Below are 144,179 nucleotides of genomic sequence, written 5' to 3' on the forward strand. Positions count from 1 at the left end.
TAGTTCTGTTGGAACACAACAGTGATGCATGATTGCCCCATTAGGATCGGAAGTCTCGAAGCACTGAAGTTATTAAAAAAAATTAATCACTGTTACAGTCTTGATTTTGTTAGATTGTAATAAAAATATCTTATTTATGGATATAACTGCAAATGTGTCAACCTCTGAAGCAAGTATTAAAAAAAAAATCCTAGTAAGGATTCGTTGGATTATGATTATGATGTCTTTCACCTTACTGCAGCTGGAAACCCAGGACTTCATCTGTGCTTCCCAAAAGAGTTATTTAAGAAGATTTTACAGAGGCGTGTTTTCAGGACCTAAATGGGGCTGGTTTTACAGGTATTTATGACAGCAGTGTTTTAAAGGTTGCAAAATTTTTTAAGTCATATTGCTGTCTAAATATTCTTTTTCAAAAATACCCAAATCTACACCCAACTTATTAATGTAATTTTGAACACAAGCATAGATGAAAGCAGGAGGAAATATTTTCTTTTTTGCTACCCTGTTTAGCTTTTAAAAGCATTTAATGGGACAGTGAATATACACAGTCAGGTTTTCACAGCAACAGGGGAATAAGAAACATTTTGAAAATAAAAAGGAGACTGTAAAATTTTTAAAAATGGGATCAGGCACTTAGGAACTACATTAACACTGGTAATAACATCTAACTAGTAAAAAAGAAAACTGATTTAATTTCAAATTGCTGGCATTCCTTTACACTTGTGCATGTGGGTGTCAGTAGCATATCTGCCTGTGCTTAATATAATCAGAGAAGAGACTGCAAAATGACTGAACTAGTCACCACTGAACTAATTGCTGGGGACTAAAAACCGCAGGTATTTGAAGATAATTCTCTCTCCAACAATCCATATACTGAAAAATAAAGCAGAAAAAAAAAATCACTCTCAGCTGACAAATTTATTTGAGAAACTAATTTAAAAGTTTAGAAAGAATTAATTTCTGAGGGTGGAAAGAAAGGCTGAGTTTTGGGCTGAAAATTATTTGTGTGTACTTAAAAAGTATAACGAGAATGATTTTTGCCTATGGTGATGCATGAGTGGTTCTGGGCTTACCCCGGTTTTGCTGGGGTGAATGCGCAGCTGGTTGGGTGAGCGGCTGGTGCAAGGGCCGAGCTGCCCTCTCTGTACCTGTGCTGTGGGAATGCACCCCTTCCAGGAGGGCTTGGAAAGAGATAAGAGAAGCAGAGATCAGAGGGAATGTGAGGAGTTAGAAAGACGGGCAGATTGAAAGAGTAAAGAGAAAGTAGGAAAAATGGAATGTATATGATGCAGGCAGAAACAGTGATGGTCCTTACCCAAAGTGATTTCTTGTCATGAATGGTGGATGAAGAAAATTTTTAGACTTTTGACTATTAGACAGTGTTGTCCATGGTAGATGGTTGTTCCTGTTTCCCTTAGTTTGATTGAATTGTCTTTCACATTCAAAAGTAGTTTAGGTCAGTGAAAATAAACTTTGAACTCAGACTGGTTAAACATTGTTTAACTTTCATTCTCCGAAATGTGTGTAAAACATACGGAACATGTCAGCTGTCTGCATCTGCAATTAACCCCACACTTTAATGATAAAATTATGTTTTTGATTAATACTGGATGGGGATTTAAAACTGTGTGGGCATAACTATTAAAACACCGTATTAGTGAGAAAGTGGTGCATTTTAATGCAGAATTAACAAATATGACTCAGGGGTAGGAGGTATTGCTTTAGAGAAATGATACAATTTAAATAAGACACTTGAAAATAACACATTAAAATGTCTTTAATGTTATAAATTCTTTTAATTGTGTCTGTTAGCTCCATAGCAGTATTTTCAAAGTTAATTTGTATGAGCTATGGTACAGAAGTGACCTGGACCCTATTTAAGGCTGCTCTGGTGTGGAGTGATCTTTGAAGTAATGCAGAAATTTGCATGAACCTCTGACACTCAGGGTCACATTGTAGCCCTTGGATTTGGACCAGCAGCTGGCCACATCCACCAGGCACCTGTGGGCTTGGGACTCTGCTGACTGCCATTGAGGACAGCCCTATGGCTGTTAGTCTGCTCCAGTAACACCAGTTTCTTACTGCCTGAGGAGTGCAGGACTCTTGATTCTGGTTCTGCAGATCATGTGAGGTCAGGAAAAAAAAAAGTAATTGGAAATATGGGAATGGCAGTATTGAAGAAACCTACTTCAAAGAGCTGGAAAAGCTTCAGTCTCTTCCTCCACAAATTCTATTTAAAGAATTCCATGCAGACTACTTCAGAATAAACAACACACAGACTTGTGATGTTTTTTGTGTATTTTAGACAAGTTGGATGTTATCTTCCCCCTTATTTGTGATGTTTTCTAACAGGGCGTACTTGCCCTTGTGCAATTGTCTCTCATTTAGATAATCTGGAAGAACTGCTATATAAAATGAAAAAACAAAAGTGCTGTATAAAATACTTTGTGTATGCAAATGAATGTAAAACAGTCTGGTCCAGCCTTTTACAGCAAATCCAGATCCCCCCCTCCCTGTACCATATAGAAGCACTGACAACAACTTAATTTTAAGTGAGGCTTAGAGTGAATCTGTACTTGGGCAAGTGGCTTTGGCTGCATCCTCTGCCTGTTGTCCACAGTGATTGCTGCTGGGTTTTGAAGCTCTTTTCTTAACTGGCCCATTAACATTCTGCTGTTTAAAACAAGCTCTGGCTTTGAAAACTGTAGCTTTCTGAAGTCTAATCTTTTGTGGCACTCTTGCATGTTTCTGTTGGTTTTTTGTTTGTTTTTGGGGGTTTTTTTGCCTAATTTTCTAGAGGAATGAGGTGGATACCACCACGTTGGTGTCTCCAGAATGCGTTGCTGCCTTTCAAGCGCATTTGATGACGTGGCACAGAGTTACAAAGATACTAAGTTTCTTGGAGTACAGCTACATAAACCTGCATACCTGCTCACCTTTAACTGGACATTAGAGAGATGATACACATGGCCGATGCAGGAAGCTTTGTTAAGACACCAGAAGAACTCAAAGAGTAGACAGGAAGCCATAGGCAGCCCAGGTGTTCGTGGTGCTGGTCAGGAGCTGCTGGTGCTTGCCCTCGGCTGGGCTGCAGGTCAGGCTGGTGCCCTTCACCTGCCTCCACCCCTCAGCTGGGGCCTCATGTAGCATCTGTGCTGTGGCCCAGTGACTCCAGCAGCAGTTAGTGCCCGTCCCGTGCATCCTTCCCAAACACAGCTCTTCGGCGTGCACAGGGTCTGGAATCTTCTCGTTTATTTGACACACCTCTCTGCTCCTCCCCGTGTGTGTGGGATCCTTCCCAGGCTGCGCACTCGGTGTCTCTCTCCTGTGTCCCTGGAGTTACCCCCGTGAGCTTTGCTGGTGCCTTGTACTAGCAGAGCTAATCTTAGCAATGTCTTTCTTGATTCCAGTTTAACACAGTTACTTAAGATTTTTAAGTACTTTGACTTGTTTTTTCTCAAATACCAGCTGTCAGAAGCACACATAGGTCTCATGAAACAGGTGCAGTTTTTGAACTGATTTAAATGAAGAAGGGAGAGACATTTGGTAAATATTAATTGGCAGGCACTCCGAGTAAGGACAGCAGACAAAATGGAAAAAACATGACTTTGGGAGTACCTCACAAATGAGATTTCCTTTTTTTTTTTTTTTAAATACAATTTCTTTATATTTTTTTAAGAAAAAGGAAAGGGGATGCAGATATCATTTGATTCTGTTTCTGTGGAGCCCTTCATGAGGCTGTATCCTTTTGACCCTTTGATAGGATGTGAGCATTTGTTAACTGTGTGACACCTCACAGTCATTATCTTTTTTCGTCAGTGTTGTTCTTGTTTTTGATTTCTTCTGTGTCTTCTAATATTTGAAAGAAGTAGTAAAAATGCTAACAGAGGAAATAAACATGGAGATTTTTTTTCTCCAAGTAACATACTTTGCACAAAGCTTACCTGAGAAGTATTGAACATGAAGTGAATACAGGAGTGCCAGCCCATTTTAAATGCTACCTTGGCTTTATGACAACTATATTACAGTTTCCCAACCTATGGACCTACCTTACAAGAAATACTTGTAGATGAAATTTCATGGATGGAGGTAAAGTAAGGAAAATGTTCCTTTATTCTCTGATGATGCTGAAGTCTAAAAAATACTATTGTCTGCATGAACAATCAGAAAGAATATTATTTATACTAGCTGGTACATTATTACACATTTTTCAGTGTGATTTTTGTTCATTACTAACTGAAATAGGAACATTGACATTGGAAAGAAGAACTCTTTGTGTCCAGACAGCAAGAAGAATACGGATTGTATCAGCCTCTTTCCCCCTTGTGACTGTTCTTCGTTCGCAGACTAAATCCTCCGGAATTTGTGTGCTCAGAGTTTCACACGGAGCACTTCAACACAGTGTGCCTGCTTTCAGAAGTGGGAGGAATGGCGCACTTTTAACAAGTGTCCTTGAGGCAGCGAACAACAGGAAGGCACATTGTCGTGAGTCCTCCTTTATTTATGCATATAGAGTGCAAGGTAACCCGCGCTGGGGTCTGCTGTGGGAGAAGGCTCAGTGGTGTCACAGAGCTCTGAAAGTTCAATTAAAAACAATGAGAGACGTGCAGCTTCTCTGAATCTGCTCTGCATAATGGCAACTGTTTTTACAGTGCTTGGATGCTCAGTCGTCCTGGGATTTAGTGAAGGACATGGAAAACGAGTGCATTTTGCTGTACCTACTTCCTGCTGATAGTCTGGAAATGGAGCAAGTCAGAGAGAAATGTAGCTTTTTGGATCATTAAAAATCCATTTTCATTAAAAGCCAAGTATTGCAGTGACATACTTATTTATACATTCATCCCCTGTCTCTCTATGCCTTACAGATAGAGTGAAAAGAGAGCCTTTTCATAACAGCTTTAAAGCCTAAATGAAAGAAAAGCATTCTATTTACCTTGAATTACTTACATGGCGTACTTGTTTGGTTTTTTCACACCGTATTGGATGGCAATTACTTTGCATTCTTTCTTTACCACCAGTTCCTTTTGTCCTATGTAGCTATCATTTGTTTTTATCTATATCTTCCACCTATCTATCTATTTCCTCTTTGTGCTTAGAGTTGGTTGCAAATTATATTTGTGATGCAGGGAGCTTTCAATCTGACTGTCTTGATATTATTTTATGCAACCGTGACTACCGTAAAAATTGGCTTTACTGCCTCTTTTGTGTTATTGATTCAAGCCCATTTCAGAATTAACTTGTTTGGAATGATCTGGCAATGTTGTGTGCCCCAGGTCCTCTCAGGAAAAATTCATATCTCATAACTAAATGCAATAAAATGTTCAAATAAATCTAAACACAGTTATGTTTTGAATTTAGATGAAAACCTTATGGAGTCAATCAAATATACAAGGCATGTGTAAGTTTTAGTTCTAGACTTACAAGTACTGTATTGCAGAAAAAAAGTATTCAGAGACCAACTTTTTCCTAGAGGTCTGTCCCTCATGTATGCTTTATGAAATGCCTAATCACATCATTCATGTTTCCATCCTGAATTGGATGGACGTAATTTTGACATTTTGACTGTAGGACTGTATCTGTAATTTGAGATTATTGCCTTAATTCATTTAGGGATTCGGTCTTTCAAATCTTAGTGTTACATTTGTCCTCGTGGTTAGATAGAAATATTTGTGCGTTGACAGTCACTGGAAAGTGATCTACAAAAATAAATCATCCCTCATTAGTGGCTTGACTGGTGAATTGTGAACTTTCCGTTACAAACAGAGAAAACTAAATGCTAGTATAAATAGGGAATTTTATAATATGAGCTAATTGTAACATTAAAATGCCCGGGAGTTAGAAATTGTTCACTACTATTAGATCCCAGTCCTGAATACCTTTAAGTGGCCCATAAAACCAGTCCTACCCGGAAAAGCTCATCTCCCATTAGAATTTTTTTCAGGTACTCAAAAATGTGAAGTACACTTTGAATGACCTGATAACTTTAGCCTTTCTATTTTATACCCGTTCAGACTCTTCTGCCCAGACTCCCAGCACAGAGACAGGATTCCCGGAGTTGTAGATTTCAGGTGTGGTAGCATGCCTTGGGCTGGTGACAGAGGGCAGGAAGTCTACTGGTATCTGCACAGCCCTGACCCACCTCCCTGCTGCTGCTCACTGCCCCAGGCCCCCAAGGCTGGCCCAGGCTACACTTCACTTTGGGAATGGATTGGGTTTTTTTGACTGCTGGAAAAACAGCTGTGCCCATCTACCCTTTAAAATGCTTTGACAGTAGTGGATCTGGAATACAAATTCTTTCTTTTTTTTCCCCCTTCATAGCTTTTTTCCTGACTGGTCTCTCTTAGTTCTTTACTAATCTTTTTATTGTCTTTCAGAGTGCAGAGCCTTTCTTGAGTGTGTATATTAAATGTGTGGAGAGGAAAAAGCTACCCAGCGTGAGTGCAAAACAGATGTATGTATATCCTGAGAGGAGTGCATTACAGATAAAGAACTATTATCATTCTTCCCACATTCGCGTTTCCATCTACTTATGAGATATATACGTGTGCCTTGTTAGCAATGATGTTATAATGCAAAAGCTAAAGTTTTCCTATCGGAGGAAACATATATTGTTAAATGAGCTGAGAACATTCTCCCAAGGGTTAGCATTTCTCTTGTACATGTGAAATCCTACTGAAATAAATGGCCCTATTATTTTAATTGGATCTTTTGGTATTAGAACATCTTTCTTTGTACTGCAGTAAAGAACCTTCTTTTTCTTCCTTCCCTGAAAATGTGAAATGAACAAACACAGGCGATGCATTAAAACATTTATAGCTTCAGCGGTAGAAGACTATACCAATATACATAGATGCACATACACATGTATAAATTAAATTCATATTTTATGATGTATCCCTCCACTCTCTCTGAAAATATACAAAAATTGTTTCTACTTTTAAATTAGGTATGATTAAATTTTTGCCTTGTCTTTTTGACTGATACCTTGTTTACAATATAATAATGACCAAGGCACTTAAAAAGCCAAGAAAAAGGTACCACTCTTTAATCAGCACTCAGTAGAAATATTTCAAAAAGGATTGTATCTGTTTAACAAATGAATTTTTACACGGGCTCTAACACTCCTAGTAGTTGTGAATAGACTTCAGTTTTTCAAATACTTAGACTGTGTGCTTAACTTGCTTCTATGAATGAGGGATTACACAGCATCATAGATTGAACTTCTGTGGACCGATCTGATTTGTTTTGTAGAAGATCACAGAAGTAAGTGAGGAACTCTGTTTATCACATTGTGATCACAAGCACAATAGAGTAGAAAATTTTCTGTGAACATAGGCTTGAAAACTAATTTGTTGGTTTGTTTGTTTCCTCTCTTTTCTGCAGCTGTTCAATTACGAACTGTTACTGCTGGTCAGAAAACCAAATATCTGTTCTCTAGGGTAGCTACATTGTAGTTCAATGTTTGAAAACTTGGTTTCTTTTATAATTGGAATGAAACATTGATTATTTTTTTTAAAAGGAGTTCTCCTACTCCTTCATCTGAATGGTAGCTGAGCATGCTCATGCAGGTATGCACTGTATGTTTAGTATATGGATACAGTAATGATATAAACCTGAAAACAAAATTAATTGGAATTACAGAGGCAAACCTATTTTTTATCATATAGAAAAGACCAAGGAATAAGCAAAATAAGAAAGCTATAGGTCTAGAGTTATTGGATTTTCTTGTTTGCTTTTTACCAGGTCAGTTTAAGTTTTATAAGGACAAATAAGCTTTGAGTGGGAAAACGTTTGTAGATCAACTACTTATCAAAACCTGGCTAAGGGCCCTTTTAGAAGTCACCTAATAATGCTGTTCAGCCTTCCACTGAGGGAGGATCCTGTGGCCATACATGGGAAGAAGACCACTCTGCTCAGCTTTGGCAGTTCTAACGTAGAATGGGGGTCTTTGCAGGCACCAGCCTCTCCCATGTGCAGCTAGCGGAGGGATGCTGGCTGCAGTTATTATCATGGCATGCACACGTAACTAAATATCTATCGGTCATCTCTTTATTAGCTAGGAGAAGAAAATACAACTGTAGTGACAAACACTGAATTGCTCTGTTTTGGGCGTTTCTCCCCTCAGCGGAAATGCTGGATTTTGTTTTTCATCTCTTCATACAGAGTGATCTGCTATTTTGAGCAAATTAACGAGATAACTTGCTACTTACAAACAAAGTAGGTCAGGATTGCTCTAGCGTAAATTGCAGTAGCTTTCTGAGCACCATTCTCTTCACCACCGGGCTGTTCCCGTGTGTGCAAGCCCCCCGTTGGGTGCTGCCCCTGCCGGGTGCCCAGGGGTGCCCAGCTCCAGCCCCCCGCTGCGGGGCTGCGCTGCCAGAGCACGGAGCCTCTCGCGGCGCCTAAACCTCGGCACAGCACGTCAGGGCAAACAGTGTCTTGCAGCTGTTTCCATAACAACACACTTGTTAGAAAATAAATATTTGCTCCGCTTTCACAATCGTCATTTCGCTAAGAATTAATTGATATTAATGTTTTTCCCCTCTTTGTGTTTGAGAGCATTTTAGAAATAACCCAGAAGTGTTTGTGGGACAATGCGGCACCTGAGACCATTGCAGCTGGCTGTGCCCTACCATGGATTCAGGCTGGTGAGGAGCTGGAGCTGGTGAAAAGCTCTCTTCTTTTGTTAAAACGGGGATCAGATTCTGATCTGCTTTGTAGAGCCGTCTGGGGAACAGCTATGTTGATGGGCTTGGGAGCAGCGAGTGGTATGGCTGGTGGGAGAGTGGGGCAGGAAGGGGCTGTGGGATGGGCACAGCTTCAGGTGTTCCTTTGCTGGCATCCTCTGCCACAAAACCTGGCTCTGGGGTGTTTTCCAAACTCTTACTGCCACCCTAAATCGTATAGCAACCCATGTCAATCCTCCCAAGTTACATCTGAGGGGTGGGAAATGTACTGTGGTAGTCCTGTAAGAATGAGCGTATGCTTGGCTATATTTTTGTAATTTTGGGCTATTTTGGAATGGATAGTCATAGATAAATGTGTAAAGGATAGTTATTTCTTAATGTTTCTTGTAGTACCTGCTTGTTTCAGTATTTAAAAACTGTGAATTCTGATTTTTAAGAAATTGGTGGCTTCAAAGTTCCTGGAATTCAACCAGTGATACAGTCATTCAGATTTATAAATCTTTTGGGGTTATATCTAATTAGCTATTTAATAGAGGAAAGGTTTTTTTATGGGAAGAAATTTTTGGCTACTTGCTACTGGTTTTCTATCATCTGAGGTGTAAGACTGTGTGAATAAAAAGCTTGTAGAAAGCAGGCCAGAAATTCAGCCATGGCAGCATTAGTAACTGTGATAACTACTGTCACGTAGCATATTATTAGCTCAGCCGTATTTTCTTACCTTGCTCTATTCTGCTAGCTGGACACACTGATATCACGCAAAGCCAAAATGTGTTTTCCTGCTTTGTTTGGATTCTTTTATATTGTGCCCACCAGAATGGCATCTGTGTGCCATAAACACCACAACTAGCATCTGTCATTTGTCACGATGTGAAACTGATGTTTGTCACCAATGTAAATAAGGGACAAAACACAACACAATTGTGAACACAAGACCTTTTGACGGAGCTGAGTGCTGTTACAGTTGTTTTTGCATCCCATTCAAAGCAGGGATCGCTGAAGTGTTTGAGTCCTTGTTTAACCATGGTTCATCTTTCAGCATTATGAAAAGTCTCTTATCTATCAGCTGTTAATCCACAGTGACACAGTATAAGAGCAGCTCTAGAGCGAAACTTCAGCCCTCGGGGACCAGCAATAGTTGAGCTGAACCTTGCCACTAAACAGGCAGTAGTATTTTGGCACTGATTTAAGGGAAGAAAAATGTATAAACTGGAGAAAGAACTCATGATGGTAGAAAAATAGGCTAATTTTAAAGACGTGGGAATTTACAGTGTATGTGTGTTTACATTGAATAAGACATACATGTAAAAATCAAAAGAAAAGATTTCCTTTCTCCTTCTTTCCTCCTGCCTTTCTTCCCTCAATCCTGGAAACACATTTAATACCAAGGAGTGGTTGTACTTACTACAGGACTTTTCATAGAAATACTGTAGATCTTGCAAAAAAAGGAGAGAGGAGAGAACAGGTCTTCCTCTTTGGGAATCTCATTGTTCATACTGTGCCAATACTTTCTAAGGATGGTCTGAGACATTCTTGTGATTTGATATACACAATGAACTAAGTGAATACTGACCATTTGAGGAGGGTGAATGAAAAGTGCGTAGATCAATTTCATAATGATTAATTTGCTTAATATCAACCTTTCCTTTAAATTTGTTCATAGAGAATTTTTTGATTATATTGGGATTGCTGAAAGAAGCAGGGTTAGAGAGGATGTATTTGAATTGATGAACTGCCTAACAGGCATGGGGGTCATCTTTTGCTTTTGTTTCTGCATATTGTATGTTTTATATAGGCTGAGCCTGTAACAAACTTTAAAGTTGTGCTTGATCTGGGGGCTATTTTTGTATATGGTTAGGACAAACCTGAAGAATGCTCTATAATTAGACTGGTAAATCAGTATGTTGATATAATACAGTGAGATAACATAATGTTAATCTTGCTAAAACCTAAACATGGTTTCTTTACACCCAATGGCCCTATCAACTAAATAAAGGAGTCCTTTATTTATTAGTTAGCCTGCTATTTGTATTACTAGTCTAACCACTAGAGAGAAGCAAGGCTACGTACCATAAGCTACTAGATATTGCTGAATATTGACTTCAATATTGATGTAGTTGGAGGCTGGGGGTTTTTGTGTCCTTTTTTAATATTTGTGTTTTAATTTAACAAATTAGGAAAAAAAGAATGTTTGCATCCTTTTAGGACTTACTATGAACACGAAGCATGGAGTCACGTGGGAGTATCAACAAAGAGTGATGAGTGCCGGATGGGTAACAGAACAGTGATGGGAGCTGAAGGGCAGTACAATTTACTTTGCAAAATGAAGTGGACATAAGGCAAGTACTGAATTCCTGTGGAAAAGTGTTTGAGTTTTGAGACCACATTTAAAATCTGTCCTACAAATATGTTCCTTCCAAAAAGTCTTTGAAAAATGGCTAATGTTATACTCCTAGACCAGTAGCAGACATCATACTCTTTGCTCTCTACATGTATCCATGCTGGATTTTCCCTTAGGACAGAATCTGTCTTTTGCTTTGTCTGCCTTTTGATGGAGTATGTTGAAAGTTCATATTATGAATAGTGTAGGGACTGGGTAAGGTCAGAACAGGAGGAGAGGCTGTTAAAGTAGGGTGTGTATTGAATGAATGCACACAATGCACAGGAAAAGAAAATAAGCCCTAGAATTTAGGAGCATAGTATTGAAGAAGTGTCCCTTTGCGTTATGTCATCCAGATGCACCCAGGTCACACAGCATCTTGGGCTGGGAGTGATGGGGAAGCCTCTACCTGACTCCCCCATGAATCCCAAAATGCACCCTTGCAGCACACCTGGGCCCTGCCAGGGTGATTCTATTGCTGGTGATGCAGAGGTGCCTTAACATCCTCACAGCAAACCTGAAGAACTTCAGCTGTTTCACAGTTTAAAGGCCACCTTGTTGAAGAAGGACTGGAGGAGCACTCAAGAGAACCACTGGAGCCACAAGTATTGTAAATACTGGGAGTCTGAACTGGTGCCAGGCATCAAACTGCACCAGGGTCTCTCAAGTCCACATAGCTGTATTTAACTTCTGGGGAGCATGAGAACTGCCTGCCTGCTGGTATAGCCAAGTTTACCTTGCAGGATTCAGGTAGACCTTGCAGGATGCACCCAGGAACTGCTTGAGGGAGGAGAGCTGGTGGGAGGTGGCTGTGCTGGGCTCCCCTGCTTCTGGCCAGGCACAAATTCATTGTTTTCTACCTGTTAGGGATCAGGAGCTCCACCTTGGCGGAGCAGGTAATGGGCAGCAGGACAGCTGAGACCCACCTTACCAAAAACTGAAATGCAAGGAGGCATTGTAGCCCTGTGGGTATGTACAATCTGCATCTCAAGCAGCGACTGTCAGACTTATAAACTGAGTTTTGCTGTTGTGAAAGTGGGTTAAATATTGGGCCAGATTAATTGATTATCAGTAAATTTTTCAAGATAAATTGTTGAAACATTTTGGTAAAGTGTGTGAGGCTGGCTTGTTTTGTCTGTTGCACAGCTGAACTGTCTTGTTAGGGAATATCTAGTCTGAATGGTTTAATTTCAGAGGCTCTCTGTTTGGCCTCTGTTTTTTAGGTCTTTCTACTTGTTTATTGAGTTCTGTTGTTCTTTTCATCTAATACCCGAATTGGTGAAATTGGCAAGGAAAAGCAGTGGAAACAGAAAATTACGTTGCTTAGGCATGTATATGGTTACCTGGAGGGGCAAATTTTGGACTTATATTCCTGAAATATTACTTAAATATCCTATATCACACAGTGAGAGCTTTGCTTTTGGCTTAAAAGGGAACAGGATGGATTCCTGAGCACAGGGTTTCAATTAAGCTGAGCTGTTTGTGTTTCTTGATAAACTGCTGAGAAAAAAGTGGGACCTCTGCTCTCCCAGGCCTTCCCTATACCCAGACCTCACCCGCCAACAGCTTTCTATATCTTCACAAAAATTTATGGTATAAAAAATTTCTGCATAAGGTACATGTGCAGCTGAGAGGGCTGTGGAGAAACATGAGGGAGGCAATTCTGCAGGAGAGCGCTGCCTTTTCAGGAAACCTATCCCTGCTCTGCTTGGAATGCTATGGGCTGTCAAAGCATAATGGCAGTGCAGGGGAGGTCATTTCACTTTCTGTGGAAATAGATAAATAAAAGGTATACTTATTTGATTATTTTCTTTTTGAGCGGTACATTGTCTGTGTGAATATGTGTTAGAGCTATATAGCTCATTCATTTTCCCTTACTGCAATACACTTTGGAAAATTAATAGAAAGCAAATAAATCAGCAGCTCCCAGAAAACGATTAGAAGAAAAAAACTGGCATCTTTAAAGCAAAACATTAATGCTAATAGTATTTGAAATATGCATTAGATGAATTTACATATTTATGTAATGTGAAAAACAAAGGGGTTTTTTGTGAATTCTTTTGGTTCTTTGCTTTCTTTTGGTTTGTTTTCTTTTTAACTTTCAAAATAGCAGGTTCTTCTTTCAAATGGAGGCCTCTAAGCAGCGCTAGATTTAGGAGTGTTGAAGGTTACTCCAGAATATGGAATTTCTGTTCACTTTTGCTGATTCAAGTTTCTGAATGCAGGATTCGCAGTTTTCTACTTGAAATCTCCTCTTAAAATCAAGCCCTCTGTGAAATAATTTCCTTTTAATGCCCATTATTTGTGCTCAGAAGCACATCCCGACCTATCACAGACATAGTTAAGACAATTAAGTTTAATGAGCCAGACTATCCCCCCTAAAGAAGAGGGATACTACTAGCAGGTTCATATTTTGTGATATTCACATGACTTGCTTTTAACTTGAGAGTGCCCACTTACAAAAATCCTCTCTTATTCATGAGTGATTTTATTCCGTTGTTCAGTGTAATTTTCTTCTTTCTTCCTTCTTTCTGACCCCCTTTCCCCCTCTTCCTCTTCTTTCTTTTCTTTGTTCTACACTCTTTTTATATTTTGTATAGATTTCCCTCCCCTCTGACATTTTTACCATTTTAAAGCATAAAATAGGGCCTCTCTTCTCCTTCTGCAGCTGTGACCCCATCCCCTGCTGTACCAAATTGACACTTCTGCGAGCAGCAGCTCTAGTCAGTCACTCGAAGGCTGCTGCTTTCACAAGTGTTGATTTAGTGCAGCAGGGGATGATGTGCCAGTTGTAAAACTCAGACAAAAATAATAATAATAAAACCACCCTATGAAAAGTCTTATAATAAGAGGGAAGAATAGAGGGGGATGGGGAGAAAAGGTGGGAAGGAGAGGAGGGTAGGAATGGGCCAGGCAGGGGGAGGAAGGGGAGCAGAGGTCCCTGTGGGGCAGTGGGGTAACCAGCTGCCCAAGGAACAGTGGGATGGGTCAGAGAGAGGTCCATGAGCTTCTCCGTCTCCTCCTCCGTCTCCTCCACACTTAAGCAGTTTCTTGCTGCTTACAAGAAACTTCTGTGACTGACAGGACAGAGTGGTGCCATCTCAGCGCGCTGAGGTTTTGTGTTTCTACTGAACTGGAGAGTTATTTTGGGATAAAATCCTGGTGGCAGGGTGTGGAGGATTTAAAATATGGCTAAGCAAATGAGAGCCACTTGTCCTCTAGAGTTAATTAATATTCACAAGCGCAAATTTTCAACAAGAAGATATTTGATATTTTCATCCTTAAGTTATATATGGGTGTACAGGCTGAATTTTTTAGAAATATACAAATAGTGTGCTGTTATTTAAAGCACATAAACAGAGAGTTCCTTCTAAACCAGCCCTGATTTACCCTCAGTAATATTCCTAGAGGAAATAGTATACAACTTATTTGTGTCAAAGTATTCAATACTGGCTTTCCATTCACTCACAGGCTGTGTGGGAGAGACCATGTCTGTAGAGATGCCAGTGTGGCCATGGTGATGTGCTGGTGTAGCACATCTGCACAGCAGGAGGTCGGTGCTGTGCACTGTGGTGCTGCTGGGCAGCACTGGGCTGCGCACTGGGGGCTTCACTGCAGTGGTGGTCTCCCCTTCCCCACAGAATGGCAGCTCAGCCAGCCTTAACGCCTTGCACAAATGCAAACCCTACTGAGGGTGCTCAAGCTGCTGGATTGAGAGAGGCTCTTAGCATACCTTTTTATACTTGTTGCTGTTCAAGAAGCCCTTTGGCAGTCACAAAAAAAAAAGAGAGAGAAACACCCCTTTTGATCCAAAATTGAATGGTCCTGAAGTTTTGTTTTTCTAAGAATAAATTGAAAAATATTATTGTAGATTATATTTAGTGATTACTATCTTTATTTTCATTCTCAGCCACTGACCCAGAAAATCAATTATTTCCATGGCCCTAATATTTAACTATCCATCAGTGATCTGGAGCAGTGAATGAAATACACTATGTGCTAAATATTAATATAGGTAGTGACATAAGTGTATGATAAGACAGGATGATTTCAAGATGGACATGCATAACATAATTCAGAATATACTTCCCAAAGTAAGTTCAGCATCATTTTATTGTATACAAGTCAATATGACAGACTGTAATATTAATTAACACTGTTTGTGATGTCAGGTCGGTTAAACTCAATAGGATTTAGTGCAGGAAGATGTGTGGTTTTGACCAGTGATCAAGATAGCAGCTCTGAACTAACGTAGCCTGTCCTTGTCAGTGGAGACTTGAAAGGTGCTAATGCATGTGTAACAAATGTAATTGTTTGTTTAAATTTTATTATACTGACTTTTGCCAGATTTGTATGGAGATTATGGAAATTTTCATAGACTTTTTGGAAGTCCTTTTCTTATAAGTTCATTTCAGACCATAGGTTTGGTTGTCTTTAAATTAATGGGAAATAAAGATGGAAAATTAAACACGTACTTGAAAACTGGTGGATTGAGGTCATATTTGGCAGGCCTTGGGAAAAATTTCTATTGTCTGAAAAGCATCTGCTTTTCAGCGTTTAAAGAGATGGTTTGTAATAGGCTTTCACAATGATCACCTTTGTAATCTTGTTGTTCATCATATTTATTGAAGAAGCTCCTTTCTGATAACCTTTGGCTGTTCAGGATGTTCCCAAAGCATCAAAGGCTGAAGAAACTTAGAAAGAGAAAAGGCATAATAGATCATTCAGTCCATTTTTCTGCCAATGTAGGATTATTTCATAGAGAACATTTTTTTAGTGTTATGTCAACTTTAGTTTTTAAAATCCCAAGTGAAAGCTTCCATATCTCTCCTTGGGAGACTATTTCACAGGCTAATACATCTCGCTGTCAGGAAGATTTTCCCGATACTCTATTGAGCTTAAGCTTTTTCTTTCCATTATTTCTAGTTATATCCTTTTCCCTTGATGGCTTTTCACACTTCAAATACTTATAGATTATTATATTTTTCCCTTAAGAAGTTGTTCTTGAAACTTTCTTCAGTTTATCAATATCTTTTTCGTTTTGAAAAACCCACCTAAGACCCAGGCTAAGAACTACAGTTACTATCAAACTGTACTACCGTCCGATGCTCACCACAGCATTTTCTTCAGGAGAAGAAACAAACATAGGAAATTCTAGCTTAGAGCGATCTTTTAAGTAGAATATTTTCATCAGTGATTTCAGGAAGGTCCCTTTCCTTTCTTTCTTCTTCTCGGCGTGCAGCTCTTAGGGCCATTGCGAACGAGAAACCCTGGCTACTACTTAGTTCTTAATCTCCCACCTCTTGGTGCTCTGCTCCACAGAAAGCCTACATCCATCTTAGTCTTTAAAGTTCCGCAGCTCACACAAAATTCACTTCATTCTTGTTAAGTGCAACTGCCATGGTCATGGCTCAGGATATTTCCAGGGAAACAGAAGGCAAGAGAAACAGGATGATGCTCTACTGTTTTTTGAAGTTTGATTTGGAAGTCCTGGGTTGGATTTTAGCTCCTTGTTTAGAAGACACTAAAATATGTCCATGCAGGGAGATGCAAAGAGCTGTAAGTAGTTCTCAGGAGGACTTACCAGCATGGACCAGTCCTGTGTCTGCATAGTTCAGGGTTGCAGAAGGGGGCCAGCCCATGCCAGCTCTGCATGCAGGCAAGCCAGTGTGTTAGTGGCGCCGAGAGAGGCTCTGCTTCTCTGCGCATCCTTCCCCTGCTGCAGAAGGAAGCATTAGCAGTCTCCTGCTGCATGCTGATGGATACTGGTGCTATATAGACCATCTACTGCAGGCAGCTGGAAAAATTCGCTTTCTTTTTAATGCAACTTAAATTGTTATTATTACTGATGAGTGTTAGTTCTGGCTTGCAGAAAAGGGAAGGAAACTGAAATGGCTTACATTGTTTTCGATTGTCATTGCTAGCTTGGTTTTCTATGGAAATGGTATCCATTTGTCAACCTCCTCTAACTAACATAGTGCACTTTTTCACAGCTGAGTTTAGTAGTGCTAGAGGTCCTAAAGATACCTTTATTCCACAATGACCCTGTGTGATGGCTTTGAAATCAGCCAGGGCACTTTGGGCATCCTGTCTGGCAAGCGTGATGTGCGCCTGAGGGCATCATGGCTGGGTAGCACTGGAGCAGCCCAGGAAGGTTTTGGAGAGACAGTGTGGGGAAGTAGGGCACGTTAGGCAGTTTGGGCACTTGTGGGTGAGTCACAAGACAGAAAGTAGGGGTTTTCTGCTCAAAGAATTTGAGCCCTTCCCAAAGATTTTTCAGACTGTTAGACATCCAGTGCTTATCTAATTGTTCTCCCAGAATCAGTACTTAAACTCACCTTGATTTCTGCTGACACGCAATATTTAGGATTTCAGTTGTACTGCTGAACTTGAGATCTCCATGTTTCACGGAGGCTTACCTGCCACAACTATCTGCCACCTTCTGAAGTTTTGAGCACAGAGTTTCCCTGAGAAGTGCAAGGGGTGGAAATGCCACTCTGGGTTCCCTCGTAGCCTTTGCAGGTGCTAGTACCTACCAGGCTGCTGTTTCTCCATCCATTTCACAGGGAAAGCCTGTGCCTGGTGTGCTTACTCCTAGGTCTGCATCTCTCTGAACAGCAGCTCTCTGCTATCCACTTCCTCTTGACTATTCCAAAGCATTTCCCCTTGATCTTTTAGCTGACATTTGCCCAAAATAATTTGCCTAAGAGAATTTTTAGTTTATTCCTTTTTGTGTGTCTAATTCCTAGACACTGTTATGTAAGTAAGCTTTACTTATGCTTGCAATATTTTCTAGATTCACGTCTTCCACAGCTCTTGACAATGAGATTTACCGCCTAATATAGCAATTCAGTGCCTTTATTTCTGTATTTAATCTTAAAGAGATTACTTTCAACTGTATTTCTAAAATAAGTATAAAGAACAATGTTTACTAGCAAGTTTCCTTTAGCTTCTTTTCATTGGGAAATGGAATAAAGACCAATGATATTGCACTTCTGCTGACTACTCTGCCTGACTGATTCATGGGGTATTTGCTCTTAACATGTTGTAAGAATTAAAAAAAAAAAAAAAAAGTGTCAAAAATTTGACATGTTCTGCTTCAAGGTTAAGGCATCACAAAAATAACTCCAGGTCACCAGGAACAAAGGAAAGTTTCATGCAGGTTTGAAATCACCCTTCCTGAAAGTGCTCTGTGAAGAGCAGAGCATCAAGCAGCAATAACACTTAACTTAAACAGTGCTCCCCTAGGTGATGACTATTGTTGTATAGGAACAGCCTGTCTTTGCAGCACCTGTTTGCTTAAAAAAAATATAAATCTTTACATTAGGTGATATAAGGATTATCTTAGGACACTGCAAACAGTCCCTGGAATATTGTTTTTCAGACCACAAAAGGAGCCCATCAGAAAAGTGACACGGAGAGAAACTTCAAAACACACAGAATGGAAAAGAGGGCAGGTTAGAACAAAAAAAAAAAAAAAAAAAAGTGTCAAACTTTTTTTGGCACCGAGCTACAGTAGATCCTGTTAGAAGAAACATATGGCCTCACACTAACAGTGTTAAAGCACTGCTAAAGTATTGCATGCATGACATTGACAAATTTCCTCCAGGCTTTTTGTTTTCTGTGCTATTAAGCATTCAAAGTCCAGTATTTCATTACCACTGATGATACGGAGAGCCTTATTGACATTCTATCCATCTGTTCATAACATGCATTATTAAATGTGAAGCAACTAGTAGGTAGGAGTGCACTTGCCAGCTGTACAATGAATTCTCAGCAGTTTGGTGCCCTCTATAAATGTTCTAGTATTCTTCCAGTTTCTCAACATAGTTTGTAATGGGGATTTTAATATTTTTTTTTGTGCTGCACATTGTACAGACAAAAGTTCCTTCAAATGAATTCTCTCTTTTGATATCCTTAATGTGCAATCTTTAGATATAGTTTCAAAAAGCCCAGGAGTCTTTAGACATACGGGGACTGTCTCTGATATCAGATCTCACTAACCACAGTTTCATGCATTTTATTCTCCTACAAGCAAATCTGCTGCATTACCTATGAACAGGACAATGGGGCCCCAATGAGTCACCCTATTCATATATTTTTGGAACCCAGAGGAATTGGTTTGACTATTTACAGAATATAACAGTTGGTAGTTGAATGTTTTATTTTCATTCCCAGTTGGTACAATATGTTCACAGCTGATGCTAATGGCTTGCCCATTTGATATCACATATGGTCCACTATTTGGGTCTCCTAAAGCTTTCTTTTGTGGTCAGACTGCTTTAAAACTCTCATATATTTAGTTTTTTTCTGTCTGCTGGGTAGATGGCTATGAAACTCTGAAACTTGGCAGCTGTAGAAAAAATCAGCAATGCTGTTGATAGAGTCAAAGAATTTGGGTCAAAATGTCCAAGAAATATTATTTTTATATAGAATTGAATGCAAACAAATGCCTTAGTAGATCATGTGAAATTTTAAAATAAATGTCCTTTCGTTTTTCCTTTTCTTTGAAGCTGTGACTGTGTTACCCTCCGCTTCTTCAGCATCCTTGAGTGTCACCAGGACAACTTTCTGTGGGTGTTCAGTTGCACTGGAGAACAATTTATGCAGAATTTTGTATTGCTCAAATCATTATTTGTATTTTTATTTGGATATTACTTTTCTGGTAATGTTTTATGAAAGGAGAAGACCTGAAAAAGTGAAGTAATTTTTTCCTTTGGTTTGTAGAATAAGAGCATAGGAAATGTGAACTAAAACAATATGAGAGCAAAAATTAAAATGACAAGCCTGTCTGAAGTTCTTATCCTATGATACACAAGTGTTTATACTGACTCTAAACATAACTGATAAAGCCACAATCTCATAAAAAGATTATTTCCAAAACTACTGCATTACCCTCAGAGAGCTGAAATTCTCATTTATTCATAGAAGTAGATCATAATAGCTCTAATTCCCTGAGAAGTGGGCATTGTATGATAATTGAGCAGGCTAGTACATTAATTGTCCTCCACTTCACCTCTAGATGTTTAACTCCTTATCTAGTCAACCAGCAAACAATAATACTCATTTATTTGTGCCTTACTATTCAAATAATTTTTCTAACTGGGTAATTTATTTGAAATAAAGCAGAAGAAGCGTATTCATGTGGAAGGGATATTGAAATCATGTTAGATTAACATATTAAATGCCATTTGTTGGTAGGATATAGGGATTTTACGGTTGTATTTTTCAGCCATACAACTTTAGCTGAATAACAGCGATGTGATTTTGCATGGAGGAGTATTTCTCTAATTAATGGGACAGATTTAGCAGTTCTTACTGCATGGCTACTGCTTTCTTATAGCCTCTCTGTTCTCTCTCAATGATGTTTGTTCAGAGAGCAGCTAAGTGTTTGTTGGAAGGGGGCATGTGTGCCTGCAATGTCTGGCTCCTGTTGCAGGACAGAATGAGGCAACTGGTGGTAGGAAGGAGGCGCTGACTTGTTTAGTTTAAGATGAAAATGTGCATATTGCTGATTTAGAGTCAGCCCCTGGAAGTAGATCGAAATGGAGCTAAGTAGGAGGCTCTTTCATGTGAATGAAGTAAGTATTCATCCTGGAGTACTAGAGGAAACTAATGTTTTCTCTTTGGTGGGGGGAACCCCCCTCCCAAACCCCTAATGTTTTCACAGGTGAAACTAGTAGATGAGAAGTAAAATTCTGCCCTCTACTATTAGCAGTCTCAGGGACTCAGAAAATGACAGTAACACTTTAGCATGCTAAGAAATGTTAGCATGAACATTTGCTAACATTTGCTACCTTAAAAAGTTTTTAAAAAGAGACTGAGGAGACAAAATTATTAATGAATAATCTCAGCAAAGGACTGGGTGCCTGATGATGTGGTACAAAACATTTGTTAGGCCAGATTTGGTCAAAATTTGGAGAACTGACAGTACCTAAGAGAGCTTTAGAAGTTAGCAACATGTTGCCTCTCACAACTTATTAGATAGAAATGGATGGTTATGCAGGAAGAATTTGGACTCATTGGACACAATTTAAATGAAATGACATTCAGGAAAGGGCATATTTCTCATAAATAGCAGAACTAAAAACAATACTGTTGAAACATTATTTTCTCAGTTTTATATGAACAAACCACAAGGCCAGAAGCCTCCAGGAGCAATAGAGTGTGCTTTGGCTTGTGGGTGTCCAGCCAAAACCTGGGTATCACAAAGCAAAAGAAGTCATAACTTGGGTATCCTGTGTACATGAGTATGTCACATGGGGTCTGTACACATAATATTTGGGGTGTCTAAACCTTGCTTGAGGGCACTGTGGTGGTCTTGGCATAGCACTTTGGCTGTCCCAGCAGCACTTGTACACAGCTAGCTACAGAAGAGCAGCAGGGAACCGTGGTGGTAGCCCTACTGTACGTTGTAGAGGTGGTGTGTCTTGTGTCTCCTCTGACACGATATCACCATCTGCAGAGGCAATCACAGTATGTCTCCTGTGTGCTGGACAGCTTCTCCTTCCCTCTGCTGCATGGGCTCTGACCCCTCTGCAGCCTTGGGGCAATCGCTGCAAAGGGATGGCAGGATGCTCCTGCAAAGGTGGGGTTTGCAGTGTGTTGTCCATGCCAAGGACACCCTGTTAGATAAAAGAGTTACACTGACTGTGGTCTCTGACTAATAAGACACAAATCTAGTGGTGAGCACTAAATAACATTGACCTTTAAGATTGTGAAGTAGCTGAGGACCTGTGATGTTAAAGTTGACACCGAACCTGTGTGGGTTGCCAGACCTATAATGAAAGAGCATGAGTGAGAAGAAACCTCTTGCCTCTCTATGTTAGTGCCATAGGCTTGGATGGTAAACCCGAACCCATATTTTTTGAGAGACAAAGCAGGAGATCAATTGGATGTTGTCTTACATTGCATTTATAAACAACACTTTTTGCTTTCATAAAGGGTTTGTTTTACCCAATTAAAAATCAAATCACTGCTCCAGATAGGCTCCTTTGTATAAGAAGTCAGACTTATCCTCACCATTAAGCCGCTGGTATTTTGGATCACTTCTCAAGCATTATCTATCATTTTAAAATCCACTTAATTAATCTCACTTTATGAGAAAGAAAGTTTTGCTGATTTATTTTTATTTATGGCTGTCTAATACAGGCTTTTCAGTACTATCCAGCCAATTTTAGGAAAATGTGCAAAGACAAGATCATTTCTGACTGGTACTTGGAGAATTATGAGTTTCTTCAAGGATTTTTTTTCTCATTTTTTAAGAATAATAATAATAATTAGTAATAGTAGTTTACCACTCAAAACATGTGAGTGCTCCAGCAGAAGCTTCTTTCTGTGGTATTTCCCTTCTCTCTGGGACCACGCAGCAGTGGTGAGTGGCAGTGTTAGGCACTGCCCTGCCACTTGGGGCTCCTTCCAACCACAGCAGCTGCCAAAACCCAACACTCTTGCTTCTGCAGACAGCTTGTGCTTCTTGTGCCTCCTCAGCTGAGCTGTTGTTATCCACCCCAGGCCAATGATGAAGCTATAGGCAGACCCCTCAAACAGCCCAAAAATTTTTTTCCTTCCCAAAGCAACAAGATCTTTGTAGCTCTCCACTAAAGATACTTTCTTCTTCCTGTTTCACCAGAGGAATGACCTGAGCCCAGGGCTTGCTGTGGAGGAGACCGTATAGAAACTCTTTGCTCAGCTGCCGCTGGCATGCTGTGGAAGGTGAGGGAGGAGATGGACTTGATGGAGGCAGCCCTATCTTGGGAAATGGTTGATTAGAAAAATAGCATCAAGTTGTAGCTTATCAACTCTAGATATATTTTGAGGAGTCCTTTCCTAAATGGAATTAAATTACATATAGTGTTAATGCAGAGTCTTCTACAACAATGTAAATGAGTTGTTAACATGACACTTCATTGCAGTAATAATTCAAAGCTACTAGCAGGCTTGATGGGTCTGCAATAAATGTTTTATTATTTACGAAAAATATACTCTACAAGTTGCAATGTGCCATGCTCATTCATGCTGTAAATCAACAAAGATCAGCAGACTGAATAGAAAAATGAAAAGCTTATTTAGGAACTGACACAAGCTTTCAGATGAGCAGGGATGGCTGAAGTTAACGGCATTCATTTTTCTTTGCTTGTCACAGTTGCCACTTGAATTTCACTGCTAAAGATTGTGGGTAGTTTTGCTTTATGAAATTATATCTACAGAAACAGTATTTGCATTTATATAGGCTTAGTTATAATAAAGTTAAACCTAACACACCCCCTTGCCTCCGCAAACAAACAAGCCAACCAGCCAACCAGAAACCTCAGTGTTAAAATAATATTTATCCTTAGTTTTTCTAGATCTGAATAGGATTCAGCTAAATGGTTTCTGCTGGCTGCTTTGAAGGCTCAAAACTGGCGACCAGGTGAAATGCAGGAGTGCAGAGCTACAGCCAAACTTCAGCTCCCCTGTAAGGCTACCTCTGTCCTCAAATAGGTAAAATAGCAATCTCCTTGAGGCAAGTTTTCAGCACTCCAGTGACCGGTCCTGTGTTTGAATATGTTCCTCCAGCCCCCTGGGACTACTGGCAAGGCCCTGCTGATGATGCAGCACCTGTGGCTGGGAAAAGCTGAGGCCTGGGCATCGTGTCCTGCTGAGGAGGCTTCAGGAATGTTACCCTGAATTTTCTCACTCTCTTGAGCTTTAAAACCTGCACTTTTCCATGGTTGAAAAGTTAATATTTTAAGGATATATGTGATATGTGAGAATCCCTTGGAAGTGATGTGTTACGTTCCCCAAACTATTTAACTTATTTTGTCAACCATGAAAGTGAAATGGCTTTTCCTCGTTGAAAATGTAATAATAAGTGCTTTATTTATGAAAATAATATCTGCAAATAATTTAATTTGGAGAGCTGTCTTACGCTTCCTTCAAATAGATTTATCTATTAGCTTTTGTCATCATGATAATTTAAAAAAAGGCAAACATAAGTCAAAGACTAGAAAAAGTCACTGAGATAGTCGGTCCATAGTGTAGATTTTGGGTTTGTTTCACAGGAAAATGTTTTCCTTCTTGAGCCAGCCATTTATATGCTAAGGAAAGTCCAATTAAGATGACTGAATTGTAAGTGTCACAAAATAGAGACGGCAAAGGACATTTAATTATAGCAGTGCTGCCAGGCACCAATATAACAAAAGAAAAAATGTGCACCTACAACAAAAGTGCTGCCTAATACATTTGGTGTAATAAAGAGACAATATATGGTCTAAACATACACTTCTAAACAGTTCAAAAAGCTGTATCTTCTGATTTTCATGAAGCTGTTTTCCAATTATGAACATAGTTTAAGAAGAAGTAATATTTTTTTTAATATTGAGACCTTCAACTTTGTTCACAGGTTGAAGAAAAAGCATCATGCATTAAGACAAAAATGTTGCCTAAGAAAATGGATTCGTGACCCAGAAGAATGTATAATTGATGCGTGTGGTTGTCTGGATGGTAGAATAACAATAGCAACCATTAGAGATGAGAGCTGGAACTAGTCAGGCAGTGAGGCAGGATGTATTTTATAGGTCATCTGGGCTCCATTCAGATCTACAGGTTGCTATTCCTTCTCCATACTTGAAAGCATTTAATGGATTATTATAAAAGGAAAAGGATGGTATGCAATAATGGTTTAAATTGAAGCTCTGTCTATATGTCACCACTGTGTGACTTCTAAATGAATGCTTCATTTTTAAAATTTTCCCATGGCTTACTTGAAAGTTTGCCAGAGCATCACAGAATTAAAACAATGAATTGACCAGCAGCAAGAGTAAAGGACACTGAAAAGTACAGTAGAAACAGTTTTACATGGCATGGAAAAGAATAAATAAGAAAAATTCACCAAGAAATATTTTTCCAAAGCTGTTGTCTATTCTCTTCAAGGCAGATTGAACTAATTTTATTCTGCTTTGTTTCATAATATTAAATTAAGAAAAAAGAAAACTTTGAAAAGAAGCTTAACTGTCAAACAATCAAAGCCAAGAGCATGTAATACTGAAGTCAAATTCAGAATCCCTGCTTGCCTGGAAAATGCTTCTTTCATATCAAAATTGATACAAGTTAAAGGGTGGAGGATCTTTTCTGCTTTGTTTCACATGAACATAAAAGTTTTATTCCTGCTTTTAATGGGTAGTATTTTACAAATGTAATGGAACATAATTTTACCAGGTTTCCCTAAGGGAAAGTCATGGCATGATTACACAGGCAGTCCCATCTCATTTAGTATAATGCTTACAATATACATGCAAATATACTTAGGCAACTCAAGTTAGAGGTAGATTGAATGGCATTCAGATAATCATAGAGAAGTGTAGATGCTGAAGAAAGTTTTGCAGGAGAAATATGCGTTGAATGACTGGTCCCTTGCAGCCACACATGCCCTTACATAGTGTGAACTCTGTGATGCAGAAGATAGAAGCCATGCCAGACATGTACATTGGGCAGTCCAGGCTGGACATCCTAGTTCGGCCCCATTGATAGCATATCCCAGCAGTGAGAGAGATGGATCGAGGGGATGGGAACCCTTGTGGCTTGCAGTGTCCCCAGCAGCAGGTACAGCCTGGAGGAGGAGGCATCCCCTTACAGGCAGAGCTCCTGCACTGCCCCTTGGGATAACTGGCTACAGGGTGGTGGTATGCAAAATGGGCTCTGTGGGCATGGAAGGAGGCTCAAGCCAGGTCAGACAGAGGTGCACGGTGACAGATCTGTGAGTTTCAGGTGACAGAGTTTGTTCTCCAAACTCCTTCCACAGGAAATTTTTCAGCTAGGGGTTAAATAGGTCTGTAAGTTATAGATAATGAAGTAATGATTTAACACAATGCAATGCAAACTGCAGTTCCAGCACATTGGATGTAGAAAGCAAGTAAAAATCTGTGTTATAAGCTGGTATGAAAGGTCTTACATTTGTGGGAGTTGTGGGGTTTCTCTTTCTGGAGTGGCTTGTGCATCGATGAAGGAGAGGCCTGTAAGAAGAATAAACTGCACCTTCTATTTTCTTGTAGGGGATGATTGTGCAATTTTAAAACATTCTACTTGCACATGTGAGCGTAGCACATTCCCTAGTTCATAAACAATACATAGGGCTTTTGGTTCCAGTTTAATTCTTTTTGCTGAATTCATGTCAGACTCTCTTCTCAGATCTGGTTCTCGTTAAACTGAATGTAGATCAGTCTACCATGGCAGAGATCAGAGAAACTATCCAAATATTCATTGGTGAAGTCATGTAAAAGTTTAGTCTATGTGAATCTAGTTTTGACGCTGGTTATTTGGAGATGCATGAAGAAGGCAATCATAACCCGCCTGGAGCCAAGGCAACAGCAGCTTCTAGCTGTTTCCTGCGGGACCACTGGCAGCAGAAGTGCCACCTCTGCACCAGGCGCTCAGAGCTGCTGCTGTAGCTGACATCTGGATTGCAGGTGTGAGGCCAGCAGTAGGCCTGGCAGCTACTGCCCTATTTGTGTAGGCAACCTGTCTTGTTTGTTTTGGGAAGGTCGAGGAATAACAAAGAAATAATAAAAACTGAAGTACAGAACCTCAACATCTGTTTACGTTAGATTTCTTTTAAACTTTCCTACTGTCAATCTTAGTAGTTCAGATCTGCAGGGAACAGCAATAGATAGATTAGCACAAAATATGCATTACAGATATATGGCTATGTCTGCTGTGGAGAGAACTGGATAAAGGCAATACTTAAAATACATATTGCTTTTTTTTTTTCCTTTTTTTTGTATGGTATTTAGTGCTCTCTGTTCCCTGACACATTTGAAGCCAGAGTACTTTTTAGTGATGAGCGTGAATATTTGTTTAACATATCTTTGCTTTATTTTCTTCACATTTCTATTTGGCACGTCTCAATTACCTGCCAATACTCAGTAATGTGAATTGTATCGGTTTCCTTTTAGTCAAGTGTAAAATTTATCATTGGGATAAACTAACACCTGAGTCAGTATCAGATCGAGAAAGTGTTTGCTCTTCCTTGCTTATTAGTTAGCATTTAATCTGTGAGCTTGGGATGGGTAAATTTCAGAGTGCATCTTATTTAACCTCTAAAAATGTATCCTCTGTTCAGTAGAGAAGGGGTACCCCAGCGCTGTGCCTGCCCAGCTCAGGCTTCTAGGGGACATAGTTGCCAGATGCTTTCTATCACAACCTTGTCCCATGAGCCTGCCTTGTTTTTCTGTCTTTTCTTGTCTAAGGAGATGTTTTAAGATGGGATGTAACACTGAATTCAAGTTTCGTTTCTTTCTTTGCTTTTCAAGATTAGCAACAGCTTAGTATGAGTGCTGAAGTCTGTGATCCTGTTGGGTGTCCCAGGCTCTGAGCCTGCTGCTGTCATTTTCCTCTGTAATACAAAGGGATGGCTCTGTTTCTGCTATTTGAAAAATAGCTTTAGCTGTTTTTTCAAGACATTTCTAAACCAAGTAAATTGGTAATGTGGTTCAATATCAGCCAGAAAAACAGGAGGGGAGATTTTTGTTTAACCAAGGCTTGTTCCAATTGCAGAAAAATTCAGACAAATGAAGGAAACGTGAAGTAAGTGGACCAAACCTAGACTGCTTGAAGCTCCTCTGTGGATGATCTAATTCAGAAGGAAAATGGTCTTAGTTCATGGTAGCTTAATTCTTTTTTACAGTAAAGTCAGACCACTATTCTTTACTTAAGAATATCCATGCAGGAATTTAATGCATTTTAACTTACGTGCATTATCATCGTGGGTTTAGTTGATTTATCTTAACTTTCCTGAATGATCTTCTATATAAAAACCCCTAGACATAGATATATGGTATGAGCCTTGTTTAAAACATAGTCATGTAGCCGTGCCCTTAATCTGATATGGGTTTTATGTAACTATGTTAAGAGATAGCTGAGAACTGCTTTGTAAGTTGTTCACATACATCCTGATCCCACAGGGTAAAAAAAGTTAATTCTTTATTTGTGACTGCACTGCCCAGAAATGTTTGGAAAGGCTCAGTATAAGTGCTTGGCATCTGCTTGTGTGCTGGGGGCTGCAACGCTGTCGTGGTTTAGCCCAGCCGGCGACAAAGAACCAAGTGGCCATTCTCTCACTCCTCCTCCTGCCGGTGGGATGAAGAGGAGAATCAGAAGAAAAAGGCAAAACTTGTGGGTTGGATAAAGACAGTTTAACAGAACAGCAAAGGGAAGAAGAAAAATAACAGTGATAAATGAATATACAGAAACAATTAATGTACAACTGCTCACTGACTGGAACCTGAAATACGCAGCCCATTCCCAAGCAGTGATTCCTCCCTCCCCAGCCAGCTCCCCCTTTTGGGTAGTTTGGGTCAGCTGCTCCAGCTGTGTCCTGTCCCAGCTTCTTGTGAAAGTCAATCCTATCCCAGCTGGAAAAAAGACAAAAGCCAGCAACTCTTCACATACAATTGCAAATTCTAGAATTTTGAGGCTGAGGCTCAACAAAAGAATTTTTGTCATGACTCTTATTTCAGTCTATCCTCTGTGCTTTTTTGCAGGCCAAAGATAAAATGATACTAATCACTTCGAAGGAACTTTGCCAACACGGTTATAATATCAGCAGAATGCTGGCAACATCTCTCAACGTCAGTGGAGAGCTTCGATCCATACATGATGGGAAGGAAGGGAAGAGGAAACACTGACTAGATCTTTTTCCAGCCTGTCTTTGAAACAGTTTTCTTGGAGGGAATGACATTTTTAATGCCAGACAAATGGTATTGACCAACAGGACAAGAGAGTGATGGAGACATGATGTCAGCAGAAACCAAGATTATGGGAGTCTACTTCTGAACAGATTAGAGTAGCACTGGCCACCAGGGGTGTCCCATGGCAATAAGAATCCTTGTTGCTGCTCAGCTGATTCAACTGGCCACCAAGACAAAAGAAATGGAAGGTGTCATCAGCATGATGCTTGCCTCCTGAATTGTAAGTACCAGCTGTCTCAGGACACCATTGATAGCTTTGTGAAGCTGCTGTGATCAGGAAGCTGCGCAGCCATTTATTGCTCTTCCATAACAAGTCTTAGCGTTCACCAAAAGAAGGCGGTGTTATGCTTGGATGATATTAATTGCTCCATGGGCTGTTGGTGTGGGATGCTCCAGAAAGGCTGAGAACAGTAGGTTTTTCCTCTGTGGCTAAAAAAATTCCTTACTAGAAAGCTGGGAAGGAGGATGCTGATATTCAGAAACATAGTGGGTACATGAGAAATGTTGAAGTGGCTGCTATTTTCCTGGTTGCTGTTTCCAGCAGAGGGTAACACGGGCTGTGTAGGTAGTATTGAAAGATTTACACTGCTATGTAACTGCTACTGCTACAGCACATTGCCTTTTATCTAAGTTGCTCTTGTCGTCACACAACAGGAGGTGCAGCAAGCGCTAGGAGCAGATTTCCCCGGTACACCACAAGAGAAGTAGGGAATTCTTTGCAGATTATTTAAACCTTTCTTTCTTGTTTCTGCAGCCTTGTTTGAGCAGCTTACTTCATAGTGACTTTGGCCTGAAGCTGAGGACACTAATAAAGCTGTTATATAAAAGCATTATTGGTATTTGAGGAATTAAGCCTGTATTTGAGGAGCTAAAGTTCGCCCTGTCTTACATTATTTTTTATTTTACCAGTGTTTGTGTACCATGCCTCTTTGAGTTAATGCATAACAACTCAAGTCTGCTAAAAGTGTATGGCATTAATGAAACTGTGAGCCACATAAAAGACTAAATTGCTTTTTCTCTTTCTGTAATTGCCACTACAATAAAAGCTGCCTTTACTGTAAAATTTTTCAGGGTTAACCCCTGCAGAGATCCCAGCTTGATGAGGGAGAAGTGTGATTAGAGGTGTGTAGAAGGTGGAGAACAGCTGACTAATAGTAATTAGGGGTGCTCAAAGGCTGTAGGCAGCAGAGGGCAAAAGTTGCAACTGTGCTCCCCAGTTGCCAGATGAATTGCAGTGTAATGAGTCAGGGTCAGCTGTGGTCCCTCAGTAGAACAGCTTTGCGAACCCAGCCCTGCTTGCAATTCTGCTGAACATGGAAGAGAGTGTCAGGAAGGGAGTGGAGGGGACAGTTTTGGCTGCAAGTCAGGAGAAAAAGGGAATTGAGGTTTTATATTCTCTATGGCTGCTCTTTTGAACAATAGCATAAATATCTTGGAGTGAGAGGGCAGATGGGGCAGTCTGCTTATGCACGTGTGGGCAGAGGTTTCAGCCAGTAGTACAAAGGAAGGATGTGGTAGATGTGCAGTGTTTCCTATGGGATAGGTATGTCTCCAGCCCAGTAATTATGCCATCCCTATATTAATCCTAAATATAAACAAATCTCCTTTTACAGAAACATCAGCGACGTGTGCTTAAGTATTAGATAATTCACCACATACCAAATGTTGGTAATGTAATACATTGCTGAAAGTTAAAAAGAGCATCTACCAAAGGCATACAGGCATTGAATTGGTTTTACAAATCTACTTTTGTTTTTAAAATGGAATAAAAATGCTATATCATTATGATCTGAGGGACTGTCTTTGCTAGAGAGATTGAACATATTCTTTGCAGAATTCACAGTCAAACAAGGCAAATGCAAACAAACTCTGGTGATGAGTGCTTGCCCTGCTTTCAGGATCCTATATGATTTGTTCTGTTTCATTGTTTGTTTTTTTCTTTTCTTTCTATTAGAACAGAAAATAATTTTGAGAGCATGGAAAATAGTAGATTTTTTAAAAAGTCTTAAATACCATTTCATCAGGAAAAAGGTTTAGAATAAGTAACCTGCCGTGTTAGAAAAGGTTGCTAATTATCTGAATTTCATTGTGGTTTAATTAGCAGCATCTACAGTAGAACGTGGGAGGTGGTTCTTATCACCTGCCAAGGAAAAAGTTGTCTTTCGAAGGAGGGTAAATGATGCCAACCAAAATGCAGACTGATTTTAGATCTTCAATAACATTCTCTTTCAAGTCTTTTGATGGGCAGAGGTGATTGGTCCTTAAGCAATTAAGAGAGCGGAGAAGAGTGGTACTAGTGCCCTGACAATCTTCAGCCCAAAGCCTGGCAGGTCTGAGAGCCGCCAGCAGCCTCGGTGCTTGCTGTGAAAGGAGATGGCTCTCACTGAAAGGGGCTTTCAGGGTGCAGGTGGATGGGGCACATTGCACTCAGCAAGTCCTTACAATTAGATGAGAAATTAAAACAAGTGGGAGTGTCAGTTCAGCTGTATCAGACTAATAGTTTGCTATCTGTGAATCAGCATGTTAGCAGAGGCAAAATATATCTGGTAATGAATCAGTTGCATGTTAGCAGAGGCAAAATATATCTGGTAAAGTGTGCTCTGTCTTGATGCTATGTTTTCTTTGTTGTTCCTGTTAGCTGTTCTAATAAATGCAGTCTGTAATTCTCTTTGAATGTATCTTATAGCTAAGGGAGTTGGGTATAGGTAGTGGTCATCCGTTATGAACAGCTCTACCCATAGCAGCTGAATGCACAGAAACGCTGCAATCACCTTAATGAGGTGACAGGTCTGAGGTGGAAGTTGTTGGGGTTAGTGGAAAGGTGGCATTTAGTGTCCACTGGATCAAACAACACAAGGTTGAATCCTTACCTTAGTTAGACTTGGTAAAGTTTCTGTAATCCAAGGTACTAGTTTCCTTGCCTGCTCTATGTGTTTCCAAACATTTTTATTCTTCCTCCAGAGGCTGAGATGTAGAAAGCTGATAGCCAGGGTAGGCGCAGTCTACGGCGAATCATAGTAGTTCGTATTTTAGCAATTATTTCATGTTCACAAAGGTGTTCTGGGCTCTTTCTGTTTAGAAATGGCAAGGGGTGCACTTAATGTATTTCTGCTGGAAGAGAGTAAAATGGGGCATTCATCTTCCATAAACAGGACTACAGACTAAAAGATGTTTTGGACTTCTGGTGTCCATAATGATTTTGAATGTATTAGGCAAAGCAGAAAACACTAAAAAGCTAGTCTACAGATCATAAATTATTTTTCACTGATTCATTCTGTACATGCTAACCCCCCCTACCCCCCCCAAAAGCTTTCTCTTAATTATTTTGATATTTTTGTAATAAGCACACCATTTTAATTTATGTAGTGGTTTTGCATAGTCATCTTGTAGTCCAGTTTACTTTTCCATGGCATGGCCATCCTGCACATAGGTATTAGTACTGTGTTAGGTTTTGCACCAGATGGGTCTTTGGAATTAGAGTGAGACAGGCTCAACGAGCCCTATACACCCAAATTAATTCCTTCAGGCAATCAAGGAGGTACAGAAACACCATTATCACAAGATGAAGATTTTCATTTCAAAAAAACTGTTTAATCTGACATTCTGATTTTCAAAGCAGATTTAGAAAGCAAATTGAAGAGAAAACCTGCAAATGAAAATTCCTCATTCTAGGAGATACTAAAGAGCAGGGACCCAACAGTGACAGGCTGGTTTATGACATTTTGTAATTTTTCATTCTCCTCTTGCTAACTTTTCACTCATGTCCAACTGTCTTTGTTTCTGCCATTTCTGTCCCATGGGAGTGAGTGACCTTTGCATGGCTCCCCATGCTGGGGCCACTTGCTGTTCCAGAGGTGCTAGCTGTCCTTTCGTCTCATGTCATATAATTGATATTAGAACAACTTGATCCCAGAGTATATCTTCCCAACATGCTTCTACTGCACTTTGCAACCTCTGTTTCAGGCCTAAAGAATGGCTTATTTTCTTGTGTATTTTTTCCCCAATTCTAATAGTTTGTCTCATAAAAGGTATTACCTCTCCCCATAAACCTTATCTCCCTAGTCTGCGTATGTGTTCCTTGGGGGCAGCAAGCAAGAAAACAGCCTCCTCAAGCCTGGAGTTTCCTTGTAGGAGCAAACTGTAAACATTGAATTATAGATTTAATCATCAAATTACTTCTCTGACCCCTTTCCACCCACTTTGAGTATGCATTGGACTTGAGAATGGAAGCAGAAAAATTCCCAAGATTTTCCAGTGTGTTGCTAGTTCAGATGACCCTGTCCTGCCTGAACATCAAGAAGTCCCATCAGGGAAGGACTTGAGAACTTTGGCCATATTTTAAGAGGGGCATAGCAGTCTTGTATGGAGGCAGGAACCGCAACGCCAGCTGGGGCAGGAGTCCCATTGTGGCTGTGCCAGCTATGCCCCAGAGAGGCCACAGGCATATGGGGGGACAGAGACAGTTCATGCAGTGCTGACCCAGCCCTTACCCTAGTGTGTCACCTGAAGGTGGACAGGAGCAGAGAGGATTAGGGCAGGGCCGTGGCCATGGATGCCCCCAAGGTTGCAATTTATGAGAAGTGTGGCTTTGCCTTTATACATGTTTTTGCATTTTCATTTATTGCGGGGCACAGGGCACCCACCATACCTGTGTTTGTGGGCATGATTTGCTCATGGGAAGTTGACTGTGGTGTCATTTGTACAGCTTTTGGCCTTTGGGTGGAAATACTTGTGGAGGTTTTCCCCTTGACTATTTCTAGCTAGTCAGCCTTGCCAGGTGAAAAATCTCTAAAATGTTTCTTAAACTAGACAATAAAATATGATGCAGCAAACCAAAACAGTGGGTCTGACCACATACTAGGGCAACCTTCTAGGTCATTCAAAGCAGTCAGACCTTATCATACTGAAACTGATGATTTGGAAAGTGGTTAAAGCATCCATATTTTTTGGAAGTGGCTTCATCAACTGGTTGCTTTTTTCTTCTGACAAGAGATTGATGTAAGAGATTGGAAAAGTTTATGACTCATGGAGATACTTGCTTCACTCACTTGTAATTTCTAGTGCAAATGAATAAGTCAGCCTGCACTCAGCTGAGGAAGAAACGGCAGTGTACAAAGTAAGTAGAGCAGATTAATTAAACTGGCCGTTCTTGTTAACTCTTTTTGGTCATATAAAAGCTAGTAACAATGCATGAGATTGCAGTCAAGACAAAAGGATATAATGCGTCATTATCTCTCATTGCCCCGATGTATTGTTATGGGACAGTCTAGACTTAAACATAGTTAATACAAAACATAATTAGACATTTATATAAATAAGTGTCCAATATGTTCAGAAGCATTAAAACACATTTACAAACATTCTTCAAGTCACCAGCCAGCCACACAATGTAATTTGGACAGTTACTCTTTGGTAGATGGTTTTCTTAGTAGGTTTTCTAGCAATATCTTAGGAGTATGTGGTGTTGCCTGATGCAAGGGGGTGAGCAGACAGCCCCCAGCAGTGCAACACAGTCCCCACCTCCCTGTGCAAGGGGCAATCCTGACACCTAGCTCTGCTGTTGCTATTTAACACCTCCCTGTATTTATGTCTGTTATATAAAATTCATGAACATGTTCCTAATTCCCCAAGTTTGCCAATTTGCACTTCTCACAGAAACGTTTTTTGTCACCTGAAGCTGATGAGAAAAGCTGATTTAGGGCATCGGGGAAATCCCGTCCTTGCTCCCAGCTGCAGTGAGGATGCTCTGTGTTCAGCTGGTGCTGTGTGTCTTTGCTCATGCTGGCCCTGATGAACTGTGGGGTGAAACATGGGTATGGAAGGGCTGGATTTCACCCCTATTGATCATACGTAATGGAAGGTTTCACTGGTACAAGATGACCTCCTAGCTCCGAGATGGCAGTTTTTCTGTGACAACCCCTTGCTATGGGGCCCTGAGTTTTTTGGTGTTTGTGGGACACATCTGGGCTACCAGTTCTCTGTGTATCAGTATTGAAATTTAATACTTTCCAGCCATCCTCCTCCCAGGGTCTGTACAGCATCTCCCTACCCTGCTTTCTGCACTGTCGGGGCTGGGAGGGTCGACCAGGTTCAGTGCCAGGTCTGGGTGCAACTGACGGGGCCAGGGGGGGCACAGCCAGGCCCCTGCCCCAGCCTGGCTGAACTGGGGAGAAGGGCCTTTTGATACAAGTGTGATCCAGCTTTACTGGGTGGCTGGAGTTTCTGTTTCTGCTCTGGGATGCACTTGGCTCTTCTCCCTGAGCCTTGCCACTGCCTGTGCAGGGGCTGTCACAAGCGCCTAGTCCCACCATTACTGTACAGATGGCTTTGCCCCCTTGGAGGAAGTGCTATGAAGTAGTGCAGGATGTGACTCAAAGCTCAGAAATCAGCTTTTTCAAAGCTAAGCATTCAGCCGTTGCCCAGGCAGTGGCTAGTGTAGTGCAGGCAGTGTCACATACAGGCAGGCACTTTCTGGGGTGTAATGCTAATTTTCATCTGCCCAGGGTTTGCAAATTTTACATATGGGAAACCGCTCAGATGAAGAATGATCTTGTTGTGACACAGTCCCCAGAAGGGTGGGAGTGTTTGTGGGGAGCTGAGGAGAGTTCTGCTGCTTCATCAGGCTGCGTGTTAAAGCTGGTGGCTGGCGGAGTCGGTCACTGGTAGGGACAGCCGCAGAGCTGGAAGGAAGATCAGGTATGGAGCAGAAACAGCAGCCAGGATCAATACATCATGTGGCTTAGCCGGCAGCACCGGCCAAGGCGAGCCAGTATTTAAGCCATGATGGACAAACAGCAGGGCTGGAGACAAAGAGATGAGTGGGAAAGCGTGGCGACAGGGAGGCGGTGAGTGGGAGGCAGCAGCAGAGAGCAGCATGGAGCTGTGCTGGTGTGGCCGGTGGGTGCCCGAGCCAGGGCCAGGCCTGCCAGAAAACCCCTGCAGTGGGCAATAGCAATAGCAGTATGGTTTTTCTGTGCTGGGAGCTCTGCTATGCATACAGGCACCTTTCATCACTTGGCAGTCGGCTAGTGGGGATCCTTGTTTTGACTCGGAGCGTGCAGGGTGGCATTACTTTTCTGTGAAGTGTGCATTAATAGCTGTGCTGCAAACTTGCTATTCCCACCATCCAGTGCACGGGCAGCGTGTGTGCCACAAGGTTTATGATAGAGCTGCCTCATGCCTCTTTGACGTCGGCTTTTGTTTGGATGCATCATGCTGCTGATCTGCTTTCTTAGGTTTTAACCTAGCGGAAGGAAGACTTCAAACGCTGCTTAGAAAGAATAAAATTATAGTTGTACTTTAGGGAACAAAATGATCTCTTTTGGCATTGCACTGTTATAGCAAATGAGTGCGTGTGATTTATCCTAATTACAAAAATATGACAGACATAAGCCAGAGAAATGTCTGTAAATGACACAATCTGGTCCTATCTTTGTTTATCGCTATCATAATACATTGCTGGCCTCCTAAAATTATTAGCCTTTGTTACTTGCTATCAGCCACGGGCTTATGCTTGTGAAATTAAAAGGTGTGCAATAGCAAAACAGAATTTGAGCATTTCAATGTGGGATCAGTGTTTCACTTAGTTATGCTCGATCCTTTATTGGTTTTTTTTGATTCATTTTCTGTCTGTTTGTTTAGCGAGCAGGACACAATTTTTCTAGCCTTTAGCTGAAATGCAGAAATCTGAAGTGGCAATCAAGATGTTCCCTTTCTTGGTATGAATTAAAGGGTTATCCGCTACATAAGGCCACCTCTATCAAATTAACACTGGTCATTTCCCCATGTGTGTCGAGTAAGTTTTCAGATCAAACCAGACGTCTGAAGGGATATACACTGGCGCATCAAAGAAAGATGCTGTGATATTCTGTATCAAAAAGGTTAAACTCATCGGATTGTATGTAAACACTCATTTTACCCCAGCTAACCTGTAAAGATTTCATTTTGCTTCATTTATCTTCTCCCTTACCCTATGCTAAACCATCCCCAGCTTCGATGAAAGAATCATGTCTCCATTCATTTCCTATCTTGCTGAATTGCCTTCGCATTTCCTATCATCTGCACATAATCCTATTCTCTCCATTATTGTCTTAATACCAAGTACAGCACAAGATAATGGATAGGCACTGTAATAACAGTGTGGCCTGTAGGAGCCCCTCGAGGGAAATATCTTTGACGCTGGTAGAATATTAATGCATCCCAGGTCCCTGATCTTCCTCTTTCACTTCATCTCCTGTTTTCTAAACTACATAATGACTTTCATATACATGACAAAAGCATTAGAACAGAAAAAGACTCATTGATGAGCAGCAGGGCTGTGTGATATTAAGAAGCACTATTCTCAGTTCTTTGTACAATTTTTGACCACCATCAGAGACAGTGTATGCAGGTAATTTCTGATTTGAATAGATACAGGCATAAAGAAGCATTATCGTACTCTGTTAATCCAAATGCCCATCACAGGCACTGCATGAAAATAAATTAAAATGTAATTCTTCAATAATGCATCTGTCTACAGGATGATTTTCAGCAGATTAAAAACAAACAACTTGATATCACTTAGAAAGGCTAGTGGATTGTTTCTGAGAAGCTTAATCATCAGCAGATTATGAATGGAACAGTAAATCAAAGCAGGGTATGTTAAACAATGTAGATTGTGTTGTAGAGGCAATTTACTGTACATAATTTTTTAATAAAAGGGAAAAATTGATTTTTGTGAGCGTAAACATTGAATCCTGTGAGAATTTAGCTGCTATTATTGAAAAGGGGAAGGTTAAAAATGCTATTCTTGTCATGTAGGAGCAATAACCTTCCATTTCTCTAAGAAGAAACAGAAATTTGCTCCCTTTAGGGCTGCCTTTAAGCAAAACTCCTTTTCTCGTTTTTCTTTCCTTTTTTGATGAACTCCATTTTTTGCTATTGCATTTTGCTAATGTATTCCTGATTTACTCCCCTGAAACCAGGGTGCGCCTTCACCAAGCGAAGGGCAGCAACTCCCAAACTTCCCTTGTGTGCCAGAAGGAGCTCGCCAAACTCATGCTGTTGGCTCCCACTTTTAAAACCCGAGATGTACTGAAAGACACCCCTTGCTGCTTATCTTCAAGGTCTGGTTTTAGCTGTTCCTGGAGCTGGGTTTCGAGTGAAAACTCAGGTCAGGCACTCTGCAGCAGCCCTGCCTCTCCGTCACTGCTGCCAGCTGCCGCAGGAACAGAGCAGCTACTGACCATCAATCATTATAGATAATATCTGAGGAGAAAGGGAGAAATTATTTCAAATCAAGGGAGCTGAGTTAGGAGCAGGAGGCAAGCAGCAGTCTGGTGCTGGCAGCATGCTGGAGAGGAGAAAGACTAAAGTCTGGGAGAATCAAGGGTGAGAGCTAATACAGAAGTCCTGATTGATTGTGTTTTTGAGATTAAAAAAAAATCAAAAAAGTGCTTAAAAGTTAATTACATAATAAAGCAAAGATTTAGAAAATCCTCACAAAATGCACAGGTATCCTGTGCATTGAGTGTGGCTGTTTTCCCTTGTTTCCTGCTAAGTAAATGCTAAGAAGCATCTTCCAACTTCAGTACTCAATCCTGACCCAGGCTCACGAGGGGCTCCGGGGAGTCCAAGGAAATGTCAGGGCGAGTGACTGAAGCCATACTAAAAGAAATCTGTCCCAGGAGGAAAAAAGGAGACAGACTGTCTATTCCTAGGCCTACTTTTGTTTTATTTATGCTCTAATTTTATTTTCAGATAATTCATTTGATTGATTTCACTGTTTTTAATGTTATTTCTTCTGTTTTGAACTTGTGTGGTACTGTGAAATAGTCTAATATTGAATTATGCTGCTTCTGCATTTTAAACTGTGCTCAGGAAGGTAGGAAAAAAATAATGTGAATCTAAGAGACATTGCACTCTACATTGGAAAGCTGAAGTTGTCTCTTTGAAACCTGGTAAAAACTATGTTAGCAAGTTCTGTTGCTATCATTATAAATGCAATGCCTTTTCTTTCACATGTGTTTACTTGCCAAGAGAAAAAATGACATCCTGTGTGACACTGGTAGTGTGGGATCCCAGTTTATGAGACTGTAAACAAGAAGAGGTGAGAAAGAACTCAGTTTGTTACTTTGAGAATTCACTTAAAAATTGTTACGGTCTAAATTTAGGTCTGGAATCAAAATAATAAGTTGTTTTTTTCACTTCCTCTTCAAAACCGAGTCTGGCGTATGGCTTCTGTTACTCTTCCATAGCCGTTCTAAAATGGGGAGAGAAATGAATTTAAAATCATATTCCAAACACCAGACCTCCCCAAGTCTCCTGCAACCCCCTCATCAGCATTGGCGGGGCTGCGGCCCTGGGGCAGCCGTGCTCCCTGGGCTCTGGGGAGGTCCCTGTGGGCCTGACAAACTGAAGTCCAGTTTATGTGCAGAGGCATTTTGGCACATTGCTTGTATTTATTGCCTTTACTGTGTCTGTTGCACTGCTGTGGTGTTTGGTGTAATACAGCAAGGTGAGAATTATTACTAATGTCATGACGGTAGGAAAATCAAAGACTCCTAGCAAAGGCTTGAAAGGCAGTGTTGTTGGTTTTGCAGGGAGTGGGAGCAGGAGGTAAGCAGCTTTCCATCTGCAGAGACAAAGAAACAGGCCTGGGAAAAAAGGAAATAATGCCTTCCCCCTCCCATAGTGAACACCCAAGGATGTCACTGTCCCAGTCCTCAAAAGAGCTTTATCTCGTACCTTGGATCAACTTTGTCAAATGAAGAAAGGCTTTGCAAGGTAAGAAAGGCTTTGAAAGGTAAAAATGGATGTATTTGTTTTCAGGCCCAGTTGTAGATGAAGCCAGGTGAAGCCAGGCTAATCCAGCCAGGACAGGAGTCTGCAGCAGTCGGGAGTTTATCTGGGGGGTGAGAGCCATTTCAGAGCACAGGAGTGGGTCCTCCTGGGTACTATCAGCTGGGGAGTCATGACTTGGGAGGTTGTTGACTGTGTTTAGAGGAAAATATACTCTATCTTCCAAGGGCTTGAATAAACAGATTTCAACTAACCCCCTTATTTTCAAATGTATTTCCTACCATGTGTATTAATTAGGTCCCTGAGATCTGTTCCACTGTCAGGTTGTAAGACTGAGGGTGGAGGGTTTTTAACTGCTCACAGTTACTGTCTTCTGCTTGTGGGGCCTTTTGTCGAAGGAAAGTGCACCATATGCGCCTTTTGGAAACCACCGCTCCACTTGGCTCTTCTTTGTTGTTTCTGACTTACTAAATGCTGCTAATTATTGCTTTTTTTTTTCCTGTTACTTATAATCACCTTCAGGTTTTGATCAGGTAAAAGTACTGTCTTTGCAGTGGTGAAGTACAACTTTGCCGTCTTTGGTACACTGTGTTCTTCCTGTAACCTCTGGAATACAGCAAAAACAATGTTTTAAATTGACTTCTAATAATTAAGGTCAATTTTATAATTCAAATACAGATTTATGAAACAAGAAGAACTCTGCTTATGACCCTTTTGTCATATTTTGTTTTTAAAAAATAATTCTGAATTACATAGTTGAACTTTGAAGTTTAATTGAAATATTATACCTTGCTTTACAGGTTGTTATGCCTTTTTAAAAAAATTATATTGCTAGCAAGAAATCTAAATAAGTTATCATAAGCCATTTTCTCTATTCCACATAGCTGTTTTTCTAATCTTAAGAAAAAAATGTCCTCCATTATAGTATCTTTGATACTATCATTTTTTATTTTTTAAAAGATACTGCGTGCACTGCGTGTGAAATACACTTGAAAGGATTTTATTTGTTATAGCAATTCATGTTGTTTCTAATCTTAATCCAGGCATCACTAATTTCGTGTTTGCAAGTAAACATGATAATGAATAAGAATCCGCCTAGAATTGTAATTGGTGTCACTCTTTTGTATTCTGGGTTTCAAATCTGTGTGTAATTGTCAGTGCCCTATAGAAATGTTAATTATCTTGAATAATCCTGTTTGCCTTGATCAGGCTTCAGCAGTCCTAATCAGTAAGAAGGTGTCACCCAAGAAAGTTAGAAAGGAATAGGGCATTAAAATGATGTAAAGAAACAGAGAGGTACAGTTGCTGCAGCTAAGTCGGGGAATGCTACAGGACTGGAGAAAAAAGGAGCGTGGGTTGAAAAAAGTTTTGTTTTGTTGTGAAGGGTTTTGTTTGGTAGAAATGGAGGAGACCACCTAAAAGAGTATAATTTGAAGCAGATGCAAAATGGAGAGGTGTGGCCACAGAATAATGCCCTGTCTTTGCCCTGGGATTTAAGGGGGTAAATGTCTATTCCTCTGCATGTCCACAGGCATTTTGTGATGGTGCAGAAAGAAAAAAATGCTGACTGACTGTGCTTTCAGCATGATTGCTCCTTGAGTGCCGTGTATGCTTCTGGGTATGGTGACAACTAGTAGAAAGTGGTGGGTGGATGAGGAGGGTGCAGCAAGCAAGGAGCTATACTGGCTCTGGTGGTGCTGTTCAGAAAAATACATTTGCTACAACAAATCACATGGGGTTGGAAGAGACCTCCGGAGATCATCTAGTCCAACACCCCTGCCAAACCTAGAGCAGGTTGCAAAGGAACTCATCCAGGCGGGTTTTGAATGTCTCCAGAGAAGGAGACTCCACCACCTCTCTGGGGAGCCTATTCCAGGGCTCTGCCACCCTCAAAGTAAAGAAGTTCCTCCTCACTTTTAGGTGGAACTTCTTACATGCAAGTTTGTGCCTATTTGTCTGTAATTGCCTGTCACCGGGCAATTACTACCAGGTGCATTCCTGTTTAACTACGCAGCTTTCTTGGCCTTATTCCTGTTGTAAGTAGAGAGAAAAGTTGCTTCAGTGTCTCCTGTGGCTTTTGTTAATAGCATCAGACTTCTTTTAGAGATGGTGGTTGCAAGTAAGAGTAGGATGGCAGCAGTGCAGTTGAGTTGGTATATTCGGACAGTGTATCTGGAACATGTTGGTTCATCAGGCTCCATAATCTGTAGGACGCAGGAGCATATGCTTGGTGAGTGGGATATGCAACCAAGTACGGTGTAGGCTTCAACTTAAAATGGCAAATCTCAATCAAACAGCGAATTTAGAAGTCAATGTGCAAAAACTAAACTTGTCATAGCAGTAAAAAAGAGCAGTCTGCATAAATCATACTCATCTGTTTGCAGAGGGAGAGGGGCACTGGGCAACCTGTTATGTTGATTAGGGAGTCCTCTGAGCTTCCTCGAAGTGGAGGGGACAGTCAGTGAATTTGGGGAATAATAAACTCTGAATGTTATAATCCTCTGAAACTGTAGTGAACAGGATGCTTACTGAAAGTTTGAATCAACATTTGTGAAACTTTGAATCAGTGTGTTCATGATAACACGGACAGCAAACCCCATACTGTGCTCTGAAATAGCTCTGGTTTATAATTACTTTATTTACATTAACGTAATTTTTTGGTTAGTTGCTGCATTACCAGAACACTTTATTCCCATCATATTGAAATTTGGACTGCCAAGCCATGGATTTTAGTAGAAATACTGTATGTAATTATATATAGAAAGCTGTTGAATAATTTGTCATGTTTAATGATTAATTTATGGTATATCAGGCATGCTTGCCAACTAGTATTTTCCCTCTTTGTTATTTGTTGATCCTGGGATACACAGTTTTGGTGCTTTGGGATTTCTGTTATTCTTTATATGATGTTTATCACTACCATATCCTGTATGGTACAGATTACATATTAGTTTGCAGCCACTTTACCGTGGTGTCTCCTACTTGATCATCCATTTTATGTGCTGGAGACATTGTCGTGGAAGCAGAGCCATTTCTAGTGAATTCAAGCAAACAGAAACTCAGCAGCGCTGGGCCCATGTCAGGGGCTTCAGCAGCTATCTGCTGTTACCAGGGGCTCTACTTCAGTGAGCTCATTTCTGCTATTGCTCTATGAGCATCCCGTTTCCCCAGAACTGTGGGGCAACTGAAAGCTCTCCCCTCAGACACTGATGTAGGAACATTATTTACTGTGGTGCTTTCGAATTTCAAAACTGGAATACCATAGTTTTCTCCTTAATGGACTTCCAGATGCTACTATGTGAAGATTAAAGTGAATTAAAAAACTCTGCAAGAAAGGTTTTACGGACACTAAATTTTGCACTTGCATTAAAACTGTTCTCAAATTACTCTCCTGACTCCCTCCTGATAAAGTTTTTTTTTTTTTTTTTTCCCGAATGTGATTGATCTCATTAAAAGGTGTTCATACCTCTTTAATCCTGTCATCAAATTAATCCCGTTGATACTGTTAGTATCTTTGTAATGAAATATATAGAAAAAGAAAACTGAAATTTGGCTTTTTCAAATTTTCAGTGCAAGTAAACTGACATACCAAATTGTACCAGCCTTCATGCTGTCAAGAGATGCCCTAAAAAAGCTCTTAGCCCTGATTATCTGCTGGAACAATGGCTGTGCCTCTTATTTTACACAGCCGCAAGCGGGGTGACTCTCTGTGAAGAAACAGGACATTCTGTGCTGTGTTCCCTTCTCAGGAACGTGAACTCTTCTCTGCCTGCATAAAGCCCTGCTGTTTACAAGCCTGAGATCCTCTTGTAAACACACACTTCTGCACCATGCCCTTGAACGGCTTCAGCATTTAGCACTGTCCTATTCACAAACACCAGTACTATATCCTTGCCTCTCTCAGCACTCAGTGCCCTGCTGTTCGCACCTCTTGAAGTAAATTCTGTATTTTTATGTAAAAGCTGTGGTGTCTGACTGTAACGCGTGTACTGCTGCCCTCTTCCAAAGAATGCTTCATGTTATCATATACTGTTTTCCTGGATAATGTTTTCTTTCCTCAGAAATTCAGAATATAAATATTCACTTATAGCACATCTCCTAAATCAATGATGTACTGTTGATGGGAGTTAAGCTTTCATAAAAATACCATTGTCAGGCAAGGTTTTGTACAGCAGCTATGAACTAGATGGGGAAAAATTTGAAACTGGGTATAATTTGTTATCTACATATCCCTGATGATTGAATTGCACACCTGTAACTGAGAACACTTCTTGTAACACCGCTTTTAAGTGGGAAACTTTCTGAATATAGCAAAAAAAAACGATCCCCAAAAAACCTTAACTATAAAAGAAGTTGAGTACAGATTTGGAAGAGGGGATATGTAAAATACCTAATTAAAAGTGAAAAAAACCCCTGTGTTGAAGTTTCAAAACCCAAATGAGCATTGTGTGTGGGGATAAAGCATTCCCAAAGGCAAATGCTGCAAGAAAATTATTCTCGACATTTTCTATTCATTTCCACTAACTTGATTTTAAAATCAGCACTTCTAAAGCACATACTTTTCAAGCAGTATCTGCAGCATGCTCCTATGTGTAGTGTCACATCATACCAGGGCAGGCTGTGCTCTACTTTCTTCCAGCTGACATTCTTGGCAGTGTTTTAAGTTGCTTTGTCCATCTAATGGAAGTGATGACTGAGAGTAGAGGTAGCTCATGTCTCTCCCTGGCACATGGAGGACAGCAAGGTGATTTGAGACAGCCAGCATGGCTTCACCAAAGACAAGTCCTGCCTGACCAACCTACTGGCCTTCTATGTTGGAGTGACTACATCAGTGGAAAAGGGAAGAGCTAAGGATGTCATCTATGTGGAATTCCATAAGGCCTTTCACAAGGTCCTCCACAACACCCATCTCTCTAAATTGGAGAGGTATGGATTTGATGGGTGGACTGTTCGGTGGATGAGGTATTGGTTGGATGGTCACATCCAGAGGGTAGTGGTCAACAGCTCAATGTCCAAATTGAGATTGGTGACAAGGGGTGTCTGTCAGGGGTTGATATTGGGACTGGTCCTGTTCAGTGTCTTCATCAATGACATACATACACAGTAGGATTGAGTGCACTCTCAGCAAGTTTACAGATGACACCAAGCTGAGTGTTGTTGATGACACACCTGAGGGGTGTGATGCTGTCCAAAGGGACCTGGACAGGCTTGGGAAGTGGGCCTGTGTAAAGCTCATGAGGTTCAACAAGACCAAGATGCAGGTTCTTGCATCTGGGTCAGGGCAACCTGCAGTATTAATACAGTCTGGGGAATGAAGGGATTGAGAGCAGCCCTGTGGAGAAGGACTCCGTACTGGGGATACTGGTGGATGAAAAAACTGTACATGAGCTGATTACGTGCACTCAGCCTAGAAAGCCAACTGTATCCTGGGCTGCATCAAAAGAATGATGGCCAGCAGGTTGAGGGAGGTGATTCTGCCCCTCTGCTCTGGTGAGACCCCACCTGGAGTACTGTGTCCAGCTCTGGTGCTCTCAGGACCCAAAATACATGGGCCTGTTGAAATGGGTCCAGAGGAGGGCCATGAAGGTGGTCAGAGGGATGGAGCACTTCTCCTATGAAGACAGGCTTGAGAGTTGGGGTTTTTCAGCCTGGAGAAGAGAAGGCTCTGGGGAGGCGTTATTGCGGCCTCTCAGTACTTAAAGGGGCCCTAAAGGAAAGACGGGGACAAGCTTTTTAGCAGGACCTGTTGTGGTAGGACAAGGGGTAATGGTTTTAAATTAAAAGAAGGAAGATTTAGACTACATCTGAGGAAGAAATTTTTTACAATGAGGGTGGTGAAGCACTGGAACAGGTTGCCCAGAGAGATGGTAGATGCCTCATTCCTGGGAACATTTAAGGTCAGTTTGGATGGGGCTTTGAGCAACCTGATCTAGTGGGAGGTGTCCCTGTCCATGGCAGGGGACTTGGACCAGTTGACCTCTAAAGGTCCCTTCCAACCCAAACTATTCTATGATTCTTAGCTACCCACTCATTGTCTTCTGTTATGATTCTTTAAATTCTACAGTGTATTTTGGGCATGGCTGTTACGCAACCATCTGGTAGCTCTTGAATTTATGGAGTCTGCCAGGGGGACATGTGCTGACATTCAAAAAGAGAGTAAAAGACTGTTAGCCAAAATATTCCCCCTTTTGTTTGATAGATAATGTTTGGCTTGTACTTGGCACACCAGAAAGTTGTTCTTTAGAAGTAAAAATCAAATTTAAAAGATATCATAAAATCTTCTGTAATTCATGAGGCTGTGTTCTTACTGCTGGTTGGCCTGCTTTCGTATGGATATTACTACCACCAAACAGAAACACTAATCTTTGCATGCAGTAAAACCTCTGTGCTACAAATTAGTGGTGCAAAATTTGAGTTGTATATAGACTACGCTATGCCTATTATCTACTTGCTTTTCTGTAGGAAGGTTTTAAACATGTCCCATTAGGGTTTCCATCAGAGGGAGCCCTGCAGCGGGTGCTTCCAGCCCCTGTGCAGGACAAGGCATCTGCCTGCATGCAGCTGCCTTGGCAGGTGCGTTTGACTTCTCTGCTGCCAGTTACCCCCAGTCAACCACCAAAGGTTTCCCTGTCGTATTTGATCAGCAAACAATGAATATATTGGAAGGGTTTCCTTTTACCATGCAGAAGGCACTAAGGGAAGCTGTTTTGTCTAATTGCACATAGGTATTTCCTTACTAATTTTCTACTCCTCTTTAGTGGTGTGGCGAGCAAAACATACATTTCCACATAGAAAGCCTCTAAAGCCAAACCCTCCACCACTGACAACAAAATGAATTTGTCTGAGGTCTCTAACGGAACCACACGGAGAGCCTTCCCAACAGTTCTCTCTTCTGCTGTTATGTCTTACGGATACTAGAAAACAGTTGTGAAATCTTCCATTTAGCACTGAATTGTTTTACAGATGTGAAATTGAGTTACTTGAGTTTTCATAAAATTCCTGTAAAGCAAGTTCTGAACTTTTAAATATTAAATAACCTAACAGAAAATGAATATCAAACCATCGTGCATTAGGTAGAGGTACTGTTTACAAATGCCTTGTTCTAACCTATATGCATACATGTACTGCAAAAGCTACAGTGAAATCCACAGTGATTTCAATGCTACTGACAAAATCATAGGATCTTGTTGTTAATTCTTTCCATAGTGGTTCTTGCCAAGAGAAGATGACACTTCTGCTCCATGAAATGTAGTCTAAAGGTTGTTTGGGAAGCAGCAGGAAAACACCACGGGTGGAGCCATTTCCCTTTCAGCTTTAACAAGTACACAGCATCTCCAGGTAAGCAATTGTTTGTGTATGATGAGACCGTGTTGTTTTGTGAGCGGGTGCTGAAGGAAACCACTTCTTTCTGCTAAAAATACCAGTCAAACAAATCTCTGCAGTGCACTGGTCGAGGTGGATTTTCCCACCCTGTGCTTGCAGCAGAGCACAACGCCCCAAAGCCTCACCTAACAGCAGCCCTATGGGGTTCGAATGTTCTGATGAATCCAGGCAGAGAGAGAAGGGATCTGTTTGGTAACCAGAGTCTCTGTGGGCCAGTCCACCAAACTGAAATGAACCCACCAAAGAAGACATGTTTACAGGCGGCAGCAGCGTAACACGGGCTTTACAGGTTCTGCAGTGTCTCTTACTGACCTCCAGTAACTCATGGACCAGAGTGTTACGCTACAAGCTTGTTGATACAGTTTTAAGATGAGGAAAGAGTAAATAATTCATCTGAAGACTATAGCAAGGTCGTGTTAAACATTTTGGCAGATAGGCGCTGGATAGGATGCTGTCATGGTGGGTGGGCAGAGGCGCCTGCCCTGGCCCTGTGGGGGGCTGGGCGGTCCTGGGGGGCCACCTGCCCCGTGGGGAACAGGGCCATCACTCTGCAGGCAGCTGTGAGATTGGGTTTCTCTGTTGCTTTTGCACGGTTACTTGGTGTGGTTTGACTTGTGAGTCTAATTGAGAAAAATTTAGAATATTTATTTTTTTTTAAATATTTTTTTAATTTTTAGTTTATTTAATATTTCTTTTAAATAGCCACTTTATTCTACATTTGCCTTATATTTTAGTTTGAAACTGGCAGAAACTTTAGCAAAGCCTATTGAATACAGTGCCGTCTGCTGTGACAGCACATGTGTAACTGAAAGCATGGGCATTTTCCTGTTCCTCAAGATTATAAACAGAAACTTCTTCCCAGTATACCACTCCTATAAGGAATAGCATGTTTGAGCTGAAAATGACTGCTTTAGGGATGCTGGACTCACGCATCTGATCCCACACAAAGTTACAGACTTGCTATAAGTACTGGCTGGGAATTTTTGACCAATTTAATTCAGCAGCACATAGGCATACCTTGAATAATGACAGAGGCTTATGTCTTCATCACATAGTATCATCATTGTAAAAACAATTCTATCTATCTTTATATCTCTGTAGACAAACAAATACTTGAATTATCCCTCAAATGTATTTTTAGCATGGGCAAGTTGTTCTGGATTTTCTCCAGCTCATATGTAAAGTTTTTACTTTAGAACTTTTTTTACTGTGCTTTATTTCTGGAGAGCCAGCGGTCAGCAAGAAGAATGACTCCATGGTGACTTTTTTTAATAACAACTTTTTTGCAATGTCCTTTGCGATATTTTGGCCCAATTAATAATTAATTAACAAAACAAGTTGGGGGAAAACATTGAAAGGCTTCTATTTTAATTTGGACAATGCTAAAATGTGGTTGTTCCACTAACATCTCGGGTAGATGCTATTATTTAGGTATAATGCAATAACTGCCAAAGGTAGCACAGTTAATCCACATACAAGTGTTAGCTCCTGCCAACATAGGCCACTCAAAACATGCATGAAAAGGGACAAAAGTATTTTGTAGTGTGATAGTCAAAAAGGCACTTTATGGTGCACATCAATATTATTGTAGCTATTTGGGGTAGTAAAGTCGACGGGTTGATGTGGTGCTGGGAGGTATGGTTTAGTGATGATGCTCCTTGTTTGTTGTGTGGGTGTCTATTTTTGTCAGTTAGGTTGATGGTTGGACAAGATGATCTTTAAGGTCCCTTCCAACCTAGAAGATTCTGTGATTCTGTGATTTCTGGGGCAAGGGGAAAAGCAGTCTTTGTTTTGCTTAAGAGCATAGGCACACCAATCTCAAAACACATGTGTTGATGGAGCTTTGCAAATGAGGACATATTGGCCTAAGTATGTGGAGGAAACCCTAGCTTCCTAGTAGCCTCAGAGTTTGTTTGCTTTTACTTCCCCTCCAAGTAACTTGCTGGCAAATTCTACATAGCACCAAAGGCAAAAAAGACACTTCTTATTCCTGAGAGAAGCAAGGTACGATTTCTGTGACTTCTGTGGCAGGGGCACCCATTGGCCAAGAAGCTGTACCCTTGAGGTGCTGCACCTGCCGACTGCAGGAAAACGGGGCTGAGGTTGTCCAGAAAGAGATACCCTTCTCCAGGACTTAATGCAATCCAAGTGCTCTGTGTGAGCCAATGCACGCGGGATGCAGGAACAACCACAAAAGCATGGATTAAGGGCAAAGAACAAATTTAATCTCAATACCTCATGGATCGGGGAACCTCTAAAGCAGTACCTGGGCAGAGGCAGGCAAGCAGGGGATGCAGGCACCACAGAGTGAGAGTCCTTATTAGCAGGAAAGTCCTTGTTAGCAAGGGAGTGAGGGAGCGAGAGAGCTTCCACTTGCTGTTTGGGCCTGTATTTCAAGGATTCTGGCAGGCAGAGCCTTCTGCTGTGCTTTGATCTCTTCAATAGCAGTGCAAGAATCTCAGGGTGTTTCATAAGGTGCCCCTGAGTCCATCCCAGGATTATGTTATCTAAGTGCAGATGTTCTACTTGTTGAGCACACAAAACTAAGCAACAATTAGTGTGATAGATGTGTTTTCTGGCACCCTGCATGTGAATTGCTTGAGCATATTTACAGTCCTCCTCTCCAATCTTCCGTTACTTTCCCACAGCTCTTTGGGAGAGTTGCTCCAGGAGAAATGCAATGCTGGAGGCTCTCAGTGAGGCACGTTCGCGTTGCGGTGGGTTGTACAACACAGGATATTACTGATACAGAGTTGTACACAGTGCAGACCATTGGGTGCTGAGGTATGCTGAAGATGCTGATGTCATTCCAGGACATTGTTCAAGAAATAGAAAATATTATTTAAAATGTGGTAAAAGTAGATGGCATGCAAGTGAATTGTGATGCGTTGAGGTGAAAATGTGATAAACTACTCTTAGCCTTTGACAATACTCTGTGCCACTTCAATTCTTGGAAAAAATGATAAGCTTCTGAGAAAATAATAAGAAAAACAGAAGAAAACACAAGCCTATCTTTCATCTGCTTCCATCTCTTTAGTTCACAGAAGCGAATGCTGCACAGGAGTGAGAGGCAGAGGGTAAAGGGGGATTGAGGTGGGAAGGATTGTAATTATACTGAGAATACAGGATATGATCAAGTAAGATAATAATCAAGATTAAAGAAGAAAGAATACTTTATATAAAGCTTAAAGGGGAAGAAATTGGTATGTTGCAAAACAAGAGAAGAATAAATAATTGTTATTTATGTTATGTCTATAGTATTCCCCCTGGAATTATATACATATAATATAAATATAAAATAGATAAAGTGTATTAGTCTTTCCAGTAGGACTGCAGCAAGACTGTTGCTAAGGGATGAGCTGCCAGAATAATAATGAAGACTGTTGCTGTATGTTCTCCTAAAACAAAGAGGATTTTTGTTTGTTTCTTTTTAAGAGGAATTTTACTAGTGTGATACGAATAAGGAAGTTTTGAGAAGAACTGTTGTTTTAGAACAATCATTGCAGGCTAACATGAGCATGTTGAAGGCAGAATTAACAATTATGGTGTAGCAGTTAGATGTGAACTACTACCAACATTCAAGCTGACTGCTAGCAGAAATACCAGGGTAGTTAGAGGCGCATTACCAGTTTCTTCTCCCCTGTTTCCAGCTTTTGGAAGGAGGGTGGAATGGCAGGAGGAGACAGCAGTACTACTGAAAATGACAGAAAAAAATAACTTGATGAAAATGATTCCAAGAGATGTATAGAACCTGGAAAGACCTAAAGGGCGTATTCCTAATCAATAACAACTTCAAAATACAAACAGTGCGAAAGACAAAGGAATTATTCACCATCTGAGATGGAGACAAGAAAGAGAGCCTGAGGTAAATGCAGAAAAAGCTTAGGATAAGTATTAAGCAAAATTCTCAATAATATGATTTGCCCCTGAAACTGTGGCTGTGCTCTATAATGTGCAATGTTTTTATAAAATGCAGAATTGACTCTTGAATGTATTTGGAAAAAAGATCGTGTCACAGCAATACACTGAGGTTCTCCATCAGCCTGTGCTCAAACTCTGCTCAGAGATGCTTCTGTAGGATATCTCTGCAGGATAATGTTTCTCCTTACAAGGTAAGGAGGAAAGCTTATCCCTTTCCAGTGAAGAGCAGGATCATTTTTTGGAGATGCCGTTGAGTGTGGCATATTAAATACATACCTCAAATTTGGAATAACATGCTTTTTATGCAGGATTTGAGGAACATTCTTCCTGCAGTGATGGGCTTTGTGTGATGCACCTGGTGGAGGCTGTGAGACTTCTACTGAAATGCACTGGAAAGATGCTGTGCTGTGTTAGACAAAAAGGTTAGGTAAAATCTGGGATTCATAGGTTTAAAGATAGGCAAAATGAGTAGGCTGTGAAATATGATCCTTTTTTCTTTTCCTTCTAACATGTTAGTTTCAGTGTTTTCAGAGAAATCCTTTCCTGGGCTGTTTCATTCATAAAACAAATTAGTGGTGATGCACATGATATGTAGAGTGGAAGAGACATCTAAGAATAAATAAAAAATCTGTTTTCTTAGCTGATATCAGCAGATGCTGACCCACATCATGTGACTTTCTTTAACCTAATATAATGCTCTGTGTTTAGGGTCATAGAACAAGGACCTGTCCTGGAGGAATTGCTTTTTTTTTTTTCCACAAGGAAGAGTGTGAAGAAGTTAGGAAAAATATTGGTTGCTATTTGAAGGGCTATTTTCTGTTCCTTTCTTATATATTGCCTATTTGGGATGGAAGGCCCCATGCTGCACTTCTGTGGTGGTATGTGGAGGGGAGCAGGCAGGAGTGAGGGGGAGAAGCAGCTGCTGTGCAGTATGACTTTTATCCTGGAAAGTGTCAGCCTCTGCAGTAGATTTACAGGAGCTCTGCTTCATGTTGCAGTGTAGGGAGTTGCCAGGAGAGGGGGGCAAATGGGGGAAAGTGAGGTTTGGTTTATAAAGCAGGCTCGCCCCTTGAGTGAGGAGCATCAGTGATGTATCAGTGACTGTACCAGGCTTTCAGGTACACAAGATGTGGCTGTAGGGCTGTACATCCTCAACTGCATGTTAAAGATTAAGGAAAGGGTCCAAGAGCCTAAACTGCCAGTCTCCCTGCATGTATTCCTGTGGGCGTCGGCCTGTGCCACGGGTTCGGGTGATGCTGTTTCTTGTTCAACACAACCATCGGTTTCTTGGAGTACCTGCCTTTTGCTCGCACCATGATTAAATTGTACAGGGAGAACACATGTTTCTCAAATCTCCCTGCAGCCCTTTGGATATGACTGTGTTTTAAGTTTGACAAGGGAAGTCGAGGGTGCACATGAAAGTGTGCAGTTCTGATTTTGTTCTTTTTGGTGCTTTCATATTACAAAGATCAATAATTTAGCACCTGTCAGGTGAAACCAGAAGATTAGTTGCATTAATTTTTGAATGCTTGCATAGTGTAAGTTGATCTTACCTTGCCGAAATCCTGTTTGCAGCCCTGCCATGTGTTGTTGTTGAACTGTGTTGGCTAAACGTATGGCTTATAAAGCATTATATATGAATAGACATTGCTGTTATAACAGGAAGCAGGGAAGAAGGGGAATCGTCAACAAACGGGTGGTTTGATCGGGATGGATGCTATTTAGGTTTGGGCTGTTCATTAGATTTGCTTTTTCACCCAAAATAATGTGGGTTTTTGTTGTTGTTGCTTTTCTTCTCAAATACACCCTCTGCTCTTGGTTTGGCTCATCACCTATACATACAGCACGGAGCTTTAGGGTGATTTCCAGTGCTCTCCAAAAGGCCAGTAAGCCCTTACTCAGCTTTGTGTGACTGCCAGTGCTTCCAGTAAATGACAGGGGTGCAGAAATGCCATGCTAATATTCTGGTGGGGTACGTTTTTGGCTGAACCTGGAGCAAGTGCTCCTGCTTGTCCTGGGTGCCTTGCTGCAGCAGCACTGCAGTGGCTGAGGCACTTTGTGGCTCTGCTCTCAGTGCTTGGTGGGTCCTAGCCACCTCCTGCTCCTACCACGCTGCCCCAAAGGGGAACATGGTCTCCAGTGCCCACAACTCCTCCCAGCTGGCTGCCGGGGTCCCTGCGTGTGGGTCTGGGCTCATCTGGTGGGCGCCTGGCACTGAAGAGCACTTGCTGTGGGAGGGGAGCGATGCCTGCCCAGCGTTATCCAACAGTGGTGCAGAGGTTCTTCAGATATGCATTTTGCTCCATTACCTCTTTGCAAACACTATGCCTAGTGGATATTATAGTGTCACCTAAAATGTTGCTTACTTACATTATTCTGAAAAAATGCTGGTAATAATCACCTAGCAGCAGGCAGCGGTTCCCTCTGTGTTCAGAGGCATCAATTGCCCGCTGCAGCGCTGCTCTCGTCGACAGCTCAGGAACTGCCTTAGCTTCACGGTGGTGCTCTCTGTGCTACCATGAATATATAAATGTAATTCTCTGATCACATCTCTCATTTGTGCATTGATTTTGAACTAATGATGAGTTTGTGTGTGCATACCTGGGAAAAAAACATTATGTGCTAGAATTCCTCCTCTGTTTCGGATTGTATAGCTCAGGGCTGTCATGGAGGTACTGCATGTAGCACTGCTGCTGTGCATGGATTTTTATGAAATCCTTGGAAAGATTTTAATTAAAACTTTTCTAGATTTCATCTTCTATAGGAACAGGTTTTTATAGATTCTACCCATGGGGTATTGTTTATCCAATTTAAGGTATTTAAATGCAGAATATTATTCTGGTGTATTTATTCTGTGGCAATCTAGACTTAATTCTTTTCCCAAGCAGTTTACCATTATGTGGAGCAGATGCAGTGTACATCCTGTGACTGCTATGGGAGATGAGACTGAAGTGAGTTTGACTCTGCTACCCTATGTCAAAAGCCTGCAGACAACTTGGCCTTGCTGTGTCTAAGTATTTCTTATAGTTCTATTAAAACACTTCCATATATATCGCTGTCATTTATCTTATTTGATACTTAACCAAATATATTTTTCTCCTTGAGACTTTCCCCAGTTCTGATCACTGCACTTTTATTTGGTTTGTCCATATAAGCTATTCTCTCCATCTTTATTGCTTGCTTGCTTGCAGGGCTTGTTTATGAACTGAATATTGTGGTGTTCCCAGGTGTTGCTGCAAGTGTAACATGAGGGCACATCTCTTGCACTGCCATTGCACCAGCACACAGATTCCCCAAGTTTCTCAGTGTGCAAATCACAGCAGATAATCCATCCAAACCATGAAGCTACCTGTGCTGGTGCTGTGACAAAAACACTCATCACTCTCCTGTGCTGGAAATCCCCTTGTGAGACCCAGTTACCCACAGCTTTTTCCCCATACATCATCATGGTTTTGTAGTCTCCTCTGCTTCAGGGAATCTCTCACCACAAACCCAATTGACTTTTCTTACTGATAACTGAGCCACAGCAAATTTCTTACTTGAGCAATTCTGTTCACTCACAAGATATGACCAGTCCTTTTCCTCAGACCCCAATCAATGCCTTCTCCTTTGATTTTCTTCTACTTTCTACCTTACAGTTATTTGTTTGTGCAGCCAGATTCCCAGGTTATTCCTCACCCTGTTCAAAGAGATCAGGATTGCACCTCTCCTGTGCAGGATGTCTCTTAAAGTCAGAAGCATTGTCTTTGAAGAAAATTCAGACCTTATGTTTTTGCAGACCCTTTCCCATGCCAGAGGCTAATCCTGCGCAGGCACTCTTGGCTTGGTCCAGTCTGTTTCCATTTCCATCAGACTCTTTCCACTCTTACTGAGCTCCAGCCTTTGGTGGGCTCCGTCAATCCCTGAATCTCCCTCCAGCCTTTGCAAGCAGGTGGGCAGGTCCTGCGGGGACCCACGTGCGGGACCGTGCTGGCTGCAAATTCCCTGCAGGGAAGTGACCGGAGCGGCTCCTGGTATGCATCTAATTTTGAACTTGTGTGCTTTTGAGTTGCACTGTACAAAGCCATACAATAGCTCCTAATACTAACAATATAATTTCCCCCTCTTAGTTTTCATTTTCTAGTATGGCGCTCGTTCTGTATTGTTATTCATTTTATGTACCCTTTATCATATTTTTCAGTAAATCCCCAGCAGACACGAAGCAGTGGGGTGTGTTTGCAGTGCTACAGCTACCAGGGCTTGGCAAAATAGCAGTGTAAAAATCATTTGCATTAGAGCTAATAAAGACAGCTGGAATGGACCCTAAAATATGTTCAATAAACCAATAAGAGTAACTGCTGATTATACTCCTACTTTAGAAAAAGTAACTGGTTTTCATTCAATGTTTAGAGTAGTGTAATTGTGTGGTGTAGTATTTTACCCACAATTTAAATCTAATATAATGGTCAATGCCTGCCTTTAAATGCTGACAGTTTGCTAACAATTTCCAATCTCGTGCCTCATGCATTTTATTTCCTCCATATAAGGGTTGGGTGAATGTCTCGCCATGTAGTTTGCTGTAACTCCTGGTAAATGCTGATTCTTTTATTGTTACCATTATAGCAATCACTTTGGGCAATAAAGGCACGTTGGGGTTTTTTTCACCCCAATTTCTGTATTCCTGTATTCAAGGTTTTCCAGAAATCTTCTGGATGATTAGAGAGATCATACTTAGGAAAACAATTACATGAATTAACCAATTAATAGAATTATTTGAAAATGTAGATACTAACATGCTGCTGTAGATTTCCTCTCCATTTCTCCTTAGCAAGTTCAGCTTATGTATCCCATGGAAATGATTTATTTAAAATAGAAGTGTCAGACCTTGAGACAATAATATCCCACCAAATCTGCATGTCTTCAAAATATGTGCTTATTCTGAAACATGCACATATTGGCTTTCATAAAAGAACATGCCCGTTTTTTTCCTTGTTTGATGCGTGCCAGAAATTTTTATAAAGAGGATAACTGATAGACATTCTTAATAATAATGACAAATAAATAACATCTCTTTCCCACAATGCTTGACAATGCAAGGATTCTGTGCAGGATTATTATAGGCAAAAATAACAAGCAGAATTTGTCTGTACCCTGCACCATATGTGAAACAACAAATCAGACCATACTAAGTTCATTTAGCCATATTTTACATCTTCTAGAACTGGAATTGTGTAGCCTACAAAACAATTTATATTTTATCTGTACCATCTAATTAATTAAATGGCCCCAGAGTACCAGACTCACAAATCTCGTTAATAGCTGAATACTGAAATAAAGGCTGTTCACCCCTACTAGAATAATATTTGCATATCTCCACCTGCGATGGGTAATAAGTACCTGCCACAAATCAGAATTATGAATTTTGTACGCCTAACAAAACCGCAGGGGAAATTATACCTCAGACATTCCATAATAATTGCAGCTAAGCTGTTTAGTGCCATCCACTTATTCTGCCTGAAGTGTTTAAAGCAGCAACAGTTGTAAATGAATTCAGGCACACATTCAAGAGAAAATGTTTTAAAAAGTTTTTCTGTCTTGCCATATGTAATTATCTTTATAGAAATGTTCAGCTACAAGTTATAACATGCTCACATTTAAAATTGCAAATTAAAAAGTAAGTTCCTCCGATTAAAGTACCTTTTATAAGAGTATTTTTTTAAACTTACGATGATGATATAGGAAACCACTTGGACTGTGTTTATCCCATTGGTCTCCCAGAATTGGTGATCCGGTCTATAAACAACCGCAGCGAGGGGCCTGCTTTTGCAGTGCTTCTTTCCCCAATAACGTGCGATTCCTGGGGGAGAGTTAACTGTTAAGGCTTGGACAGAAATATACTGCAGTGTAGATAGTCTTTCATAGGTCAGGGAATTGGGACATTAAAGTAGGCAGCAAGAGTTGCCTCCGGTTTGTTTATTTTCATGACAGGAATGGAAACTGCATATGGAGCAGAGCTGGGAGGAAGAGCGGTGAGATACTGTTGGTCCCAGTTTCTGGATGGGAGTGTAAAGGAATAGTAGTGCCCGAGTTTGTGCTTTATGTAGTGACTTGACTTCCAGAGAGCTCCAAAGCTCTTTATAATCATGAGTCCTGCTCAGTCACCCGAGTTAGGACAACTCTAGGAACTGGACCGTCCTTCCCTTCAGGGAATGCGGTGTGCTCCATGAATGTGGTTATGAACCCATGCTCCGGGTGTGTCTATCTGCCGCTTGTGGCACTATGTGACAGTTCCCAGTTTATCAGCGGAATCTGAGAGACCAGGGCACAGGCAGTGCTTTTGAAGCCATAGTATCCCACGGTCCGTGTTCTACCTCTGTCTCCAGATGAAGATATGGAGACATGGGACAGTGCAAAAACACAGGACAGCACCTGTCCCTGTGGGATCCTTGTTCTCAGCCTGCCTCTCTGCAGGAGCTGGTGGGGAAGAGGTCTTTGTTACTGTGAACGTGAGGGATTAGGCAGCAGACTGGTGACACCCTTGCTGCCTCTTGTGATTTGAATGCATGAATTGTTATATTACAGATTTTAGAGAAGGCAACAGACCAGCGAAAATAACTCCTCCTTCAGCCTGGTTCTCACTGAACATTGTGTGCTTTATGCCCCCTTTCAGTTTGCCTCTCCATAGCAGAGGAGAAAAGAGCCAAAACTGCAGTCTGAATGGTATTTGTGATGACTGAAATCAGCTCATAATTTTAAAGCCAGTCTTCTGATTTTGGGGACTTTTCTCTTAGTAATGCACAGCATGGGCAAACTTGGAGATGCCTAGAGGGGAGGGAGGCAGGGAAACCCAATTTCCATCACATCTGAAGGACAGAGGCAGCCCAGAAGGGGGCACAAGGTGGTAGAGGGGGACAGATCAGGGTGTCCCTGAGGAAACCACATCCTGGGGGGAGGCTGGTGGTTTGGGTAGGCATTCAAACGTACATGATTGTACAGACAGTCAAGCTCATCTCAGGGATAGGTTTAAGCTATTATAACACCAGCCACTGTAGCCTTGTATCATGAGAATATAATCTTGCTCTAACACTTGCTGCCCCTCCAGAAGAGGAGCAGGAGAAACGAGGAGAGGATTGGTGCTGAAGAGGTGGTGGTACCCTCTGCTGAGCTCCGCCAGCGACATGCAACCTCTGGGGAAGGAGGCCCCATGGCACTGCGGCTCCTGTGCCTATAAATGTCCACATCTGTATGCCACGAGGGTAGCAGTCATTTTGCAAGTGTTCTAGTAAAGGACTAAAAAATAATTAGAATTTATATATGTTCAAAAGGAAGGGGCACAGTGCAGCAAGTCACTAGGAGGTGATTAAGTCAGGTTGTCTGGCTCTGCCTAGACTGACAGCAGTGAGTCTGAGGATTTAGGAAAATAGCTGATAGCCTATTACCATGATGAAGTGTAGCTTAAAACTACATTTTATATTTTAGAGGACTAACAGAGGAGGTCCCTATGGATTTTTTTTCATATTACATAAAATGGCTATAGAAGCTGAACCATAATCTCTCGCTAACTTACACATTAGCCCAGGGCAATAAGGATGTTTTTATTGGAGGCAGATTTCATGAAAAGTTGTTCGGTTTCATCTCTGAATATTGTACTATGCTGAAGGCATTTAAGTATCCTGTTGGGACACTCTGTCCTCGAAAGCAGTTACTCTTAAAAGGACAGTGAGGTCATTGGAAAAGCTCTCCTTTCTGCTGGAGTGCCACAGGATCCTGCCCTTTCCCCTCTGCTTGTCTCCTGCTCTTTTGCCTTAGCTGAAAACAGAGGCCAACACATGGTTTCAGACTGCAATCCCTGCTTGCCCTCTGATGGATCCTGATCCGACAGCCGAAAATGCTGAAAGGGAGGCCCTGTCCTCCTGCCTGCTTCAACAAGCCTTGCCAAGTCCTCTTTCCTCATTCTCTGCCAGCGGTGCATCATCCTGCCTCCCTCCAGCAAGGTTGCAGGTCTGCTCTTCACTTCACACCACTTTCCTGGGCTGTTCCCAAAACCAGCAGGCTGGTTCTCTGCCGTAAACTGCCACTTTTCCTGTACTGGCTGGAAGCAATTAAAATGCTTGCCCCAGCTCCCATCATCTTATCTTGATTTTTCACAACATCCGTTTCTCTAATCTTGACAAAGGCAGCACTAGTTACCTCTACCCATCCGGAGCATTGTGGCAACCGTCCTTTCCCTCACAGCTCACACCAGCCAGGCTGCCTCTCTGTATGCACCTCTCCCTGCTAATTCCCTTGATTTCACAGATAGCGTAACCTGCTTGTCGTCAGGCCTCTTCCACCCATCACTCGGTATCAGCCTGCGACCGTTTCTTGGCACTTGCTATCATTACAGGCTGGTTGATTTTCTATCAAGCCCTTCATGCCTTCTCCTATTCCTGAGCTTTCTTTCCCTTCAGTTGGCTGCAGTGCCTCATAAATATCCATAAACCTGGCTTCCAGCTGCGATTGGGCCCTGCGTGTTTGACTCTGTGGCTTGTACGTTTGGAGGACTATTGGCAGTTCCAGTGTCCACTCTGCCTCTTCTTTGGTCCCTGCTACCCTGCAGATGCTCCACCTCTCCTGGATTTTGCTGTCCCGTTTGGTTCTTGTAGAAGCTCAAATACATACAAAAGGTGGGAGAATGTTTTCTCTAATGCCAGAGTTTAAAGTCTAGACTAGACCGCTAGTGGCTAATAGCATCGGAAAACGCTCATTGTACTGCTATGTAAATGCAGCAGTGCATGGCCTTAGCATTGGTGTTACTTGGGCTTAGTCCCTTTCCAGCTGTATTTGTATCAGCTTGCCTCTGTCTGGAAGGCAGATGAGGAGTTCGTGTTAGTGGTTTCTTTCCATAAACTATTATGCAGAGGATAATCTCTGACTGATGAGGTTGTGCCCCGCTACCTTACAAAGAAACACGTGTGTCTCCTAGATTTAAACCTAAGGCCATATTTGGCAATCAGACAGCAGTTTCTCATTGATTATGACTGGCAGGGATTTTTATTATGCTTGTTTTTTTGTTTTATTTCCTTCATTTATCTAAATCTACCAAATATTTCTGTTTAATCTTTCAATCTATAAAAAGTACAGATTTCATCTTATATGATGCTTTAGTATGTATGATAAAAAGGCGCTTTTCCCTTTACCTTGCACTTTCCATTCATATTGTAATTTTTTTGTTCAAGCTTAAGCAGTCCACATTTCATTAAAAAACCCCACACTATTCATATTTCTTTCATCCCTATAAGATGGTAAAAGCAATGTTGCTTTGATGAAATTTGGCAGGTAAGAGGATCTAGTTGAATCATCTCAAACCCCTGGAGTTTTGGGCCTCCAGCTATTATGGTAGAGCAGCTATGAGTATTCAAAAATTGGTCCTTTGTTTGCACTGAATTTCCAAGCCATCTGTAGCACACAAAAGCCACAGCTCTCTTTATAGTTCAGAATGAATATTTAAAAGTTCAGTTTTAGATTTTTATTTGTACCACTTCAGATCTCTCTATCCCATCTGTCTTGTGTCTCAGAGCAATTGCATTAAACTGTACTTGGCAAAGTCAGAACTTGGTCCTCAAATTGAAGGTAAACCCTGGTTCCTTTTCATATGGTACTGCAGAGTATGCACATGCGTGATCAGGATCTGCACAGGGGACTGATAACATATGGTTTTATTTATTCACATGCTGTAAATTATTATTAAAATATTAACAAGAAGCTGCAAATATCAGGTAATCCAGTCTTAACCTTGAGGCACACTGTTGTAGCATTGCAGAAAAAAGCAAACATCTGGATGAGCACTTCTGGCTCTGGATGGATGTATCATGGTGGAGGAGTGTGGCACCCTGGAGTGGCTGGTAGCACCCATCCCAGCCTGGGCTGCCCCTACATCGGGAAGCCGCCCTCAGACTGGTGTCCTGAGCCTCCGCTTCCACAGATGCCCTCAGGGAAAGGGAAGGGGTGGTGACAGGGGCTGGTACAGAGGATGCTGTAGGGAAAGGGGATGGAACTGCTCACTTCAGACAGTATTGGCATATTCATTCATGTTTGTGTATATTTCATGGAAAATTTAGCAAAAGAAAACAGGGCATCTTTAAATTAAAGGAAAATAACTCCTTGTGGTAATTTACCGTGTTAGAGTATCATCACCTGCTTGAATCAGATGCAGTATTTTGTCTCTAAACCTTAGCTGCATCTGTCAGCAACAGTCTTTTCTGTGTTTAAACAGATACCTGAAGTCACCTATTCTGAGTCAGGGGTATGAGAAGAGAAGCACTGTATCTTTCATAAAAAGTGAGCATCACCTACCTCTCATTAAAGCATTCTTCAGTTCAGGTAAATTATTCATCCTTCTTTTTGTGCCCTGTCCTGAGTTGTAGAGGGATGTTTGTTGAGGTGTAAATGAATCACTGCCCTTAGTGGAGATCTTCTCTTTAATATTTTTTCTTTAGAAATGTATGAATGTGTATGTTCATATCTATATGTATTTACATGTGTATCTCCATCCCTTTCTGGAAAAAACAAGCAAAATATGTATGTTAATGTGTTCTACTATGAAAACCTCCTCTATGTCAACAAGATTTAAATATAAAAAACATAGTAGTTCACCATGTGTGAAATCCATTCTAATGGCTGTGTTGTCTTCATATGAAGTTAGATGAATGAAGACTATGGTATGAACTGGGATCCTGGGATTAACTGTAAAGTGGAGCTTGTAAAACCAACAGTTTATGGTCTTAAAAGTAAATTATATATTGTCATCAGCTAAACTTAGAAGGGCAAGAATTATTCAGGTTATTGTACTGAAAATGAAAAATAATGAAAAATAGAATACAAGAAATTCTGGAGTATTTAATAGTAATATAAAGTAGATTCTTATAGCTATTGAGAGAGATCATTAAAAAAAGCTGTGTGTGTTCTGGTAGGTGTGTGTTTTTAACATTTCTTACCCAGGTCTTCTATGAGGCCAGATTCTTGCTACTCTAATTGCACTGTAATGAAATCTCTAAGTGGAAAACATAATGGAGCCTCAGACCAAGTCTTACGAAGGAAACATGCTAAAAAACAAAGATGACAACAAAAAAGTCTTTGTCTGGGGAGCTCTGTACCCTTTAGGCTCAGCTGTCCTATCTTGCCCTGTTGGAAAGGCCTGAGCTCCCCGGTGAGCAGCCAGGGCTCTGGCAGCATCTGGCAGCCTTTGGTCTGACTAATAATACTTAGAAGTCTCTAGGGTTGCCTGTAGTCTCAGGAATTATATATATTTTTCCATTTATTCTTTTATAAAACCTTTGTTCTTTTCATAGAGATATGTGGCTGATCCATTGTAAATCTTTGTTCTATATGGTATTTTTAATCCTTTTCCTTTGTGTGTATAAAAAGCTGCATATTTCTTGTGTTTTGCCTATCTTTATCCTCAGCAGTGAAGCTCCTTCCATGGCAGAAAGTCAGTGGAGTGGGATGCCCTCTTCTGCCTGGCTGCAGCCTGCACATTTGTGCAGCAGTCCAGGCCTGTTCACCACCTTCTGCTCCGTAGTGCATTTAAGTATCAAGATTGATTTGGTTCTAGTCCCAAGATTTCTAAAAACTGAAACATGGACTGAGGTACCAAAGCGCATCCAAAAAATAATGAATGCATTGAAGATTTGACTGGCCTCAAAAAACCTTTCTCACAGTCTAAATTCTGCAAGAGAATTATTTTTTAGGCATTTCAAGATTGATTTAGAAATCCAGTCTTTTGGATCCAGCCCCACAGTCCTATAGGTACACAGTGGGACTCTAAGCTGTAGTCTCTCTAAGCAGACAGATGTTGAAGTAGGGCTCTTCTCATCTAGGTGTGTGTGTGCTCCCCTCTCCTGCCTCACACACCAGGAACATGCAGACAATAGCAGTGTTTTGCAGTGAGTTCATGCTGGCTGGTGGCATAATCCAGCTCCTTCAGTGTAAATCAAAAAAAATTTTGAAAATGTGTAGGTATCAGGTGCTATCAGAACAAGTATTTAAAAGTACAGCAGCTGTAGGATCCTAAGAGAACATCTAACCTGAATTTTTCAGTTAATCCTGCCTGTTTTGTTCTCTCCTTCAAAAAGTGAGACCTGTGGTTGGGGCTGCTGTGTGGCTGGGGTAAGAAAGCAAGCATGTTCCTCGGAGGGCTTTCCAAAATCATTACCTTGTGTAATTATTCTTTTAACATGAACTAGTGTAAGCTAGGGACCGGTTTCTTTAAGATATCTAATTCTGAAATATTCAGCACATTTTTCATTGTCAAATATGTTACATTGAATATCAAGCAGTGCACCCAGTTAGGACAAGAGGAGAAATATGGCTATCTGCTAAATCCCAAACCCCATGAGGTAACTGCTTTTCCTGCGCAGTCTTCAGCACCATGGTGCTTAGAGAAGGGCAGCTGTGGAGGGTGAGGCAGACCGTATTTTGGCTGTTTTGGTAGCCTGGGCTTTCTCCCGCAAAGCTCGAGTAACCTCCACCTGTGGAGGAGGATGTGCAGGAACGCGGGGTCCAGCTGGGCCAGGGCTACAGAGTAGGAGTGAGCTCAATGCTATTTTTTCAGTGTTTTGTCAGGCTGGCGCACACTCACTCCGAGTGTGTAATTGCACTCCCAAGCCTGGTGTGGTCTGTGCTAAGGGCTGGAAGCACAAAAGCTAAGGGAGAGAGCAAGGGCAAGGATGAAACCGCTCACTCCAGATTATTGGTGTATTTATTTTTTTCACTGTTGTAATTTGTGAATGGGCAGGGCAGAAACGCCATTCTGTGCGTGTCGCCTGAGCGACAGCTGGAGTCCCACACCAGCTAGGTGCTGCCAACCTGCCTCTTAATCCTTGTCCTGTGCTATCTCAAAATTAAGAGGATGAGAAGTGTAGTGACAAAGAGGTACACTTGAGGTCACAGCATTAAGGTCCAATGTAACTGCAGGATTTTTTCATTTTTATTTTTTACTGTTGTCTCCCTTGTATGGCATGACCGCTGTTTGGTGCTCTGTAGCCACAGTTTAAATGAATATTCATGTAAATTTTGAAAAGGAATAAGTGATAGATAGTGGGGGGTTGGTTGGTTGTGATTATGATTAACACTGAAAACAAGACCGTGCACCTCAAACCGCATGTGTGATTTTCACAGGCCAGTTTATGAAGTTGCAGAGAAAGAGGATGTTTAAATATTTACTCGTTTTCGCAAACCCAAAGAGGTTTTAGACCACATATTCACTGAACTTCCAGAATTCCATCAGTCTGCATGTATGCACTTGTTAGTCCTTAAACTAGTAAGATGTCATTAAAACATTCATTGACACAGCCGCTGTCTACTTTAGCTAGACCTTCAATATTACTAATTCAGGTCTTCCTGCATTTGCATGCAGCACATCAGCTACGTGGCTTTAATGCTGTTCTCTGTTTTGTTCTGCTGTCAGGTATTCAGCTCTAGTGTCTTCTTCACTGAAGAATTTCTATATTACAGCTCTGAATACAATCTGTTTTGTATGCTCCTGACTAGCTCTAGGATGTGAAAAAACCCTACTTTATATTCTACACTGGTTAATTTTTCATTTCTCTGGCACCTTGGTGAAAAGTAGTCAACACAGTTAACAATATACATTGTGCAACTATAAATATTTTATTGGATATATAATCTTCACAATTTACAAGTTTGATTTTTCTCTGGGAGTCTGAATAAATCTATAATTTTGAATATTTGGTGAAAACTAATTTTTTATAGTATATTACTCTATAATCACTATGAAAAGTATAGTAGGCTTTTTATTGGGAGCTATGACATTACTTCCACTTTTTTCCTAACGTTCCTAAACTCTAATAAAGCTATTTTATGGGGAGGGTAGTCTGGAGCAAGAAATATTGAGGTTTCATCCTGGGAACAGTATATAATTCATGTGCTAGTAAATTATAGTGTATCCCTTACACAAGATAACTTTAAGGAGGTTTGTAAAAATGTGTGTGTCTAAATGCTTATATATCTAGTTTATATATGAATTTGATGTACATTTGTTTGGGGGTTTTCTTGTGTTTTGTGGTTTGTTTTGTTGAAATTAATAGATTTCTTTATTTATGTCTAGCTTGTGGTTCCCATCCTTGTCTTACCCATTGTAATGAAGGAAAAAATTCTGTTCTCTTCTACTCCAGCATTTCCGCTCTACACCTACAGGTTTATGTTTCTGTTCATGGTTTTGTATACAGGAATGTAGTGCTGGAGATTGTTTGCTTTCTTTATATATTAATAGATTAGACTTTTACTGTTGCACACACCTAGAAACTGTACTTGATCCGGGAGACAAAAAGATAAATTACTCTGTACGCAGAGTATTGAACTCCTATCACTATATTGTGATATATTAATTCTTCTTTAATGTATTTATCCTCACTGTGTGCCTGTGAGATAGCGAGTCTAAGTCATACTTATCTCAAAGATGGGGGATTAAGTCACAAAAAACCCCTAAGCAACTTGACTAGGGCTGCACAGGATGTTTGTAGCAAAATAGTGAATGATCACAGCTCTGAGCAGTGATGTTAAGTATGGGATCAGTCACCCTCTGTTCCAAGGCTTCAGCTCTTGCCTCAGAAGCTACATTTTCACTTTGCTTAAATAAAATTCCAGTTGAAATAAACCAACAGTTATAAATGCAAGTATTGTAGTCTGCAAGCCAACAAAGGGATTTTAAATACTGTGTTACTGGATATGTAATTCCCCATCATTTTCCCCTGGTACTTTTGCTTTTTCAGAACTGTTGACCAAATCTCTTGATGGAGCACAGCAACATTGGTGCCTATTTGAATATAAACAAGATAATGAAGAGAAGATGTAGCAGCTGACGATTGTGGATGGGTTTCAAGCATGTAGAGAGAAAGATATTTTTATGTCATCCAAAGGATGAGCAAAAAAGGAGAAAACGAACAATGCATGTCAGAGAAAAGTTACACAGCGTAGCTGGCTGCATTTATGTTGGTGAATACTTTCCAGAGGGGGAAAATGGAAGCTCAGGTGCTCAAACAGCTTTGAAATTAGACTGGTGAATTTGTTCGGAAAACAATTTGTGATTAAAGCAGTTCTGTTCTGATTCTAATGTTTGTTTCCATGAACGAAACTCATATTTGGTAATACATTTGTTCCAAAACTGGTAACCTAAGTATTGATGCGTGTTTGCAAAATTGTGCTGTAGGTGCACAGATTAGCTCAAGGTTTAGAATTCCCTCTGGTAACAGGAACTATCAGTTGTTTCTCCCAGATGAAGATGAATGTGTTTACTGTTGACAAAATAGTCTTCTTTATTCTTGTAATGGAGAACTTTAATACTGCTTCTTTTAAATGTCATCCGCCTTCCCAATATCTTTCTTTTCCACCTTATCTGCTCTCAAAAACTCAAGACGAAGTAACCTTACGGAACACAAACAGTTCTTGAAGTTTCATTAACCTCCTCTTGCCTCTTTGTGTGCGCTTAGTGACTAGAAGATCTTTACAACCACTTTAAAAGTGATTATTGTTCTGACAGTATCCTCCGCGAGGCTTGCTGTCTTGCCATTGAACTGAATGGGCTGTGCACAGGACATTATCTTGTGTTTTAGCTGGGAACAGTAAGCTACAGATAAAGGAATTCAATCATCTCACTATGCTAAGTAGTACAATTTCTTTGATTTTAGACTTACGGATCTTTGTGTAAAACTCCTGTGGTTTCTTCGTCCTTAACTATTGCCTTTTTTGTCTCCCATCATCCTTTCCCAGTTCTTCTTTTCCCTTGTTTAAAGATATGGCTGTCACTGAGCTGCCCCTCGGTTATCATCAGCAAACCCACCTTTCAGAAAGATCTACCTTTTTGCCATGTCTGAAGTCAGTAAGGGTTAGCCTTGTCATCCTTTATGAGAGCCCCATCATTGACTATAACCCCATGGTTGACTGCAGTGTTATGCAGAACGAGGCAGGCTGCAAGGATGTCAGATGCAGTATTGAGTCTGTGCTTTGACAATTGGAAAAGACACCGAGAATGAGATTTCACAATCCCAGAAGACCTTCGAGAGATCAATGAATTCTGAGTAAGTGAACTAGTAAGTGAACTTCTGCTGGTATAAGGGCGAAATCAAATTAGATCCATCAGCTGTTTCTGTCCTGGATAGCCACTGTCTCCTAGAAATTATACAATAAAAAAGTAACTAAATCTGATGTATGAGACAGGGGATCAATGATATGTTAGGATAAATGCAATGTAGCAGTAAATCAACTACCTAAAATACAAACCATATTCTAAAAATCTTGCCAATAAATTTTCTATTTATGAAATTCATGAAAATTAGGACTCGGCAGACTGTTTGGGGAATAAATCTTGTTCAAAGTTCGCTTAGTAAACTAGCAACGTTACGAGTCTGAGCTTTGATACACTGATACGATACAGGCTCGTCACATTACAAGGCGGCATTCTGATGTGAAAACGCTTGTCTCATTATTAATAATTGACAGAGCACATGATGTTATTCACTACAGGAGCCTATTAACTGGGCATTGGCAGCAGGATACGGTTGCAGGGAATAGCCTGCTCTAAACATAAAGCAGGAGGCATCAACTAACCCATGTGGTTTCCATTCAGCTCTTGGGACAGCATCCCTTTGCTCCGATGGGAGTAGATTGCTGCGCTTAGCCTGGAGAACACTTTCTCAAAGCCTGTACCAGATCTTAGGGCTTCTCCACTATCCCAAATTTTGCATTTAAGGGAGGAATAGCTGCAGTTAGGACTGAAGTGGAGCCACTGACTATAACCAGCATTTATTAACTTGTCTTAAGGTATTGCAGAGAACGCCCACCAAGGACCAAAGTTGCTTGTGCTTGGGTATATGCTGATGTTCACTGAGGTAACACTGTCTTCCTCCTCTGTCTGATGTGCTGATGACAGGGATCGTGAAAGAGGCAGCTGAGTAGGATGTGGTGATAACTGTGGTTTGAGAAAGTTGAAGTCATAATTCATCACTCAGATCCAAATTATCAGCTTCATCCACACCTTAAGTTGCTATGTAAAAAGGCAAGAATCAGAATTTTTTTTTGTTTTTTTTTGGGTTTTTTTTTTTTTTTCCCTAAGAGAAAGAAATTATGTCCACAACTTAGATCTATGAGGTCCTTAATTGGTTCACAATCAATCTGCAATTGTTCTTGGTTCTTCAGGGACAAGAAAGCCTAAAATATCCTGGTTTATCATTAAAATTAACAGATTTATAGAATTTTGTAATCAGTATAGCCTGTTCTCCCAAGTGGCAGGCACTATTGATGATATGATTGCAAAAGCAGGGTTAGATGTACCAAACTGCTATATAGTAGCAAGGGTTCTGATATCAATATATCAGAACATTCTGTGCTAGGAGGGAACTTTGGAAGGGATGCGATCTTTTAATTTGGTGGGGGGAATGAGGCTTTCCTCATTCAGGTTAATCTTATTTATAAACTACTAACTTTATGTCAGTTAACTGGCAAGATGGAATTTTTTCCTAATAATAAAGCAGCAAGAGACTTGTAGACGTACTGAGTTACAGCATCTATGGCATCTCATTATGATGTAGCAAATAGTCCCTAGATACTATAGTATATTCAGACCAAAGATATTCTTCTTCGCTTCTGTTCTTAATTAGCGACTAAAAGATAAATAATTTTGCTGTCATTGCAGCACAATAACAATCAGGGTAAGGCAATGCCCAGTGAGCCTCGCCCTAAATCCTGTAGCACTAAATGTTGAAACAAACAAAAACCCCCACCCCCACTCCTTATTTTGATTTATTAACTTGAGATGAATGATTTGGCTGTCAAAGTCTGTCAGTGACATGCAATGAAAATAAAATCGGTGGCAGTGCCCTGTGTGTGAAGCCACTCATGGTATCTAGCCTTAGACATTAGCACTGAAGCTCCAATCCTATCCCGCTCCCCACCCCCATTCATTAGCTTTCTAAATCCTCCTGTCTTTGTAGAATCACTGCAGCAAGTTGAAAATGATATATGTAATGAAAAACCCTGTCTGCCTAGTGCAGAGAGGGTGGAGAAAAAGACTGTGCTTAGCAGTTGCTGATTCTAGCAACGATTAGTGCAGACTTTGTTAGGGAAGCTCATCAAGAGCAGAATATTAAGGCACAAAAGGGAAACTCATTGTTTCTAAAGATTTGCATCAGCCTTGCTGGTTTTGTTTCCTCTTTCAGTGCTATGACCGAATGCACTTAGACCCTTCAGTGAGAAAGAAATGCAAATGTCTTTGAGGCTTTGTTACTGTTCGGGGCTATTTTCAATATTATGCTATAAATACACCATTATCTTTTCAGTATGGGTACCTGAAAAGCAAGAAACCATACAGGTTCTGTTTCAAGCTCAGGCAAAGGCAGAGGGAACAGCACTGTGTTGTATTGTAATATGGTTCTTCTCAGTAAATGGTGGGTGTGGGAAAATACCAACAGATAAATATTTCTGAGGTTTTCTGAACTATGTACACACAACAATATGTTGGTTATTTAACAAATGTTTCATACTCTCCTGCAAGACACAAAAAGGATTTGATTTTTCAGAAGCACTGGATTTCACAGCACTAATCTAAGTCAATGACAGTGTGGGTGTTCGGCATCTCTGATGCCAAACTATAATTGTACTTGATAAGCCAGGGTAAGGAACCTAGATGTTTAAAAATCTTGTGCATAGTAGTGGACTCAAGCACAATTTGCCTCATAATGTTAAACAAAATTTATCCACAACTATACAACAGTGGCTGTTTTCTTGGTGGGAATGTAAATTTATTATAGTCCTAGATGTAGATTAAGATAACAGCCCAGCAATGCAGCACTAGGGCTTGAAGCTCTATGACCATCAATGTGGTTTTAATGAATATACATATGAGCTGTTGTGGTTTGGGCACAGAAGGTTTGAGATACTTACATTCACATATACACCACCACGCTCTTCCTTCAGGTGTATGGACAATTTTTTTTTCTGTTTCTGAAGCTCTTTTGTGTCACCGGACTGCAGAATATATCTTGGAGCCAGATGCTATTCTTGACTGCTGGATTTCATAGTCAGATTGTGTTGCTAAAGATGCTTTTTAATTGACTTGGTATTTGTGCCACATACAGCATGTAATCCAACTGTTGTTTGTATCCTGGTGTACCTTAAGGTGCCCATGGAGATAAAAGCTTGTTTAATGCCCAATATGCTGGAAACTTGTATTATGAAAAAGTCTTTGCCCTGAAGTGTTTTATATTTTCAACTAATGTGATGTGAAAAACAGGAGGAAGGAAAATGGAAAGCATGGAGAAGTGAAATGAGTTTCCCAAATTCTGGCAGCTGGTTTCCAGCTTGTAATCCAGTCCCTAAGCAATGAATCACACTGCTTACCAGAGGCCAATTTGTGAAGGAATGAGCTCCTACTGGGAAGCAACAGGCTAGTACATGCCTATTGACTTCCCTGCCAGATCTTCCCTGTCTTGGCTCTGTGCTGTGCTTTACCACTCAGCACAATGTCCAAAAATGTTCACAGCATAGCTCAGAGGTAGAAATAGACTCAGAAAAACCACAGATGACCCTTTTGCGTGTATGTGTGTGTGTGTTTTGGATGCATGCATACAAACTCCTTGGGATGGCAGAATATTATAAGCAGCTACAACTAAATTTGATTAATGTCTTTCTCAAAATCCACTTTGAAAAACAGCCTCAGGTATTAAAATGATAGACACGTAGTGTTAATCAAAAAGATGCGTAATTTTAGGATACGAGAACTCAGGGCTAACTGTGCTGAGTCTAGAAGTGCTTGCTTTTTCTTGTACTCCAAGATACACTCTTATTTTAGCAATCAGACTTCGTGAACACACTGAGCTCATGTTAGGGTTTATGGTCAGATATTACTGAAGAACAGACAGTTTCTCCTTTTGAACTGAGCAAATATAGAGATATTTTCAGTTTCAAGTTCTATGTCTTTTTTAGCTATTGTGATGCTTAATAGACACTCGTTTAAAAAGATTCATTCCTGTCAATTCATAAGTGTAAGAATCCATTATCTGTGCTGTTTGCCTTCTTTCCCAGTATGATTCCTTTGTTGCATATATTACTGAATTTTTTTTTTGAGTGAAAACATCAAAACTGTGTTTATGCCAAATGCTCTCAAGTTCTGAATCCTGCATTCTGTGGACTGTAGGATGTGCCACTCTGTTGTTTTGTACGTTTCTCCCCCTGACAATTTTATTTAAAAATAGCTAGAGAGAAACAGACGACAGCCTAAAAAAAATGTCCACACTGTATCATGTCCCCTCCTCCAGCCCTGAGTCTCTTGTTCTAGCAGAACTCCTTTGCTTTTCTGTCTGATTCACACAAATCTACCTTCAGAATTTTTCAAACATTGCAGTGCATTAAACACTACAGCAGATGGTGCTTTTTGACGATGCCTTTCTACATGAAGCAACATTTTGTAGTGTATGCTGCATTATCAAAAAATCAAACATGTAATTATGCAAATATGTATGCCTTTATAATAATCAAGTTTTATTGTAAATGGTTGATGCACATCAATTTGATCCTGTAGTGCTGCTTTAAGTGCAGTTTAAGTGGCTTTTCAGTGTACCCAGAGGCAACACAAATGCATCTCTGGAATATTAATAAAATCCTGAATCTTTGAGACACCAACTGGTACAGCATTGCTTATACTGATTGAAACTAAATGCTAATCCTTTCCTTTATTTAAAAAAAAATAATCCCCTTTGTTATTTAAAACACTGATATTAGTGCGATATGAAGGGCCATTTTATTTTAAATTGTATTGTAATGTAGTTGTTAAAATAATGCCTAATCATACTATATTCAGATTCCACAATGTAAATTTGATGAGACAAGAATCCAATCATGTTACAGCCATGAATGCAGAGATCTATGTTAATATGTCCAGTTTTTCTGATTCTGTAAATTTATTAAGGAAATATCTGTTTTCACGTTTCAATCCTGAATGCTCGAGCTTCCAAGTAACTGATTCCTGAGTGCTCACTGGACGTGGTTTTACTTGTGAAACTCAATAAGCTAAATACTCATGGAAAAAAAAAAATCAGCAAGAATTTTGACATCCGTAATGAAGTGTAAACTTTATTACTGATCTGATCCTGGCTTTTATACGTTGGTTAACTTCATTGGTCTAATGACAGCCATCTCTCTGAATGCACACATACACATTCTGCTGCGGTTTGAGTTAGCAGATGGGCTGTGGATACAGATAAACCAAGAGTGTAAATTATGTTTTGCCTGTTTGTTCCTCCTGTTCCAAAAGGCAGCAAAAAAAGAGGAGATTGCATTGCTCGTGGAGACAAGGCAGTAGGTGTGTCATGTTCCCCTTATCGGTTCTAATAGGCTAGATGTTTATTTTGGGGGGTTGCTATAAACAGAGGTTCTGTTAAACTGAACTCTGATTGAGAAGGTAAAGACATGTGTGAGCTTCTGTCCTCACGCTGCCTGCGCTTTCACCAGAACTAATTTCCTGTAAACTTTGCGAAGTTTTATAAATTGGGCTTTTGCTCTGTAAAATTTTTGCTTTCATTTTGGATCCCTGTTTTCAATTTGCCTTCTTCACCATCTCTCCCCCTGCCGTTTTTGTTTCATGCCGCTCTTTCTGTCTCTTTGCCCTTTTTCCTTCCTCTGACTCCTTGCGCTGCTAATTTTTAGCTTCCTCTCTGTGTTTGTGTGTTAACCCCCTCCATTTTTTCCCCTCACAGATTTTGCCTTCTCTGTCAGCCTTCTGCTCCTCAGATTTTTTTCCAAATGTTTCTCTCAGTTTCCCCATTTGGCTCCTTAGTCCTTCCACACACGTGTATTTCCTCGCTCCTGTTCTGCTTTCCACGTTCCCCTTCCAGGTTTTACTCTGTCTGTCTTCTGTGTTTATCTTTTTTATTTTCTCCCTGCTTTTCCCAATTCAGATTAGTTTAAAATACTGCAGGAAAAGCTGCTCTTGTGAAATTTAATCCAGATTACTTTCGGAGCAGCTGCTGCCCTGGTGTTTCCAATACTGAATCAAATCTGAGCTTAGGGGACAGGAGGTCCTTAAAGGATCAAAACTCGGCTTCAGAATACTACCCAAAATACTGGCAAGCAGAACATGAATGTAAAACCACAGTTGATAGTATCTGAAACCTCTTCCCACAGTTTTGACATGATCTAGTATTTTAAGGGTGGTGTTTGTTTTTTTCCTGAATGAAGGGATTTCTCTCTCCTTATTTAGCATTCTTGTAACACTGAAACAGGGAAGAGACATCGCACATCTTGAGAAGGCACTAGGGCCCCTAAAATTTATGGTAAATTTTGCTAAATTTCTTAACATATAAAACCACATAAACACTAATTCTTGAAAAGCTATTGCAATAAAATTCTGGGTCAATGAACTACCTTCCCTCACCGAGAAAGACAGTTACTTACAGTAAGTAACCAGAGATGCTGAAAACCAACTAAGAGATTTTTCTGAACTGAAAAAAGCTCTTCAGGAGCTCCAAATTAACAGAAGCATTTTCATAAAATTATGAAAATGAAATATATAGAGAAAAAAATTTGTAAAAGTAAACAACTATTGCCTTCAGGTGTTGCAACTTTAATCTCATGTGTGCCAACCTGAAAGTAAAATTGGTTAGCAATAAAAATGAAACTTACTGACTTGCTGCTTTTATCAGCTGTGAATGCTGTGAACGTTGTTTATTTTTTACCCTATAGTTTGTCTCATTAACTTAAATGACATATGTGGTGAAGTTACTTGGGTTTTGAAAAGTATACCTTCTAAACAATAGTAGCCATTTAAATATAAATCCTGTATATCTGTGGCACTGAACCAAAGAAGCTGCCCGAGTTAACTTATTTGATTATTCACAGAAGAAAACCATCCGGATTTTTGAAGCTGGGTGAGCAAATGGTTTTTATCAGTTCCATAAATCTGTTTATATATGAAAAATCTATAAGTACTATTAGCTTTTGATTGCATTTAATATTCAGAAACCAAACAATACCCTGCTCTGCTTCTGATTTTTATTTCAGTTGCATGCTGTTTTCAAGCTTAATTTAAACACAATAATAACAAAATCTAAATTCAGTGCTTTGATTTCATTTGCAAAGCCACCTCACACTTTGGGAGATTTTTTTCTTAAAGGTTCTATGTCAGGGAATGATCCAGACATGCTTTGCTGGAGTCTTAATTATAAGATCATAGTATTTTAATGTGATTTTGCACTGTTTTAAAAAAAGAAAATAGAGATGAAACTATAATTTCATAAGTGGCAGTTTAAAATATATTACTGAAGATCTGTAGACTTATAAGCAAAATGTAAAAAAATCTGAAAAATTATTCTTAATGAGTAAAGTTTGAGAGAGATATATATTTACAAAATATTAAAAAATAGGAAATATTCTCTCTTTAATGAAAAGATTGAAACTCGTGGTCAATTAATAGAGTATTTCATAAGATGTCTGACTTTCTAGGCTGCATTGGTCACATAACAGCAAAAAAACCATGAAGAGAAGAAAGCTCAGTAATTGCCTGGTGTTTTGTTCTATAAGTGCAAACATACCATTACTGGTGTGGCTGGCAATTTCATAGACATTCTGAGGCCAGCAAAGGAGCTTGGTTCAGGCACAAGTAATTCACTTCTAGCTTAAATCCGATGGTGTATAGGTTGTCCATATCTTTTGGTTTATTTTCTAATGTGTTTCCAGACTTTATCCTCTGCTCTACCTACTCTGGTGGTCTATACTGGACTGCACTCACCTCACAGTTACAGATCTTGAAAAGAGTTTGAACAAGGTTTTAATGTGCTTAGAGGTTTTGGCTTAAGCCAAAACCCTTAAAAGCCACCATTCCCTGCTTGGCCCAGTGCAAAATCAGTTCGTAACTTTAGGGTGAGGGTATCTGGTATCTCTCCAGTGAATTCTTCTCAACAAGTTCAGTTGCTGAATTGCTCACAAGATCTTCAAATGAACATCCGTTCTCATAACCGTTTCTTCTGGTGGGCTGAAATGCTTTAGGTCTGACCATTTATGAATATATTTACTCTTTTGGGGATAACTTATCTGAATTCAAAGAGGAAGCTGTGTCAGTGCAGGTGTTTTTATGTGAAGGTGGCAGGCTCAGTGACTGCACTGAAAATAAATCTATTATAATGCTCTTTAGAGGAAAGATAGACACTGTTTATGTTATGTTTTTTTAATGAATCCTACTAACTCCCACCCCTTACCATTTTTCTCTTCCTTTAAATTTCCCCACAAAGAAATTTAAGTGTTAAATTTAACAGAGATTAAAGTTAAGAGAAATTGAAATTTTCTCCATGGAGAAGTTTAAGTACAGGAATACATTGCTTTGTACTGATTACTTTTATTCTTATTTTTATATATTATTTACAGGTGCATCGTCGCAAATATTGTCATTAAAATGCTCTCTATGAAAACACAAATAGAACCATTTTCTCCTCCTGCAGTTTTCCAGTAAATTTGTCTACTGGTGGAAGCCCAGATGCTGTCCTCTGCTGCATGTTCGTTGGACTTGCGGCATGACATGAAGGTCTGGAGCCCTGGTTTAAGTCCCAGATGTGGAAGCTGTCCTTGCAAGGCAGACCCAGGCTCAGTGCACTCCTCTCTCTAGTCCCAGAGGCTCCAGCTTGGCTCAGCCACCTAGACTACGGATAGAAGAACTTCTCCTAGACTCAAGAATTTGGTCAGTGCCCTTCAGGTGGTATGGCCAGGGTTATGGCATCATCTGGATTGGTAAAAAAGCAAGAAAGAAGGCTTTTGTGAACACTTCATCTATGTCATTGGGTCGTCCCTCCCCCAATTTTTCTCTTCTTTCCTCCTGGGGAGATAGTAGAGGACTGTATCTTATGATTTATGGGAGAAATTGCAACTTCTCCATGCACCTCAACTACTAAGGAAATCAGTAAACCAAATTTATAGGAGCTAGTTAAATAGTCCTGAGACAACTTCTGCTCCAGGCTGTGCTCAGGAATAAGTGCACTTCCTTAGTAGGATAGTAATCCCGCAATTTTCTTGTAAGAGCAAACTTCTGAGATCTGCATAGTCCTGGTGAGAGCCATGGCTGAACTTGCCATGACATTTTGCCCATGTGGAGAAAACTGTAGCATCTGGGTTTCTTTTATTACAATTAGAGCAGTTTCTTGAGAATTTTTTAACAAAATAGTTTTCCAAAAGAAAATCGTTGAAACCGAAGTTCCTCTCACACATATCCCAGAACAGCCAGCTGCCCGGTGGCTGGTGTAATCCAGACATGGTTACTCCAATCACAAATGGATGGCTCTCCTGGCTACTGAGGAATAAGTCTCTCTTAGCTTTTTGAAATATTACACCAAAAGTGACTTTGCTTCTCAATATAGCTCTGAAACTATTGCAGTATCCTGTGGAACAGAATTCCTGTTTGCAGACTAGTCCAGTGTCTGGATTTTCTTCAGACCCTGAAATTCTGATGAAATTTCTAAACGTGTTTGCTGCTATGTTCTTAAAAAAAAATTAGGCCAAATTTCAAGAAAATTTCCATTGCAGCTTTGTTCAGGAAGGACCTATGCTTCTGGAAAGCAGTGCTACAGTGATTCTTTGGCAGACTCTCACTTTGCCTCTTCAGGTTTTAACTTTGAATTTGGCAGGAGAGTTTTTTTGTCCTGGTTCCAAGTGAAATGGGACCTGTGTGGTTGAGCTGTTTTTCTTTGCTCCTCTTTTCCAGCACCTTCTCTCAGATAACTGCTGAGCCAGTTGACCAATTTCTATCAAGTTTGATGGAGAGAGCTGCAAAGAGACATGAAGTTTAGGAAGAAAACAGGTACTTGAGCATGTCCAAGGGACCCAAATCAGTGCTTTTACCAGAGAAACATGATCCACAAGCCAGGAGCCAGCTCATCAGTCAGCCCCTGGACCCTGCACCAGCCTCAGCAGAGGCTGCTATCTGACTAGCAGAGAGGTCAGGGAGGGATCCTTTGGGGCATTGACATCTCAAGGACACAGGGGAGACCAGGGGACAATAGCACAGCATGGTGTGTTTTTGAGGATTTACAGTGAGATATTGCTCAGGAGCAACTTGTTAGCTTGTACTTGGGTCTTGTGCTTGTGCTTGCAGTGTGATGGCAGCTATGTAATATACTTTACAAGAGGTCCAAAGAACATACCTACCTTGGGGTGGTGAAGTTAGCCAGAACTGACAATCAAATGTTAAATAATTAAATTGTTTTAGCTATTAATTGTAAGTGAATGTTGTTTTTAATTGCACTTCAATAATGCCATGCCCTTTATAACCAAAATTAATGTTTTCTGTCTCTCTATTTTTGAAGTACATGTCAGTTTAATTAAACTATTAATGGTAGACAGATTTTTAAGTACTTTATATTCTTCATTAAATTGTATCTGTTCAACAAGCATAAACAGGAAAATAGACTCAGAAGCAGATTCACGTTCTGCCTGATAAATCATTCATCATCAGATAAGATGATGAGGCACGCTTGTTTTTCTGTAGGCTCACAATGATAAACAAATCCACTTTTATATTATAATATTTATTGAGTTCATAGAAAAATAAACAAGACTGTTCACTTTTAATATTAACAGCAGGCCTGAAATCGGTTGTTTGCGTTTATGACTGGTCAGTGAATGGAAAGCAATATCTTGACGGTCTGGGGGTCAATGTTACTTCATTTTGTCTCAGGTGCTTGTTAGCAGAATATTTCTCTGGTCTAAGACATAGTTCTTTCAGGGCCATTCAACTGCATTAATGATGAATATTTCTACTGTTCCTGCAGTGCTTCCTAATTGTGTCTGGAAAGAATTAAAATATCTTTTGATTTGGCAGAAATGATATATTTATAAAGCAAATGTTGAGTAAGTCTCAGTCCTTGTAGGATCTATTGCAGGAAGGCTGATGAAAACAGTTTTTTGAAGATTGTACCAGACAGAATTATGGCAAGGTCATTTCTTCTCTGGTGGTAAAGTCTGCAAATCCTAATGGGCTGTTAATGGGCTAACAGGCAGAAATTAGGAAACACTGCAGCAACTGCTCATGATACATTCCTGTGCATATTATACAGGCAGACAAAGATGTAACTGGTTATAATAGAGACAACAATGTCCTTCCTTTGTGTGGCAGATCAATCAATAGCCAGGCATGTGATCTTGTTCACTATTATGTTAGTAATGAAACCTTCTTGTGATGTGACAACTGTGGAATAACATTTGGTCACAAAGCTGGTGTTAACAAGCACAACTGGCACTCTGGTAATTAGACTGATTTCTGGTCTACTTTCACAGATTGTCGATAAATGCAGTAAACAACAGGCTGCTTTCTTTCAGAACAAGTGATATGAAGTCATCATCCATTTGGTGGTATGTACCGTGCTCTCCTTCATTTTTTATCAGACTGTGGCAAGGTGGGGATGTGCATATATTACTTTATAAAATCATGTTTTGCAATAGAAACTTTGCATGCATTGTTCAATGATCACCTAATTAACCTCAGACTTTTTTCTCTTGGAAAGAATGCTAATTTTTCAGTTCCAGGTAGGCGGTTAGATGGAGATGTTCTTCCTCAAATTTCCAATATTCTCCCCTCTGATAAAGCTGTGTCTGCTATGGACTGCCATTAATATTGTTTGAGAATAAACTGAAATCTTAGAAGCCATAGATTATCTTTGGCTTTAAAGGCCAAGAATATAGATCGCACACAATTGTAATATAATTTGTTACATTAAACAAAATAAATAAATTCAGCCACGGTTGTGCTAGCCAGCTTTTCCATCACCAGTTTAGGACTGTTATGTCAAACTTCATTTACTGCGTTTTGCTCTTCCCATAGGCCTGCAACAGCGATAAACTGCCCTGTAGCTTGGTATTTTCACATGTGGGAGCGAGAGCTCCTTCCCTAGGTCCTATACCTCCTCTGAGCCCACAGCCAGGCTCCTCCCATCGGAAAATGCGGGAGTGCTGTAGTTCTGCCTCCTCCCCTCCCAAACCAGATGAATCAAGTCAACTGAAACATATCCGTGAGAGCTGCTCAGTTTATTTTGCATTGGCTACATGGCAGAGCCGACGTAACTTGTATAGAAGCATAGAATTGGTTTGGTTGGAAGAGACCTTAAAGATCACCAAGTCCAACCACTGACCTACCACTGCCAAGTTACCACTAAACCATGTCCCTCAGCACTACATCTACATGTCTTTTAAATATCTCCAGGGATGGCAACTCAACTGCTTCCCTGGGCAGCCTTTTCCAATGCTTGACAACCCTTTCAATGAAGAATGTTTTCCTAATATCCAATCTAAACCTCCCCTGACACGACTTGAGGCCATTTCTTCATTTTCTAAAAGCAGGGTCAGCTGTGAGGCCAGACCCGGTTGCTCAGAGTTTCGTCTGGTCTGCTCTTGTGAACTTCCAAGGATGGAGATGACACAGCATCTCTGAGACCCTGCTCCGCTGCTGTTCCCCTACCCAGAAATCACACTTAAAGTATGCATCTTTTCACTAGTTTCTTCAGTTCCAACATGATTTTGTTTGGAGTCAGTGCTTCTCAGAGCTACACATAGATCTCTATGGCTAAACCTATTGATAAAAGGCTCAAATTTGCTGCTGATGCAGCACTGAGACTGCATTCACTTGTCAATGGGAGACAATAAGCAATGAATCTTTTTTTGCTGTAGGAAGTCTTAGTTCCTAGAAGAGGCTGTGTTCAAGCACCACTAGCTGCAGCAGGTAACAAGAATGATCATGTCGTGGTCTGATGGTTGGTCAGAGCATGTGTGAAAGCATCACAGGTTTGGAGAAATAACCTATGCAGTTGGAAGGTAGCTGAAGAAATTAGATGTTTTGCCATTTGTATCATTTAGGCTCTGCTGTTTTGAGGAGATTTTACCACATAAATGACTTTGTCAAAGAATGGCACTGTAGAGTGTTTCCAGGTATGTGGCTGGAAAATCTTAGCCATAGCTGCATGCATTTCGACATTCTCGGTGCGCTGTCTGTAGAAAAGGGTTTTCTCAGGAAGGAACAGTGTTCTTCCTTCTTAAGGTTATATTTCACATTCTAAATTGATTTCTTTGGTAAGATTGAATAAATTCTAGTTCACTAGCTTTGATTTTTAAACAAATGGAAGGAACAGAGTACAGTACAGCTAGTGACAGAGAAGTTGCCTTGGCATTCTATGTTTATTTGCCATCAGTTACTTCCATATTAAATTGTTGCATTTACAAGCTAGTATAATTTTTTTTCTAAGTGCCTGCTGCTGTGTCTAGTTGTGGAAAATGAAGCTCAGTTGTTTATGACCTGCACTGCACTCCATCACTAACCTTCAGCAAATGTACAGGTTCTGAAATGAGAATAAAGCATCGCTGGTGCTAACACAGCATGAGGCAAAGTATAATGCATATTTCTGTGGCACACCTGTGCTGGCTTTCCCTTGCTTATTGTGATAAAAGTTGGCTTTGCTAGCAGGCAAAATGGGTATAGCTTAAGGGGTCAGTCTTCTCTGATTGGCATACCTGGTTCCCATTACCATTAGTAAGTAAAATTGACGTATATTGACAAGAGAGCAGATGCTTGAGGAAGTAGATAAGTGCAGGAACAAGGTGACATTATTATAGTCACTTTTCTGGCCATGGCAGGTCTTGAACAGCCATATCATTGAACTTTGAGACTCTCTAAGTATAAAGATTGCATAACATGTTTGTATTACTTAATAGCTGGCAAAAATCTAGTGAGGAAGAACAGATCTGGTCTTGACTTTTGAGAGAACAAGGTGCCAGCTTCTCCCCACACTGTGCTTGTTAGGCCTGTCCTCAGTAAAACACCTTTCGACATCCTTCCTACACTCTTAACAGCTATTGTCCAGTTTTTTTCTTGCCTGTGGAAATGATTAGTTAAAAATTCATTAAGAAGGAAGCTTTGTCACTATCTAGAGACCTCAGATTTTTTTTGCACCTTTTCAGTCTGGTTTTGAAGGCTGTAGATACATGAAAGAAGGTGGGCGGGAGAAGAAGGATGATCACTGGTTTTCTTCTGGCAACAGACAGAGGTGTGGTGTCTCTGGGATCTCCAGCAGCCTTTTGTGTCACAGCCTGTGCAGTCTGAACCTGCTGTCAGGGGAGGTTGGTCAGTGATGGCTGGAGGGAAGGGGTCAGCTCTCGCTGAAAAAGCAAAGGTGGCAAGCATTTCCCCAGAGTTTAGTTTAGGTAAATACACTTAATTCTCTGGATGCTTTCCTTCAGACATACAATATATGTCTCTTTCCAGTTTCTCACTGAGAGTTAGAACCTGAATTTCTAACTTGACTGGATAAGGCAACTAGCCAGAGGAAATAAGAGATCAGCCAAGGAAGTTTCTAGACTAGGTTTACTGGGGAGCCTCAGGTTCCTTCTGGCTTTTCGGGCTGCAGCAGTAGCCAAGAACATTTATTCCTATTTCCACTTGGCAAAGAAGATTTTTTTTTTTCTTTTTATTTTTTTCCTCCCTCTTTTTCTTTCAGATATGGGCTTCATAGCAATTACTTCTTTTCTGTCTTTCCCAAATTCAATTACTGAAAAGCTAGTTTTTGGATGCCTTTAGCTAATATTGAGTGTCCATTTATGACAGCTAGACACAGATATGACATGTAACAGCTTTTTGGTTCAGGGGCAAACTGAACCCAACCCAGCTGAACCTGAATCAGACAGTTTAATAAGTTTTTTACAAAGTTAGAAAAAAAAAAAGGTATTTTTATTCTACATCCAAAGCAAAAAGCTTAAGTATTTGATGATTTTTTTCCCTCTTTTTTTTTTAGTAGGTATTTTTTTACAATCATAGCACATTTTCATTTCATAACTTTAAAGTTATTTTTAGAAGAAAAACTACTTTGGAACCTCGCTTTTAAAATGCTGAAAAATGTTTCAACATTAAAAAATTAAATAAAATCCCTCCTGCTTTTCCAGCCAGAGCTGTGTCCTGTACTCAGCCCAGTAACAGGCATTTTCTCCATTCCCCTGTAACTCAGTTTGCCAGTGGAGGCAGCCCTGCGGGGCTGGGGGCTGTGTAGCCCTGCCTGGAGATGGTGGTCAGTGCCAGACGCTGCCGTAAGCGCCATTGGTGCTCTGCTCTGTCCTACACATGTTACTGCTGTGCTCCACAGACTCGCTAAATTGATTTCAATCATTTTCCAGGCTCACCTCAATGTGCTGCATTTGTGTCTATGAAGCAGCTGTGATTACAGTCTAGGCAGGGCATGATTAAAGAAGAGGTACTTAGGCCTACAGCTCCTCCAGTGATTTTATCAGAATCTAACCTCTTTATTTAAAAATGTATCTGTAAAGACAAATTTAGTTAAGCATACCTAACGTCTGCATAAATACGTAGCTAGGCTGAATCAGAGCAGCACAGAGGGCTGATGGTCCCGCGTGTGTTCGTTGTGTGCTAAACCTGAGGCTGCATTGACAGACCTGAGCACGCAGGAAGGACCACCACTGCTGCTGCCCTCCAGGGAGGACCACCACCATGCTGCAGTGCCTTGCACAGGGCCACATGCTGCTGCTCTCCTAAGCCATGGGAGGTGATCCTGCTGACCCTCCTACTCCGGCACTGTGTGACTGTGACCCTTGCCTAGACACATTGCATCCTACCTTCCTGTTGCCCAGATGAGTTTTGTGAACTTCTGGGAAAATTCAAAGTCTGGTTACTTTTTCAGTGTTGCTGCTGGGGAGATGGCTTCCTGACACATTTGAGATCCTTTATCATTTGGAAACTTTGAGGCAATTTAGTTAATGTTTTAATTTTTGTTGGATTTATAATTGTTGTCATGTGTCAAGAGGTCAGTTTAGACAGCTTGGCAAGCTGGAAAATCTAGCAACAAATCCAATCAAGTGAATATCCTTTCATTTCAATGGCTTTTCCTCTCCTTGTTTCAAGCCCAGAAGGAGGCCTTAAAGTTGATGAGAAGATAAATTCAATTATACTTAAAGCTGACTTTGGCTCTTAGCTCTCATACTACCTTTCCCCATCTTTGCCATCCATCCTATTGCAATCGTTTAAATTTGCCCCAATAGTAGTTTGCCTATTAGCTTTGCTAATGAATTTACTAGTGCAAAAGACCACTTGCAGGGCTGTCCTAAACATAATGAATGTAATTATTTAGCACAAAACCAGGGCAGCATCTTTTTTTCTCTTGACAAGAATAATTCTTTATTCTCTCATTAGCTGTGTGCCTTGGTCTCAGTAAACTAGTTATTGACCTGCTCATTTAAGGAGCTTCACTCTAAATGCTTCTTCCCTTATTTAACTCAGACAAGTTCCTATAATTTCCCCTCGCCATGCAGTGCTAGCCGGTAAAATGTAACCATTGTTCATTTGTTGTGAAGAGAGCTGGAAGACAGGAAGCTATTCTTAGATGGATGCTCAGCCTCCTGAGCCCTGCTTGCTTGTCCCTGGTTATAATGGATACAAAACTGTATGGGGCTTAGTAGACATCATGTAAACTCTATAGGAAATCTGAGCCAATGAATCATGGAGACAGACCCCTACTGAGCATTGTGTGTCTGAACAGACTGCAAATAGATAGAAATGCAGCTTAAGCAAGTAGCTTTCATATGACAAGAATGCATAAATTAGAAATGAATTGAGACTATCTGTTGTTTTAAGGCAGTTGGATTTTTACTTTCTGTACAATTTCCCTGTTGTAAAAAATCACTAATTACTCAGACTACACTGAAGACTGATGCAGGGTTTTTGCATGTGCATAATTTTTGTCTCTCTTCAAACATTCTGCACTGGATTGTGCTGGCTCAGCTTGGCAATGCCATCCCACGCTGCCTCGCTGGCAGCTGTACAGCTACCCCATCCCATCCAGTGGTGTCTTCTGGGGCATCCTTGGAGACTCCCACCTGTAATGGAAGCAAGGATGAGGAGAGGGTAAAATCCCAAGACCCAGCCTTTCCTCAGCCCCATGGTAACAGCCTCATCTGAGAAAGGGGGTTTTACTTAGAGATTCAACAGGCTCCTCTGAGAGGGATGCTCCCTCACTGCATCCATGGTCTGCAGGATGGACCAAGCAACACTGACAAAGTACATCTCCTGCTGACCACGCATTACCGCTCTCCGCTCAGTGACAGCAGAGTGGAAGTCAACCACCCCAGAAGCAGTAACCGGTTTTGCCTGCAGCAGCATCATAGACCAAAGGCCAGGAGTGGTAAGTTTTTGTCCTCTCCCCTGGTGTAAGCTCAGCTGCCGGCTGTGAAAGGGGTTTGGTACATATCTGTTTAAGGCAGTACCATGGCTTGTAATAGAAATAGTTTGGCCAGCAGGACTAAGGAAATGATTGTCCTGCTGTACTCAGTATTGGTGAGGCAGCACCTTGAATATTGTGTTCAGTTTTGGGCCCCACACTACAGGAAAGACAGGTACTGGAGCACATCCAAAGAAGAACAATGAATCTGGTGAAGGATCTAGAGCACAAGTCTTATGAGGAACGGCTGAGGGAACTGGGGCTGTTTAGCCTGGAGAAAAGGAGGCTGAGGGGAGACCTTATCGCTCTCTACAACTACCTGAAAGGAGGGTGTAGAGAGGCGGGGGTTGGTAGCAGGTGATATGACAAGAGGAAATGGCCTCAAGTCATGTCAGGGGAGGTTTAGATTGGATATTAGGAAAAAATTCTTCACTGAAAGGGTTGTCAAGCATTGGAACAGGCTGCCCAGGGAAGCGGTTGAGTTGCCATCCCTGGAGGTATTTAAATGATGTGTAGATGTAGTGCCGAGGGACATGGTTTAGTGGTAACTTGGCAGTGTTAGGTTAATGGTTGGACTTGGTGTTCTTAAAGGTCTCTTCTAACCAAAATGATTCTATGGTTCTGTGATTCTGTGTTGACTGTAACTGCCCTTATGCCTCCTGCACAGAGTGCAGGGTAACGGTGCTCTCAGGTCTCAGAAAGTGTGGTCAGGTGCTTGCATTTGCAGAAGGGCTGGTACTTGCTATGGCCTCATCATCAGCAGAAATAATCTCTGCTCTGGAGCAGATGATGTGCTGGGGGGTCTGGGAACAAAGCGCTACTGGGTTCAAGGGCTGGCAAATGAGGTTTCATGCAATGGTTGACCGCAGTTCTGTTGCTTGTTTTTTGATTGTTTTCTGGCTTGCCTTTTTTTGTTAACTTTGCCATTTTCTAAGTTGAAATATCCTGCCTATAATTGTTCACAGATTGTGATAATAGACTGTGGGCAGATGGTCCATAGTCTGTGGTCCAGCAATTGTATGAAACAGACAGATAGCAGCCTTCCGTTGTGTTTATAAATACTGGTGCCGCAGAGTTGCTGTTTCCCATGGCCCAGTATGGGCCACATCACCTCCTGCTGTTGTGATCTAGGTTTTTCACTGAGTCATTTGTGCCAGAAGTCTGCAGGAGGTCCTTTGGCTATATATAGTCTGTATGGCCTCTGATAGGTCTCCAGATGGGACATAAGACCAGCATCACCTCACTTTTGTCTGGGGAGGCAAAGGGGATTTTCATCTTTTCAGGTGGGAAGAAGATGAAATCTGAGTGACTCAGCTAAGGATGGAGCAGTGGGGAACAGCCAGGACAGCTGAGAGACTGAGTCTGGAGGGCTGAAGCCCTGCAGTGGGGGCAGGCTGGGACATGAAGGGGCTATGCCAGCAGGCAACCTTTCAGGCTTGGTGTCCCCTGGACACCTCACCTTGTTCAGCACCTCTCCTGGTGTTATTGCTGTGCTTGCCATTGCCCCACCTGAAATGCAGTTCAGCTTCACATGAAGCACTTGCCAGGTCCCACAGTTCCCAGCCTCTGTGGTCTGGGTAGCTGCTCCAGGGTGGCAGTCAGGAGTGTGGACCACCCCGTGTACACCTGGCTGCTGTGTCGGTGCTGTGCTAACTGTAATAAATCTCTGGGAATGTGGCTTGCACAACATAATATAAAAAAGCATCAGATTTTGTTTTAGAAGTTAATATAAATTCCAGACTTACCCAGTGCAGAAAGTCAGTACAAGGTATTCATATTTAAGAAAGAAATACAAGGTACTGTATTTTAGCTGCCTGATTTTATCGAAATTATTCTTTAAAATCTAATGGTTTTTATGGAAAAAGCTTTTAGGGTAAGTATTTGATATGAGGCAGCTTACTTTCAAGGTGTTTTTCCATTTCTCCTATGTAGATTCAGAAGAATAAATGCGTTATTTTAAGCTAGCATTTGTCTGTTTGAATGTAATTGTGCTGCAAAAACTTAGCAATAAACACCTTCACCTTAGGGAAAGCTGGTTAACGTTTTCATTGCATTTTTATGTTTGAATAATGATGCTTTAATATATCTTTATCTTGACTGTAATTCCCACTCTCCTTATAAGAGTAACTTGGCTTGACAGTGCATGAATTCTAAACTAAAAATGAGACAAATTAGGAAGAAGTCTATTGGCAGTGGAGAACTGGCAGCAGGACAAGATGGCATGACCAAAAAGTATTGTTCAGAACAGTCTTCAGCCTGAGATTTAGAAGGTTGTGTCCCTTCCATTCAAAACAATTTCATTACAGTTTCTGTGGGGCTTATTGGTGTGTATGTGTGTCACTGCAGGGTCAGGTCTCAGTTCCCTGGTTGTGACTCAAGAAGCTACCTACTGTTGTGTGGCTCTACAGAAATCTGGAAGATGTGCAAATGTAAAAATGGTATGCCAAGCACTGAACTGGTCCCTGATGCTCTGCACTATCTGAAAAAAATTTTCTTCAGGTCTTGCTGAGGACATTGCAGGGGTTTCTTACTACTTCTTGACTTGCTGTACTCTGAAAAGCAGAATTAGTTTTAGATGACAGCATTTTTTCTAATGACCCCAAGTTTCATTCGTAATGGCAACAGCTGATACGAAGGTAGCACGTATGTAACACAAACCCTCCCCAGTCCTCAGTAGAGTGAGTGTGGTCCTGTGGCATCAAGTTTTTCCAGTTGATCTGTACATTTGTAGCTCTGATAGCTGCTCTTTGCAAATCTTTGTTAGTTGTTTCATGTGAAACATGAGTAAGGACAGAAAACAGGGTGATTGCAGTCACTTAATTCCACTTACAGATTTTTCTCTTTCTTAACAGTCACTGTTTTTCTATGAAGAATGGTTTGGCACTGAAATATTAGAATGTAAATTGCAAGAGGAAGATTAATATGTGTCCCATCTTGGCAAGTTTTTCCACTATATCATTAGGACTGAGACATTAAGTTTAGCTTGTTTTTAGAGATTTAATATAAACTCGAAGAAATTTTAGGTTAGTTTGATTTGATGCTTTGAATGATTTTATGATTTTGATAATTTGTATCGTAGTGGCTCTTTTTTTCTACTACTAAACTGGTCTATAATGCAGGTTTGGTTAGATTTATTAGTGTTTTAACAGAATCAATTGTGTATCAAGCAATTATTTCTAATATACTTACACCACTCCAACAATTAAGTAATTGCTAAAATGAGGAGCAGGGCAAAACATGATGTGTGTGTGTTAGGAAACAGCTCTGAATTATGAGTTCTGCCTCTGCAAGACAGAGATGTGATAAAGGTAAGGGAAAAATGTATTCCCCAAGATTTGTATTTGAAAATAGGAACACAAAAGATAAAGGGTCTAGGATGATTTTTACTTTTAGAGGGAATGTCCTTTTGAGGGTTAAGGTGCAAGCTGTTTCTTCATCTCTAGCAGTGGGCTTTGCCTCCCACCCACTAAGAGAAGAAAGTGCCCTGCGACACTGTGTGGACCTTTGGTGAAGTTACCTTTTTGAGTTGCTCTTCAGGAAGCCTTTTCTTGTTCCAGCTTGTGAGACTCTCTTGGTAGTCTCGTCAGAGTTGTTATTTCCAGCTTCATTGTCCACTTGTGGTACGGTACCTGTGCCGGGACCCTCCTGTACAGCAGAGAGCACAGGGACACGTGTCCCCCATCACAGACATTGTACTATTTAGCAGAGAGCAGAAAGGGAGACAAAAAGCCCTGTAATCACAAAGGTTTGTGCTGTGTGATAACCTTGAGCCTGTGATTTATTTTTCTTCTCTGCAGATACATATTTGTGTCTAAATCCATCCTTTCAAGCTCTTCTCACGAGACTGATCATTTCTTGGCATCCCAAGAGAAAGGGGTCACTGGTGTTTGGAGGAGGAGCTAAAGTAGCAGCATTATAACAAAGCATAAACACTTAAAGAGTCAGTAAATGAAAGCGATGTACTTTGCTCCAATACTCATCAAAAAGAAAGCAGAATCTGTCACAGCATGCTGTAGGATGATCATTAATTTTTAATAGTGTTAATGTTTATTAGTGACAGATGATTGACTTTAAGTGCCTTATGAATAATAAATAAATGATGTGGATTTTGGGCATCTGCCTTAGATTTGTATGCAAAGCCAGTGGGACTAACCTTCACAGTTTCTGAGGAGTGTAGCTTTGATTCCTCAACATATGCCATAATGCAGTCTTTAAGACTTCTCAGGTTTTAGCGCCGATAAACCTGGGAGGCCTTTCTGGCCCCTGTCTTAGGGCACATCGATTGCTTGGGGGCCTCAGGGTGAGAGGGAAGCTCATTGCAGCTCTTTTGGCTAAGGCAGGACTGCTGGAAGGTGCATTATTCACTCTGAGGCTCTGCTGGATTTCATAACACTTAAACACCTGTGTCCATCAAACAGAACACACAGGATCGCAGCTAGAGCTGCTCTTGACTTTGTAATTTCATTGACTGACAGTTTAATATCTATTTATTTTCACATCTGACTCCAGTAGAGACAGGCTGGCATCCTGAATGTCAGGATATTATGCTGACAACTGTGTTTTTTCATTACTATAGGAAAAAAAATAGAAAAAAGGATTCTTCATAAGTAAAGAGGTTCTTTTCAAGCACAGCAACTGTAATAAAGACCAAATTACACTTCATATAAATTTGGTAGTGAGCAGTGATAGGTTACGTGTACATATTTACATAGGAACAAGGGTATACGTTTTTCAACTTTCTAGTAATCTGTTTCCTTTATGCCATGAAATGCCTTGTAATTATATTGTTTAAATAGCTGGAACAACTGCTTTTACCATGGACTCTCATAAGTAGCACTATCTTTGTTTAAATTAAATGTTTAAAATTGGCCTCTTATTTTGATCCAATTTTGTTTGCTTTCTAAACAGAAACAAGTGGCTTATCCCATCTAAATTCTACAATATTGAAACTACTTAAGAGAATGTTTCAAGAAGAGAAAAGAGAAATATGAGTGTTTCGGCAAGGCTGTGTCAATGTTTAGAGAAAAGAGGGTAAAACTGCTTCCATATTGGGCACCGGCCAAATGGCTGATGACTCTGTAATAATGTTCTCCAGATGTTAGGCAGTTAAACCAGACCAAAATGGCTGTTGCTAACTTACTGTCATTCAGCGCTTAGTATATAAACAGAAAATTTGTATTTAATTCCACTTTAGTTCAATGGATTGTGATTAATATTGTAATTACCCTGATTCAGAGAACTTTTTAGACCAGGCTCTTCTGGGTTTTCTCAAAGTGTAGCACTATACATCAGCCTTGATTACATGGTGTATCCGATGGGGAACTGCCCTGTAATCACACGCCCTTGCGTTCCCTGAACTGCCGGGTGTTACAGCAGTGAGAAAGTGACAAAACTGCACTCTGTAAAAACATTTCACGACACTGAAATTAAATTCCATCTTATCCAGGAGAAAAAAAAAAAAAAGAGAGAAAAAGAATTGCTCTCAGAATTCACAGCTTTTAATTGGTCATCAGGTGACATGAAATCACCCAAACTTGTTTGACTTCTCAGCAGCCACAACATTAATTACTGTCATTAATGCAAAGCCTTGCTTGTAATTTTTAAAGCATTTTTTTATGCCTAACAAGTCTCCTATCTTAGTTTTGGGGAGTAGTCAGAGCATGGTGATGCTGCATGTGTGTGGCTGGGGGACGTGGCACTCTGCTGGCAGGACATAGGGCGTCCTGCTCTCCTTTTGGGCATTTGCAGGCTGAGCTGTCCTTACAGGTGGAAATCTAGGCTCCTCCTGCCCCTCAGCAGGTACTTTGGTGCCTACAGTGGGTTTCTGCATTGTGCTTTCAGAAATAATTGCACAATGGAGCTGTCTCTTCAGGAACCCACCCAAGAGTGACAGCACACCTTACCTTTCCCCAGGAGGCACCTGGGACTGGCCACCTCACTGCTGTTAGCCACCTAAATATCTTCAAAATCCAATCCTTTGGTGGATATTGGGTGATTTGCCATCACCATACTATACAAATACAGGTGCATGGAGACCCATCTTGGCAGTCAAAGGTAAAAGGAAAAGCTGTGTTTGCACTTCTTTTAGTACGTAACCAGCAGGGTGAGATTTTGCATGCTAAAAACTAAAAAGATGTGCAGCTAATCAAAGGGGCAATATTTTAATCCCTGGTAAGGGCTTGGTGCTCTGCTTTCATTTACAGCAGTGTCAAGAGTATAGCAAGGACAAATGGGAATCTTGCATGATCATAATGTTCCTATTTATATACACATAAAATAGAACAGGGTTTTAAAAGCTAATGCAATTTTCTATTATAACGATACCCTTAATAACAATATGGTTTCACTGAAGAGATATAAACAAATATAATAGAAAATAAGATAATACCATAAAATAGATGCATTATTTTTGGAATTTGAAGGACACTTGCCAGAAAACATTTACCAACTTATGCAATCCACAGTAAATGAAATACAAACTTACCTTCTGCTGTTGCCTGGATATAATGTATTTACAGTGCAGTTTTCTTATTGCTGTGATTTTCTAACATAATTAGTTGTTTCTGTTGTCAAGTGTGTAATACCTGACCTAGAATTTACCAGATCTCACTAAACAAATGCTGAAATCAGAAAAGAGATAATACTTTTTAAAAATTTATTGAAAGATGCAAACCTGATAAATAGTGTGTGTTTCCACAGTAGAGCTATACACCAGTTAGATATACTATGGTTATCTCAAGATCTCAAGCATTTTATTAAAGTGTTCTCTTTAGATTTTGCATATACTTTGCTGCTAGCTCAATTGAAAAGAACTGTAATATCCAATTAAAAATTAGGTTTGTCTGCTTTAGATTACTAACATTAAAAATACTATGGATGAAATAAGAGCTGACCCAAACAAAAACACTTGCTATGAGCATGTTTTAACTAGCATTTATTTTTAGAAAATATTACAGATTTCATTTAAGAAATTAGCCTTCTTCCTCTTATTACTTAATTAGTCCCTTCTATCTTTGCTTTTTTAGTTTTTGCTGAAATCACAGAATACTAAAATTTTCACAAGAGGTTGGTTTCTTTGTAGCTTCCACTTCAGGTCTTTGCTGATCGTGTATGCTCCTTTTAATCATTTAACAGTGCTTTGTCACATAAATGACCATTTCTTTCTCTTTCATTATGAAAGACTATAACGAGGAGTGCTGGAGCGGATTGCTGGATGCTGTTTATTATTGTGCGTTACTTTACCATGTCTTCACTTATCCATGTTCTTGGCATGTCGTCAGCCTGCTGCTTTTCCCTCTTCTTGAAGCTGAAGGATGCCCAGGGAAAGGGTCCCTTCTCCCACCAGGAGCTGAGGGTAGCTGGGCTATGATGTGCAATAGCCAGGGATGGACAGGTCCCTGGGGTGGAAAGTGAAGCTGCGGAATAAGAAAATGTAGAATTTTAAAAATGAAGGATGGCTTTGCCTTTGCTGTTGCTGGGTGACCCCTCCTGATTTCTGCCCAGTTTAAGAGCACCAGAATTTGAATCCCTCTGCTCCCTCTTATGGAGGACAGGAGCAAGAAGGAATGAGAAATGTTTGTTTCTTGTTTTCTCAAGTACTGTTTGTGATGCTCAACACATGTGGAGGTGGACTTGGAGTATTTGGTAAGGAAGGGAGGACCTGGAGGCTGGAGCTGTCTCAGCAGTGTAGGAAAATCGTGATTGTGGCTCTGCAGAGGGCTGGGGGGGGAGGACAGGAGATGTGGATGTGAATGGGAGGAGTGCTGGGCTACTGTGTCTGCTGCGGGGTCCAGGGCGAGGAGCGGGATGTCAGGGTGCGATGCCGCACACCCAGCCCCTGGGGCAGCAGCCGGGTCTCCAGCACGCTGACACATGTGGCTGCCCACGAAGCAATGGCCTGCTTGTGCATGGCCATGTCTAAAAGGGGCCCTGGGAGATGACTGAACAGAGGCAGGACCAATACGTTTACCTTTACTCAAGTCCCGCTGACACAATGGATTATTTTTTTTTTCTGGTGCTCCGGTTACCTTCATTTCACACATTATCAAGGCAATATACCACAGATGCTCTCCTTCTTATAAAAAATGCAGTTAGGTATGTAAAATGTCAGTCTGAATGCTTCCTTTGCTTCCTGTGTGATGTAGGTTTAAATCTTGAGCAGGGCATGTGATTTCAACTTGCCTTGAGCGTAATAAGGAAGTAATTACTCAGCTGTTGAGAAAGGCCCTAATATCATTACAGATAACTTGAATGTCCAGGCAATATCTGCCTATTATTTGAAATGGTTTCAAAATACATTTAAAAAAATATATAAAAATCTCATATTCAAATCACATGGAAATAATACGAGTTATCATAAAAAAGTGTTATGAGATAATTCTAAATGTCAGTTTAGCATATTTTAGCCTACTGGATCTTTAAACAGAGTTGAATAACATCTTTCATGAAGTAAATGTCTTTTTGGTAAACTGAAAGGGACAATAATATTTAAAGGTCAGTTAACATGGAGAGTTGGTTCTAGTCATTATTATTAAAGATCCAGCTGTATTACCTTTACACAACATTACCCCACAAATCCTTATTAAAACTGCAAGAGCAAACCACGTCTTTGCCTCCCTCCCTCCCTCCCTCCCTCCTTCCTGCCACAATCCTGAGATCTTTGGTTCTGCCTTCTCTTTTTTATGTGTAACAATTTCTGTAGTGAATAGCACTGGATGATCCTCACCCTGCTTCTGCCACGCTGCATCCAAAAGAGTCATACATTATAGTTGCTGTCAATGCTGCCAACTAGAAAAAACCCTCTCATTTCTGCATTACATTTCAGCCTCCCACGTATGACATGAGCTACCCGGCAAACAGTTGTTTAATAGTTTTGAGCTGCTTAGGAAGTGGTAGTTGATTTCAATTTTGTATTTAAAGAAGAAGTTGCGGTAGTGTGTTGTACAACTGCTACCGAGTTTAATTGAAAACAGGCAGGCTGTCTGTCCATCTAACTGCCCGCCCATCTGTGGCCAATAGATATTAATAGTCTGTGCAATGCAATGCAACCCATTTACACACAAGCATGCCCCATCCCAAAAAAACTTAACTGGGAAGGGCTCTCTAGCAGGGTGCATGCTTCTCAGGGAGGGGGCGAAGGGGGAGTTGTGGAGGGGTGCTACAGGCTGGCAGCACCAGCCAGGCGAGGTGAGGGGTCTGTGCCCAGCGCTGTGCTCCTCTGCTCCGCACGGCGACTGACGGCCATGGGGGGAACGGCTGCGGTGACCAGAGGAAGATTTTTCCTCACAGCCCTCTGCAGCTAGCTCTTGCCTGGCCCAGTGCTTCAACTGTGCTTGCCTGGGTAGGTTTGCCCCTTGTCTCTTAGCCACCTATGCACCGATGGAAAGGCATAGCAATTAAAAAGCAGCTACCCACAATCACTTCTGAAGCCTGCAGGAGCTGGCATGAGTTGCAGGGGGTGTGCATGGGACGGATGGATGGAAGAGTTTGCTCTGCATTCATGTCTGCACCCCGACATTGCTCTGTGCTGCACTCAGAGTCTTCTTGTTATCAGGCCAGCCTTGAACAAAGAGGTGATCAGTTGTTTTTGCTGAGGATCCCTGATGGGAATTCAGAGCTGGGCGCTGCAGAGGAGGGTGTTGGCATGGGCAGGGCGGGTGGCTGGGGGATGATTGGGGCTGCAGTGAGAGGGGAATGGGGACCATATACCCCCTGCATCACTGCTGGGATCCAGGTGCTATTTGCTCTTACCTTAGGAGCGGAGGTGGAAAAGCAACGACCAAAATAAGGAGACGGGGTGATCTTTTGCTTCACAGTGCTGAGTGTGGAGAAACCAAAATGATCTGGGAAGCCTCTCAGTCAAGGCTGAGATACAGCAGGGCTGCAGCCAGCTGTTACCCTGTTTCTGGGCACTGGGAAGATGAGCAGGAACAGTGTGCCAGACCCTGTTCCTGACGGTCAATTCAGATATAACTGCCTTATTTTAACATATAGAGAGAGTTTAGGTAGGTAGATGTGAGCTGTGCTGAGGCTGATGGCACTGGTGCCAGGTGCAGCCTGGGGGCCCTTTTCTTCATCCATGTGCCCAGAAATGGTGAAGAAAAAGTGAAGGTGTTCAGTGCAGTAAGTACTTCTCTGTGTTGAAAAAATTTACCAAATGCAATGGGCAGTTGGTAAAATGGCTCTCATGGAGAAACTGCAAAAGCTGACTGGCAGATTTTTTTTATCCTAAGAAACCTCAAAAAAAGGTACTAGTTTCTGTTTTCACAAAACCAGAAAAGTAATGCTATGCAAACGGAACGGTTTTCTACAAGCTTTGGCTTTGATGGGACATGCCTAGTCCCAGTGCCTAATCTCTTGTAACTGCTAACATAGACAAAAGGATCTGGTGGGTAGTTCTCTCATGAATATGGACTCCAGGGAGAGATATTGGCTGAAGCAGAGCAACACTCTGTCTGTAAACTGTGTTTGTCCAGAATCAGGCTGGATCCTTGGATGCAGGTTAATTACCCAAATTACCCGATGGTACCAGTCAGGAAAATTATCCTCTTGGAGAAGGTTCCTGCAGATCTAGTGTGGCTGCTTCCACACAGCATCACCTGGCAGCTGGTCATAACTTTGGGAGAAGAGAAGGAGAAGGAATGGGAGCTTCCAGGCATCACCTCTGTGTCAGGAGTTGCTTTGGTTCACCGAGAGCTGACTTCACATCTTAGAGCAATCTGAAGGATTTGCTTCCCTGTCCATGTTAGCTTCTGGGTATTAGAGAGGCACAGACAGAGCTTCCTTTCTTTCTTTGCTTCATTTCTGGATGAAAATCCAAAACCACACAAGCACTTAGACTCAAAATATGTATTTCTCTGCTTCTGGTGTCCTTGGCTCCCTCCAAGCGAAAGGTTTTAAAACTGTCACGTTCCCAGCTGATGACCTTGTTGGACTAAATATAGGCTCACCCCCTCCAGAGGCAGGAGAGCAGGATGGTGCTGCAGCTGTGGAGGTGATGGGAGTGTTGCCTTTCCTTTTAGCAGCCCTGTCGACCTCCATGACTGAAGCCACATCTTCTGCGATGCGGCTGCAGCCTGGCCGTGGGGCAGCGTGGGGTTGCTGCTCCCCAGCAGCTGCGCAGGGGCTGCTTACCTTCCTTCAGTCTTCAGCAGTGACCTTGGCCACCTTTATTGCCCTTACTCGGGGTCCGTGGGAGGTGTCGGTTTAGACCTGGCCATAAGGGATGGATAGGGTGGGGAGGGCAGGGCTGAAGGCTGTGGCACCTCCACCTGCTGGGGAGGGAGGCTGGCTGCCACACAGCTCCTTCGGGGAGAGGTTTGTGGTGGGGAAGGATGTGGGGACAGCATCTCTGAAGCTGTGAAGGTGTCTTCGCAGTGGGGAAACAGAGAAGGCTGAAGGATGCTCCATCTGCCCTTTACCCCTCTGATAAATATTCTGCCCTGTACCCTCTAGATGTGAGGAAGAAAATATGATTAAAGAGTTGAAATGCTTTTATTTGTGAAATATTAACTTTGTGTAATATATATTCAAAAGCAGCTACTCATTTAAAGGTTATATTTAATATAGCTCTGCTCCAGTTTTTCTTTTTTATTATTATTTTCTTATACATCTTTCCACTTTCTAAGGCAATGCTCCAGTGACTACTGCAATATAATAGCTGCTTTCTCTCTCAGTACACAATTTGACAGCATTTATTCTTTCCTTCAGTGAACATAATTACTTCACATATGGAACCTGTGATAGCCTACAGGCATCTGAGAGAAACCAGAATCATACAATCTGTCCCCTTTGTGAGCTTAATTTACATTCACAAGTGTCATTTTAATAGTGCTGGCAACATGTAGGATAAAAATTACAGGTCAGCTGCAGCATGTCACAGGGAACTGTGCTTAAGTCAATAACATGGTATTATTACATTCTGGATAATTTTACAAGGTAGATCTCACAGGAGGAATTTGACCCCTATTTCTTTAGTTTTCTGCCTTTTGGTTTCCTCCATAACGTAATTCATTTAGAAATTGATGTTGCAAAGCTGCAAACGTGTCGACAAAGAGGTTAGGCTGTAGTAGGCATTTCCAAATCTGAAAGCAACACCTTTCCCTTGCTGTTACTTGTAAAAGCACTTACAATTGCCATGCATTTGGCATATTTAGAAATATGCACTGTTAATTCTTGAATATTTGTTTTTTTCCTCATCTATGTCATTGTAATACTAAGGGGCACAACCTTCTGCCTTCTAATTTCATGGAGTTAACGGAAGTTTCTGCTTTCTGCACCTCTTTAGGTTTTGGTCAGCTAAGGTAGTCTTAGGATAGGCATTTTACAGACATCTTGTACAAGAAAAATAGTGACCATCACAGAGACATGTTGTGTACAGAGCTATATATGATACCCCATTTAATTTATATATGTGTAACACCTAAAAACAATAGCTAATTTCTCATCCTGGCATCTGTAATAGAAATAGAGGTGCAATAAATAATCTAATAAAACAACAGGTGATTAGTTTTAGTAAAAATTTGGGTCTGGGTAGAGTGCTGAATGCAAATATAAAATCAATCTTAGTTGCCTTTACTGATTATTTTCTGATTTTGCAAACCCCATAATTTACTGCAGTTTAAGTTTGCAAAGTTTGTTTAGGGGCGTACTCAAGGGCTTATATAGTTTGTCCGTAGTACTCTGATATTCAAAAAGTCCACATATGCACAGAAAAGGCAAATACATCCCCAGGCGCATACCCCAACACCTCCATTCTCTGAATCGTCCATTCATCCACTTGCCCTGAAGTTTGCATCTCTCTCTTGCTGTAAGCACTTTTACTCATTTGAGCAGCACAAGGGAAAAAATATCTTTTATCTAATGATTCATTTTCATATCACCAACAGTCTTGGAGTTTGAGTGTATTTTTTTTAATTAAAACCACAACAAAACAGAAAGCTTTTTGCTCCTCTGAGGAGGCTAGACAGAACGTACTCGAAACTTAAATAAGTGTGACAAACTAACAGCAAGGAATTGAAATGACCTCCTTGTATTTTCTTGATGAACCTTCTCCTAGAGTACTCTGTCCGGTGAATGGACAGTGAATGGATGGTGGAAAACTCAAGTAGGTGCAAAAGAATTGAAGGAATGATCTGAGGTCTGGGAAATGCGTTTTCTACAATGAGAACCAGGTCAGTCTATTAACTCATCAAATACTTGAATATATAAGTACCTAGGCATAGTGTAGATGCCTGCTACCTGCAGACTTGTAACATGGCCAAGAATGTGAGTAAAACACATGTAAAAAGACCAAATAATTGAGATTAAAGCCAGGAAGATTAAAACTTGAGTAAGTCACACTTTTTTGAGAGTAGAGCTAATTGGGCACTAGAAAAGATTCCTTTTGAGACTGGTGGATTACCTACCAAAACTCTATGGCTTTCTAAAGTGGTTGTCCCACACAGCTAGGGATCTGATGCTGGAGATCAGTCAGTTCTGTTTCATTGTCCACGTTTAAGTCCATCTAGGCCTTAAACCATCTGAAACGGCACAGCCAACCTCTGAAGCCTTTGGCCAACCTTAACAGGGAAAATGTCCATTTGGAGCACTGGGAGATTTTTCTGTGTGATGAAAGTGTCTTGTTAGCGTCACGTTAGCACATTAGCCATGTTCTTCAAAGTCCAGCATAGGGAAGTGTGTGCGTTTCAGATACTTTTTACCTTAGCAGGAGGCTCTGGTTTTGTTTTCAACTTCTCAGTTGCTGCAAAGGTGTAGGCTGGGAAACAAGAGCTACAAAGAGCAGGCTGGAAATAGTCATTCCATCCCCCCCACACACCCGTCTTAGCATAAAAAACTTCTGTCACTGATATACACAATGGTATATATGCAAATATTAATATTAGTGTGCCTGATGACCTGTTGGCTAAACTGTTTTACCAATGAAACATTTGAAACATAACAATTTTCATTCTTTGTGATGGTCTTGTATGATCTACAGCTTAGTTTCAGAAGCAGTATCATTTGTTCCTCAGGAGATGTGCTATAGTGTCCTCTCTGCCTCTCCTCAGCTTTTGTCTTCCCCCTCAGCTGACATTAAGTTTATTGCTTGCTTGATTAATGGTTGCCATATCTGGTTTTCCTGTTTTAGAGAGGAAAAAAAGAAAAGAAGAAGAAGAAAAGAAAAGGTTTACAGGAGAGACTTTGCAGTCAGAAGCAAGCCCTGCCTATGAATGGGTATTACTTCTGCTTTTTAAAAGATGTGGGGCATGGTTGGGTTTCTGCCATGACATCCTCTTCTCACAGGTAGGATACATTTATGCTGATAACTTCTGTGAGAAGGAGCTGAACGCGCAGTAGATTAAATATCTTCTCAGGACTAGAACTGGAGCATTTCAGCTCTTAGTCTTCTCTGTCTTTTTCCAGGCTTTCTAGAGGTCTTTTCACTGTCACTGCCTGTTGAGTGGATGTCTATTTATGGAAAAACTTAAGAACTATTAAGAGGGTTTTATCGACTTAGTTTTGAAAAAAAAGGTCTTATGTTTCATCAGCTCTAGTTTTGAAAAAAGTGAAGTCTTTAGTGGCCTGTTTCAGAGAAGTCACCTGGCTTGGAGGAGGTCGTGGTGGCTTGTAGTCGCACCTGATGGCCTGTGGGTATTATCAGTCTGTTTTGCTTTAGCAAAGTGAAATAAGGAGTTGCTATGGTGAAATTGCCCCAAATGGGGTCTTTCTTATGTTAAGGAGAAGCTGTGTGTGTGCTTGGCTGGGATTGTGGTGTTTGGCCACGCTTGCCAGGTGGCACCTGGGGCTACCTCCGTGTGCTGCAGTCAGTGTGGCCCCTCTCCCTGGTGTGTAGCATTACGATGGACGTGAGAGTCCTGATTAGTACAGGCAGTTTTTCATATTGTATTATCTGAGTGACAGATAAAGAAAAAAATCTACAGATTGCATGTGTGCCAGTTTAATTTATCACTTAGAGGATGAGGCTGAACAGAGTCTGTGGTTAATATAAATTTTAAAAAGATGATGAAGTGTTTTTTCTCCCAAGCTGACATACGGTCTTATTTCCCTTACTCCTCCTCCTCCTCCAAAAAAACCCCCACCAAGCTCTTGTCTCTGATTTGTTCATAAATACAATATCAAACACCTCCTCTGTGCCTCTGATGTACGTTCGAGTCCGCGTGCCACTGTGCTGATTCATCTGGAGGATGCCCTGCGTGTGAGTGGTTTGGCACAGTATGGTACAGGAGAGGAATCTGAGAGTGAGAAAGGCAGAGGCAACAGCATAATTATGAAGGATTTTTTCCCCTCATACTGCTTCTTGTTATTTATTCTTCTCTCCATGTTTCCCTTGGTTGTTTCTCTTCCAAAAATGAAAATAACCTGGCAAGAAAACAATGTTTCCAATCCCATCGTTTTTTAGGCAAGGAACACCAGGCATGGCTTTTTTTAACGTGCTAACTGATGGATGATTATTCACCAATATTTTTTGTTGAAGCAAGCGGGCTTGTTAACTGTGGTGACATTTTTAGTGATGCTATGATATCCCTGTGTCATTGTTGCTTGATTTATCAGTGTCTAAAGGATTATTTTGTTTAAAAACTTACTATGGATCTTGTGTTTAAGGCTGACGATACACGTATGAATGTGTGTGTGTGAATTTGTATGAAAATAAGGGACAGAACTGTTAAGATGCTGCTTCTGTTTTGGGCTTTTGACTCTGCTTTGCAAAACAGAAATTGTAGCCTTGAATTTCCATGCTTTAAAATGGCATGCTTAAAAAGGGAATTTTTGAAATCAAGAGCAGCTCAGCTACAGCAGTCCCACAATTTGCATCTATGTACTCCCTCTCTTCTTCGGATTCCTGACTGACCTACTGACCTTCTCTCATCCCCATTTTTCTACAGGGCTGTTACTTTCATCCCTCTGTCTCCCCAACCATCATGCCACTGCAGACATGTGCCACACTCGCCCTCCCCTACTCGTTCCCCACCAGTTGTGATGGACCCCAGCCAGCAGCCTGCTAACCAGGCATATTTTGATCCTATGCTGAGCCTCTTTTATGTATGGCTGTTGCGGGTCTTTGGAGGGTTAAAGCCAGCATGCCAGTGCGGTTGGAACAGTGGGAACAGGAGCGCTGTTGGGGAGTTTGTGGGGTCATCCTTGCTCTGAGGGATGAGGAAATCAGGGATCCCGTTCCCTTGGAGAGCGAACACTTGGTGGGAAATGCCCTGGGGAAAAACATTGCTGAAGCATTAAGCATGAGGAGCTCAGGAGCACCAACATGCTACAATTGACCCTTGCAGAGCCATAAAAGGGGTGGCTGTGGGCACAGCTCTGAGCAACTTGCTTGGCTGGAGACCAAAGAGGGAGGTATGATAAGAAGAATGTTGTGTAGCTACTTGGAGATGTGGCAACTACAGACAGTTTGCCAAAAAAAAAGAGAAATATTCAAAATTGAAAAGAAGGGACCTTGATCCTTTTTAAACTCAGTGAAAGTGCTTAAATTTCCTGGAAAAGATACTATTGGAAATTCTGTGTAAGTGTAAATGCATGAAAGCCAAAGGAGGTAAAGTTTTCTCTTAATTAGGATGATTAAAAAGAAAAGCAGTCTGGAAATCAAATTCCAACTGCAGCCAGAGCATCGTGGCTCCTTTGCTATAGCAGGAACAGATTTACAAATGTGGTGATGTGTCCTGTCCCTTTTCTCTACTCTGTCACCCAGGTTGTCCTGTCTGGGTGAAATGTCTGCACTCCAAGTTGTGCGACCCAGCTTGGGCTGTACAGACCTTTATACGTGTTCCATCCAGTCCTTCATTGGTCCTTCATTGCAGGTCCAGCCAGTGTAATAAGATATTCCACCCCCACCCTCAACTTTGGTTTGACAGAGGTGTGTGCCACTAGTGGTCTTACAATTGCTCAGAGGTGCAGGTCCCCCAACATCTCCATCTCCACCAGAACTCTCTGGGAGTTTCAGGTGCTTTCCAGCTCTCTGAATCAGGTCCACAGAGGTTTGGTTTTTGTATTAAATCCAGGCTACAAGGTTAAAATTATTTAAATAGAAGAGACAAACCCCCGTATTCCAGGTAGGCCCCCAAAATCAGATCAACTGTCAAAAAATTGTTTTGTCCTGGGGAGAGACGTGGAGGAAGGGGAAGGCAGAGCACATTTTAGGGCCACTTGGGAACCCTTTATGGGGGTCGCGGCCATTTAGTCTTCAATAAAACATGAATGCTTACCATAGCAACCACGGCAGCCACCTCCGAGATAGCCAGCGCTTTAATAAAGACGGATGTTCGCTGAAGAAAGTCTAACAAACACACGTAGACCTTTTATGGTGCTGTACAAGAAAACAATCTCGCTTGAAGAAGCAGTTGTGTTTTCCCAGGAAGGGTGTAAGAGCTAATGCAACACGCTGCCAGCTTTTGCTGCCTCTGCTGCACGCTCGCTCCTGGAAATTGCTGTTATTTGAGCGGTGCGAGCCGGGGGACGGTGGTGGAGTGGGCATCCAGCACAGCCCTGCTGCCTGCGCTGCTGGGAGAACTCGCTGCCTGCGGCCAGGACAGGATATTTTGAATTCTTTCCCATTAAAGCTTGTCCCAAACTCCCCATATGCACACAGAGTCAGTGAAATCTTATGCCTGGCAGGTATTTTCCTGAAATGCGCCCGTTCGCAGTGCCTCTTTGCCTTGGGAAGTCTCAGGGATGTTCAACAAAATCTTCTGTGGCTTTTTATTCACTTACCCCAAAAGCATGTTGGGGTCTCTCACAGTGATCAGGTTTGTATATGAAATGCTACTAGATCAACTTCCTGCAAAGAGGATGCTCTGGTTTGTAAAATTGGAAACAAAATGTTTATCGAGGAATAATTACATTAGTCACAGATTGATCACAATTGTCAAGTGTTATTCACCTGTAGTAAGAGTGAATCCTTCACTCAGGATTCATAGCAAAAAAACATTATTTTTCAAATAGAAGTAATTTAAGTTGAAGTAAGACCTTCTAATTCCAGCATCTGTACAAGTAAATTACTTTCAGAGTAATTAAATATGCATATCTGGGCTGTGTACTGTACTGATGAACCAAGTTTTATGGATGCAATATGCTTATAAATCCCTTAGGTATTAAAGATGAAGAATCCATGGCATTTTGCATTCATATAGCCATGAATAAGAAAAAAAAAATGTCTGTTGCATAATTTTGAGGAATATATTTTTATTAACTTTTCCTGATTAATTAATATTTTTGCCAAATAGCAAATATGATCACCATATTTATTAGTCTGCCGTTTCAAAGGGACTTAAAGCTCTGTAAGAAATTTCAGCATTGTATGTGTCTGAATTTATGATCATGACACAGTCACTCATCTTCTGCAGGTTCCCAGGCAGCAGAGCAGTGCAGTGAAACTCAGATCATTATGTTGACTGAATTCGTTACCGCCGGACTCGCCCCACCATGAAATAGCACTGCTCAGCCAATTGGGATTCATGGTCACAGCCCTTCACGGGATCATCGGGGTTTATAGTCCATAACAAATACAAATGCAGAAAGGAACAATAACAGTGTGGTACATCTGACCTATTATCCCACCTTGTGAGACTTTTGTCACGAATACACCCGAACAGTGACTGGCTACATGTTTGCTGTTGTGCAGACGCATGGGACAGTCACCTAGGAACGAGAAGCCATGCCTCAAAACAGCGCTGTTGCTGTTGTCTTCAGTGACTAAAAGCTGTCTTTATGCTTACAACACATCGTTCATGATTTATGTAAAACACCGGTGTGTGAGGGAGCTTAGGAGGTTTGCTGGGAGCATCAGAAGAAGCCTGAAATCCCAGCAGGTCACCCCTTTCAAAGCAACAAATACGACTGTCTACATGCCACCAAAACGCAAGAGCAAACTCAAGCGTGAAGACACACAGTCGGCACAACCTCTGTTTGCAAGTCAGCCGCTCCGCGCTGCACAACGTGACTGATCCCTAGATATTTTATGTCAAAGTAACATTTCTTATGAAACATATAGAGATTCCCTGCCATGGAGAGATTTAGCCTACCTACAGCACTTTCACGGTTATCTGCTCAGATTAATCGCAGGAGGCTGGCCGTGGATGTAGGACAATAGATCAGTTCTTTTTGTACCCCAAGGATAAAATAAGAAATGGTGACCTGAAATGCAGATAAAGAGGAAAGGATGAGAGCTTGATTTCTCTACTCTAAGCCCCGTGCTAACACGTGTGAACCAGCAGATTGTGTCACCCCTTTGGGACCTGCTTATGTGCATTTTGGATCATACTTTGTGATAAATGGAGGTGGAGTTTTATGTAGCAAAGAGGAAAACTAGTAGAAATATGTGCCAATTGACAATCCAAACAGTATTGACGTTTGAACAACATAAATTCTGACCTAGTATAAGGTAGTAGTTTGATGAAAGATTCAGTTGCACCCAGTCTAATTGTGCACATGTATTATACTGGATATAGCCACTTTCTGCATGTGCTTTCTTAATCTTTGGATGTCTGTTCTTTGGATGTCATGTTACATTTATCTCTGCCCTTTCCCTGAACCCCAGTTCACCACCAGCTTGCAGACCCCAGCATCTCCACATGCTCTACTTCCAGCAGTTTGTTATCTAGAGCTACCTCTGGAAGACTTAACACTGTTTTTAGCAGATTTTCTGTCAGGGTTGAAAGAAGACAACCGTGGGAATTTGGGTGTGGATATGCTGGGTGAATCCTCAAGAAAAGGGCAGGTGGCTGTGTGGGATTGCTTCTATGAGGGCTGTATAGAAAACACTCTTACAGTATTCCCGAGCAGACCTGCTTTTTAGGTCAAGAATAAACAATGTATACAATAATACTTACTGCTTTTGGACAGCGAAGTACAAGTTGGAATTTGAGAGCCCTACAGCAACAGCCCCAGGACAGGTAAATATGTAAAAAAAGCTCTACATATTCAAAAAGGGAATATTGAAGTGTAGATCTCTATTCAGCTTCTGAATGTTTGCATGTTTGTGATCACTTTGCCCTGTTAAAGTCCAGTTTTATGCTAAAACATTCTCAGATCAGAATTATTAATGTAGCACAATTCCCAATAATTTAGAACTGGATCTTCCCATGTGTTTGAAAATGCCATGGCAGGATGAGGACTTTAAAACCCTCTTGTCTTTCTGTGCCATGGTGTCTTGTGTTCAGGATGTCTCCAGTTCTCACAGAGGCTGGAGCATTATTTTCCATACCCTTTTCCCCCCATTTAGCTTCTAGGTACTTAGACAAAATTGAGTAAAGAAGCCTTTACCTGAGAACCTTTTTACTGGTTGCCGTGCTTTTAAAGCTTTAAAAGCTTTTGCTGAAAAGGTACCTATTTTCTTATCACATTTTTTTTTCTCCAGAAAAAGGGCATCATTTGAAGTTCTTTTTTGGCAGCTGTATTTCATCGTGATACATTATGTCAGGGCACATCAGTCACATGAAGATTTTATGGAAAAAAACATACCCTTTTTAGATGTCCCTCTCTGCAGCCCCCTTCAAAACACAGTGTTTTTTTCAGGAAACTCTTCAACTATCAACAGCATTATGATACTTGAAACATCGTGGGTGTAATGGCTTCATCTTACTCAATTATATAAATGCTACTTAAAGAAGAAATATACAATTTAATGTGGTGAATTTAGTCATTCTAAAAAAAAAATTGACCATTTTCACCTTTTACTGATGTTTACTTTTCAGTGTTGGGCAAGGGTTTCTTTTCTTTGCAACCAAGCTAATCCTGTGCTGTTCCTTATTTTACCATAAAATGAGATACATTCTGAATTCAGATGAAAATGAGGTACCTTGATGAAAGTGGGCTTCAGGTGTCGCACACTAAGCATTGTACATTTCTATTTGCTCTGATCCTCCAGCACACATAAGATTTCACCTCTTCACCTTTGAACAAGATTGCACTAACTTTGATCTTTTCAATTTTGTTCAACTCCAGGGAAGGAGCAGCTACTTGAAACATGTTATCATTTAGACGTTCAGAGGTTCTTTAAAAAAAAAAGGGGGGAGGGGGGTGCAGAAAAAAAGATTGAAAGCATGAACTAAAAGCTGCAGATTTTTAACTTGACCATCAGCTTTTGTATCCAGTGCATTATGCTTTAACATGAAAAGCTGCCTCTGTATGTAGAACAAAACAAAATATAGATTTTAAGAGCACATGGAATTATTAAACACAAATTTCACTTTATGTAAGCCTTTTTCGACAGTAGTGGTGTTTCTGTCCTTTCCCAGGTCAAAGCATTAGCTCTTTACTTCTTGCTTCTTTGCTTATGGCCCAAGCCTGTTATTTGAGCCTCCGTACTTCTGTGATATTAATTCATGATACTGACAGTTAATCTATTTTTATAACTGTTGTTATGTTAGCAAAATAACAAATTAGGTTCTTCATTTTCTCTTCAAGTCTGACAACATGTAACAGTGGGAGCAAAGTTAAAAGTATGATATTTTCAAGATCTTACATGGTTTAGCAATATAATTATCATTATGTTCCAGTGTGGTAGTTTTTTTGCTATTATTTTGGAGTGCTTTGGTTTTTTTTTTTGCTATTGCAAACCTGATTTTCACCCAAATACTTAAGATTTTTAAATCACAGAGCCCTGTTTCAAACTGCCCTTCAAAAACCTGGAGAACAAAGTGGCTGTAGGGTCCTTGATAGTTTCAGTAAAATTCTGATGTTAACAATTGCTGAAACTTTACATTATTGTCTGTTGATTCCTTTTTCTTCTTGCCTAGTATACTTCGACTGGTGACAAATTCATAGTTTTGTGGGGTTTGGAGATAGATGTCTCCATCCAGGTTTAATGACATCATTCTAATCCACTTAAATGCTATTCATCTATCTTTCCATTTTCCTATTTTTTTCAGGAATAAGTGCAAAAACAAATTTTCAGTCTGGAAGGCAAAGATTGCTTGTTGCAGCTCAGGACCAGATTTTGTCATAAATTTTTATTTTAATTTTCCTGAGTACGTACAAAAGAGTACAGTATAGAGGACAGTACCTATCTTCAAGGCACTATTATCTAGATACATATTTTTTTAGAGTAGCTGGTAGTTAAAAGCTATCCTTATTGCACTGAGGAAGTAAAATCCACACTTGTTAGGCTCTTATTTCATCCTCTTTCCTATAGTCTCACCTCTTTGGCCCTGCTAACTTTCATGTCCATAATGAACTCCATTTAGCTTCCCTGCAGTAGGACCTTGTCTTTCTTAATCACTGACCCAGTGGCATGAAGCTGCATAGGAGAGCAGGTTACTTTTTTTTTTTTTCTGGATTTTCTCTACTTCCTTCAGCAGTTGTAACTTCTAAGAAACTGCAGAACAAACAAGTATAAAAGATCAGGAAGATGGCTTGAAGAAATAATGTTTAAAAGATGTCTCATTGTACTCAGTTCTCCACTAGCTGTCAACTACAGACTGACGGCTGAAATCTTAGGAGGAGTTAATGAGATTAGGTCTGTGGCGACTGATTGCCCAATGCTGTCTTCTCATTCAGACGTCTCCGACTTTTTCTCTATTTTCTTCATTTTAGTGACCGTATACAAACTTCTCGTGGAGATCACCTGGGACATTGTGGCAGAAATCACATTTAAAACAACTGGGAATGACTTCTCCTTGGCCCAAGTAACAGCATAACAGCTTCCTCCTCCTGTAAGTCAAAGGCATTTTCTGGGCTGTTTCTTTCCTGTGCTGAACAACCTCAAACCTCATCCTGTACCCCTTTCTTTGCTTGGCTCAGCATGGGCGTCCCTTGCTCTTCGTAAATACATCCGCGTGCTCACCTTAGCAGTGTTCACTTTTCTCAGCAGCTGGAGGTAGTGGTCCCTTCTTAGGCATTGAGACTCACATATTTAAGTTCATAGATGCCTATAGTATGCAGGTTGCCCAGAGAAGCTGTGGATGCCCCATCCCTGGAATTGCTAAGGACAGGCTGGATGGGGCTTTGAGCAACCTGCTCTAGTGGGAGGTGTCCCTGTCCATGGCAGGGGGGTTGGAACTAGGTGATCTTTAAGGTCCCTTCCAACTCTAACCATTCTATGATTCTATGATAGTAATTTTCCATGCTCTTGATCGTGAGGATTTTTCCCACCTTATAAAAAAAAAGTTGATATGTCAGATATGTAGGACTCAGCCACTGGTGTATTTCTCAGGGCTAATTTCTTTCTGCCTGCATTTGCAGAGTGAGGGTAAATCAGGTAAAAAAAGCGTAGTAGTAACATTTCATACTTGCTTTGCTGGGGTATAAATGACTGACAGATTTGTGAAGGAGGGGAGAATCAGCCCACCGTGACTCATGGCACAAACACAATGCTGTTGGAAAAGCCCAGCTTGAGTGGCGTGCCTTTCTACTAATTGGGAAAGCTGAAATGCTAATAGACCTTGCAATCTGCTTCAGGTCAGCTAAAGGTCATCAGACCACTGGAAACCGTTAGTCCTTTCCACGGAAGCTTTGGGAGATTCCCTAGGATCCTACAGAGACAACCTTTGTGTTTGGTTGCATGGAGAATCTCTGCTGGGAAGCAGAGTGGGTGGAGAGGGAGAGAGGTGTAGGGATGGCAGTGGTGTCAGAGGGGTGGTAAGGTGCTGTGATATCTTCTAGAGCAGCAGAGTCATCACCCTTTGCTTTTTCTTTTTCATATTAAACACCTATGAAACAAAGCTGCTTACTCTTTGCTACCGATCGTCTCCCCGATCTTCAGTCTTGTTCTAAATAGCTGCATCACCTTTTCCCAGCGCTGAGGACTAGGTTAGATTTGAGCACAAGCTGAAAATAACAGGGTGTAAGATGTGGAGGACTCAATTCTGAGTGCTGGGCAATTTCTAGTCGATGTGGTGAACCCAGTCGATACATTCAGTGGGGTAGTCTAGTGTGCACATAACTTAAAAGCATATCCTGCTAGAATATAGGGGACTACTTATGTGGATAAATACATGTGCATGCTAAAGTGCTCTGCTGGGTCGAGGCCAGGAGGTTCAGCAGTGTGCAGGCTCAGCCCTTCCAGATGTCTCCAAAGATAAAATTAAAAGAAAGCGACAGTCAGTCCCGGCTACATGGAACACAATCCAGCTTTTAAAAGGCTACTTTTGATAATTAGGTGTTTTGTGTACTGTGGCAAGACGTGAATTATAAAACCACTAATAATAATGTAGTTCAGTCAGGGTAGCCTTGAAATTAGACCCCTAGCAGAGAGGTTGCACTGTGTAATGATAGTACAGTACCATTTGTTTCAACACATTTAGCAGTTCAGAATGGGATTTTTTTGTTAAACACCAGATGTTCTAGTGACCCGAGTGCTGACTTTAAAAGAAGACACAATAGAACAGTGTGTCAAGGTCAACAGCACAAATTAATCTGTATTATCGTGCTGTCACATTATCCCGTATGCCCCATATGAGCAAGATCTATGGCTAGTGCCTTCCTTACGTGCAGCTGTATGGGGTGTTTCGGTATAGAAATGTTGAGCTTCCTAAACCCTCAAATCCCCCTGAAAGAAATCTCATTCTTGCTTTGATAGTTGAAATTGCAAATGTAACATCCTTACAGAGGGTGAGGGATGTGTGGGAATGTGGCTACAGTCTCGTAGAACCAGAGAGACACACAAAAACACAATAAAAGTATGTCTGTTGATTGTGAATGCTGCATTTAAAGACTTTAAAAAAATAATCTGGGTAGCTTGGTTGTCTGCATTTTTCTCTGAACTTAAAAATGTTATAGGGCACAAATGAATAATCATTTACAAACATTTGAAGTACTGGTTTACCTGAAATAGATGCTTTTGTCTCTGTGAGTCCCCCACATCTCTCCTCTTCCCTGCCCTGTGACTTCTAAGATATTGCTGCAAGATGGCAGGATGTCAATGCCCCCAAAATTGAACCTGTGATTTGTTTTTCTTTGATTTATGGGCTTGTAGTCAATAAACTTTATAAAGGAAAGTATCAGACCGAGCAATCAATCAAAGATAAGCAGATTCTTGTCCTTTAAAAGCATTTCACCCCAGTAAGCAAGGGCCTCATTCATCTTTTACAACCACTCTTGCAGCATTCAGCTGAGAAAGGACTCGCTGCTGACTACAGCCCCTTCTGCTGAAAAGTCCCCTATTCTTGCATCTGAGCTGAGATTTTTAAAATTCATTGCAGCAGTATGCTTCCATCCCATATTATTTGGTATCTCTAAAAAGGCAGATTGTTTGCATGTTATAACTGAGGGTAAATCTCCTTGCTGTGTAGAGAGGAAAAAGCTTCTGTTTTAAACTGTCGGAGGCATGGACTGTTGTTTTGCAGAAACAGTATTCATTTTCTTTGTTATTTTACAAAACAAAACATAAAAAAGGGTTCCCCTTTGTTCTTTTAGTAGTATCTGAATTTCCCTTTGAGTAAGGCAAATGTTATCCTGCATGTTTTGCTTCTCTGAAGCACAGATGGTGTGCATATGCAGATTGGTGATTTTCTAATCAATACAGTGACACTTGGGAATATATGTAAGTATTGTAATAATGCATTAGTCAGGAGTGATGTTGTAACACACTGAGATCATACACATAAATCTAAGACACCATGTCTAGACACCCCAGGGAAGATGGCATGCCATGGGTTAGAGCAAGCATTAAGGAAGTGCAATATTTCAAATATGATGGGAAAATAATGCAATTTGCAGACTTTAATAAAACCATTGGGGAATTAATTTCACTAAGGGTGTACTCTCTCCCAAAACATCCACGTTCCTACGCTTGCTTCACGGATAATCAGAACGAGAGACACTTTACCTGCTATCTCAGGCATAAACACAGTACGATATCTATGAATTGTGCTGTATCTTTAATGTGCTGAATATGAAAATAATCCCTTTATAGGTAGTGCTTTAGTAGTATAAAACTGCATTATGCAAGCAACGCACAGAGAGTATAAACCTTGGAGATTCAGAATTTGAAGAGTTTATAAATTAATCTTGTAAGTGTTGATTTGAGCATGCACAGGGAGTGCAGTCAGCTGTAAAACTTGACCAACCTAACCTTCCTAGTTTTAATTATTAGCTTTTTGATGATCAAATATTAAATGACTCTTTTGCATGTATAAGTTTCCTTTCTCTGAAAAGATTTTTTTTTTGGTAAAGACTCTTTGCTGCCTTTGGCTGCTTTTGGTTATTTTGTTGTCTCTGTACAGCTCTTGGCATATAATTTTAATCAACCAACCTCCTTTTAAATTTTTGCCAGCTGATAGCTACTCACAAGCAAGTAACTTGCACTACCATGCCAGGAATGTTGTGATAAAAAGGTCAATTTAAACCTGGCCAAGGATGACAATCATAACTATTTCCAAGTGAGAAACTTGAACAGAATACATAACACAATAGTACTTTTTACTTTCTGCCAGTGAAATATATGTTGGAACTCGAGAGGTTCCTGTAATGATAACCTTCACAGTCAAAACCCCACTTAAAAGTTGTCTACATTGGTAGCTCTGTCAGCCTCGTCATCTCTTGTCTTCTGAAAGGCTGATAGTAGAAAATCTTGAATACATCTGAACATTTTCAATTAAAATATAATCAACCAAATGCTATCTGTAATCAATCCTATTAATTCTGCAGCTATGGAAAACAGTGAATGAGGCAGCTCAGGTTTTGCAAGTAGTGACAATTGTTCATATCCTTGCTAAATGGAACTCTGTTTCAGAAGATAAGAGGTGCATATGTTAGTATGGAGTAAAACCAAACATTTCAGTATTTTCCCCTACTCTCATCACTGTTCCTCTCTACTCTATAAAGACACTGATCCATAATCCTATGTTTGGTCAATAATCTAACATGAAGATTCTTTGAAACCAAAATCTGAAACGTGATGTGTTGAAACGTAAATGATATTTTAAAATGCTCAGGAGATTCTTGGGAAAGGTGGATTGTCACAGCTGGGACCAAGGCTGTGGTAGCAGCCGCAGATAGACCTGTAGATAGCTCACCTGCTCCTTCAGAAAATTGTAAAGCACTGCTTATGCTTCAGCTCTTCCCATTTCAAAGTTAGGTTTCATCTTCTAGGACCTTCAGGAAATCTGAATGGGCCTCAGGGCTTGTGTAGGGGTAGAAATACCTCTGCAAAATAATAATAAGGAATGGCTTTCATGAATCTCCATGGAGATTTCCTCCCTCTGAGCATCTTCCAAGGCCTTTGCCACAGTCAGGGCAGAATGTCTCTGTTATTAGACTGATCTTCCCATTGTCCTCTGCCTCTTCCCATCTAGCTGGCGCTACCCAACTATTATTATTATTCTTTATTATGTATTCATTTTCACAGTCCTCATTATAACTGCTGAGTGTCAGTAGCACGTTAATGATCATCCTTTAACCTTATTTTTGCCCTCAAGAAATGTTTTCTCCTCTCTTCCTCTTTCCTTCTCTTTCCCTTACTCAGGCACTTGATCTTTGTTGGATTTCTGCTGTGTTTCTTACCAGCACTTCATCCATGTCTATTACTGTCATCCTTCATATTGCAGTATCCAAAGTCCACCCACTTTAATCAGTATCACATAAAAATGCACTAATGTTTTAATTTGGAGATGGTTTTACTATTATCAGTTCTTGTGAAGGAAATGCATCAAAGTCAGGTTCAATAAACATAATCCTCACTATTTGCCAGAACAGAAACCAAATCCTGGATTCTTATTTTCTGTGGAAGTTACTGTAGTTTAATTTTAGCATTTTCTCCCTATTATGATGGATCTTTGCTGTATTGCTTGGTATGCATGGAGAGCTTCCATGCAGCCGCTCTGGGTCATATCAATTCTCATTTATAACTCCTAGCTGCACCCCACTGCATCTGCCCTTCAGCAGCACACTTGCACTCCTCCTCCTCACAGAAGGCATGGAGTGAGGAAGCTGGGCTTACCTTCTCTTCTAGTTACGTATACGTGTGCGTTTTGGATCAAAACATCCTATAGATGCAGTTCTCTTGCTCTGAGGGTGTAAACGATGGCACTGCTACTAGGCTGGGCTCAGCAGAGGTCAGCTGTGGCTGGGGACAGGGTGTGATGGAGGCGGGAGGCTCTCGGTGCCTCCCTGCTGCAGCCCCTCTGCCCAGAGAGCACACAGCCTTCACCGGGCCGTTGGAGACGATCATTAAAGCTGGTCATAAAGAATAACTTGTCATCCTGCAGGAATATCAGACGTTAGACAGAGCACTTTAACCTTGCTTGACCTTTCACTGTGCTCTTCGACTAATTAGATGAATGGGAGTTTTATTGGTGTTTCTCGACCTAGATCTTTTACATGACAGTTCTGTGTATCTGAGCAGCCTAATGCCTTACATTTTGTAAATCAATATAGCTTTATCTATCTTTAAAAAGCTAGAAATGTTTTTTTAGGCCTACTATTACATCCTATAAATAATATTGATTTTGTTTAGCCTGAAAAACTATTTAATTCTGAATTGGCTCACCTTGTTAGTCAAATACATTTCTTGGGTAAGTCCAGGCACGATTCTCATGCATCACACTACTTATATCCCTTGTGTTATATGCAAACCTGATGTCAATAAGTTGAGGATGGGATCTCCTGCTCATAAGCCACATCTAAATTTTCACTTCATGGAAGTTTTTCAGACTCTGGGATTTAAGTGACAATCACAAGAAAGCAGTTACAGCAGATTGCATAGCCTCGTGTTACCTGAGATAATGCAGATGTTATGGGACAGTGCTGGCAGTGTGCCATATTAAGCAAGCCTTAAATGTTTTTTATATGAATTACACTGGCTAGGCTAAAAAGAAAAAGTTAAAAATTGACTTATGTTTGCATCTTGAATATTGACTTTCCCTGGTCATTATTTTCCTTCTATCCTTCCATCCTTCCATTGCTGGAAGTACAAATACTCTGATTGCCATTTGTGATGTTCTGAAATGAAGATTTTAAGATGAGATAACAAAATAATAATATTCAAGGGAAGGGTCATTGCTCCATCTGTTGTCTGCTGGGTTTGACATGACTAATATTCTATTGTATGTACAACTAGAAAGACCAGTACAGTGATGCTCCTTGCAGGCACTTCAGACACTTCTAAAGGCACTTTTGAACACAACTTCTGCAACTTGTTGACATTTCCTTGACATGAGTTCCAGACTTCTATACCAGTATTTTCTCAGTTTCCATTCTGAACACATGCATGATGTAAGTAATCCAATTCTCAAAAACAAGTGCAGTGAGATAGTATTTTAAAATACATTTCTCATTATCCAAATGAGAAGGTTCTTATACAAGTTTTTGGATTGTATGGTAAATAACTACCCATTTATCTGTTCACATATAAGACACAAATTCCTGATTTGATTAGTGATTTTGATTTGCCTCTCATGGCAAATGTTTGGCACTTTAGGTACCAAATACATTTTCTGAAGATTGACTCTATGTAAATACAGAATCGATTCATATACAAATTCAGGTGTGATAGTGAATTTCAAAGCTCATTTTTTATCCTAGCCTTAAACAAATGCAACTGAGAAAGTGATTGTTATGTTTCTCTGTTGAACTTCTGGGATGTTAGTTTGCATATTATTACTCACAAGTAGCTTTTTAATTTTTACTGTTATTTGTCTTTCTCAGTTAGTGAAGAAAAAATATCAGATTGCTCACTTACATTTTATGTGGGAAGAAAATAGTAATTACAAGAAGGTCAGTCTGTGAATTTTTAAGGAAACAACACAAAGAAGCTAAACGTTAATTCCTAGTTCCAGAAATTAATGTATAATATTGTTTTCCTAAAATACAGCATCATCTCATGGCTTTAAAAAAGACGGTGAGAAAAGCACATAAGCCTATTTTGTATAGAAACTAAGCAGAAAGTATTCATTTCTTCTTGTCAAGGGGATGCCCATAAGAATTTGTGATAGGCGTCTAAATGCGGAGGTAAGTAATAAGCAGGTATTGACTTCTATTGAGATCAGTATCGAGATTTGTTGACCCAAAGAGGTTACAATTGACTGAAGAGTGGGGCAGTAAATCTTGTTATTGAACAAAAAGCAAAAGTCAATATAGGTATTATTATAAACATTTTTCTTTTGGAAGAGATAATAAGGGTGGAGTAGTTTAAAGCTTTAGATTTATATGGTCATGATAGCATAGGGCTGCTATTATTTAGTCAAAGGATAAAGCATGCTGGGGTTTTTGGGGGTTTGTTTTTTTAAATTTATTTATTTTTAATACAGCTTCACCAATCATGCCAAAGCAGTAAAGCCTGCATCAACTTTCACATCATAAACCCTTATTCTCATTTTTTTATAACTCAGCTATAAAGATTATTTTGAGATTGAAATTTGGCCTGCAAGCTCTTTGCCTGAGAATCATTTTTTTCCCCAGAAGGGTGAAAGGAATAAAGAAGATCTATTGAACTATTTATTGAATTTTAGAGGAGCACAAAAAAGAAGTGTTGTGATTTTTATGTAATTCAAGATATAGATTGTATTCTTTATTGAATATTATTTTCTGCATAAAGCAAGGATTTACTTGATCATAAAGGTGAAGACTGCAAATGTTCTTTCAGTGCTTTCAAACACTTGCTAATATTAATCCACGCCTTGTATTGTAAACAAGTAGTTTTATGGTTCTTACATTTTAGTCCATTCCATTATGTTTTGGTCAGTGCTTTATATTTTAGGATGTTGCTTGGAAAAATAAAGAGGAGACAGAGCACAGAGGAAAACGGAAATCCATCCAGCTGAAGATATTAAGCTTATTAATTAAAATCACATACATCCCATAGTGAAAGTAGCTGTGAAGAAACAGTTGTTGAATTACTGTTTTATAACATTCATCTCTGCTAGTATCTTCACTGCCAGTAAAAATAATCCTTCAGTACCTCCAAAATTCTCTAACAGAAATAATTTGTTGTTTTCCATTGCAGAAACCATCTGCCTCCTGCCTTCCTTCACAAGACCCTCTTACATTGCTTTAGGATTCAGGAGCTTGTACTAATTTAGGAGCCTCACTGAATCTCTTTACCAGCACAAGCTACGAAAAATGCATCGAGCATATCCTCTGCTCTTTGCACTGGCTTGCTGTGAAATTGAAGAACAAACTCCAGCTTGCAGTCCTGGTCTTGGGGACATTTCATGGCCTGGTCCCAGTGCAGATGAAGGCTTCTCAAAGCTGGGCGGTGGATCCCGTGCCTGTGGCATGTGTCCTGTGTGGTGCAGGGCACAGCTCTGCCAGCGACACGGCACTGCTTGTGGCAGGAGTGAAGCTTCCTTCTGCAGAAGGCCGACAGGAGTACTCACGCCATCCAAAACCTGGGTCCAAGCTCTGCTCTGCTCCCTGGTGAGATGCTCTCTGGTGGTAGCACTTTGATTCAGTTGCCTCTTCCACATTGGTGGCATTTCTTGCAGTGGCATCCAAAGCTGTGAATTACTTCACTGTGGCCTTTGGCCAGGACCTTTTCCTTGCCATACTTTTCCTTATCTCTCCTGCAGCGTCTGAGGATGGCATAGGACTAATTCGGAGTTTCTTCTTCATTCTCCTGGTGGGTGATAGACTTTTCCCTCCTTGGAGAAGTTTGCTTCCTGACTCTGCATAGCCTCAAAAACAGTATCGTCGTGGACATTATCTACTCTTTTTGTCAGGCCTTGGAATCTTGAAAGAGACCTTGGAATTGTGTCTACTGCAAGAGCAGTATTTCCAAATACACTGCATTAAATGGCTTATTCTGAATTGAATAACATTTCTCCTCTCTATTTATGGATGTTCTGTTCTGGAAATGTATGGGAGGGAAGGGCGATTGTTTCATCCCCCATTTTGCCCTTTAGAAAACATGCATACACATAAATCCTTTTCTCTGAATAAAATGTGACCTGAAGGCCTCAGCTATCCAAAAAGCTGACTGGTCTTTTAGGTCCTTTTAGGACCTTTTTTAGGTCCTTGACTTTTGTCCTTGAAATAGGAAAGAGTGAAAACACGGAAAAAAATTTCATGAAAAATACCATTGCTGCTTTTTTTTTTTTTTTTTTTTTTAATATAGAATGATCATTGGTACTTACAGTGTATCAAAAGTGCATCTGGCTGGGGATGCTGGTGTTGACAGACTCGTCCGTGGCCTTCCTCCCAAACATAAATGAGAAGCTCAGCTTGTACTTTTACCCAATATGGACAGGCAGACACATTTCCTTATTTCACAGTAAATATATAAATTACTCTATTTGAGTTTGGCCAGGGAAGGTTGCTATGAAGAAGTTGGCTTTGAGTGTCTTGGGCTCCAGCTGTAGTCAACCAGATTAATGGAATATCCCACTATGTCTGATTCTTCAAGATAAGGTACTTCAAGATTGTCTGCTAAAATATGCAGAGGTATAACTTCTTTTCCAAAATAAGCAACCTCCCTGGGAGCATGCCAGGCTTTCTGAAACCACAAAATTCTTCCATGTTTTGCCCACCTTATTGCAGTTTGTGTCTGTTGACTCTGTTGAGTTTATATCGGTTGCCATTTCCAAGATATTTTAAAGGCTGTTGATGAAAGTCTTCTATAGCTACAAAGTGCCCACAGATTTATTAAAACTTACTGAAACTTCATTAATTTCTTCTCACAAGACAGTTTCCAGCCTTCCTCTATGGATATGCATGCTGTTTAATGGCACATGAATTAGCATGTCTAGTTGTTGGTACGGATGTAATGGTGGCAGTTGCTGATACAGGTCATTAGACGGAAATAAAGGATCTCAACTATGTTAATGGTGAAAAACATCCAAATTTAGTAGGAGCAGGTCTGAGGGTATCAAATGAACTTTTAATCCATCAAGCTTCAGCGTTGTCTGGTTCTGGGTTCTGACTTCGTGGTGGTGGTGGTGATTTTTTCAAATTCTGTTTTAATGTATTTTTATTTTAGAAAATCACCTTATTTTTGGTGTATGAGCTGCCTAAATGACTTTGTCTGCTAGTCTCCATTTAAAATGTGCTTATAGAAAGTAAACGCAAGTTGTATTTGTGAAATAGAAGGGAAAATCTATTTATGATGACATCCTTTTTCTGAAGCTCAGGCAGCCCAACTCTGCTTCTGAATGAGACATACCTTTTTGAGTAATATAGAATTTAAGCACAGTATTAACAGATAATACAAAAATATTTCTTGAACTACTTAACACTGGGCTGAATGTCCCATCTGAAAATGACAGCTTCTTTCTAGTTTGAAGATAGTGTTTCTGCACTCATTTTCCCATGACTACAATATTGCCTATTTTGGTCCTAATGAACTATTCTTTATTTACAGTAAAAGGTCATATGGTTTCAGAGCAGCACCGTGCGGATAGCTAATGTGGCATTTGGAAGTACTCTAGGATGACTTATATGGGGTTTATTTGTGTTCACAAAGACAGCAGATCATGATTTGATCACAATTTGCTCTTCCTGATCTTCCACAGTTCAAAAATTACTGTGCTTAAGCTAGAGATGTGCTGCTCTCACTGCTGCTTGCCAGAGTGGGATTAATAGTAGAATAATGTCAAGCCAGACAAACTTAAACTGGTAAAATAACTTTTCTTAAAAAGAGATGGGCATAGTGGGTTGTGTGGGTGAAAAATCTTTCCAGCATCACAAGGCTTGTAAGCCCAAAGGACGTTTTTATTATAGTCAGTGGGGGATGTTCGAAAAACGAGAAGTTGAAGAGCAAAATTGTGATTCTAGCTGGTTCTTGATCTTGCTGGGGGAGGCTGTGCTTTGATTTTCTTTTGGTAGAGCACACTGCACACCTGTGGTATTATATAAAACATTACATAATTATGACTATAACACCCCAAATTTTCTCCCTCTAGCTGTGGCCCAGCCCACCTCTAATGAAGCAGCAAGTGTGGGGTGATTTTCATTCAAATCTGCATTTGTGGATTGGCTTGCAAGTGTGTGAATCTATACTTCTTGTCCTTGGCATTTATTTTCTGGCATTGCTCTTTGTTATTTTGGGGAGAAAGAAAAATTATGTTCCATTAAAACAAGTTCACTAGTCAGGCCAGGTTGTCTTTTCTTTCCTCCCACACGTGCAGTCTTATTGTATTTAATAGCACAGTTCAGGGCTTTCCTCTTTCTGCTCCTTGTCACTCAGAGGTATTTAAAAGAGGATTTAAGATGGCTATTTTTTTGTGCTTAATCCTTGATCCCTTCTGTCCCCCGCCCAAGCTTGCTTATTCACTGGAAATAGAAACCTAAGTCCACATTTTACAGCTCTAGTTTATAGTAATTTTGTCTTATGCCTTTGGAGCATAAATGATTGTTCAATTCAGACATTCAAAATTAAAGTGAAGTTGCCAGTGGAAACGGGTGACTCATTATACAATGAGTGAGGACAAATAAAAAGGTGCCTGCGTATAATAATCAGAAGATATTGACTTTTGCTGAGGTCAGGATCACAATTTATTAACCCAAGAGGTAAATATTGACTGGAACTTTGGGCAGCTTTTCTTTCTCCTTTCCTTATAGCCCAGAGAAGACTGTAGAGGATTTACTAAATAACTCCATCTGCCTGCACAGCGAGATGGAGCCTTTTGCATTTTGCCTGCAGTTTTATGCTTGTCTTTTGTTCTGGCTCTCCCAAGGGCAAAACGATTTATAGCGTATTTTAGAGGAATATTTAAAATCATGCTAATTACTGTTTCTTTGTCATTGATTCTGCGCTTGATAAGCCAGAACCCTTCTCCCGAAAGAGGTTTTCCTTCTGTGGGTTTCTTCAGATGACCATAGCCCCAGCCTGACTGTCTGTGTTTTGTTTCTTTCCATGGTTGTCTCCCTCCCTGATGTCTCAGAGACCATTTTTGGGGAGCTTTTCAATTGAATTATTTGCCAGCTGCAGACAGCCTTGTTTGGTTGAAATGAGCACACCCATTCTGCTATTCTACTTGTAAAATGAAGCTTTGCCAAGTTTCCTCCATCTTTGACTGCTCCATCCTTCGAGGGCGCTGCATCCTCAGATGCTGGTAAATGTGCAGTTCACACATGGTGACAAATGCAACTTCCGTGCACCCTTCTAAGACAGTTTGTGCTAAAAGGTAATGTTTCAGATTCTTGGATTCCTGAGGCATTTAGGACCCTTTTCTGAGCAGGGTACTTGCCTGCTTTAAATACAGCCACATTTTTTGTTTGTGTTTATCTGTTGGTTTTGCTGTTACTAGTAATTTATAGGCTGACAGTAATGTGGTTGGCACTTTGAAGGAGAGACCGGCCCCTGCCCCAGGAGCCATGCAGCTGCAGGGCTCCAGCAGAGCTGCCCGGGGACCAGGGGGTGCCATCTGCCAGCTGCCACCTCACAGCCACCACATCCCTGGCACCACATCCCTGCAAAGCTTGTAGCCTGTGACCCTGCTGTCTTCCAGGCCAAAGGAGATGGTGCAGTGAAATTCAGCATTGCTTTCTACTCTTACAGGCTGATTTCTAGATTTGTTTCTCTTTTGTCCTCCCTTTCCTCCCCCTTTTTCTCTTTCCTTGGTCTTGTATTTTGTCAGATAATCTGCTGCTTCCTTCTCGGTGTCCTTATTGCCCACTGGCTTGTTTCTTTGCTTCCACATCCTCCTTAGACGAAGATTTTGTTGTTGTTCAGAATTTGATTTCTATGAGGCAATGCCAGACAGGATTGGGTTTCCATACATTTTTAAACATTTCAAAATACCTCCAATGAGTTGCTAGCAGGTGAGGGCTACTTAGTGAGAATTGGAAATGTGCTTTGAAAGCAATTTCTGAACTTGCTGAAAAAAAAATCTGTTAATAAGGAACGGCAAAGTATTAGTATCAAATTGTTATATATGAAAGCAAAGTCTTAAATCAAACTTTTTTTTTATCTGTGGATTTCTAAGAAAGCTTTTGGTGGAGGTGTGGACACCTGCTTAACAAATATAAGCGCACTGAAAATAAGCTTTTCCTCATTCCCACTGCAGAGCCTTCAGAGGAATCCACAGATCCCTGAGCACCCGTGTACCCCAGACTGGAAACCACAGCCACCAAGCAGTTTAATGCCCTGTGAGGTCCAGGAGGATCTTTCCTGATGAAGTGCACATTCAGGCTTTGCTGAACGGAGGAACCTGCCCTGAATGGTGACATAGGCTGATTTAAACCTTGTTTTAATCACTCTGTAGGGTTAGAGACTGAAATACAGCTGTTGCACCTTGGAGACTCCAAGTCTGTTCTGTACACTTCTAAGTGACTGACTTGCGTCTGGTGTAATGCGGCCTGCGTGACCTGATCCAGAGACACCCATTACCTCTACAGACGAGGCCTATAAAACACTTTTGGGCTCAGACCAAAGTAAAAGGGCCAGATGAAATGAGTTTAAAAGTCTGAGCACATCTCCCAATGGACATAACAGTCCACATGACAAAATTTATATACATAATTTGAAATAATTGGCAACTTTAGGAAGCAAAGCAAAGAGGAAAGTAGAGCTGCTTTAGCCAATTATTTACAACCAGCTTTTGTCTCAGATGCTTCTGTAAGGAAAATCTTGCCTGTTTGGTAGTTCAAATCATTAATGCTAAAGCTAAAATACTCTGTTCTGTGCTCTAAATGAGTGTCACACATTCACTGTCTATTTAACAAGCACATTTGCAGTATTTTTAAATTTAAATGATTTGTCTGCCTTTATTTCCCAATTCTCAGATGAAGACTCTTTCCCTCTCCAGACACTGCTACGTCTCAGTTGCCCTCTAAGTATTTTGTATGGAAGGTCATGGTCTCACAACACTGACTCCTTGCAGAGTTCAATGGGCTCTCTTTTGTAGGATAAAGCCATTCCCCATCTCTGCAGCAAGGGAGGTCCCCTGGCAGCAAAACAAATGTGGTTAGTTATGTGTGGCATGAACCTCAGCTGCACTGGGAGCTGAGCTCCGGATAACATGTAATGGTAATGTATCTAGAATTACAAGGCTAACCCATCAGCCCCTCTCAAGAAATTTAACTATGAAATGTTTTATTTTGCCTAAGGAAAGTCTCTTTGGGTCTACCATCTAGTTTTCAGCAAGATCCGGCACCCCTCCTCCCCTGTTCCTTAGTAGGGTGAATGGCATATAAAGAGGTCAAAGAGACTACCAGTGTCATGCCATAAATCAGTGGTTCAGCTTAGATGAGAGCCCAAAAGGCTCCTGCTCATCCGGTGTAAACTGACTCATTCTGCTGCCGTCAACAGAGATCTGACAGCAGCAGATTTGCCCCAAGAGATTCTGAATTCCCACTTTAGATTTATCTAACTGGTATTTCAGATACCACGTTCTCTGCTGTCAATGGGGAAGATTTTATTAATATATTCTTAATAATTATTTTTCAACTACAGCTTCATAGGATGTCCATGCTTTTCGCCTGCCCACAGATAATATATTACGTATATGTGATTATAAAAATTCCAGTAGCCAATTTAGTTTAATTTAAATTTAGATTTTGCCCTAAACAAATACTGATGTGCCCTGTATATTTTTACTGCCAGATCATGATTTACTAACTCCATTTTGGGGGTTAAAGAGAGCATGACCTTGCTCCATATTAATATTTAAAGATTACCTTGCGCATGAAATCAGATGCTGACACAAGTCTCACAGGACTAAGAGGTTTTTAATCTTTTGAAGAAGCAGTGCCACACTGAAATATGTGTTACTACATTCAAAACAGAGCATGTAACAAATGTCCCACTAGCAGGCATCAGAGACTGCAAATTTCATTCAGTGCAATCTGGTCCACAAATATCAACCTTTTTCTAGAAGGGAAATTGCAATGCCACAAAGGCCGATGCTTGACATCATAGCAAAGGCCAGCAGCAGCATCTCAGACATTGCAGTAAAAAGACTTTGCCATCCTGTCCTAAATGTAGAAGCCATTTAGTGCCCTTTTCAAATTAATACATAGATTTTACTCTTTCAAAAAGGTGAAAGTTTACTTACATTTCTGTAGAAATGCAATTTAGAACCATTTAGGAACCATGTGATTTTTGTTTTTAAAACTGCACAAGCCTAAAATAGGAAAATTTCATTAATTTCTTTTAATACAATTAGTTTAAAAGAAAGCCAGGGGTGTTTTAATAGAAAACAGAAACAGCCTATGTTTAACATGGATGACTAATTTTAAGAATTTTTTTTAAAATATAGTTATTTTCTTAAAAAAAAATATATATCAAGTTTAGCCCACCAGCATTTTTAACTCATTTCTTTCCACTGCACTTAAACTTGAAACAAAAATACGAGCTGGCAAGCTGTAGAAGAGACTAATTAGTTTCTCACCACCTTTTGGATGTTCCCCGTTTGTACCAAATTGCCATAAATGAGGTCTCTGATCGCAATAGTTCCTGTGTTTTGATAGCACCATGGTGGTTTTACAGGACTTGAAAATGATGACAGAATGCCTCTTCCCAGTCTCATTTTGGGTAGGGGACAGAGATGGCAGCCTGCTGTTATGAAGGTTCCTGCTCCTGGTCTCTTGTGTCATGTTTCTGACAGGTAATCACAGAGGATGCCCAGCCAACTGGTGCCTCTGGGAACTTGCTAAAGTACTACCACAAAGCACTGACATAGTTTGGAGGAAGCCAAGATGTGAGATTGATGTGGAAGAGTTTTTGTGTTAGAGGATTCCAGCCCTGAGGAATTTGGAGCCTGTGAATGTTTATTTCCAAATCAGCTGATGGTCACCACTATATATGCCCGTAAGTTTATATCCAATTGCAGCAGTCATTAAAAGAAAAAGAGCTAGACCTGTTGTTTGGGAGTTATGGAGGCAGTGCTGGAGGATTTGGTGCAAGGAGACTAAGATCATCCCTTCTTGGAGATGAAGCTCTGCTAGTCATGGGGTGCTGAAGGCTCCTAGCTGACCATCCTCTTGGTGTTGGCAGTGCTGTCAAATGTAGTATTGTCATAACCTAATGCTCACCTGGCCATTTCACAAGCAGGGTGCATCTTCTTTATTCCCTTTACAACCATTAAGGCCTTTTAATCTTCCTTTTCTCTAAACATGTGCTCCCCAGACCCCTCTTTCTCCCATCTTTCCCTTCCCCCAGCAAGATAATGAGGAATGGGAGCAGATGCCAGAGAAATGCACTTTCTAATCGAGTGAGGACATAAAAGGGGATGGTAAAAACCACATGGAGACTTTTGCTTTCAGTTCCTTCCAAATATTTGGTCTTATTTCAACACATTTGCCAGTCAGCTAATCCATTTCCCTCTAAATCTGGTTATCTTCTCAGATTTTTGTGGAGACAACATTTATTAGAAGTTTTTTGGTCACCATAAATACGATTTGATATATTTTATCCTAAATGAGTGTTTTTCTCATCATGACTTACTCAGAACATCATACTGCTAAGTCTCAAAAAAAGATTTTCAGTGAGTCACAAGTGCAGCAGGATGGCATGATGCCCTTCACAGAAATAACAACTACAGATGCATAAAAAAAATAGAATTTGAGAATCTGAAGTTCTTTGCAAAATCTGCAACACTTTTATTATCAACATTGCTGATAGTACAAATGGGACTGAACCAACTGATAAGTGTTCTGGTCCAATGAATTCACTTACTGTTTATGATCCTTCCAGTCGTATTTTTAACTGTTTTGGCATTCCCATTAAATCTCCCTAAATATTCTTCTTGCTGGTTCAGTGCTCTCGACCAGGAAGCTTGTGAGTTCGTGAGGATTTGTATTTGATCATGAATGATTCATGAAATGAGCTTAGAAAACTAAGTTTAACATCTTACTCAATGCTGAGGAAAAAAGAGCATCTTCTCCCATACTTGTAACAACTTGGCTAAGAAGGAAGAGGCTCATTTTAAATACTGAAATTCAGAGCATCTGTTGCCTTTCCAGCTAAACCTCCTATCTACTAAGAAACAGGAATCGCAGAATTGTAGGGGTTGGAAGGGACCTTTGGGCATCATCTAGTCCAACTCGCAAAGAAGAAGCGTTTTAATTTACTACTGTAGTCAGGGTAAAACCAAGAGTTTTATTTTTCATTTTGCTAATACATTTTACCATAATACCTAGCAGCATGGCATAGCCAGGCCATCAGGGCACAGCTGACAGCTGGTAACTGCCTATGTTGCCGTTTCTCACTCACATTTAATCATGTGTTACATTTTTCTCTCAAAGATATGTCTGAAATCAGTTGGTCTTGTTTTGAATTGTTTATGGCTGTTTCTATACATTCCTTAGGCCAACAGAAAGCGTATAACCCGAGGTATTGGGGACTGGTGCCTCTTTTTCCTTCTCCACTCTCTTGACCTCTTTGTGCACAGAAATGCCCTGTTCTTTACTACCTCATTTCTGATGTATACGTATGGCATTCATAGCCTGGGAACTCACAGCGCTGTTTCCCTGATGTGCATATTCCATACAGATGATGTTTGAGTCTTGGTTTTCGCACTAGCGAAACGGGGATAATTGTGTCGCTTTGATGTACTGATAAAAGTGCTTTGTGAAAGCTAAATATTTCTTTGTGGAACATGCCATAGCGTGTTTGGAAGCTCTGTATAGCAAGGAGTAGGAGGAAGGCAGAGACACGGATCTGATGCAAAAAAAATCAGGATGAAACAGAGAAGGAGGTCCACAGTTATTCCCTTGCTGTTCTTTGTCTCCTCTACTAGCTCTGCAAGAGGATGAGGATTTTTCCTCTTCCTTCGCTGAATGAAAAGACGACAAGACAGCATATACCTAGGGACACCTGCTGAGAGACTAAAACACAATAAACATGAGCACGCTATGGTGAAATATACATTTTGCTTCTACAATAGACATTTTGGTCCAGAGTTAAAATAAGTTTAAACATAACCTGTAAATTAAAATCAGTTCAAATGCATCTGTTATTCAACCTCAGGGGGTTTTTTTGTTGTGCTCTGGTGTTTTGTTTTTTTAAGCTGAAAAAATTCTGATCTTGTGGTTAAGAGAATTATGAAAAAAAAAAATAGAAGTACTTCTAAAAAAGGTCTTCTAAGGTGTCCCCTAGGACTCTGATTTTAAACTGGTCTTGCATTAATTGCAGTTTCTCTTGCTGTTTGTTAGGCCATTGCCATGCTGTGTTAAGGTCTCGATGCTTTTATCTAGCCCTCCCCTATTCTCTGTTTGTTCTTCAGCGAGGATGAGAGGAACCCTTACAGTATGCAAATATATAATGCTTTCTATGCTTCTTTCTTTAGAGACATAAAAGGATTTTTTAAAAAGGCAAGTTGAATATATGGCAATAAAGACGTAAATCTTCAGAAGCAGGCAAGCTACACTCCCTCTGCACTTCACAAATGAAGCATGGTTTTTGCAAAGAAAGAGTTTGTTAGGAGAACCACAGAAAGCAGGATTTCCATAATGATTTGCAAGAAAAAATTCTGTAACACATGGCACCGTATTTCCTTCAGAACTGCAATCCCCTTGGGACCAAATTCTTTACTACTTAATCACTGCAGTAATTAGAGATGATGTTGGCAAGTGTTCATTGAACGTTGTGTCATTTTACATCTTAAAACATTTTGGCGTTACTTTCCATTTCCTTTATTCGGTGTGTTCTGTCCGTCCCCTGGATGATTAGACACAGATGGCCTTTTCTTTGGGACCAGGTCAGTTTTGCAATTAAGAGCTGTGTTGGTCTGCACTGATAAAAACAGGGACTAAATTATTCTATTTACAGTTTGTACATTAATTTTCCACCAAATATTTTTATAGTGACTTGTACACAGACGACATGATGTGAAACAAATCTCTGAGTGAAACAGAGGATTCCAGCCACAAAAAATGGCCTCGTCCTGCAGCAGGTCTCTAAAGGTACCAAAGTATGAATAAACATCAGTCTGGATGAAGCAGAGCTCTGTAGACGGAGAATAATATTGCAACATCAAACCTGTGTGTGAGAGATGCCCCAGTTCTGAGAAGTGCTCCGGGGTGTGCGGGCAGCGAGTGGGGGCTCAGCCCTGCTGAGCTCAGGGACCCTCAATCATCATCCTCACAATGCTGCTCCTTCCACTGTCCACTGCTCAGCATAAACCCACCGAAGGGATGTCAGATGAGGAGAAAGGGAAAAATGAAAGGGCTGTTTAACACCCAAATCTATCATTTGAAACATCTGTTGGTAAAGTTGAGGGGGAGATTCGTTTTGTGTTTTTAATAATAGCTATGAAAATAGTGTAGCCTGGCTTCTCTGCATTTCAGATCTGTGCCTGTAGCTGTTACTTTGGAAAAGTAAGAAAGAATCTTCTTACAAGAAATCATAACAGCCGAAAATTATGTGAGTACCATTTGGTTTGCTAAATATCATGAACTATGTTAACTGATTTATCAAGGCAGCAGTGCGCAATGGAAGATCCCTGCACTACTCCTGTGGGCGTAATCTATGCTTTTACACTCTTATCTTAATCTTTGTTTTTCAAAATGTTTGTGTGTGTGTATGTTATTTTTTAAAATAGATTTTGAGGAGACGCTGGAGCCTTTCAAAGGTTAGATGTGGAGGGTGCAGTAATGGCATGGCTGTGATGGACGCTTCTCCCCACCACCATGTCTTTGGGCATCCTTCCAGCTGGGCAGACTGTTAAACCCAACTGAGGTGTCCTTCACAATTTCCTTTGGTTTTGGTGAAAGGATGGTTCTAATTTCCACTTTCAGTCTTATTTCTTACCGGCTGAAACAGAAAATCCATAGAATTTAAAGTTCAAATTAAATGACAATTTGCGTGACTAATGAGCTTTTATAAGACAAGGTGGCAGATTATTATGTCTTTTGAAATTCTTTCAGATGAGAAAAACACACAGTAAAAATTATATGACAAATATAAAAAGGGAAAAGAAAACAAAAACCAAACTTAGTAACATAAGCATGCACTAACAGCCATTATGCTTTTAAATTATCTCTCCGCAGCCTACAAATCTTTGCTTTGACTCACGCATACCATACATCTAGTAAAGAGAGAAATAATATCTTTTTTACCACTCAATTATAATTGATATACTACTGTATCATTTTAAAATGTGAGAAAGCCAAGAACTACACAAAAAAATACCTAAAAAGGCAAGGAGCAGCATATAAAACATGATAGAATTTTCTAAGCTAGCTTTATATACATCCCTCTTGCCCCTTATATGCACCTGTATGGAGAATCCAACTGTTCTATCAAGGGCTTGAGAGCCATTGTATACATATAGTTGAATATGTGTTAATGAGGCAGATCATGAACCTAAGAGGTAATTGTGGCATTGCACACGCATCTGTAAGGCACAGAAACTCTTACATCTTAATAGCCGTCAGATGTGTTTGAGAGATTCTATACAAGTGTGTATCTAAGGCTGCTGACCACACCATGTGTGGCCAAAGTTACACAGAAATTACACAGACTGACACTGCTGGAGGGTAAGATGTGACGATAGCTCTGTGATGATACTCATCAGAACACGTCAAGGCACAGGAAAGGAATAAAATTTTAGCAAATGTATCTGAAAACTGGAAAACACAAGTTCCTTTTTAAATAGGTAAACTATGAAAGTTTGAGAACTTGAAATCTGAGACAGGCTTAACACTAATTCTAGAATAACCTAGCACTTTATGTTCTAGGGGCAGGCAAGAAGTTCTCATGAAAATCGGTAGTATGTAATAGCTCGAAAAGCTCTCGATTAAAGAAAATCACCACTCCTTTTAATTCTGCTTACAAGCCTTTTCAGCAATATTGATTATTTTTGAGAGGTAAGTGGTAGTATCTATTCTTTCTGCAATTAATCCATAAGTTCAGTTTGCATGGTGTTTTTAGAAGTCCACTGATGTCCAGAATTAACAGGATACTAATATCTCCAGAATAAAGCTAGTTCTATGAAAGTTTCTCAGAAAAAACCTGGCTAAAGGCTGATCTCTCTGCTATTATGATGAAGACATTTATTAGTGTATTAGTGACCTGATATACTAGAGGACAGGTTCTGGGATAATTTGAAACTGGAATTCAGATTGCACCTGGCCGATTTCTTCCCTTCTCCAACACTAGCACTTAAAATTCCAGAGCCGTGCTTAATCAGCAAATGTGCGTGACATAGCCACTATTTACAATTCTGTTTGCTACCCTAAAATAAGTTTGCTTTTTCTTTTTTCTTTCATTTCAGAGTCTGTCACGTATATAAATTTTCTAGGAGATTATGTTAGTTTTGTGCTGAAAGTTGTATCTCTCGGAAAGACAAATGGCAGAAATACAGCACAGGGACTCGTTTACTTCTGACCTCACTAAGCTTTCTGCTTTTAAGCTCAGGATGCAGTTTGTTACTAGCTGTGGGAAAACAAAACAAGCCAAAATGCATCCTTTTCTCATTGAAATAGATGACCTATTTTCTCTCTTGAGGCTCACAGACACCCTACTTGAGCCCCCCAAAAAAAAGAATTTGGGTTCTGCAAGAAAAGGAAACAGTTGTAAACCAGCTTCTCCTTTTGGTCACTTTAAATCCACATGGTATTTTGTACACTATTCTTTGTGCTGTCAGACATACAGGAATTCTACCGTGTTGCAAAAAACCCTATACACTGTAAAAATGAGCTTTACTTTTTAAGTCATGTCACAGTAAATTGCCTTTGAGTGTGTTATAGAAATTGCCGTACTTCCTGCAGGAACAGTGCCAGAGAGGTAAGTTTCCTACACTGTTTTTTGAATTTCTATCTGTTGTTTGAGAAAAAAGAAAATCTGCAAAACTTTAAATCATTTTTATCTATAAAAGCAGTAAATTCAGAAGAGTTCTCTGTATTTAAAATGTATTTTAGATAAAGTTATAAGTTACAACAGTGGCACAATTTCCAGACATGTTTCATACACACATGGATTAAGGTAAATATAGCCAGTTGAGATAAAATTACCAATCAAAATCCCAATGCTTTGGGTAACTCAGTTTCTGGATTAAGAGTTATATCCCAAAAGCAGGGATGCATATGCCTTCAAACTAGGAGACCAAGTGCATCGTAGATGAAAATCAGTAATAGTTGTGCTGTGGGTTATGGCTATGTAAGAGCTCTTTATATGCCCATACATGCTGTCACAAGGAGTGCCCCTCTGGTTGGGAGCCTTAGCAGAGAGGTCAAGGGCTCTAGGCAGAGGTAGACTGAGTTACCTCCTCAGGCTTTGATGGACTTTACCAGGTCTGTCTCTGTTACCATAGTTTCCGTTTTGTTCTCCAGATAAGAAATAGAAGCATTTCAGTCTGTAGTTCACAGAGGCCTCGATCAGTCGGTTGACACAGGGTCCCTGCCTGTGGTGAGGTTTAAGGGAACGAGAATAACTATGCAGAGGCCTGTTGTGTGCAAAAATCAGTCTTTTTTTTTTTTTTCTTTTCCCCTTTTCCTTGTTTGCTCGCTTTTAGCCATGTCCATGTTCGCAGAAGCTTCGTGCGATACATTTGAGTCACTAGCTAGGTAAAGGGTATCTTCAGCTAGCAGTTTTATAAGAAGTATTATCCAATTATTGCATATTCCAGAAACTCAGCTGTTGGACATCCTTTAATGAGGTTGTTGATCTCAGTCCCTTTTGGCTATGGACAATTTCATTGGGTGTCCTTTTAACATTGCTCTTTTTTCACAGCTGTTCCCTTTCCTTTCTTGGGTTTCCTGCACTCACAAGTCCACTCTAAAATTTCAGGGTAGCAAGGACAACACTTTTACTGAAGTACTAAGAAGTAATAAAAGCAGTGGCTGCAGTTAAACACCACTAGTAATTCCTCTTTCACAGAAACAATAATTGCCTTCAGATATCCTCTCCTTCCCTAAAGTCACCGTCCCTTCCAGCACAAGAAAGGCTAGGAGAAGGGCAGGGACAAGACTTTACTGCCCATCACTCTCTCTATTTTACTGTCAGTGGCAGTTTCAGATCACTTTATTCCCATGCCAGTGTCTTTCCCCCTTCTTTCTTCATCTCTGGGCAGTGGGCAGGTCTTTGGAGTTAATGCAAGTATTGTTGTGCAGAAGCCGCGTTCTCTGTCACTGTTCCTTTTTCCTTAATAAATAGATACTATCTGCAAGAGAAGAAAGGCAGTATGTGGTGTTTTTTAATTTATTTTGCAGGCACTGTTAAAAGGTAGGGAACTCATTATGTTCCAGTCAGACAGGAAGTTTTATTTACCATTTCTTACCTCAATGCAGCTGTGGCAAATTATATCAGCCCTTCAATTCGTGCATTATCATTACTTCCTTACTTTCATACCCTTTCCAGAATTACACTGCCACTGACCTGATGAACCCATTTTCTTTTAAAATCACTCCGATTTTATGTTTACAGATTGCTTGGGAAAACTCAACAGCAGCAGCTAAAAGAGCAGGCGAGTTTGCCGTGTATAATCAAAAGGTCAGAGTCTATTTTCAGGTGCTTGTTTGGGGCCACCACTGAAAAACGCAGGGAACCATCTGTACCCATACAGGTGTCAAAAGTTTGCTCTTGCACATACCACAGCAGCTAAAGCCAGGGAAAACAGCCATTGACTCCCCTGATGCCTCCTGTTTGATCATGGATGCTGCAAGGGGCCTGAGAAGATATGCATCCCAGGACACAAGCATTTCACCTCACACCTGGCCAGAAGCAGTGAGTCAATTTTTGTGCCGTCACTTTGAAGGAAAGGCTCTCTCATCCTTTCACAAACACTGACAGCTAGACTGATAGGTGGAGCTGAAGCGGATGGGTGACAGTATGATAGGGATCAACGACTCTTTGAGGTTTACTTACTTTTTCTGCAGACATCAAAACTTTCAGTATGAGCTGCTGACACACAACTGCCTGCATTTTACCCTTCTGTTCAACTATCCCTGTCAACTGTATCAGCACGGAGCAATAGCCAACATCCTGCTGGAACTACATCCCCAAACCTCAGTTCTGTATTGGTGGAATACATCTATTGCCCTGAGCTCCAGCATCACAGGATCACTTCCCTTTCCTTGAGGTTCCTCTGCTTGCCTATCTCTCTACCTGGAAAACAAGCTTTAATGCTTTAAAAGCTCAACTTCCAATTCTCCAGCTAAGCAAGGCAACATAGCAGGATGGAAACCTTTGTCTTTCCCTCACTTTCCAGTAGCTTTCCCTTTCCAGCCTGCACCCCTTTCTGGCTCCCTGCATCTCCATCTCCATCATCCATTTTGTGCTCCTGTTCCCTTTCACATCTCTTCCCTTACTTCTGCCTCTCCACAGTTTCTTGGCCTTCCCCTCTGCAGCACAGTGCAGCGCTCTCCCAAAGACCACTCTAATTACAAGCTCGGCTGCCTTGTGCACGGGGACAAAGAATGGTCACTGCTGGCACAACGTTACAGGTCAGCTAAGCGCTCATCCTTATTACCTGGATTAACAAGGTGGCACTAAAAGCTATCTCATACCTGTCTTTTTCACTTGGAAGAATGACTAAGAGCTTGATTATTTAATCTTAATTATCTACACTGACTAAGCATGCTGCCAATAAGGAAATAGGCTGCTATTATACAGCAGCTAATACGCTAAATTCTTAGGGACTATACTGAAGAAATGTACTCTTTTATTGAGTACACTCTGAATTGCTGCTGCTCAATTTGCTATGAGTTGTGAATTTGCTTTGAATTATTTTTACCATTTGAGAATTGCCAGGCTTTATACCATGTTTTGCACAAGAACTCAGCTGCCCTTTCGCTGTTGTGTTTGTAGTTCCCTTCCAAGGAAGCTGCCTGCTGTTCCCAGGTTTCTCTTTCTCTCTCCCTCTTAGTATCTCCTTTAGCTGTGAGAAATGCAAATAACTGATTTAAATTCTGCGTTTTGCAGGGAAACTTCCTGCTGGGACTTGACTCAGTCCAACTGGTGTCTTCTCCCTGCCTGGAGAAAACCTTTGTCCTCCAGGCTGATGACAGACACTTAAAAGGGAACCTGCTTGGTCTGTGCCCACTAGTCAGCAGTGGGAAAGAGAAAATTGCCTTTTCCACGTATTCTCCACGTGTACAGGATTAGAACTGTTTATTCAAATTGCTTTCTTCTTTGGTATCATCCAATGGGACAGGCTGAGTCACACCTCGATTCACAGTTCTCTTCCATCTGAAGGTTTCATTTCCCTTGGATTGCCATAAATCCCACGCAATGGACCTGTTCTTTTCCTGAGAGCAGCCCCCATGTTTACATTGCACCTCCTGGATGGGAAGCCGGAGAGAGTATTTTCATGGGCTCTGAGCTCCTCTGCTCAGGATGATGGTGGAAGTCACCAGCACATGCTGTCATTTGGCATCACCTGGGAGAATTTATGTTACTTATTCATTGTGCTGCCCTTCTGGCAACAGGGACAGCCTTTGGTGCAGATAAGGATGTAATAAGTGACTGGCAGATGTGCATTTGTCCCCAAAAAGGTGTCAGTTTGGTGGTACTGTAGATGAGAGACAATTGCTCTGTTTATGTCCATAAGCCTGAATAATTTTCATTAGGGTTGCTGATGGTCTGTCTTTGCCAAATGGGACCTAAGCATTACACTAAAGGGAATATTCTGTTTAATATTCTGTCTTTCACCCATGGTAACTGCCAGAAAGTTTGTGAGTTTTTCATTTGAATAAAATTTCTCTCTGGCTGTGGGCAGAATATAGCAAAAAAATCAATAGCTATTAAGATACATAATGCTGCAGGATATGGGATCCTACTGGTAGAAAAAGCAAGGAACCTTTATTTATTCGCATTCCTGAGTGACAGCATTCGTTATCTGACCTCACTGCCCATGTCCTGCTCTTCCCTCAGGTTTTCGGTGGGTTTTTTGTTGCCAAAAGCCAAACAGAGGATGCTTTGCCCATTGCACTCTTCTGCGTTCTGTGTTAGTTCCTTGTGAAAGTGCCTTCAGGTGTTTTCCCAGGGCTCGTATTTTTTGTTCAAGAACAAGTTAAGAAAAAAGAGTTACTGGAGGTTTTAAAACCCATTTTCTTTTTATCTAGTGTTCTGTTAAAGCTTTCCTCCTAAGCAGCTTACAATAATATAAACAACCTGCAGAAAAAACTCACTGTCAATCTGCTGCTATAAATTCCTACAGGTCCAGGGGCTTCAGGAGCTGGATATTGCACCTACAGGCCTTGGAGTCAGAGATAAGTATCAGATAATTCACTCTTCTAAAAAATGCTCCCTTATATTCAGAGCTGGAGGAGGAAGGGGGAAGAGAAGAGGGGGTGTGCTGAGAGCCGTACCTGGTGTGCAGGATGAGGATGGAGACCCATGGGACTCACAAGCACTGCAGCCAAGCGAGCGCTCGCCTCTCTCTCCCTGGCACCCCTGGCTGAGTGCTTTAGAGCCATCCTTAGCTGCACATCTCCCTCCTCGGCATAAAACACACACTCCATCCTTCATCTTGTGAGGGTGCGGACCACCATCCCAGCCCCTGGGGCTGCTTTAGCTGAGAGAGCAGCCATGTCAGCAGCCACAGCCAAGCGAGGCATCAGCTGGGGGTTTCTGCCCTCGCCTGGGCGTTTCTGCCCTTGCCTGGGGGTTTCTCCCCTCGGCTGGTGTTGCTCTGCCGGTTGAGGGCTGACAGCGCTGCAACACTCCTGCTTTCAGAGGTGCTCGGGAATAATGAACAAAATCTAATTAAGAAAAGTGATATACAGTAGGTGAAGTCAGCTGCATCAGAGTGTGAAATGGAGCCATTATAAAACAAAACAAAACACGGTACAGCAGCACCTCAGGAGCTCCGCAGCCTCACAGAGATGCTGCCAGACTTTCCTGGCATCGGCGAGGGGACGCACCAGCAAGAGCTGTTAATGGGTTGAACCATCACTGCCCATGGCAGGGCTCTGCTTCTCACCACAGCTCCTGCTCAAACCAGGGGGCAAGAGGGGCGAAGCCCGGCATCGACATGATGGCAGAACGCTGGCCTGACCATGATGGGAGAGGAGGAGGAACGGGAAAGGGGGTGATGGGAAAGCCTTAGTTCAACAGAAAGAGGGAGGAAGGAAAGAAGGGAAAGAGAAGCTGGGCAGTGAGGGGGTGAGCGTGAAGGGCAGGTGAAGAAGCAAAGCTCTGCAGCTATCAGAGCATGTGTTTATCATCCAAAAAGCTGAGTTGGCCTGGCCCACTGGTAGTGGCTGTAAGAAAGCTGCTCTGCTTGGGTGGCGGAGGGTGCCAGGCTGAGAGTGGGTACAGGGTCAGGGCTATGCACTGGGAATGATGCAATGGCTGCACATGGGTGCAACTTTGCCTCTGCAATGATGCTTTTTGCTTTGTAAACAAAAGCACAAACCAAGAAAATCAACAAACTACCACCAAAACCCAACAAAACACCCCCAACTTTTTTAAGATTGCAGCCTTCTGAGATCAACAAGTCAAACTTTAAACCAAGGAAGTAATATTTTTTCTTCATGATGCTACTGTGTATGAAATAGTAGAATAAATTCTATTTGAACTTAACTTTAAAAAAAATCTGGAAAAAAATCCATTTAATCTTGCTGGAAAAGCCACTTTTGAAACAGGCAGGAATGGTTGCAGAACCTTAAAATATTTTTAATGGTAATTGTTTGCAGTTCCCTCTCTAAAAGTTGGAGCAAGGGCATCTTGAATATATGACAGTAAGTTCAGCACAAGTGAAGCTGCTTTCAAACAGGCTAGAAAGGATATCCACAGTAATAGGATTAGTACAAAAAGAACATGTTGTCTTTGTATCTAAAATCCTGAGGCTAATTTGTCTTGGTTCCACCCTTCCAAAAACTTTTGTAACAAATTACTTTTGTCAGGAACACTTAATGATGTTTCACTGTTCAAATGCTCACAAGACATACCTAACACCTGCTGGGAAAACTATCTGTAAAGGTTATCAGAGTAAGGCTTGGATGTAAAATGTCAAAGGACAACTTCATCTTCTTCCCTTTCTTCACCCTCCTACCCCAGCTACAGGCAGGAAAATTGGGGGAGTTTTTGCAAAACTCTCAGACAAGCAGGAGTTTGCTTCCTTCCAGCTTCTCTCCAGTCTCAAGAGTGCCTTGGGTTGCATTTTATTTAAGCTAATAGGGGAGCTGAAGGTAGAAAACTGAAGGCAGAGAAAATTAATAATTCACTAAAACTTTGCTGGAGAAGAGTCTGAGAGAAGAGCTCGATGTCTGCCATCATCACCTGAAGGACAACCTAACAGTTGGGCCAACAGGCTCCTACTGCTGAGACCTACACGATGCCCATGCAGAGGGGAGCACCAGCTGGGGACCCTGTTGCTGCAGGGGCACAGACGTGCAGAACGATTACCTCCAGCTTTAGGATAACAGCACATTGGCTACAGTCCCCTTTGCTTCAGGTTTCAGCACTTTGCTGCTCCCCTGCTCTGGCACTTCACCTTGTGACCCCCACAAAACCCCACATATTTAATGCACTAACTTTAGTGGAATCTAGTAGGCTTTCTGATTCTGCCCCCCAAAACCAAGACACTGCAGAGCAACTTTAAGATTCATATTCAAGTAGTGATTTTTTGTTGTTGTTCTACTGAATCCTTTTATTTGGAACAGATGCAAGGCGCTTAAATGTTAAAGATTTTTGTTTGATAACTGCAAATGTTTGTGAATGCAGCTGTTCACGTAGGTGGGATTCTTACACTTGAGATCAAAGTCACTCACAAAAGAGTCTTTGCAGGATCGGGTCTATGCCATATCCCACCTCTCCAAAGCCACATGGAAGAAAGTCTCTTCATGCTTCTGAGATCAGCATTCATTCTCCAAACTAGTCTAGGTGTTTGTTATTAACATATCCATCTATAATCTGTTTACAGGATGGAGAAACAGCAGCAGAAATTATGATCAAGCCTGGCTGCAATCTTTGGCCTTGATCTCTCTTTTGGTCATGTCAGATTTCCATGAAGCCAGCAGTCCAAAGCTTGACATATTCTGTACTTTGCAGTGGTCCTGTTGAGCTATTCCCCTGCACCTTAGACAAGGAACCCCTGAAAGCTGAGCACACTCTTCGTCGTTCCCACTCGGTGGCTTTCCACCACGGTAGAGTCCCTTCACGTCCTTGATCATTCTGGCACCTCTGTGTGAGTGCTAGCTAGGGCTCACAGCTATCCATGCATCTGTGTAGTGCAGACTGGTTAAAATGGGAATGTCCAGGAAACCAGTTCAGAGAAACTGGGTGTCTAATGAAGGGGTGGGTGTTGTGACAGTGGGGACTTTTCATTGGTAAATGCTGCACACGGTGGGAGACACACACTGGTCACGGACAGAACGTCATCCTGTTTATCTTCTAATTTCCTGGTGTTTCTCAGATGGACGAGTCTGGCTTTGTCTTTTCTTTTATCTGTGTTTCACTTACTTATTTACTTTGTCTCAGGTAGCCAGTAAACAGCCACAAGTGTCTGATTTCCAGAGGTTCGATCACATTCAGTGGGTAAGTGTTACAGTTAATGCTCTCTGCTCTTCCTCCTGAGTATGCTGCACTATGCATTGATGTAATGGGATAAAATACCTCTGGTGTATCTATCGGAATCAGGCCAAGGTAGTTTTGCCCAACACAATCTCTCTCTGTCTGTACCATATTTCCTATCTTGATTTTTTCCTATCAAGATTTTTTTTTCCTGTGCAATACCTTGATGATGAGGTTTACTGTCTTTACCTGATGGAGGCATTTTGCTCCTGTAGTAAAGAATTTTGTAGAAATTAAGTCTTTACAAAACCCAAAGGCTGTGAAAGCTGCCCAGGTAATGTCTGATGTGTGCCACATATATTCATGTTCTTGTTCATTGTGGTTTTAGGTAACTGTGTTCAGTAACAAAACACAGAAGTACCTTGGGAGTAAAAAGAGACTATTTCTGTTCCTTAAACTTTGATAACATGTTGACATCCTTAGCGAAACTACAGAAAGGGTCAACATCCTTTGCTGTCTTTTCCAGTGGCCTGTTTTGGAATATTTCTCTTTTTTACTTATATGCCCTCTCTGTTTTCAGGTGAATACATCTGTAGCTGCTCTCTTATGGACAGTTTCTTTCTATTTTGTGCTATGTCATACAGGTACACATTTCTGACAGCTGCAAAACATGTCTCAGATAATTCATTGAATTCTGGTGGTGTGACAAGCAAAACGCTTGGAAAGCCCCACTGTTTTTGAAACTGCATAACAGCAAACCCATGATGTTGGGTTCATAGAAGATGGCTTTGCAGGACAACCAGAAAATCCTTACTGTCATTTTGGAGGTCTTAAAAAATAATAATTTCTCTATTCTTTTTGTAACAAACAAAGTTTGCTTCTCTTTTCAAGTTCATGACCTTGACAACATAAACACATATAAAACTTCATCACTGGGATGATAACTTGTCACAGTTTTTTCTTAAGCAGTCATTTTTCCCTGCAGATATCTTTGTCTCTTATGCCAGTCTTCCCCGCTTTTTTGCAATATGTGAAAACATTAGCTCCAGCTGTTCTGCTGTTTGGATAGACCTCAACACAGCTGGTGATGATAAGGGGAAATGTTGTCTGATGGGCACAAAAGGATCTGGTGGCTGCCAGCAGCTCCCTGGTCAGTGGGCAGTGCTGCTGCTGGCTTGTGGGGAGAGGCCACATGCCAGTGACATCTCTGGGTCTGCCTTGGGGCACAGCCCAGGCACAACCTCTGCTGCCTTCTCCCAGCTCGGAAACATGAGCTCTTCCCAGCCTCAGTAAGTCACTTCATTTTCTATTTGGTTTTCCCCATGCGTAAAACAGGGGTGAGGTAAATCTGTTTGTGCTGTGTGGTATTCAGCAGCCAACTAAATGGGCTTCATACAAAACCTACTGGGAAAATCAGTTTATTATTCTGGACCCCCTTTTTTGGAGTGTTGAGAAAGGAGAGTAAGGTGTAAACACAACCTTTCCTCTGAACTGGGATCATAGTGAGCACTGTTACAGTGGTTTCTGACTTGGCACATTGTTTCCCTTTTCTGGATTAATACCAAAAATAGAAAAAGCTTTTTAATAAGGCTGGTTATGTTAGCAGTTATCTTTGTGATTACAGGAGTATGAGCTGTTGCGTGCACACCTGTACCTCCCAAATTACTCTACTGTAAGGGAAGTTTCTCATCTTATTCTCAAGTAATAAAACTTTTACAGCCAATTCCATGCTGTTAGTATTCATCAGGAAAGGACACTGGCAAGATGAAGAATCAATAACAGAACCTGCAGAGGATTATATATGTGGCCACATGAAGCAGAAGGGCTTTCTCTTGGAGTTGGAGAACTGTGTATATCCCACAGATCTCTCCTGAATTTGTGAATTAAGGCCATCCCTGAAAGGTGGGGATGTTAAGGGTGGTTCTCATGCACCAAACAAACTCAAGCATGGACTCTCTGTCGCTCACCCACAGCTTTCTGGTGGTCATTACCTTTTCTGCTTTTGATCCACATGTTTGGACCTGCTGACTTGAAGGGAAAGGGCTTGTGTGGATGTGGCTTACCAAAGAGCCAGCTTGCAGCGTGCTCTGACACCACAAAGAACTCCTCTCTGAATGTTTTCTGCAAGAGTAACTGAGATAATCAAGCCTTAAAAGCAAACAGAGGAAAAAAAAACCACCCTTAAACCAAACTTCAAAATGCTACCCAGGGATATTTCCAATCTCCATCAGCAACGCTTAAGTGAGCTGGGGCTTCTTTGACAGCAGAAGTCATAGATGGAAAAATGTCACAAAAAAAAAAGAGAGAAAGCATATGCACAGCAGGCCTCTGAAACAGCAGTGCTAGAAGACAATTTTTAAAGGTCAGAATTATTATAGGACATTAATTAGCAATCAGATAATGCTCAAATTGCCTTAGCAAATTTAGACATTGTGTAAGGCCATACGCTGCAGTGGATGCAGCCACCTGAAAAGAATTTGGACACTTTAACAGAAAATATGCCTTGCTCAGAACAGAGCTGAACGTAATGAGAAAACAATATGACTTCTCTAAAGTAATTAGGAGGTGGTAGCGAGAGTAAATAAGCTTTTGCAGAACAAGGTATTAGTGAATCAAATGAGAGCAAATAAACAGGGAGTCAGGTTCTCTGCAAGTGCAGAAAAGAGAAGTTAGATAATCCTGTCTTTTAACAGTGGTACTTGAGATGCTAGCAAAAGGCAAATGTGTTTCTGCAAGGAGGGGAAATTACAGAACGGACGGAATGCACTTAACAATTCCTGATCCCAAACGTACCAAAACCATCAGAAGTCTTTTCACTGGCATCAGTGAGGTCTTCATTTGGCCCCTAGAGAACTCAGGTAGGTTACATAGATTTCAGGGACAGTAAATGAAATGCATTTCTAGGAGAAATGTTTAAAAACACTTCTGAAACTTCGTTTTTCTCTTATTCTTAAATTCAAAGTAGATCAAGGCTGGGCACGTATGTCTTGCAATCCAAAAGTTATTTTACCACTTTTTTTTTATAATGTGACATTGACTAAGTAAACATTTGATGACTGATTTGATTACTGATATCTGCTCATTTGGTAATTCTATGCATATTTTAACAAGATAATGGCTGCTGGAAGAGAGTGATAATTGCGTTCTAAGTTTTCGTTTTTATGGGAGGCTGAACTGCAGAATTGAAACTGAATGTTGAAGATGTTTGTATTTAGGGAGTTGGCTTCGTTCATTGTAGATAGAGTATTTCAGAAACTTGGAACAGCATTTGGTTTCCATTTCTAGCCTTTCAGCTTGCACAAGTGCACAATGCAGAGTAGGTGTGTGGATGTCTCTCTACTCAGCCTATACATAAACATATAGGCTTTATAGGCTTTTTATATAATACATACTTATATGAAGATGTATATTCGTATTTGCTTAGTAATATTTGCCAAGAAATGCTTTTAGTACTGCAATATCATCTGAAGCTACCTGTTACAGGTAGATGGGAAAACCACAGCTAATTTTTCTTCTCAATTCTGAGAAGAAAATTCTAGTTAATGTTTTACCATGATTACTGTCGTAAAGAGCATAAGAGTGGGAAAGAGGAAACATCTTCTAAAACATGGAACAGCGAGTTCAAAGCAGACCATGTCTAATATTTTTCTGTTATGAATTTCCACTGAATTGGCTCAACAGCCCGAGATAAAAACAGCTGAGGATTTCAAATTTTTTTTTTCCTTTTTGATGGGGACATGTAGATTGAGGTGAGAACTCTCCAAAGATTATCCGCGGAGTGCCAGCTTTTAATGAATCCCATTTGTTTTCTTGATTAAGTCTGCTATTACCCCTGTTTAGTCTTGTCATGAGCCCATTAGCTGGAATTTTCATATCATGGTTTAGAAGAGAAATTAGCCTAGGAGAGCAGCACTCATCATCAGTCAATTTTCAGTGTATTTAATATAGTTTACAATTTGTTAATTCAGTAACCTGTAACCTCACATATATATAAACCAAATAACTATTCTTTGTGGTGAAATTCATAGGCCAAGAAGGGTTGCATTCAAATACCAGTTTGTGGTGATAGAATTGTATATCGCTAATGTACTTACAGCTACAAGGTTTCTTTGGTGAACTTGTGTCTGACAGGCTATGTCAGGTCTGTGATTTGTGAGACAGAAGCTACTTTAGGAAGAAGTGGCTCTGCAAAGGTTTGACCTCTTACTTTCAAAAGATAAGCGTCCAGGAGGCTTATCAAGCCTTGTGGTCACAAAGCACTCAAGAGCTTTGGAAGTGCTTAAAAGCCATGTGATGGCTGCAGTGTAAAATGTACACAGGTGTAACAGGGTTTTCAAAATCCTGACTTTCTTGAAAATGTTGTGAGAACAGCCCTTTAGGAGATTTAAATATCTCCATCACTTTTCAGATTCTCTAAGTGAAAAGAGCGGAGCAGGGTGAAATGTACTTTTTAAATGACATTTTGCAAATTTCAAGAGATGCCATTTCAGCCTCTCCTGGAAGTGAAGACTTGGTCAGTGGAATTTGCAGAGCTGCCACACAAGTATTTCATCAGTGAAAAGAGCCAGAGAGGATCACAGCTGAATCATGGGGTAATGCCCTGGCATTACTCTGTAATGAGAAACATGACTTAGCCAGGTACTTGGAACCAAACATTGCAAATATTTGGCCATTATGCTATTACTTAATATTACCTATTCAACACCTTCTTTCTCTTTTTCATGTTTTCTTTGTGCCACTCTAAATGACTGGGCTGGCCTACTGGCATTTCCCTTTCTCCTCCTGCTTTTCCTCTTTTCTACCTTCATTTCTGTAAGTCCTGAAACAGAGCAGGATCTTGATCACTCTATTCTCTTCACTTAAGAGTTCCCACATCATTTTCTATTTGAAGAACGGTGTGAGAGACATCCTGTAATCAAAGCAAAAACTCCAGTCATATCACTATTCCACAGGAGCTCCCAAAGATGCCTGGAAGAATTTGCTGTGTTTCTGGGCCCAGAGGCTGTTATGGAGAACACCAATTGGTAATCACAGCATTTTTTTTTTCTTTTTTAAGCTGTATAAACTCAGCTCCCTGCTTAATTTCTGGTTTGCGTGGAAAATAAACATCTTTATGTTTATGACTATGACTACCTCTAAAGAATTCTCTCTTAAGAGTAATTCAGATGGTGTAAGAGAAATGTACCGCTCACGAAACACAGCTTTTCCAAACCTCTGTAGTTTCCCTGTACAATATTCTCTCTAGCTGCAAGACTTCTTTTTCTTCAGTAAATGTATTACAACCCTTTCAGTCTGTTCTGCTTTACATACTCGACACTGTGAAACTCTAACAAGGTTAGGGGTGAGTAACAATTTAAATCTATTTTCAAATACAGCTGAAAAACCCATTATAGATGCAACCTTGAACTTTAATTGTATAAAGACAGCTACTTTCTTAGCATTCACACAAGTGATAGAGTTTCTTGCTTGTAAGTCTGCCTGGACTTTCTGGCTGTGTTGGCAACTATTTATTCTGGCTCTAGACTTTGAAAAAAGAAATACATAAGTTCACAGACTATAACATTACAACATGTATTGAAATTTGTTATGATGAAGGTTGTTAACATATTTGAGTTGGAGAAGTCAATCTGGTTAATTATATTATATTCTTCCTGCTATTTTACTAGGCTACACAAGAGGTTGCTGAAATCCAGCATTTGTTTTCAGATATAAATTCGTGCTTTTTATGGAAATGATTGTAAAGAGACAGAGAATATGTTGAAACAATGCTGCTCAAAGATTTTCCAGCATTGGCACAACCTAAGGAAATATGGAGAAGCTCAAAGGATCCGTGAAAGGTTAAGAAAGGTCTCTCTTGAAGAGTCTCTCTTTAAGGCTGATTTGTAGTAGGTAATAGAAAAAAATCTGGAAATAGCTTTTTGGTCTCATAGTTTCAAACCTTTCTGGTACTTCAGAAAAGTTTTCTAAAAAAAAAAAAAAAAAGGAAATTTTCCCTCATGTTCAGATGGAACTTCCTGTGTTCCAGTTTCTGCCCATTTCCCTTTTTTCCTGTTGCTGGGCACCACTGGAAAGAATCTGGGTCCATCCTCTTGACACCCACTCTTTACATTTCCCTTTTTTCCTGTTGCTGGGCACCACTGGAAAGAGTCTGGGTCCATCCTCTTGACACCCACTCTTTAGATATTTATAAGTATTGATAAGATCCCCTCCCAGTCTTCTCCAGCCTAAACAGACCCGGGTCTCAGCTTTTCCTCATAAAAGACAAGCTCTTGTCCCCTGATCATCTTTGTAGCCTTCTGCTGGACTCTCGTCAGTAGTTCCTTACCTTTCTTGAACTGGGAAGCCTAGAACTGGACACAATACTCCAGATGTGGCCTCACCAGTGCAGAGTAGAGGGGGAGGATCACCTCCCTTGACCTGCTGGCCACACCCATTTTAATGCACCCCATGAGACCATTGGGTTCTTGGCCACAAGGACTCATTGCTGGCTCCTGGTCAACTTGTTGTCCACCAGGACTCCCAGGTCCATCTCTGCAGAGCTGCTTTCCAGCAGGTCAACCCCTAACCTGTACCAAAGTACAGGATTATTCCTCCCCAGGTTCAGGACCCTATACTTGCTCGTGTTGAATTTCATCAGGTTTCTCACCACCCAACTCTACAACTCTCTAGCCTTTCCAGGTCTTACTGAATGGCAGCACAGCCTTCCGGTGTGTCAGCCACTCCTCCCAGTTTTGTGTCACCAGCAAACTTGCTGAGGTTACGCTCTGTCCGCTCACCTGGGTCATTGATGAATATATTGAACAAGATTGGACCCAGTACTGGGGGTCCGGGGAACACTGCTAGTTACAGGCGTCCAACTGGACTCTGCACCACTGATCACAACCCTCTGAGCTCTGTCTTTCAGCCAATTCTCAATTCACCTTACTGTCCACTCATCTAACCCATACCTCCTAAGCTTACCTGTGAGGATGTTATGGGAGACAGTGTCAAAAGCCTTGCTGAAGTCGAGGTAGACAATGTCCACTGCTCTCTCCTCATCTACCCAGCCAGTCATGCCATCATAGAAGGCTACCAGGTTGGTCAAGCATGATTTCCCCTTGGTGAATCCATGTTGACCACTCCCAATAACCTTCTTTTCCTCTACATGCTTAGGAGATGATATCCAGAATGATGACCAAGTGAGATTTTCTTTGTTGTTTTATTTTGTTTTTACCAGACCTGAGCCATGTTATTGCAGGCGTGTTAACCATAGAAATTAAAAAAAAAAAAAGTCTTGACAATATTTGATCAAATAATTCACCTGTTGTTTAGATAAGATTTATCAAGCTCGTTCATTAAATCGAAGATGATGTTGTATGAGTGGATCTGCCCCTCAGTAGTCCTTTGCTCTCAGGGAGCTACAACATAGAAAGGAGAGCCCCATAATCCTCCTAGAACTGCCTGAATATCACTTGAGCCTCTGAGCCCCGATCCCTGTGTGGGAGCACATATGCTCTCTGTTAGTTAAAATTTTTAAAGAAATTTGTGGGCTTTACAGTTTGATACTAGCTGTCTTTTTTTCCCAAGAAATCCTAATTCAAACTTACTAGAACACATAAAATGTGCCTTGGAAAAAGAAAGTCAGATTCAGGGCTACACTGAAAGTTCATGGTCCCTAAGCAGAGATTTGAGATCTCTATATTTCCTCTTCATTCAGAAAATGAGACCAAGTTTTAAAAATGAGACACATTTTGGAAGATTATTATTTAATTTGATAATTCAGCTAATGAATTGCAGCTAAGTGAATATAGCACGATATTAATTAGCAGTAAGATGTATGTCCTCTTTATGATACTTATCAAGAATATTTGTGAAGAGATGTCAGCAGGA

General features: G+C 40.8%; 2 long non-coding RNA genes across 3 annotated transcripts; both read left to right on the plus strand.

The window, feature by feature from the left end:
• Positions 1-28,625: 28,625 nt before the first annotated feature.
• LOC106886289 lies at positions 28,626-61,200 on the plus strand. The gene is made up of 3 exons (XR_001411622.1): positions 28,626-29,010; positions 46,776-46,907; positions 61,108-61,200. It is a non-coding gene; the product is annotated as an uncharacterized LOC106886289 (long non-coding RNA).
• A 16,954-nt stretch (positions 61,201-78,154) lies between these two features.
• LOC106886288 lies at positions 78,155-116,049 on the plus strand. Of its 2 annotated transcripts, none has more exons than XR_001411621.1 (3): positions 78,155-78,233; positions 106,631-106,749; positions 114,978-116,049. It is a non-coding gene; the product is annotated as an uncharacterized LOC106886288 (long non-coding RNA). The 2 variants fall into 2 exon arrangements; XR_001411620.1 differs by lacking the exon at positions 78,155-78,233 and adding an exon at positions 102,459-103,989.
• Positions 116,050-144,179: the final 28,130 nt, after the last annotated feature.

This window comes from Calidris pugnax, unplaced genomic scaffold (genome assembly GCF_001431845.1).
Source record: "Calidris pugnax isolate Ruff unplaced genomic scaffold, ASM143184v1 scaffold18, whole genome shotgun sequence".
Classification (NCBI taxonomy): domain Eukaryota; kingdom Metazoa; phylum Chordata; class Aves; order Charadriiformes; family Scolopacidae; genus Calidris; species Calidris pugnax.